Here is a 144179-nt window from a genome sequence, read left to right on the forward strand (position 1 = left end):
CTCAAAGACCTAATTTCCAGAACATTAAACTACATTAAACCAAATCTCCAAATTTTGATTTGATGTGTTTGGGGAAATGGTGGGCGTGAGAGGGTTGTGGATATAAGTTATACCCCAGGGCATAACTTACAACCCTTACCCTGAGGGCTGTGGGGTGGGTGTCATCCTCAAAGACCTAAATTCTATACTTTCAATTACATTGAAAAAATGACTATCTTAAAATTTTGATTGGATGTGTTTGGGGAAATGGTAGGCACAAGAGGGGGTTAGTTGCCCTCCAATCACTTTCTACAATTAAAGGGGGCACTAGCCCCCAATTTCCAATTGAATGAGCCCTTTTTGAACTTTCTACAACAACCCTTTCTATAAAAACCTTATATGCCCCCAGGATATAACTCACAACCCTTACCCTGAGGGCTGTGGGAGGGGGGGGGGGGGTGTCATCCTCAAAGACATAACTTTCAGAACTTTCAACTACATGGATTAAAGTGGCCATCTCAGAATTTTGACTGTATGTGTTTGGGGAAATGGTGGGTATGAGAGGGGGGTTAGTTGCCCTCCATTCACTTTTGACTATTAAAAAGGCACTAGCCCTTTCAATTTCCAATAAAATAAGCCCTTAATGAACTTTCTGCAACAACCCTTTCTACAAAACCTTACCCTGAGGGCTGTGGGGGTTGTCATCCTCAAAAACCTAATTTCCAGAACTTTCAGCTACATTGAGCAAAATAGCTATCTCAAAATTTTGATTGGATGTGGTTGAGGAAATGGTGGGCATGAAAGGGGGGTTAGTAGCCCTTTGATCACTTTCTACTATTAAAAATGGCACTAGTGCTCAATTTACAATTGAATTATCCCTTTTTGAACTTTCTACAACCCTTTCTATAAAAACCTTATATGCCCCCAGGGCATAACTTACAACCCTTACCCTGAGGGAGGGGGGGGTTCATCATCCTCAAAGATATAAATTCCAGAACTTTCAACTACATTGAACAAAATGGCTATCTTAAAATTTTAATATATGTCTTTGGGGAAATGGTGGGTGTGTGAGGGGGGTTAGTTGCCCTCCAATCACTTTCAACTATTAAAAGGGCACTAGCCCTTTCAATTTCCAATTTAATGAGCCCTTTACAAACTTTCTACAACAACCGTTTCAACAAAACCTTATATGCCCCCACATATTGCATCACCCCCTCCCCTGATGAATATATACATGGCTAGTGGAAAGAATTACAGGAGGCAGGGGACATTCACCCCCCTCCCCAATTAAAAAAAATCATTTTTTGGTGTATTTTCATTAAAAAATGCACATTTTGGTATATTCATTTAAAACTGTGAAAAACAAAGATTGGTCAACTAACGCTTTCATTAGTTGCTGCCACTAGATACAGCCCACTATAAATATTCATTCTTTGTTAGAATAGCACAACTCTTTTCTTCCTGCTGATTGATTAGAGTCTGATGTAAAATAATAAAGAATAAAAGAGTTCCTCCATTGAAAATATATTTTGAATGTATACTTATCCATCAGAATAGGAGCAGGGGGAGGGGGTAAAGTGAAGCAACACATTTTTAGAAAACCCTAAAAAGAATACATTTTTTTTCTATAACATGCAGCATGTTTCTATTAATTAGATTTTAATGTTTCCTTCAATTGCATTCATCATTTTAATATCATTTCCAATGATTAAATTTGTTTAACTAATCTTTATTCTTTTGCAATGAGGCTGTTAGCAGGTTAAGAATACAAACACACAGGAACACAAAGAAATGAAATTACATGCAATGAGAAAAACAATGGAGAAATGATATAGGGCTACATCTGGCACAATCAGGTGGGGGGGGCTGCCACCCCTCCTAAATTTTTTGGCATTTGGTAAAAAATTTTGCAAAATTGGCCAAAATTTCGCAAAATTCTTTATTTCTGCAGAAAATTTGACATAAATCAGGTAGCAATTTGGTAAAATTTAAAAAAGATTGCCCCCCAGTAAAATGAGCCTTGGGGTGGCCCTGGTGGAAGCACTCTCAAAACTGAGATAATAATAATTTTTCTGCATACTAGGGTAAAAGACCCCTTTTCTTTGGTATTCTGGAAAAATAGAGATGGGTTTTTGTCCACCACTATTTCACTAGAGCATGATGCAATGTGAGAGTAGTTTCAAGAGGCCTGCCACCTTTGTCAAATTTCTAGCAAAATGTTTTGACTACCAATTGAAAAGAAAAAAATATATTTAATATTTGTAATTTATAGAATAGATATCAAGGGATAAAAGCTACATTTTTAGAATCAGAATAAAATCAGCTTTCTGTTAATATGTGGATAAAACTAAAAAAAAAATTAAGTAGTATGTTTACCTTGTCCCTATGTCATTTGTGGAATATTATACATACTGACCATCATTTTTTGGGGTAAAATTCTACTTTAGCTACTTTTGGCTATCTTGAAAAGGGGTTAGATTAGGAAAATTGAACTTTCAGGGATGGTTCTACAGGCTAAAGTATGTCCTAGGAAGGTGTTTTGAAGTACCTACCTCTACTCCTCCTTCTAGAGGGTCCTGAAATTTGCCTACATGACAGGTCTATACTTATTGAAATTTTGACAAAACAACATTTAACCTCAATTTTCAGATATCAGTTTCTTCTTCTCTGGCTTTAGTTTTGAAAATGCAATTCTTGTTATTTAAGTAGCATTTTAAGCCATATCAATGTTTTTTTTCAAAATTTAGGAAATGTGTTGGAATATCTTTAAAACCTTATAAATTGGGATTGAACAAAGTTGTGAAGCTGAAAACAATTTTGTTGTACTTCATTTAAGCAGAAGATCTAATTTGCAAGGTTTCACTTTAATAGCACACAGATTTTTAAAGGTCATCAAAGGTCAAGACCCTTTACAGAGAGGAGTAGAGGTAGATACTTCAAAATACCTTCCCAGGGCATACTTTAGCCTGTTGACTCATTCCTGAAAGTTTCATTTTTCCTAACCCCTTTCCAAGATAGCCAAAATTAGCTAAAGTAGAATTTACCTTTTTTATATCTGATTTATTGGTAATTTTTTTTGCAAATCATATTATTGACTTACAAATGAAGTAAACATACCACTTGATGCCTTTTTTATGCTCTTTCTAAATATAATAACAATTTTTGTTGGAAATGAATTTTACCCCCACCCCTATATATACCAATTCAGGGTATACCTTTGCACATTAGGGGGGGGGGGATTTTATTTCTGATGTAAATGAGAGGTAAGTTTAAACTTTACCCCCACCCCCCTAATGTGCAAATATATACCCTGAATTGGTGTATAGTCTATAGGGGTGGGGGTAAAATTCATTTCTGACAAAAATGATTATTATATTAGGGAAGAGCATAAAAAAGGCATTGATTGGTATGTTTATTTTATTTGTAAGTCAATAATATGATTTGTGAAAAATTTACCAATTGATCTTCAAGCATACAATTAAAATTAGTCTCTGAACCATTCCAAAAAGTGGTAACATTAAAAATGTTGAAGGTTGCACTTCCTGAGATTGATAGACCCTAGGTTAAAGTTCTATGAAATCATATTATTGAGTTAGGACTAAAGTGAATACACCATTCGATGCCTTTTTTATACTGATTATGAATATAATAAGCATTTCTATTGGAAATGAATTTCATCCCCCTCCTCCCCCTACATAGGCTATACCTAACCCAACCTAAACTAACCTAACCTAAACCCTGAATTGGCATATATAGGGGGGGGGCTGAAATACATTTCCGATAGAAATGCTTATTATATTCGTAATCAGCATAAAAAAAGGCATTGAATGGTGTATTCACTTTTGTCCTAACTCAATAATATGATTTCATAGAACTTTACTGGCCCTAGACCCTAGCTTATTGCTTAAAAAAGTTCTGCCGCCTGATTTTCCCAAGCTTCTGCCAGTGCATCTGGACCAAAATAAGACAAATGGACAAGACAATACTTAGGTCTAGGCTGCATTTTCAGCTTAAACCTAGGTAATAAATAAAGGCAACTTTATAATTTGATCAAGTTCATAAGAATTTTGGCACAAAAATAACTTTTAGTACCATTTCCAATTGACCAATTTATGATAGTATTATCAAAGAGCAGAGAAGAAACTACATCCACCAGAATAATGTGTCAAGAAATTCAAATTCATTAATTTTGGATTGCCTCCTACCAGCAATGATGGAAGTATTTATCAGTTTTGAATATACACGATATACATTTTATTAAAGCAATCAAACTTGAAATAGTAACTCATTTATATTATAAAGGAGTCAGGTTATACATACTGCGTGAAACTACAACAGGCAAAATATATTCGTATAAAAAGTTTGCATGTGCAGAATCATAGCTTGCACGGAAGCCCCATGTGATGTATCTTAAATCAGTATGCCTGAAACGAATAAATATAATGAAGAGTTTAGCTTATATGTCCAGAGGTTTGTCAGCAGAACTCCTTATTCAATATTATACAAAATATATTATGCCTAAAGTGGAATACTGCTCAACAATATATAGAACGGCTTGCCATTCCCCAATTGTGAGATTGGATGTAATCCAAAATTCAGCCATAAAGATAGCATTTGAAGCAAGGAGAACTACATCTGTTAGCTTTATGTTATCAGAAAGTGGTCTATTAGACTGAGAAACAAAAAGAAAAATGAGAATAATCAATTATGTGCAGAAGATTTGGATTAAAGAAAAACAACCACCCAGTTAAGTCGAAAATTATTAATCCTGGACGACAAGTAACTGCCAATGCATGCAAAGCCAAAGATCAATTTAATTGTATGGAAGAAGTTTTAGAAATATGTAGGAGACATGGAGCAGAAATCAAATGATCAGAAATTCTGGGAGTGAGTTCCTCCACCATGGGAGGAAAACAGGATTTTATCAAATTTAGAATTCATAGTGGAACCAAATATACTTGAAGAAATGGCATTTCGTATGCTGATGAGTAATGAATATGAAAGATATATCACATTATTCACTGATGGATCTAAAGTTGACGAAACTAAGCATGTTGGAATAGCATTTTGCTGTCCTCTGAAAAACATATCTAGAAAATTCAAATTGCCCCCCAAAATGCAGTGCATTTGAGGCAGAAGTATATGCTATTACAAAGGCCTTAGAATTTTAAGGGAAATTTGTAATATGTTCGGATTCAAAGACCGCAATTCAAGCTATTACAAATACTAACATTATGCCAAAACCAAGTAGAGAAGTCATAAAGTGCTACATTAAGCTACATGCAGCAATGGAGAAGAAGAAGGTTTTCATTCAGTGGGTTCCTGCTCACACTGGAATCATAGGGAGTGAAATTGCAGACACGTATGCTAAGTCTGTAGTTGAAGTTGGAATAAGTTTGAATGATTTACACACCTCTCAAGAATATATGATGCTTGGGAAAGTGATTCAAGAATTGAACCAAAAGGCTTTCTATCAAACAGAGATTCGACTGGAAATTTATTCGTTACTATGAAAAATCAAAGAAAAATTGAAACTAAATTCTATAAAGAATTAAATAGATTTGAAGCAAAGAAAATATTCCGTGTTCGATCAAGCCATGCAGGAGTCGGATATTACAAAGCAAGATTTTGGGGAGAAAGTGACAATTATGTCAAATGTGGGAGCTTAGAGACGATTGAACACTTGTTAATAAAGTGCCATGATTATGAAGAAGAAAGACGAGAAATAGTAGCATTTTTTAGACTTAAGAGAAGACAGCCAAGCCTAAATTTATTACTCGGTGGATTAGAAAGTGAAGAAGAAAATTGTGTCATTGCACGTCTTGTAATAGAGTTTTTGAAGAAACGTGTAAGAATTATGGATATTTGAAAGCAGTTCATAAAGAAAAGACTTTACAGGTGCTTGAAGAATAAGAAGTGAAGATTAAATAGCCACTGAAGTCTCCTGGGCTGTACAGCGAGAGGGGAAACATCCCGTTCTTGAATCCTGAATTCCACGGCTCACGTAGAGGCATTATTATTTGAATTAACAGTGGGAGTTCGACAAAATTAAGTTGAAGAGTGGTTGTGAGGATTAATTTTGTATCTAATAAGGACATAATAAAAACCTGGTTCCTCTATGGGGGCTCAAAGTGCATATAGGTGAGCAGGTCCATCAAGGGTGCCCTTAGAAAGTTTTCAGGGGCGGGGCGGGGGGAGGCTACAAATTATGGAATTTTGCTTTTTATCAGGAGAAATATCTTGGATGTTTGTCCTTTTTTCCCAAGGGTATTTGTATCATATCAAAGACCTAGAAAATTGACAGACAGTTCATTTGAATATAAATAAAAGTTCTTTTTTGAGTAACCATAAAAATTGTGCCACGGAAAAGTTCTGTTTTTACCATTTTATGGCACAAAACTACGACTTACACCAAAGAGGGCCAATCTGCATTCAATTAGAAATTCTGAGAAGCTAATCGATTTAAAAATATCAAAAACCTATATTTTCTTTTTCCTAGTTGCAGAGAAAGTAATGTCGCACGGAAGCCGCACTTGATTCAACGAAGTTGATTCACTCAAATTTTTCTGAAGTTACGTTTGGTAATGTGTAATTGCTTATCAACTATTATGAAAGGTAGGGCAGGGACAGATAATGGGTGATTGGTCTCAATCGGACCGCGCATTGCATTAAAATAACCAAAAAAAATCGAAATTTAAAGCAAATTAATTTTGCTGATAATGGATAAACTATGAATTATTCAAATTATTTAAATATACTTATTTCAAACTTGAATTGCTGGATGAGATTTGTTAATGTTTTAATTATAATATAGTATATACTTTACAATATAGAAAACTAATACCCGTAAAAGTTCAAGGCAAATGTATTGGATTTAATCGGGATTGTCCTATATTAAATGGTTTTTGTGTTACGTACTTGAACGACTTTACCTACGTGAACTACTAAGCGGGTATATGGACGAACAACTAGTTGTGTAACTGTACCAGCCAGTGGTGGACGTATATGACGCTTCCACTTTCCCCGAATTTTCAGGAATTTCCCTGAGAATCTCCCTGAAAAAAAAAATGGTTCCCCGAGAATCACCTTTCGCCCAGGGTTGCCAACTTTTGTGATTTATCATTAGTGATTATCCATCCCTAGTGGCTCTTTCATTATTTGACATAGTTTTCCCACTATTTTCCAAAATTTTTGCCTCAATGATTTACAACCCATCAAACCAGACAGAGATCGTTGAAATAGAGACCTTTCTTCTTAGGTTAGTAAAAGCATCGTGTTTATAAGATTATACCATTTTATTAAATATCATAAGATTCTCTTATAAATCGTGGTAATGAATATTATTTGAACGTGTTTTGTTCAGTTGAACCTAGATCATCAATAGAAAGAGAGTTAATTTGACAGCTGAATTGTTTGACTTTTTTTTTGCTATTCTGTTTAATTTTTAAATTTCTAAAATTATAAAGGATTTCAGTTCGAGGAGGAAAATCGTTCTATAATGAAAAGGGTATGTTTTACATGACTCTTACTAAATCAAGTATGGCACCTTTGCAGAGAGGAAGGGGGGAGTCTCATGGTAAATTTGGAGATATTTACATTACTGAGCTATGAATTAGGTAAACATACCACTTGATACTTTTTCTTATTCTCTTTCCAAATATAATAGTGGTTTTACGTGGAAAATTAGATTTTAAGCCCTTTATGGACCTTTTCCTCTCTATCTTTGGCTATAGGAAAGAGTAAAATATTGGTTAAAAACTTACTAATTGATTATATTTCCATTTTTTTAAAGTTATATAATCCACGGGCATTGACTCATCATGATCCAATCGAATAAACAATTTATAAATCTTTAAAAATCAACCTAAAAATTAAGCCGTGTACTCGTAAATTCAACCAACTGTGACAAAATCAAGATATAAGAAACAGTAGTATTAAAAAATGGGTTGTGGAGTTGAACTTCCCCTTTCAAAACTCATCTTAAATATAATCTTCTTATCGAATATTGACGAAGACCACACTGCCTTTCCATATCAAACAAACACAACTTAAAAACAATAGGGAATTTTTTCCTAGACAGTGCAATTTAAATCGGTGAATATTTCGGTCCTATGTCCAAGGGCTGTCTTCACCACAACATTAAATAGAAAAAATATATATAAACAAACTTACATCAAAATGAAAAGTTTAAAACGGAAAATAATTTTAGAAAAAGCTTTTAAAAGACCATCAAAGCAGTCCCAGTATCTTTACTTCAACGAAATTCATCCAGGACTGATAAATAAAATGATGAGAGAGGACGAAGACATTCAAACGAAATAAAATGAAATTATTAACTGCAAGTTTTCAAAGCTAATCTTGCTTTTTTAGCAGCTAGTCTTAAAGGCCTTTTTGTAACGGGTTCGATACTATTGTCAATTGGTTTAATAAAATATTTTGTTAGATCATTTTTAATTAAATTTGAGTAGAAAGAATTCAGTGAATATTCTCCTCAGTCCCTATTTAAGGAAATATTTTTATTTATTTTGAGCCTAATTTCGATTGATTCCCGGACCACCTGTTTTATCCCCAAATCACTACTTATGAGAGAAGATTTTTCAAAAAGTATTGTGTGGCTGGGATTATCAAATACATGGCTAGCTAAAATTTGTGATTTTAAAATTATTGGTGAAAACTAAATACAGATTGTTTTTTGTGCAAATATTTTTTATTTTTGTGGTGATTCTTGGGACGTACGGAAGATAAGTAGAGTAAGAGGCTCCATTTCTACCACTTTATGTTCCATCCTGTGTTATTTGCCCACTTTACGTTCCATGGTGCCTTTCCAAGGCAGATTATTGCTATTGATGTCAATTGAATATGGAATTATACAAAACCTACCAGACAGGTTTCTTGGCCAACCAGGTATGTTTCTGGGCCAACCATTTAAGTTTCTGGGTCAACTATAAGTACCTGGACCTTTACATTCCATGGCACCTTTCCAGAGCATGTAATTATGGATTCTGGGCCTTTACGTTCCTTCCTATGCTATTTGGGGCCTTTACGTTCCTTCCTATGCTATTTGGGGCCTTTAAGTTCCTTCCTATGCTATTTGGGTTTGGTGGATATAGTCTGGTTTAGTTTTTCAAAGAGAGTGAGTATTTGACATTTTTGCAAAAAGGGATTCGCAAATTGGACACTATGAACGATATTAATTAATGTTTTGAATAATAGGAGTGTGAATGGTTCTAATTAGTGATTGGATTGTATGAAGGGGGATAAAAAAAAGTATTAAACTTATTAGCTGTTAAGGTAACCCCTATGGAGTTGTTAACTCAGTTAATTTTTTATAAATTTGAAACATCATCAGTATATGAAAACGACTAACGACGATAGAATGACATTGTGACTTGACCTAGCTTTACCTTTCCGATGTGGTCTGTATAATACACAAGTGATGTTTGATAAGTATTGTCAATTTAAAATAGGATCTAACGTTCCCTTCGTTCCCTCATTTCTGAGGGCAGGGGAGGGGAGGGTCAATTTTGGAGGGAAAACCAAAAATACTCAGAATCGAAAATAAACGAGATCTCCCTCAAGGGAAAGGCTCAAAGACCCTTCGTTCCCACATTTCTGAGGCCAAGGAAGGGAGAGGGGGAGTCAATTTCAGAGGAAAAACCAAAAATACTCAGAATCGAAAATAAACGGGATCTGTCTCATGGGCAAAGCTGAGAGGTCCTTCGTTCCTCCATTTCTGAGGGGCAGGAGAGGGAGGGGGCCAATTGTGGAGGGAAAACCAATAATTCTCATCAACGTAAATAAACGGGAATCTGCCTCAAGGGCAAGTCTTAGATGTACATCGTTCCCCCCTTTCTGAGGGGCGGGAGAGGTGGGGGGTCAAGTTTGGTGTGAAAGCAAAAAATAATCAGACTCTAAAATAAACGGGAACTACCTCAAGGGGAAGACTCAGAGGCCCTTCGTTCCCACATTTCTGAGGGCTGGGGAGGGAGAGGGGGAGTCAATTTCCGAGGGAAAACCACAACTACACAGAATCGAAAATAAACCGGATCGGCCTCACGGGCAAAGCTCAGAGGTCCTTCGTTCCTCCATTTCTGAGGGGCCGGAGAGGGAGGGGGTCAATTTTGGAGGGGGGTCAAATAAATGAGATCTGCCTCAAGGGGAAGGCTCAGAGGCCCTTCGTTCCCCCATGTCTGCGGGCAGGGGAGGGGTCAGTTTTGGGAGGAAAACCAAAAATACTCAGAATCGAAAATATACGGGATCTGTCTCATGGGCAAAGCTCAGTGGTCCTTCGTTCCCCCATTTCTGAGGGGCAGGGGAGGGGGAGTCAATTTTGGAGGGAAAACCAAAAATAATCAGAATCAAAAATAAACGGGATCTGTCTCATGAGCAAGGCTCAGAGGTCCTTCGTTCCTCCATTTCTGAGGGGCAGGGGCGGGGGGGGGGGTTAATTTTGGAGGAAAAACCAAAAATACTCAGAATCGAAAATAAAAGGGAATCTTCCTCAAGGGGAAGGCTCAGAGGCCCTTCGTTCCCCCATTTCTGAGGGCAGGAGAGGGGGGGGTCAATTTTGGAGGGAAAACCAAAAATACTCAGAATAGAAAATAAACGGGATCTACCTCAAGGGGAAGGCCTGGGCTGATGTTTGCAAGTCGAAGAATTTGTCTTTGTTGGTTTGAATGTCTAAAGTGCCTGTCTTTCTCTGTTTACATGTCTGATTCTTTTTATTTGCATGTCCGGGTTGGTGTTTGCAAGTCCAAGTTGGGGTTTCAGACCTAAGTTTTTTAGATTTTCGTGGGTGTTTGGTTCCCGGGGTTTATTATTTGAGAAGTTACCTTTAGTATTTCGTGATTTGACGTGCCTGAAATCATGAATTAAAATAGTTAATTAGCTGTTTGGGTTTTCAGACCTAGTTTTTTAGATTTTCGTGGGTGTTAGGTTCCTGGGATTTATTATTTGAGGAGTTAACTTCAGTATTTCATAGTTTGACTTGCCTGAAATCATGAATTAGAATATTTAATTGGCTTTTTGGGGATTTTCAGACCTAGTTTTTTAGATTTTCGTGGGCGTTAGGTTCCTGGGATTTATTATTTGAGAAGTTAACTTTAGTATTTCGTATTTGACGTGCCTGAAATCATGAATTAGAATATTTAATTGGCTGTTTGGGGATTTTCAGACCTATGTTTTTTAGGTTTTCGCTTGTGTTTGAGTCCTGGGGTTTATTATTTGAGAAGTTAACTTTAGTATTTTGTGGTTTTACGTGCCTGAAATCATAAATTAGAATATTTAATTAGCTGTTTAGAGTTTTCAGACCTAGGTTTTTTAGATTTTCGTGGATGTTTGACTCCTGGGGTTTATTATTTGAGAAGTTAACTTTAGTATTTTGTGGTTTTACGTGCCTGAAATCATGAATTAGAATAGTAAATTACCTGTTTAGGGTTTTCAGACCTAGGTTTTTTAGATTTTCGTTGGTGTTTATTTCCTGGAGTTTATTATTTGAGAAGTTAACTTTAGTATTTCATGGTTTGACGTGCCTGAAATCATGAATTAGATTAGTTAATTAGCTGTTTGGGTTTTCAGACCTAGTTTTTTAGATTTTCGTGGGTGTTAGGTTCCTGGGGTTTATTATTTGAGAAGTTAACTTTAGTATTTCGTGATTTGAAGTGCCTGAAATCATGAATTAGAATAGTTAATTAGCTGTTTGGGTTTTCAGACATAGTTTTTTAGATTTTCATGGGTGTTACGTTCCTGGGATTTATTATTTGAGAAGTTAACTTTAGTATTTCATAGTTTGACTTGCCTGAAATCATAAATTAGAATATTTAATTGGCTGTTTGGGAATTTTCAGACCTAGTTTTTTATATTTTCATGGGTGTTAGGTTCCTGGAATTTATTATTTGAGAAGTTAAATTTAGTATTTCATTGTTTGACTTGCCTGAAATCATGAATTAGAATATTTAATTGGCTGTTTGGGGATTTTCAGACCTAGGTTTTTTAGGTTTTCGTGGGATGTATGTTTCCTGGAGTTTATTATTTGAGAAGTTAACTTTAGTATTTTGTGGTTTTACGTGCCTGAACTCATGAATTAGAATAGTTAATTAGCTGTTTGGGTTTTCAGACCTATTTTTTTAGATTTTCGTGGGTGTTAGATTCCTGGGGTTTATTATTTGAGAAGTTAACTTTAGTATTTCGTAGTTTGACTTGCCTTAAATCATAAAATTAGAATATTTAATTAGCTGTGTGGGGATTTTCAGACCTAGGATTTTTAGGTTTTCGTGTGTGTTTTAATCATGGGGTTTATTATTTGAGAAGTTAAATTTAGTATTTTATGGTTTTACGTGCCTGAAACCATGAATTAGAATAGTTAATTAGCTGTTTAGGGTTTTCAGACCTAGGTTTTTTAGATTTTCGTGTGTGTTTGACTCCTGGGGTTTATTATTTGAGAAGTTAACTTTAGTATTTTGTGGTTTTACGTGCCTGAAATCATGAATTAGAGTAGTTAATTAGCAGTTTAGGGTTTTCAGACCTAGGTTCTTTAGATTTTCGTGGGTGTTTGTTTCCTGGTGTTTATTATTTGGGAAGTTAACTTTATTATTTCATGGTTTGACTTAGCTGAAATCAAGAATTAGATTATTTAATTGGCTGTTCCGAGATTTTCAGACATAGATTTTTTAGGTTTTCGTTTATGTTTGACTCCTGGGTTTTATTATTTGAGAAGTTAACTTTAGTATTTTGTGGTTTTACGTGCCTGAAATCATGAATTAGAATATTTAATTATCTGTTTAGGGTTTTCAGACCAAGGTTTCTTAGATTTTCGTGGGTGTTTGTTTCCTGGGGTTTATTATTTGAGAAGTTAACTTTAGTATTTCGTAGTTTGACGTGCCTGAAATTATGAATTAGAATAGTTAATTAACTGTTTGGGTTTTCAGACCTACGTTTTTTAGAATTTTCGTGGGCGTATCTGATGAAATAATTTAGGTCGTATGATAAATTTAATTTATTTTTTTTAATACAGTAGTTTTTCAGTAAGGACACTCGATATCCTAAAAGTGTTTGATTCAAACTTTTACCTTGACCATCGATATTGTTAGCAGAATTTCAAAAGGGTTGTTTATGAGTGCTGGCGTATCTGATGAAATAATTTAGGCTGTATGATCAATTTAATTTTTTTTAATGCAGTAGTTTTTCAGTAAGGACACTCGATAACCTAAAAGTGTTTGATTCAAACTTTTACCTTGAGCATCGATGTTGTTAGAAGAATTTCAAAAGGATCGTTTATGAGTGCTGGCGTATCTGATGAAATAATTTAGGTCGTATGATATTAGTGGTAGTTTTTTTTAAGTAAACTCGATGTTTCTCTATGATTCAATCCCAACGTACCCCTGCTCTAAGTGTTGAAAATGATTTCACGACATTATTTTAGTTTTTTTTTCTTGCCCCATATTATTTTTTTTTATCATGAACCCTTTTGAGATCAATTTGATCAACTACTTGGTGCCCATTAAAAACGAAATTTTTGAGTTAAATAAGTAGTTTTTGTATCTTTTAAAAGAGCTTTAAGGGGTTTGAGAGATTTTTTTGTTCGGCATAGATGAAAGGTCCAATACCTCATTTAAACTAAGAGGTTACGTTTTGACATTGTTTGACAATTTACTAAATTTTAAGGTTTTCTTTAGTTTCAAAATGTTTTTGTCAGTCACCATCTTTAATCATTCACAAACAATACTGAAGAAAACCAATTTCCACTGTTTATCAACATTAAATTGTTAAGAAGGCTATTATTTCATTTTTAATTTTCATGTTTTGATATTATATTGATGAAGAATTTAGACACAACTTAAATTAGTTATTTTTTTGTTCGGCATAGATGAAAGGTCCAATACCTCAGTTAAACTAAGAGGTTTTATTTTAATATTGTTTGACAATTTACTAAATTTTAAGGCTTTCTTTAGTTTCAAAATGTTTTTGTCAGTCACCATCTTTAATAATTCAAAATCAATACTGAAGAAAACCGATTTTCACTGTTTATCGACATTAAGTTGCTAAAAAGGATATTATTTAACTGAAATACGCATTAACATTTTAGTTTTCCTGTTTTGGATTTTATGTTGATGAAGAATTTAGACAAGACTTCAACTCGTTATTTTTTTTTGTTCTGCATCGATTAAAGTTCAAATACCTCAGTTAAACTAAGAGGTTACATTTTGACATCGTTTGAAAATTTACTAAATTTTAAGGTTTTCATATGCAAGAGTCAGAACACACACACAAACACACAGAGACACGCACACAAACATACACACATGTTACCAAATTCCACATTATTGCACAGAAATACCAAAATCATAGGTTAGGTTAGCCTATGTACGCGCGCGTACACAAGTTAACTTCTCAAATAATAAATCCCAGGAACCTAACACCCATGAAAATCTAAAAAACTATGTCTGAATACCCAAACAGCTATTTAACTATTCTAATTCATGATTTTAGGCACGTCAAATCACGAAATACTAAAGTTAACTTCTCAAATAATAAACCCCAGGAACCTAACATCCACGAAAATCTAAAAAACTAGGTCTGAAAACCCAAACAGCTAATTAACTAATCTAATTCATGATTTCAGGCACATCAAACCATGAAATACTAAAGTTAACTTCTCAAATAATAAACTCCATGAAACAAACACCAACGAAAATCTAAAAAACCTAGGTCTGAAAACCCAAAACAGGTAATTAACTATTCTACTTCATGATTTCAGGCACGTAAAACCACAAAATACTAAAGTTAACTTCTCAAATAATAAACCCAAGGAGTCAAACATCCACGAAAATCTAAAAAATCTAGGTCTGAAAACCCTAAACAGCTAATTATATATTCTAATTTATTATTTCAGGCACGTAAAACCACAAAATACTAAAGTTAACTTCTCAAATAATAAACCCCAGGAGTCAAATACACACGAAAACCTAAAAAACCTAGGTCTGAAAATCCCCAAACAGCCCATTAAATATTCTAATTCATGATTTCAGGCACGTCAAATACGAAATAATAAATTTAACTTCCCAAATAATAAATCCCAGGAACCTAATGCCCACGAAAATCTAAAAAACTAGGTCTGAAAACCCAAACAGCTTATTAACTATTCTAATTCATGATTTCAGGCACGTCAAATCACGAAATACTAAAGTTAACTTCTCAAATAATAAACCCCGGGAACCAAACACCCACAAAAATCTAAAAAACGTAGGTCTGAAAACCCAACTTGGACTTGCAAACACCAACCCGGACATGTAAACAAAAAGAATCAGACATGTAAACAGAGAAAGACAGGCACTTTAGACATTCAAACCAACAAAGACAAATTCTTCGACTTGCAAACATCAGCCCAGGCCTTCCCCTTGAGGTAGATCCCATTTATTTTCGATTCTGAGTATTTTTGATTTTCCCTCCAAAATTGACCCCACCCCCTCTCCTGCCCTCAGAAATGGGGGACCGAAGGGCCTCTGAGCCTTCCCCTTGAGGCAGATTCCCGTTTATTTTCGATTCTGAGTATTTTTGGTTTTCCCTCCATAATTAACCCCCCCCCCTCCCCTGCCCCTCAGAAATGGAGGAACGAAGGACCCCTGAGCCTTGCCCATTAGACATATCCCATTTATTTTCGATTCTGAGTGTTTTTGGTTTTCCCTCCAAAATTGATCCCCTCCCTCTCCTGCCCCTCAGAAATGCAGGAACGAAGGACCTCTGAGCTTTACCCAGGAGACAGATCCTGTTTATTTTCAATTCTGAGTATGTTTGGTTTTCCCTCTGAAATTAACTCCCCCTCTCCCTCCCCTGCCCTCAGAAATGTGGGAACGAAGGGTCTCTGAGCCTTCCCCTTGAGGCAGATCCCGTTTATTTTCGATTCTGAGTATTTTTGGTTTTCCCTCCAAAATTGACCTCTCCCCTCCCCGGCCCTCAGAAATGGGGGAACGAAGGGAACGTTAGATCCTATTTTAAATTGACAATACTTATCAAACATCACTTGTGTATTATAAAGACCACATCGGAAAGGTAAAGCTAGGTCAAGTCACAATGTCATTCTATCGTCGTTAGCCATTTTCATAGACTGATGATGTCTCAAATTTATAACAAATTAAACAAATTACCTGAGTTAACAACTCCTTCGGGGTTACCTTAACTGCTAATCAGTTTAATCCTCTTTTTCTCCCCCTTCATACAATCCAATCACTAATTAGAACCATTCACACTCCTATTATTCAAAACATTAATTAATATCGTTCATAGTGTCCAATTTGCGAATCCCTTTTTGCAAAAATGTCAAATACTCACTCTCTTTGAAAAACTAAACCAGACTATATCCACCAAACCCAAATAGCATAGGAAGGAACTTAAAGGCCCCAAATAGCATAGGAAGGCCCGTAAAGGCCCCAAATAGCATAGGAAGGAACGTAAAGGCCCAGAATCCATAAGTACATGCTCTGGAAAGGTGCCATGGAATGTAAAGGTCCAGAAACTTATAGTTGACCCACAAATTTGTCTGGTTGGCCCAGAAACATACCTGGTTGGCCAAGAAACCTGTCTGGTAGGTTTTGTATAATTCCATATTCAATTGACATCAATAGCAATAATCTGCCTTGGAAAGGCACCATGAAACGTAAAGTGGGCAAATAACACAGGATGGAACATAAAGTGGTAGAAATGGAACCTCTTACTCCACTAAGATAGAGGGTTTTTCCGGAGCCTCACATTGTGAAATATCGTTGATTTTACAAAAATGTCTTTTTAGTCTATGGTTAATCGTATTATTGACAAAAGGAATGGGATATCCGTTGCCAAAAAGAATATCTCTGATAAAATTTATTTCTGCTTTTATGTATAAATCGGAGCAAATGTTCAGGGCACGGTCAATGAGAGAAGTTACAACCAATTCGGCAGATTTGGTTAAAAAACTTAATAACACAAGTATTTCAGAAAACAAAATAATTAGTAGTTTTGATATTGTTTCCATGTACACGAATATAGATGTGGCTACTTCTGAGCAATTATTAAAAACAAAAATAGAAGAAAATTATCACTTAATCGAAGACTCAGCGACAGGGATTGATGGTGAAGTTTTATTTAATCTTGTTAAAATCTGTAATAAGTTTTCAATGTATTTTCAGTTTCGTGATTCTTTTTATCAACAAATAAATGGGTTACCAATGGGAGCAACTCTATCCGGCCTACTGGCTAATATTTATGTCGAGAACCTTGAAAATTGGGCATTAAATTCTTATTTTTTAAAACATGTCTGTTGGGGTCGTTACACGGATGACGTAATTTCACTTTGGAATTATGGGGAAACTGAACTTCGGGGTTTCCTAGATCATCTTAATACTTATGATAGAAATTTGCAGTTTACCCTAGAAATTGAATTTGAAAATTAACTACCATTTTTAGATGTGCTAATTATCCGTAATGCTAATAATTTTGACTTCACTATCTATAGAAAACCAACACAAAACAATAGATATCTTTATTTTAATTCAAATCACCCCTCACAAGTTAAAAGAGCAGTTGTAACTTCTCTCATTGACCATGCCCTGAACATTTGCTCCGATTCATACATAAAAGCAGAAATAAATTTTATCAGAGATATTCTTTTTGGCAACGGATACCCCATTCCTTTGTCAATAATACGATTAACCATAGACTAAAAAGACATTTTCGTAAAATCAACGATATTTCACAATGTGAGGCTCCGGAAAAACCCTCTAATATAATCTATCTTCCGTACATCCCAAGAATCAGCACAAAAATAAAAAATATTTGCACAAAAAACAATCTCTGTTTAGTTTTCACCAATAAATTTAAAATCACAAATTTCTTAAACTCCGGTAAAGATAAAACCCCAGTTACTGACCAAAGAGGGGTTTATCAAATACCATGCGATTGTGGCAATTACTACGTTGGCAGAACTCATCAGAATCTAGAAAAATGGATACACCAGCATAAAGAAGACATAGACAAAGAGTTAATTGCTAATAATTCTAATAACTCCTTTGATTCTACTTTAGCTAGCCATATATTTGATAATCCCAGCCACACAATACTTTTTGAAAAATCTTCTCTCATTAGTAGTGATTTGGGGATAAAACAGGTAGTTCGGGAATCAATCAAAATTAGGCTCGAAATAAATAAAAATATTTCCTTAAATAGGGACTTAGGAGAATATTCACTGAATTCTTTATGCTCAAATTTAATTGAAAATGATCTAACAAAATATTTTATTAAACCAATTGACAATAGTATTGAACCCGTTACAAAAAGGCCTTTAAGACTAGCTGCTAAAAAAGCAAGATTAGCTTTGAAAACTTGCAGTTAATAATTTTATTTTTTTATTTTATCCAGTGTCTGTTTTTTATTCAGTGTCTGTTCTGTCTTTGTAGGGTAAACTTCGAAAGGTTAGATTTTAGTGTTTTTTTTGTTTTTTTTTTCTTTTTTGTTTAACACTGAGGACGACTTGGAGGAAGTCCTTGTCGAAATATTTGCTTATATTTTGTCATTTTCATGATTCGCCACTGGCTGACAAAATCCTCGTTTTTTCACACTTTTTGATTTTATTTTTCATTTTGTTACTTTCTCTCCTCTCTGAGTTTCATTTATAATTTCATTTTATTTCGTTTGAATGAATTCATCCTCTCTCATCATTTTATTTATCAGTCCTGGTTGAACTTCGTTGAAGTAAGGATACTGGGGCTGTTTTAAAGGTTTTTTAAAAGCGTTTTTTAAAAGCATTTTTAGTTTTAAACTTCGTATTTTAATGTAAGTTTGTTTTTATATATTTTTTTTTCTTTAATGTTGTGCTGAAGACGGCCCTTGGACATAGGGCCGAAATATTCACCGATTTAAGTTGTACTGTCTTGGAAAAAATTTCCCTATTGTTTTTAAGTTGTGTTTGTTTAATCTTCTTATCGTAAAAATTGCATATCTGTTCACCCTTCAATGGTCTATCTAAATATGATGGTGTAAGCTCCTGTCCGTTTACCGAAGATAATCCATCAGTTTGAAAGAAATTATTGCAGATTTTGTTGGTCTGCACGCAGTTATCACCTTTCTATAGTTTATTTTTGCCATTTTTCAGAAAATGAGTGACATAGCAGCCTCGTTTTCAGGCTAAGAGAACAAAGGAACAAAGATAATGGAATATAAAAGCTAAAATAATAGAGCATCAAAGTATATTTCAGCGATCTTTTTTACTTTGAAAACAATTTTATATCCTGTGCTTTGGATCTAAAACCTAGTTTGTAAAATTGCTTGATTCCGTACACAGATCCAAGCCGTGCTGGAGCCTGAAAAAGAATCTAAAGCCAATTTGGGATTGCAGATTTTTTTACGGAAATTTTATTTTGTGTGTTTCCCCGAAAATTCCCCGAATTTTGAGCTTGTTCCGGAATTTTAAAAGTCGAGAATATGAATAACTAGTGGTGGATGTATAACTAGTCTGAAATGAAAATTGTTTCTTGGATTTGCAGTTCGTTATTCTTCCAATCGTTATAATTATTAGAGTCGTATTTTATGACTACAGTTACTAATTGTTGGTTAATTTAAGTACTAATTGTCTTACATAGCCCTTATGAACAAACAATTATTTTTAAAATTAAAAGTATATTATGCGGTTAAAAATGGTTACCATACCTATAGTTTTAACATTAGATGCCGAATCCACTGAGACGAGAAAGAAATATAGGAAGAAAATATAATAGTGGAAGTCTAAAAAGGAAATTAAGTGCACAAAGGAAAACTGAAAGTGAAACACTAAGAGCTGTTTAGACAAATTTTAAAGAATAGATAATGATTACAAAGACGAAGAATAAATTAATGACAAAGTTGAAGACGAAAGCACTGACAAACATGAACAAGAAAATGACAAAAATGAAGAAGAAATTGACCATAAAGGTGAAGAAGATCGAGAGGAACAAGTGAAAAATGAACAAAAAACTCAATTACACAGACCGGCTCTAAAACAGGAAGAAACAAATTTTGGAATGAAAATAGAATCACGGAATGTAACTGATGATCCCGCATCTTGGCCTGAGATTATTACTCAACAAATAAGAGATTATTTAGTTATAAAAGGTCATGCAAAAATTACGTTAAATAAGTTTCCGCGCAAAGAGGATGGAATACACTTTTCAAAAGTGCATTTGCATAGAAAGCTTACAAAGGGTAAAATAATAGGCCGTCCTTGGATAATATATTCTGAATCAGAAGACCAAATATTTTGTTTTTTTTTCAAAGGCTATTTAGTATGGGTGCCACAATAACACTAGCCACTGTAGGACTTAATAACTGGCAAGAGATATTTAATAGATTAGCCACACATGAAAAATAAAAAAAATATGTTTTGTAGGTTACATATAGTATTGGTTATTGGGAAATATACAGACCTTTTCAGGGGGGATTTTTTGTGGTAGTGGGGAGGGGGGGGTGGATCGGGGGTCACGTGGGAGGATTTCCACGGGGGAAGGAACATTGCTATGAAATTAAATTAAAAAAAAAACAAGTTTTTCAACTGAAAGTAAGGAGCAACGTCAAAACTTCAACCGAAAAGAAATTATTACGTATATGATTGGGTTCACCCCCTTGTCAATACCTCGCTCTTTACGCTAAATTTTTTTTTTTTTTGTAATTTAATAAGAGGTATTTATTCTAATTAAAGGCCTTTGTGATTAAGAGGTCATTTTTAAAAAATTGGAGCAAAATTCAAACTTTAGCGTAAAGAGCGAGGTATTGACAGTAGTAACCTATATGCTGGTTTCAAGAGCACAAGAATGCACAGTGCAGTTTGATGAGCACATTGCAAAAAGCGACCAATCCTTTTATATTATATACCTATAAAGTGAACAAACACGTTTTGATAGTATAGTCGAGATTGTATAACACAACCAGACTGGTTTTTGAGGCAACACCCATTTATGGACCAATCAGAGAGAGCGGAGGTTATTCTATATACGATAACTTGATTGGTAATTCGATTCGAAAAAAGGAGTGATTTTCATTGCAATTCATATTAATAAGAGAGTTGAGTTCAGAGAGAGTAGTTTATTTGAGACGAAATTATTAGAGAAAATGACTAGAGCATTTACACTATTGGAGGTTGATGGTGGAGCTACTATCTAAGACATACGAGTACCAAAGGTGACTACGGAAACAACAGGAGGCTGTTAACTATGCCTTAAATGGGATGATGTGTAAACTTGGTATTTGATATCATTGAGCAAATTTAAAATGGAGAAGCAATTATGTCTTGCTGCGAAACTGAATATTGTGCATATAAATAGACTTCAGGCAGCATTAGATGCACTAGTGAAATATATTGATGAAAACAAATTGAATCCGTTATTATTATTGTTGTAACTTATGTTCAATAAAACTGTTTCTAAATCAAAGATATTTTTCTTTCTATAGTAGGCTAGCGTATATTTTTAGAGTAGAAAAACAAATTCTGGTTAGTCTGAAGTTGGTTGTGAGAGTGTTAGAACTCTAAAAAATGGATAGATTTGAGAAAAAGCAAATCATGGGGAATCTTGTGTTTATGGAAAAACTTTGATTCTAGATGATGATTTTCTAGAGATGTCTATTCAAAGGAAGATATTTTATCAAGGATTGCTTGTTGATATAATGAAAACTGATTCTCCGTCATTAGACTATTGCATGAAGCTTTTACGTTGTGGTCCAAATGCATTTACATAATTTATTGACATATTAATCAAGACACAGCAAAATGATATTGTGGGTATGCTTTTAAACACTAGTTTAGGAATTTAGGACTTTTTTTTCATGAGAAAGATGGTGTCCAAGGATGATTTACTCCTCTATCTCTATCCCACTCAATTTGTTGTTGGTAGCTTAGCTTCATTGTGGCAGTGAGAGTGTCAACACATGAAAAAATGTTCCATACATGTCCGGTATGCATGTACACACTGGGCAGCTGGTCATCATGTGAGAATTGTACAATGATTGATGAGTACGATGAAAAGTGCAGATTATGCACCCCGTGTAAATTGCATAGAGGATATGCCGTACAAATTAAAGGTTGTAATTCCTGTCTTGAAGAGGTGTGTTACTCTCATCCTAGAGGGCACCTATGTTCGAATTGCCACTTTGATAAATGTAATCAGTGGGAGAATACATATCCTGGTATGATTGAAAAGAATCCTAAACGTGATTTTAGTCTATTGCTAAAACATTGGTGTAGTCGAGGCTTTAGATTTTTCAGAGAGGAGGGGATGATACGATAATTTAGGCGTTGGAGTATCGAAATCTTTATGTCTCTATGTCATCATCGTGAGAACCATAATTACTAGGATTATAAACTCGCAGATTTTTATTTGACAGTCCAGGATCGCAACTTACCACCTGAGCACACTTTTTGTGACATTGTTTTAAAGAGCCAAATGAAAACATATGAATTCTATAAAATGAATGAGAATAGTATCATTGACTATACAAAGAGATATGACAAGAGTGAAGTTACACTCTACTGTAGAAAATGTGACCCTGGCATTTCAGCACATCAGGATCAGTATACTGTGAATTCAGATAATCTATCCGCATTAGTTGTTCTCGAAAAATACCTATACGTAATAGAAGATGAAATCTAAAGAATAGAAAAGTCGTTTTTATCATGTACATACATTATTTTTTATTAATAAACAATTTTACATACATTTTTAGAACATTTTATTCGTAGGGCACTAAAATCAATATTAAACACGTTTGAAAGTATATTTTCCGCTAGAAAGTCATTCAATCGAGGTAAGTCAACATAGATGTCGAGAAAATGCTTGTAGGTATAGCCACGACATCTAAACATGAATAAGAGTAGAGCATGAAAGCCACATGTCTTAGTCGTTAAATCCTGTAGTCTTCGTTGATTTTGAATAATAGCTTTCCCACTGCTCTCAATAAAGTTGCTAACGTGTGGAGTGTAGAATTTATATGATAGGCCACGAGGATCAAAAAATTAAATATTCTTCGCTGTTTGAAAGATGCGTAGCCAATGGCCTGTCTTCAAGGTCGATGGACTGTTATTAAAAATGATTAGGGTATTGTTAACACTTGGAATTTTTTCAATGAAGTCCGATGGTATGCAATAGGAATTGTACTGGGACATGTATGGATCCATATTAAATACGTTGATTATTTAGTTTGTGTTCATGGTGCTAGGTCTAGTAGAACACTGCCGTCGGGTGTGATTTCCCAATAGGTTTCAAATTGACTCAATGATATTAGCGTGATACTCTCAGTCAAAGCATTGGCAAATGTACACTCTAAACATACATTCCCTGTTCGTACTATGCTCATATCCTGGGTCCCTGACAAGTCTAAAACAATTACGCCATGATTTTTTTAACAATTGAATCGCTTATTCCATTTTCAAATAGTTTTGAGTCATGATCTAGGGATTGCATGGTCGACTCGTACAGAGTTCTATAGGATTTTTTGTCAAATGATAGTGTACAGTGGAATACCATTCACTTTACACACAAGCCTAGATAGACCAAAAAAAATTAAAATCTTGGGGGGATTCAGTCCAGGATCCAACGGCACTGCCACTCTTCACGAAGACCAAAGCCAGTTTTGATGGGATTTCTCCATTGATAAATGATGAATCAGTATAACTACGAGAGCCGGTGGCAATGTGACGTTGATAGGTGATTGTATGGGGGACAAGAAATTTAATGTTGTTGCCATTACTCTTAGCTTTTCCACTTCCAATGCAACAGAGCTCATAACCTGTTGTTTTCGGACGTGGAGAATTGCCGATGTGATAATGACATTTGCATCGGGTGCTGCAGGAAGTGTTTTTCTCAAAATAAAATTCGACGGGGCTAGTTACAACTTTATGTCAATCTTGACATTTGGGGGTAACCATTGGGATATATTGAATATCTCATGATTTAATTTTCCAGCCAAATGATACTCCTGGGTCACTGCTGTAGTCAACTCACCGTCAGTATCAACACCTGCTCGATATTCATAACCCAATGACTGTCCTCTCAACTCCTTATAAGCCTTTGGTGTCATCATCATAAATTGTATGTAGCTTGCATAGTTGGATAAATTATTGCTAGTGCTCACCAATATTCCATTAATAAATACATTAATTTTTTTGAACAGGTTGTGTAGAATACAGTTTTCGTAGGATAGACCATCGGCAGCATTTGGAGTTTTATTATCTGACTTTTTCTTCACCGCAACATTTAAATCAATAAATATTGATGATAAATCAATGAAATAATCTTCATTGGTAAACATTTGAAAGTGTATATTTTCCGAGAGAGGTTGCTGGGGATGAAATTGTTCATAGTAGGCATACTTGACACTGACATCAACATTTTCAGCATTGAACAGATTCAATGAGGAAATGATTGATGGATGTGATTCCTTGTGAGGGAGATAAGTCATCTTAAGAGAAAAAATCCTTCTTTGATCTAACAATCTTTTTCTTTTTCTTCTTCTTATTGGTCTTCCTTGTTTTATTCCTCCAAGTCCTTGTTGATGTCCTTCGCTTCCCGCCTGGGTAGAGACTGATGAGTGAATGACGCGCACGCATCCTTTTCAATCCCTTCCCATTTTGCTGAGATTTTAATTCCTCACCAACGGCTCTTGCTGAAGATCTAATATTTTCCTTAACACTCTCCTTGAAATTCTTACCCGACCCCCCAGTCCTCTAGTGTTGAAGCAGTAAAATTTAATGCAGCAGGTACAAGATATTTTCTGGCAAGGGGTAGTGCAGAACAAAATAGCCTAGCAAACCAGCTACCAAGACCATAGCCAGACATTGTAGTACGCCCCTTGTAGTAGTCCAATCCATACCTATTTGACGTGGATTCAGAGCACCAACATAGCAATCGATATCGGGACAGACAAATGGAATTCTTCTATTGTTCATTTTAGGAGGTGGTGTCACCGACAATGGGTCGAAAATGACATGTAATCACTGCTAAGCCTTTTGTTATTGCTAGAGGATCACCCAATTCACTTCTTAGTGTTAACTGACAGAGTTCCAAACAGAGTTCCAAAACGAAGTGTTTACAGGAACATACCGAAGATTCTTTATATTATAGTGATGAACAAGTTCATGGGTTGTTTTTCGTTCAAGAACACGTAGGAGGGGGACATTTGAATTGCCAACTCTTGACGTTTCGACAAAAGATGCATAGAGAAATATGCAAGAGTCCGAGGCGAAACCAGGTGAATAATCAGCAAAAATAACTTGATCCATCCGTAAACAGTGCCAGCGTTTTCCCCATTGATCATATTCTCTTTAAAGCCAAGAACGTCTCTCAAATTATCATTGAGATGAATTATTTCAGTGTCAACATGTGAGGTAATGTAAATCCTATTGTTTTCCATTGAGTAATTAAAATGGAATGTATCATTCCTACGATGTGAGATTTTTCTATTGATTTTACGACACAAATCTGTCATACGATCATATTCAATATATTTCAATTTGATTTGTGGATATTCGCTAGATTTAAGTGCTTCAACCCGTTCATACTCGACAAAGAGTGACCAATCGAATTGTATAACTTTTATGTTATACACACGATCCTTACTCAGGATATCATAGGTATTTCTGAGAATACAGTCGACAAGAGCCACTTCATACTTTCCATCGTCAAATTTGATGGTGGGGGAGAGTTTCGTCCAAAAATCACTTGTTTTATTCAAATCATTGTAGAGAGGATTGGAAACGTTGGACATAAATGTTACATAGAAATCATTGGGAATTGTCAATATCTTCAACACCGATCCAAGAATCAAAATCGAAGTTGTATCCTAGCCACCGAACAAGTAACTTTTTCTTACCCATGCGAGTACGAGTCTTTAATTTCTTTTCAATTTGATAGATTTCATTATTATTTTTAACTTTTTGTAGTTCATAGTCATAAAATCCGCCGAGAATCTCTTCATCTTTAGTATCGCGCAAACGATAAGTTATGGGTTTAGTGTCTAGGATTTTTGCCATTTTTGCCCGCTTCACCAATATTTTCATAAACATCTTTCAGAACTTCAACCATTTTGAATGTAAAAACGTAGTGTAACGTCCACTACCCTTTTGTATACTAGTGGTTGGCGATGAGGATGATGGCGACATTGACTTGATACTTTTTCGCTTTTGTCTAGCTATCAATAGTGTGCTCCTCCTCCTCCTCATTGTCCGATCAATGTTCCCACTAGGTGTGCTAGTATTTTCCAAGATTGATTTAAAATCTTTTTCTTCTTCTTCTTCTTCATGTTCATATTTTAATGGTGTTGATGAGGATGGTGCATGTTCATTTAATTTTTTTTAGAATTTATCTATTGCTAATAAGGCTTTTGGAGAAGTTTAATGCATTTGGAAAGTTGTATAGATGAGCGTCAAATGATAATAGTCCTTTACGATTTGTAACCATATCATAGATTAAATCAAGTAGATTATAGCCCTGAATTGCCCTAAATTATAATCCCCTTCCCGTTGCTATCAACTTGAATATGATCTTGACCACTTTCCTTGAGATATGTTATGAGTCGTTTACTTTGTTCACGATATGAGTTCGGCAATAGATTTCCAAATTTAAAAAAAAATTAATCCAATTCCTCCTTCTTTAATTGTGTTCCAGCAGCAGCAGCAGCAGCAGCAGCATCAGAATCCTGAGGAGATGATTCTTTTTTGTGATCAATACCACTGGTCTTGGCACAATAGGGCTTATGTTTGTCCACTCGGCGAAGTGCATCTTGAAGTAAAAGCAGTTTTTCATCATCCTCAATATTCTCGTTGTCAATGAATTTACTCATATTGTCCTCAAAGTTTTCCATGGGTGAGAGAGTGAGTTCTATTGATGTCAATTTATAGGGTTTCGCCATTCTCTAGAGAAAACTGTTTACAAGTCCTGCTATTATTGGCAGTAAAAGTGTGAAAAAGCTACCGCCCACCTGAAGAAGACGTTTCCTTTTAAAATTCGTTCCTTTTTTTAGAGGCCAATGTACGTACAATGGAACGATGTTGTTTTGCCTGTTGCTTAACTACTTCTGGCAGTTGAACATAGCCTACGGTCAAATTTAAACAAAGTTCGGATATTAGATCATTGAAATTATTGTCAATACCATGTTTGAGTATGGCTTTCCTAAGTGGGGGTTTTGAAGTGCTTAGAACTGAAAATAAACGTCTATTTTCATGTAATTTCTTCATTGTCACGATAGCATGTAATGGGTCTTTTTACTGTTCACGGTGAAATATACTGTAATTTCATTGTCAAAAATATCTGTGACCACACGGAGATCCTCGGGTGTATTTTGATTACGATCCAATAGGATATAGCTGTAGGGTTTATTAGTTGCCTGATTGTATGCTGAGAGCAGAAATTTAGGGGAGCCGGGGTATATTTGTTTATTGAGAGTTATTAGCGAGCTAGACTCACGAACAACTCTGTAGATGATATAGTAGGTGCATTTCAATGCAAGTGTTCACATACATTTGCTCTTGTGAAAGAGATTGTGTAGAACCAGAGTAAAAGAAATCTGTTTATGATGAGAGCGAACAGTGAACAGTTGTAGCATTTCCTGGGACCATTGTTCAATAGATTCAGCCAAATCGTCAATAATCAGCCAAACTTTTGGTTCAATAATGCTGAAAAAATCAAGTCCCTGTATGAATTTTATCTGCACCAATCCCACTATGCCAATTGCTTTTATTTTATCGTATGACTCCTGCCAAATGCTGTAACAATAGTAAATTTTTTCCGGCTTTTCCACAAACATTTTATCGCAATTTTGAATTATTTTAGTTAAAAGTGTTGTTTTGCCTGACATTGATGGCCCACACAGAAACAATCTGAATGGCGTTTTAAATTGATACATGTTCTCTTCAACAGTTCACCTACAACTAACTGTAGACTATAGTTGTCTAATGACTAAATAATTTCCTTTCTAGTACTACTAGCCCGTTCAAGAATAATGAGAAGAAGATGAAGAAGAAAAAATCAATAAAGAATTATATTTTAATTTATTATACATAAAAGTAATAGCACTTTATAAATACTACATTGAACATGAAAAAAACACATTAAACATGAAAATATACATTTTTTTTATTTTTTTATAAGAAAAGATACAACATTTATTAGAATATACACACACACTGAAAATAATATCACATTTTTTTATTTACAACATTTTAAACTTGAAATCGGGTCCCCCCCCCCCCCCGGGGGTGACCGCTGCAGTGGCCGAAGGCTGAGGGCGGCCACTGCAGCGGTCATGAAGCGCTGCGGGGCCCGCTGCGGCGGGCCGGAGGGGGCATTAAATAGTGGAATTTGTGAGGAAATTGCTCTGCCTTGCACACAAACACACACACACACACACACATTGAAAATTGTTTGTGATAAAAAAAGAGAAAAAAGAATTTAAAACACCCATCACCACCTTCCCATCCAATTTGTACTTTTAAAGAATTTAAGTTAATTTTTGTAGACCGAGTTTTTTTTCTGTACTCTACACATTCAACTCGGTCTGAGATTAAATAGTGACCGTGTGGTAGTACCTTCACACCATCCTCAAGTACATAGACTTTGTCCGATATGGCCGACATGGAATTTTTTTAACTCTAACTATATAGTTTTAAATTTTAAAAAACGAAGTGCCATGACTTTCGCTCTTGGAACTAAACTACGTTCCACACAGTTTCTATACACACTCATGTCAAAATTATTTTTTACAAAGTGTGTAGGTACCCCCTTGCAAACTTATTTGATATCCTTGTTGTGCGTTTCCATACAGTATACCTTCGGCCAACAAGCACATCACTGGGTATCAGATCGCTACCCGTTTCAGATTTTAACATTAACAATTGATTTGGGTTCTGGCGTTTCACTAGCTCTGGGTATCGGGATTCATCCCAATTGGTGTAGTCCATTCGTGAGCTAATCTACTTGCCATTTTCCAAATCATTCAATAGATTTTCAGTTTTAACTTTTAACAGGAGTGAATTAGTGTCCCCATAATACACTTGAATTTGTCCCTCAATCGGCCACTGTACCTTTCATATATTATAATAAAATGACAACATGAGTTTTTTAGATATTTTAGTTATTACACTCCCGCCTGCAATATTTTTAATTAAAACAATGTTTCTTTTCTTACGATGTAGGAGCACCATATTAGAGTCTATGACTGTGAACGATGTGAAGTTTTGATCCGCAATAATTTGAGCACAGCCTGTGGTGTTAGTTACAATGTCACGGCGAGTTCTGTTTCATATGCTTTCACATATTGTACCGAGGGCTGAGTTCAAAATGAGTTTATATGCTTCTTTTCAACTTTCGTTTTCGCTTGTGAACGCTTACTGACAAAGGTGTCAATAAACGTTTTCATGTAAGGCTTTTGATCAAATTAGAGGGCTCTATGAATCTTTGAGACTTTGAAACCATTGGACACCATCCATTTCAACAGCACGTGATGAACAACGATATTCTGTTTCGGGTTGAGGTCGGCAATTAGCTTTTGCTTTGAAGGTACCCAGTGCATACTCTCATCCTCTACTAAAGATAAATTGTAGGGGCTCAGAGAGTCCCTACCCACCTGTCTATTTATGCACAGAAAAACAAAGTCTTTTACCGAGTCATGTATTTCCATGGGTATTTCACCATCAATTTCAAAAAGCCATCCCTTTGCCCCATTCTCCTCAACGCTAGCAATGTCGGGGAAATTTGAAGCACATGGATTGTTAAGCCATTTATAATTGCCTCACGGCAAACAGTAGTGAGACATTGCCGATGGGTAAAGGGAATTCATACCCAAAAGAACTGCGTCTGACTTTTCATCCGTGTGCTGTCCGGTCGGATCAGTTTTCATGGTACGGTCCCCTTGAAAAACATACCCACCACTCATTGATCTCTCTACAACAGATGCTGATCCACATCGGCGATCAGACCTATTTCTTCTTTGCTGATTTTAAGTATCAAGTGCATCACCAGATGAGGAGTGGAAAAATAATACCCTAAATCCAACCCAAATTCCCCATAGATTTTATCCGTATTTTTGCACACGATGTCCAGAAGAGTGAGTACGTCACTGGCCAAGTATAGTTTACAATAATCCCACCCATTTTTTACATCCGCCCTTTGCCCAGACCCTCTTAGCAAATTCATAGTCGCTAGTGGTGCACTCACTCTAAGTAAGAGAATTGTAAAAAATTCAATGGGCGGTAATGACACCTCATCTAGCCTCGATGCAGAGTTGTAATAATCATATGCATATATGCCTTTACCTGTTAATAAATCATACATTTCATCATCGGGGAAGCGCTGTTTAAGGAGGGGGAAGCTATCAAATTTGTCACTTTTCTGTACCTGAATAAGTGAACTTAAGGACTTGGGGAAAAAGCTGAATGAGTCTAAAAAATGGATTTTATTTAGGTACGTGTTTCTCTTGTCAACTGTTTTCCACACGATTTCTAGCAGTAGTAGCTTCTCCGATGATTTGGGTATGATATTATATGAAAAAGAACCATCTATCCATGCATCATCTACAACTCCACCTTGGCAATGCGGGTCAACGCCGGTAGAACAAACTTTAAGTCATAATTGGAATTGTGCATAAAAACAGGTACGAAATATTGCTGTCTAACGTTTAAATTGCACGACTGATGTGCTACCCCTCTAAAGTTACCCCCCCCCCTCCCGATGTAATTTCCTGCCACAAATGATCATGGTCGAGCACCTTCCCCCTCCCCCCATTCCCTACACCATCATCAAATTCCCCCTTGTAAACCAAACATATTTTACGATTTTTAATGACCAGTCTGGTATCTGGTGATAGGAGCATAGGAAAGTTTGTGTAACGAAGACGTGATAATGCACCGTTTGCTGTTTTGATTAGACAGACTAATGCCGAGCACTGGAATTGTTCGCCGCCAAACGATTCAACTAAATCTAGGATTTGCAAGGTCTTACTAGAATCTCGTTGTGAATGAGCTTAAGAGACCCCTATGGCTTCAAGTATTTTAACACGATTTGGATTTTAACGAATCGTACACGTCTGTGAGTCGGGCCTCGCAGTCCAAAGCGATCTTATTGCTCTATAGGAGCGTGTTTTATAAAATTTTAAAACGTAAGATCGCTCTATCTCCGCTTACCGTCTCCACAGGTTGGTATCCATGACGTTTACAGTGTTTCGTGTGATTCTTTAACTTTAAATCAGTACAAAATAGGGACAGGCATGTTGGACAGTAATAACGTACCTCGTGATTTTTACCCTCACTTAGAACCCTACTAATGTCTGTAATTAGATTAAAATGTCCAATGGAATCAGGTTCTGTGGGTGGCGTGTATAGAAGGCACACCCACTGTTCTACTGATTCAATTGAAGGAGCTCTCACTGGAAATAATACGCCCTTCTTATCGGAACGGTGGCCCTCCTCAAATTCTGTTTCATACTACAACACCGTGACGCCAATCTTTAAATGTACATTAGCCCGCTCAAAAATATCTATTCCTTTTAATGTCACGGGAAACTGATCATTTAAACAATTGAAATCTACTATGGGGAACTTTGAACCCTCCCTACCATTAAGTGCCAATTCATCCAACTTTTTTTTAGATGCATTATCGCACAGGGCTCTATATGCGGCAATTAAAAGTGCATACTTGAAACACTCTAGCCTCGTATCGAAAAAGATTCGTTGTATCCCCCTACATCCCTCTAAATCTCAATGACATTTTAAAACTATAGCCCTCCCCACCACCTGTTAAAATAAAATCCTTCTTAAATCTACAAATATTAACGTTTAAACTCTCAATAAATAAAACCACCGAACCGCTACTCCCCTCGTTATAATTTTCCCATTTAGTTTGAATACTATTAACCCAAACTAGAAAAACCTCCTCATAATTTCATAAATGAGGGCGAATTGCTAAAATCGCTATTTGCAAGTATTTTGAATACAGTTCACTCTCATTTTCATTTAAAAAAATATTTTTAGTGCTATTGATGCTTTTAAACTGACCCCCACCCTTCACACCCACATCTGTTGTTCCAGAAGGGCTTGAATCTTGTTAACATATAAATGGGTAATGTCCAGGGGATTTGTTATTATATCCCCTGACACTAAACAGTTAAATGGGTCACCGAATTTGGCACTGTAGACTTTTACAATGCGCAAGACAGAGTTGGAAAGAAAAAAATCTAGAAGTGGGGGTACTTGTGGTGATGTTATATCATTATTAGTACTACTACTAGCGGTATCATTAACCAGAATGGTGGGGGGGTGGCATAGAATCGTTAATTGCACCATCCCTAGTCTGTTCAATTGCATTGGTTGGACGTTTCATGAATTCCCCTACGCTACTCAGTATATATTCTAGGGTATTGGGGGATAGCTGACCAAGCCAGCCCGTGTTGTTCTATTACAGAATTTCCTTACGAGGACTCGGTTGAAATGTACTAGTACTACTAACATCATCTAAATGCTCTCTCATAAATCTATCGGTCCATTCCGGGTCCTCCACCATTTCAATGTCACAGGTTAGATCAACTAGGCTAGCCTAATCCCCAAAAACATCATTTAAAAAGCATTTTTGCCATTCCATATTATCAATAACTAGTGTAAGATCACCCCAAAGCTCTATTCGTGATGAAATGATTGGATCAGATCCAATAACAATGGATGCTTCCTGACCTAATGTTTATGACGCTGCTATTTTATTAATCTATAGAAAAACAGTTTATTTTTTATGTGAAATAACCATTATTTTATAAAATTAAAAAACTATGTTCATTTTTCACCCCACCCTCAAAACTTAATTTCCCCTCCTAGCATTATATTCACTAATTACTTGCCCTCCACCCCTCTCCCAATATAAAGTACCCAAAATAGAGCTTAGTTAATTCTAAATTTCACTATTTTTTTATTTTATTAATTACACTAAAAAAAATGAACATCTAAAAAGCCCCGATAAATATTCACTAGTTTGGTGTGGAATACACAATGCAATGTTTTGACTAATAGCAATAAAGTAAAATAAAAAAAAACAGTTGTCAAGGAACTGCGATTAGTTCAGAAAGAAGAAATAGCCTTATTTCTCCTGAAGCATTTAAAGTCAGATGTTTACCGGGGTATTAATTAAGTACCATTTTTACACCCCCCAAAACTTGATTTCCCCCTCCTAGCCTTATATTAACTAAATACTTGCCCCATTGGGACTTGTTCATTGTCTTGGGTATTTTACGATTTCTCATAGGCTACTGGCCTAATTTGGCTTTTGTGTGCGCCCCATTGTTTTTGTGTGGGTTCCATTGTAACTGAATCCCTGTGTAACTGAACCCCAAGGAACTGAACACCCATGCATCTGAGCCCTCATGCGACTGAACCCTCTTTAACTGAACCCTCATGCAACTCAACCCCCGTGCAACCCCACACCATTTAACTAAAACCCGTGTAACTGAACCATCGTGCAAGTGAACCTCCGTGCAACTGAACCCCAAGCAACTGAACCCCCAGTGCATCTGAACCCTCGTGCAACTGAGCACTCTTTAACTGAGCCCCCTAAGCTATCTGATAAATGGTGCTTACCATAGAAGCTACAGCTAGCTCGCTACAAAGTGTTCCTGTGGCATAGTGAATCACGGTATCTCTCCTCAAATTCATGCTAGTCTCCCCAACGGGCTTTAGTGTTTTATACGATGGGTCCTTGTGGGAAGAATGGAATTCTTGAGGATTTTGAATGTTGTCTACCATAACCAATAAATCGTCTAATGTCGATATATCCAAATTATCAGAAGATGGAATGTCACCTTCCCCTAAAATATTTTCAAAATTGAACTCTTCAGTGTCATTGAGTTTTGGTCGTTTTTGACGTGACGCTTGAATGTCAGAGTCCTGGAAATAAAAATCAAATTTTAGTTATTCACTAGGTAATTTGTAGTCTTATAGGCTTAAATCATCCTAAAACACATAGAAGCCCCCCCCCCCTAGTAAATACACACGCGTACATACAAGTAGCTGATTCTAAATTAATAGCCGAGTAAACAATGATCGTCTCAATTATATATGACACGGAAGATAATTGCTATCCGTTGAGTTAAAAATAGAAATTGTTGCGAACGCTATTTTACCCAGATATCCTTATACCTGGCCATCTTCTTTGAAGCATGGGAAAAATATACGATCTGAAGCATTTCAAGCCAGATGTTTACTGGATATTAAATAGGTACCATTTCTACACATCCTTCAAAACTAAATTCCCCCTTCTAGCATTATTTTTAACTCCAATTATTCATTTCAGTTAAGCTATGAATACATGGAGCCATAAAAGTGCAGTTTTTGACGCAACAGTCACACACCCTCCCCCCAACAATGCCACAACAATGAGCCACCGGAATGTCATAAAACAGACTTTTAAATACCATAAATGTAAAAAAAAGATACAATTTCAACTATTATTTTATTCAGAATATTAATGGTGGTGGTTGCATCCCTCCCACCCCAAAGCCCGCACCAACTACATTAGCGATGTTGATTGTATTTAAAGGAGATGTATTGTTCAATTATGGTCTTAAAAACGTGATATTTCTGTAAGGTGCATAAGAAACATAGAGCCAAATAGCCTATACCTGTATGGAAAGCCATAAAACACACTTTTAAATACGATACATGTAAAAAAAATACATTTTCAACGGTTAGCTACATTTGAAATTTATTAAGAATATTAATGGTGGGGGTTGCATCCCTCCCACCACCCCAAAGCCCGCTCCAAATACATTAACGATATTGTTTGTATTTAAAGGAGACATATTGTTCAATTATGGTCTTAAAAACGTGATATTTCTGTAAGGTACATAAGAAACATTTAAAGCTAAATAGCCTATACCTGTATGGAATGCCATAAAACGCATTTTTAAATACGATACATGAAAAAAATACAATTTCAAGTATTAGTTACGCTTGAAATTTATTCAGAATATTAATGGTGGGGGTTGCACCCCTTCCCCAACTCCTCTTTTTTTCTCTAGAATAATTAATTCTGATTATTAGCTGAGTAGGCAATGTTCCTTTCATCGAGTTTCCCTAATTAACTGCAGTGAAACATGGATTGGAATTTTCACGAGAAGCGAGAAAAGTATACTTTTACTCAAAATATCGAAACAGCTGTTATAGCGCATGCAAATTTTATCGTAGATATGTAATTATGATTGTTTACTTCGAGGGTTTGCGTCATGTAGTTACAGGAGTGCGCTTTCTGTGCGAAACCCAGATGATAGACAGTTAATTGCTAGCTATAGGAATAATAAAAAAAATACAATTTTGATTATTTAGTCCGTCTATTATTTATTCAGAATATTAATGACGGGCTCCCCCTCCCACTCCAAATACATTAACGATATTGTTTGTATTTAAAGGAGGCGTATTCTTCCATTATACTCTTAAAAACGAGATATTTCTCTAAGGTGCATAAGAAACATTTAGAGCCGAATAGCATATAAGTGTATTGGAATACCATAAAACACGCTTTTAAATACGATACATAAAAAAAAACAATTTCAACTATTATTTTATTCAGAATATTAATAGGGGGCGCCACCTCCCACCACCACAAAGCCTACTCCAAATACATTAACCCTATTCATTCTATTTAAAGAAGTGATATTGTCCAATTCTACTCTTAAAAACGTGATATTTCTGTAAGGTGCATGAGAAAAATTTAGAGCCGAATAGCATATAAGTGTATTGGAATCCTATAAAACACATTTCATAAATACGATACATGAAAAATACAATTTCAACTATTATTTTTTTCAGAATATTAATAGGGAGCGCCCCTTTCCCCAACTCCTCCTCCTCCTCTTTTTTTCTCTACAATAATTACCCTTAATTATTGGCTGAGTTGGACAATCATCCTCTCATTAAGCTTGCTTAATTAAGAGTATGATGAAATGTAATCTCACGAGAAAACAGCCTTCTAATCAAAACAGCTGTTATGGAGATGTGAAATTTATCGAAGCTTCAAGAGCTTGCATAATTACAGAAAGTTCCCCTTTCTGTGTGAAACTGAAAATGATAGGAATAAAAAGGTTGTGTTCTTATGTTAGTCCACGAATAATGTGTATTTAATTACCAAAATAATTCTTTTATTGTCCATAAGAACGAATGAATTGATTCTTATAGGTTTATTACAATGTCTATTAACCAACTGATCCATAATGTCCAATTTGCTCGACGGTATCACCTTCGAATTTTTAAGGGGTTTTCCAACTAACTTCTACTAGCATATTTACCCGACAACTCATAGATCTGATTTGTCGTTCGAGATTCGTTCAAAATCAAGAGCGTGTTTTAGCTTCCATCAGACTAGACCAAAAATCTAGAACTCAATTCCAGCTATAATCCGAGTTATATGGTTAGATAATCGAGTCTTTCAATAGAAGATTAAGAATTTTCTGAAGGTCAAAGTCGCGGAGCAATGTTTATTTATTTTATTTTTTAGTGTTTTAGTGTTTACATTTGCTTGACAAGTTCATTTAAAGCTACTTTAATTCTATTATTGTTTATTTGGCAGAGCTTATGTATGTCATTGTTTTTAAGACTGTGAACTGTTTTTTTAAGATTGTAAGCTGTGTATATTTGTGTCTAATAAAAATATTATATTTCTAACCAAATTTTTTTCAATCGAATAGTAAAAAATAATTTGTTTTACAGTTTTTTCACGGTTTAACCGTTTTTAGACTGTGCTAAATAGCAACGAAGACCATACTGCCTTTCCATCATAAACAATAAGCGGAACAATAAGGAAATTTTCCAGTCCTGGCTGAACTTCCTTGAAGTAATGATGCTAGGGCTGTTTTTTAAATTTTTTTTTAGTTTTAACGATTGAATTTAATGTGAGTTTCTTATATATTGGCTTTTTCTTCATTTGTTTTGCTGAGGTCAGCCCTTAGATTTAGGGTTGAAATATTCATTTAAAGTTGCGTTCCACTGTCTTACATAAAAAATTTTCCTATTGTTCTACTTATTGTTTATAGACCGTACTAATAATACAACGTACAGACCATACTTAATTTTATTTTAATAATTGTGTCTAAAGTTTCATGTTTTGTTAAGCTCTACATAAAGAAGATTAAAAATATTACACAAATTAATTTATTATATAGAAGCCAAAAATTAACACACAAACACTCATAGTTAATTCAAAGAATACGATTCTATCCCTGAGTTTCCACATGTTGAACCAGATTCTGGTAATTATTTTCACTTTTTTTATGAAGGGAATTATGAAACCTTTATGGAAAATTCAGCTACCATAATCAAAAGTGCAATACGTGGGGTTAATAAAAGTTGGGGTAAAATACGGGTTTGTGAATTATTGGACGGTTCTAGTTTAGTACTCAATAACATTATGGGTAACAGATAATCTCAAAAAGATGAGTGCAAACGCATAAAATCAAATTTAAAAAATCACAAAATCCTTCCAGTCAGATAAAAATGATTGCCTAGAGACCACCTATATTAATTATTGCGTTACAATGCAAATTTTAAATGAGATATTCCGTTAAATTAAAAAATAATATGTGGGAGCCAAGGGAATAGAAGAAACAATTCTATCTTTCAATTGTTGTTTACTCTAACCATTCAATAGAAAAACTGCATGGAACTGTTCAATCATACGTTCTACTGGAGACACAAAGTTACTGATGAGACGATTTTTTTCATCTTCAGGAACAGAGATAATAATATCGTCAGGAAGCGATATTGCAACAACCTTTAACGATCGCACTAAACAAAGTTCATGGACAAAAGACAACAGACACACAGGGCTTCGCAATTCAGACAATGTGCACTGACATTGTATATCTGTCATAGACATTTCGGGGGATCGGAAACGGCGACCGTGCAGAGAAGCTAGGCACTGATTATCATTAACGGCAAGGTACATCAAAGACTGGGCATGTATTGATGCCGTAAGATAAACCAAATCAGTTTGGGTGAGTTCGCACTCTTCTAAATTTAGATATAACAATCCACACTTTAAATTGCAAAGCAAAGACTCCAAGCATCCTGCAATCAGATGATCGGAAAGATCAAGAGATCTTAGATTCGGTAGGTCAGACATACACTGAGCAAACAAATCAACTGTCGCCCGCCTACTTTGAAAGTGTTGAAAATCACAAAAATTAAGAGCAGCCAGATTTCGGTATTTGGGAATTCTGAGCTCCTTCAATAGATTCCACATGTCAGCATGTTTCGAAAAAGAAATGAAAAATAGCAAGCTTTTCAATTCACTTGAAGTAAAACTAATCGTCTGTCTTACTTTGTCACATGACTTTCCACTTCCAAATATTTCTGAGTGGCCCAAATTTACAAGAAATGTACTTGTACTTTCAGTATTGATCTCTGGGTTGTCCTTCAGTACACTAGTGAGCTGATCAAGCATTTCCTCATTAATTTGTATATCTAAAAAAATTTGTCGCAAAGGATTACAGTCCACTTCCTGAGCTTCATTCAAAAGGTCAAAAAATCTTGGTATTCGGGAGTATTTGTTTTCTCTAGCAATATCTTTCATTTTGATAACTACGCCTCTTATATCTAATATCTTGAGAGTAAATTGGTTCCCTTCTAGAATAAGCTCTATAAAAAAAGTAAATAATGTTAAGGCATACGTGTATCTATCTATATATGTAAAGCACTGATAGTGATGATCTGATAGGGTATTCACCAGCGAAAAAGATTCTGAAGGCCAGTTCTTCAAGAGGTTCTTAACAGTTAAAGAGTCTTTTGCCAGAGCCACATGCATTAAAGGATTGTAAAAAGATAATGGTAGTCTCACATGATCAAAAGAAAGAGTTGCCTAAGAAATTTAACAACAGGGTTTTGAGGCAAGGTACTCTATTCTCAGAAGAGGATTTACAGGAAGGACATTTAAGAGAGGAACACAGAGGAACTTCCTGGCAGAGAAACGGTATTTGAAAACTTCCAAGCCCATGAAACATGCAACACCATCCTCCAATAGACTGTCTATTTTCAAGCAAATTGGTTTTGAGCCTTCGATCTTGAATTTGAAAGCTTTGTTGACACCGAAAAACCCTTGACGTAGCATACAATCCTTCTTCGTCCATCCTCTACTAGATATCTAGAAAGGAAAAATGCTTTTAAACTTCAATTTTAAATATAGATCAAATTACAAACCTAAGAAAAAGTAATAAGGCATTAGGGAAAACAAGAGAGGTTGGGTGGGGGATGTCACAGTATTGGATTTGGTCGAAAATAAATTTATATTGAAAATATTAAGCAAATTAGTATGCAAGCCCCCTTTTCACATAACAATTTGAGGTTCAAGCGCAGATTTCAAAGAAAAAGTGGCACCGATGATTCGACAGTGCAATTTTGGAACCACTGTTGAAATTTTCCTTGGAACACCATCTCTTGAAGCCGTTGTTATATTGTGACAGCACAAAAGGTGGACACTATATCCCATACACCCAGATAAAAAAATAATATTCAATTCAACCAGTTTCCTGTTTTCAACACAAAATGAGCTACCAAAAATTTTTTAGCTATGTAATGTTCGAACTGTAATTACATTTTTTTGCAAAAAAAAAAGTTGGGATCAGCACCAATGCGTCAAGATACATCTGATCTTCTTTTAAATGTAGCCACATTGGCCTTTTCTTGATAGAATTAAATTAAAATGGTAGTAAATAATACATTGACGAAACTATGTTCTAAATTTCGAAAATTTTTGGTTAATGTAGTGGAATACCAGGCCGACTAAAAATGTTCCTTCAGCCAAATTCAAACGCAGATATTGGCTTCTATCTTGAAATTCATTTCTTTTGAAAATATCTTGTAGTAACCTTGTCAAAATTTTTGACAGACAGCAACAGGCCCTGTCAAAATATAGTTGACTCTGTCGAAACCTCATTGAACATATAAAACAAATGAGAAACAATTAGTGTCGAAATTTAAGGGTCCTCTGACAAAAACATAGTTGTAGAATTACGATTACTTTTTCAACAACAAGAGATTTTGACAAAGTGGCACCGATGATTCGACAGTGCAATTTTGGAGCCACTGTTGAAATTTTCCTTCAAAACAGGATAACTCTGCTTAGTTGTGACTTGGAACACCATCTCTTGAAGCCGTTGTTATATTGTGACAATGCCAAACGTGGACACTATATCCCATACACCTAGATAAGAAAAGAATATTCAATTCAACCAGTTTCCTGTTTTCAACACAAAATGAGCTCCCTAGAATTTTTTTGCTATGGCCTTTTCTTGATAGAATTAAATTAAAATGGTGGTATATATTATATTGACGAAACTATGTTCTAAGTGTCGAAAATTCTTGGTTGATGTAGTGGAATACCAAGCCAACTAAAAATATTCCTTCAGCCAAATTCAAACGCATATATTGGCTTCTATTTTGAGATTCTTTTCTTTTGAGAATATCTTGTAGTAACCTTGTCAACATTTTTGACAGATAGCAACAGGCCATGTGAAAAAATAGGCTACTCTGTTGAAACTTCATTGAACATATAAAACAAATGAGAAACACTTAGTGTCGAAACTTAAGGGTCCTCTGACGAAAACATAGTTGTTGAATTACAATTACTTTCTCAACAATGAGAGATTTTGATGATTATTAATTCTAATAGTATTTCACATGAAAAAACATTAAAAAAAAGCTTTTTTTAATCGTAGTTTTACTAATTTGATGCTAGATCTTTCCATCATCTGAGGAACTGCCACTTGGCCTCATACCATGTGCATATTTTTAAGTACTTGTCTTGGTTGATTACAACACCCTATTTCATTTATCACTGAATAACTTTGAAGTGGACCCTGTCTTAATAAATTTTCTATATGTTTTCTTTCAAATAGATCCCAAGTTGTAAAATACAAAAATCTTCTCTCTGAAGCCCACCCTACTTAGCGTGGAATTCCTCAAGGAATCTTGTAAGGCCCACTCTTATATCTAGTATTGATTAATGAAATTAGTAAGAAATTCCCTCAAAGGTGTTAATATGTAGATGACCTGCTGATCCTTGAAGTATGTCCTAAAAACAACAAGAGACCCCCTCAAAATTCTACCCATTTTTAGAATGAAGCTAAGAATTTACATATGAAAGTAAATTCCACTAAGTTAAATATAATGACACTGGACTTTCCAGACAAAAGATAGTAAAAACTAAAATTTTTAAAGTAGATTAAAATGCCAGATTAACTTTGAAATGGCAATATGTTGACAACATTTTCATTGTGAACAACAAAGAAATCTTTATTGGACTGTTAAAGCTTATAAGAAGTGGGTCATTCCAGGTGGCGTTTAGAGATGCTATTCTTGTGGCATATATGCAACACTGAAAAAAGGAAAATTTCATATGACCTAGGTCACACGATTACACTCCATATGATTATCCAACTTCGATCCTATACTTGAGACAATTTTTCAGTTTTTTGCTTCTACTATCTGAATAGTGTTTAATATGTTTATACATTAAACAAAGTTGAAGATAAACGAAGAAATAAAGCAAAAAGAATAGGCATATCGAATGCACCAGGATTCACCCACAAGCATTCCCCGATTATTTTGACACGTGTCGAATTGGGTTCCAGCTTGCGTCAAAAACACGTAATATTTTGTTTGTCAAATTTGTAGGTGAAAACGCTCCAATTTAAGAAAATCAGAGTTTTGTATCCTTTTCTGATAAAACTTCAGACTTCCAATCAAACATTTAGATTTCTAGATATTTTCGCTACATACTGAAACCATTTTCAAACCAAAATTCTTTAAATTAAGCCTTCCAGACCAGAAAAAGTGTTTTTTTTTTACAAAAACTGTCGAATCATCGGTGCCTTTACCCTATAATTGAATAAGGAAATCAAAAGTCTTTGGTTGTCAATAGAAGTGTCTGCCATTTCCCCGTAAAGGCCAAGGATATTAAGTTGAAACTTTCAAGGAATGTTGAGGGGGAAATTGAACTAAGTCAAAAGACCCCAGGCGCATCAAAGTTGTCAAAATAGCATATCTGTAAGAGACCTACAAAACTTCCAGATTGGAAATGGGTAATCAAAAGCCTTAATTTCCTTTTTAAGAGTAGATAATAATTGGAGGGCAACCTCCCTCCCTTCTTTTTTCCTAACCATGCCCCCGACCCTAAAATCACACGATAAATGTTTTGAGATATAAATTTTGTTTAAAATAATAGCAATTCCACAATCTTGAATATTAATCAGAAAAATTGAAAAAGAACGTTATAAATGTTCCTTTCAGAATCAATAACAAAAAACTGTCAGTTAAAAACGAACAGAATTTATTAAAAAAAAACTCAAAAAGAAGTTTGTTCAAAAAAAAGTAGAGTTATATTAAACCGCAGACAAGCAAAAATCAATTCATATAAAGTGCAAATCACACTCTGAGCTTTAGAAGGCATAGAATGGCGTGGAGCTCTATTGCTGTTCGTTTTACGTTTAACTTGAATATACATTGTAATTAATGTTTGGCCTTTTTTGTGCAATGACAGCGATTACGGTATTTCTGCTCAGGTTTAGTTTAATATAATTCTTTACTTTTTTTAATTAATATTTTGATATAACTTGTTTGAGCCTTACCCTTTCCAAAGGGTATGAACCTTTTATGAACTAAACAGATACTTCAAATTTCAGAAGCAGAACTTTCAGAAAATGGCATAAGCAAGGGACAAAGAAAGTATCACAGCTTTATTTCATCTTGATTTATAATTTATTAAGGTTCTTTTGGAAAGTATTTTAATTATAAAATATTTTCGTCATAGCTTGAAATCCTACTTAAATTCTGTTATTGTGTTTCTGACAGTTATAATAAAAGGAAAGATGCAGTCTAGCTTGATAGAAAATTCTTACTTCATGACAGTCAGAAAATTTCGATTAGATTATCAGGGGTTCATTGTGTAATAGCATTGAAGCCCTGTCCCTTATGCCTTTCTGTAGTCCTAGTCTATGTTCAAAAGTTTGCTTAGTAAGAATTTTTTACTTCAGTGTACTGTAATACATCAGATTGACGACGCTTCTTGACTACTAAGGTCCGTGTGTCAACCCTAATGTTTGTTACTAAAGCCCAGTTCGAACTGTGGGTCTCATATTACCAGGCTCAGATCAAACCTACTGCACCAACACAGGATCTTCAACACATGATCCAACACAGGATCTTCATTTCAGTGTTTATCTCAGAATAAACATATTTGAAAAAAGTATTGTCTAGCCAACTAATTGGATATATCTTTTTTAATATCTGATTACTCTATTCATTACTTGGTAAATTCGTCCCCAACCCTTTAAAAATTTATTTCCTTTTAATTGTTGCTCTTTATTATCTCCCATTTGTGTGATTTTAATTTCAGTGTGTTCCCTGTCCAAGTCTTTTGAAATAACTTCCCCCATTCCCATGCCTCTTTGCTTTTTTGTACATTTGATCATACTGATGCAAGAACATCCTAAATAAACAGAAAAACACTGTTTACTATTCTAATGAGAAAGATGCTATACATCTTATTCAAAATGTACATTTTTACTACTATTTAATACTCTGATAGGGAATCATGGTTGTGTTAGTGATTTGTGCTGGGCTGCCCTGCAAAAAGCGGGGCAGAAAAGATGCAATGCTACTTAGTGGTTTTCAAATTTGTTTTTGTTTGGAACACAGAGACATGTCTCTGTTGGAAACAATCTCTGTTTCCAACAGAGATTGTTGGAACACAAGTCCTCAATTGACAAAGCTATGGAGCTATGCCAAAGGCCTGAGACTTTTGATTCCGCCTTGGCTCAGCATGTGTATGACAACCCGCACCATTTCGCGTTATTCGATAACACCTCCATTATTGCCCCTGTTAAAGGTCTCATCCTTTGGCATAGCTCCATAGCTTTGTCAATTGAGGACCTGTGTTCCAACAATCTCTCCCCCAATTGCTTATGGGTTCTTCCAACATAGAAACAGCCGCAAGAACATGGAACCCTATACACACCACTGCCCAAAATAGGGCTCGTTTTATCTTTACCGCTGTTAAAATAGTTCTGGATTTTATTAGAATTTCTGAAGGTGACATTTAAGTTATGTTTTTTAAGAATTCTTTGCAATTTGTCACCTAATTTGCGAAAATAGGGCAAAGCAGTAAAAACTTTCTTATCACCCACTAAAGGGATGATATCCGTTGGAGGTTGTGGAGATGATAAATCTTTTTCTGCCTTTTTTTGTCTTTTTTCAATGATGGATTCCAGTAACTTGATGGGATATCCATTGCAAAACAAAATGTCCTTCAGATAATTTAATTCTGGGATTATATGAGCCTTTGAACAAATTCTTATGATACGATCAACTAAAGATATAACTACTCCTCTTTTTACACAAGGAGGGTGGTTGGAAGAGAAATGCAAATACCTATCATTATGTGTAGGTTTTCTATAAATTGAATATTTAAGGCTGATATATTTGTTGAAGATTAAGACGTCTAAAAAAGGCAGTTTATGATTATCTTCCAGTTCCAAGGTGAACTAAAGGTTGGAATCGAAACTATTAAGATGAAGTAAAAAAGCGTTAAGTTCTATCTCTCCGTGATTCCAGACAGAGATCACATCATTGACAAACCGGCCCCAGAACCGGTGTTTCAAAGGAAAAGTATTCAAAGCGGAGATTTCAATAAATTCCATGTAAAAAGTGGCCAAAAAAGGTGAAAGGCTTGTACCCATAGGGAGCCCATTTGTTTGGGTGAAAAATTGATTGCTGTACCGAAAATATAAGGAATATCTATTGCAAAGGCGAACAAGTCGCATAATGGTTTCAATGTCTAATGTTTTGTAATCCATCCGGTCAATATTATCTTCTAGTTTCTTTTGAAGGGCAAATTCACATTTTTTTTATATCACATGATGTATACATCGAAATGGCATCAAAACTGGCCAAAATTGTGTCTTTTCTTATATCAAGGTTTTTTAATTTTTCCACAAGGTGTACTGAATTTTTAATGTAAGAAGCTTGCGTCGACATAAGAGGACGAAAAATTGTGGCTAACCATTTTCCCAGTTTGGAAGCTGGCGAACTATAAGAGGCCACACTTGGGCGCAGAGGAACTCCATCTTTGTGAATTTTTGGGAAACCATAAAATTTAGGAGCGGAGCCCCCTTTAGGGTTAAACATTGTGTATATTTGTGGAGTAACGAGTCTTTCTTTTTGTGAAATTCCCAGCTCTTTCAGTACTTCACGGGTGAACTTGTCGGTGGGGTCTGACTCTATACGTTTATAAGTGTGAGTGTCGGACAAAATATCCGTAACTTTTTTATTATATGAGATTTTATCAAGGATAACAATTTTATTCCCTTTGTCAGCCCTGGTGATAATGATAACCTCCGCTTTGAATACCTTTCCTTTGAAACACCGGTTCTGGGGCCGGTTTGTCGATGATGTGATCTCTGTCTGGAATCACGGAGAGATAGAACTTAACACTTTTTTACTTCATCTTAATAGTTTCGATTCCAACCTTCAGTTCACCTTGGAACTGGAAGATAATCATAAACTACCTTTTTTAGACGTCTTAATCTTCAACAAATATCTCAGCCATAAATATTCAATTTATAGAAAACCTATACATAATGATAGGTATTTGCATTTCTCTTCCAACCATCCTCCTTGTGTAAAAAGAGGAGTAGTTATATCTAGTTGATCGTATCATAAGAATTTGTTCAAAGGCTCATATAATTCCAGAATTAAATTATCTGAAGGACATTTTGTTTTGCAATGGATATCCCATCAAGTTACTGGAATCCATCATAGAAAAAAGACAAAAAAAGGCAGAAAAAGATTTATCATCTCCACAACCTCCAACGGATATCATCCCTTTAGTGGAGTAGAGTGCTAACTTATACTTCTAAGAGTCCTATGTTCCTTCCGGTTTTTCTGGTAGGTAATTCTATTCTACAGGGGCATTACACCCTTTCAAAGAGAGTGAGTATCCTCTCACATAGCCTTATACTTCTATGGCCCCTCCGTACCAAACAGGTTTTTCTGGTAGGTATTCTATTCTAGAGGTCATTACATCTTTGCCAAGAGATTTACGCAATTAATTAAACCTGTATTATAAAACCAGCGCGTCTTGTTTCGAGTTTTAACGGACAAGTTTTTGAAAAGCAGACAGTTTTTCTTTTCTTGTTTAGCATTTGCAAAAAAGGGGTAATTAGTGAGTGGAAAATTTTTTAATGCTTTTACAATCGGAGATGTTTGATTAACCTTTGCAAAAAAAAGGGGTAATGGGATTTGTGAATTGGAGGAGATGCCATTATTATGTACTGTATAATACACAAGTGATGTTTCGGAGCGTATTGTCAATTTAACGAGAAATGACTGAAAAGTGTTTTGAGGGAGATGGGTTGCATGGAGGGTTGAGTGGCAGGAGAGTTCAGTTAAAGGGGATACAGTAACACGGGGGATGCGGTTATACAGGGGGTCAGCTACCAGGGGGGTCAGGAGCACGGGGGTGGAGTTAAATGGGGATTGAGGTCCACGAGAGTAGTGCTTTGTCGTGGTTTAGCTTGTCACAGTTTTAAAAGAGCTTTACGGGGATTGAGAGACTCAGTTGCCTGATTCAATGCGTTTTTCCTTTAATTGAGGGTCATTATAAATGAAACTGATGTTTTAAAACAATATTTTATGTATATTTTTATATTGAATAACGGGGTATGAGACAATGTTGAAGGATCACGAGTAGAGTTGATTTACGGTAGTTTCATTAAAAACTTAAAGTGTGTGTTATATTATGAGTTTTGGATCTTTTAAAAGACCGTTTAGGGGTGGGAGATACCCATGTATCTTACCCCATTTAGTTTTTCTTTAATTTGTGGTCAATGAATACGGCATTTGTTATTGAAAAAATTAGTTTTTGTATATTTTAAAAGTTCTGTAAGGGGTTCGAGAGACTCAGTTGCCGGATTACAATTGGTTTTTCTTTAATTGGTGGTCATTAAAAAAGAAATTTATGTGTTATATTAGTAGTTTTTTTATCTATTAAAAGAGATTTACTGGGATTGAGAGACTCAGTTGCCTGATTCCATGTTGTTTTTCTTTACTTGGTTGTCTTTATAATCGTTATTTTATTTTTATATATGTAGTTCTTGTGTCTTTTAAAAGAGATTTAAGGGGATTGAGAGACTCAGTTGCCTGATTCCGAGTGGTTTTTCTTTACTTGGTGGTCATTAAAAACGAAATTTTTGTGTTAAATAAGTAGTTTTTTTATCTTTTAAAATAGCGTTAAGGGGTTTGAGAGACTCAGTTGCCTGATTCCGTGTGGTTTTTCTTTACTTGGTGGTCATTAAAAACGAAATTTTTGTGTTAAATAAGTAGTTTTTGTATCTTTTAAAAGAGCTTTAAGGGGTTTGAGAGTCTCAGTGGCCTGATTCCGTGTGGTGTTTCTTTACTTGGTGTTCATTAAAAATGAAAATTTGTGTTAAATAAGTAGTTTTTGTATCTTTTAAAAGAGCTTTAAGGGGATTGAGAGACTCAGTTGCCGGATTCCGTGTGGTCTTTCTTTACTTGGTGGTCATTAAAAATGAAATTTTTGTGTTAAATAAGTAGTTTTTTTATCTTTTAAAAGAGCTTTACGGGGTGTGAGACACTCAGTTGCCTTATTCCTTTTGTTTTTTCTTTTATTTGTTTTAATTAAAAAATTAATTAGTGTGTTATATTATAAGTTGTTTTATATTTTAAAAGAGCGTTAAGGGGATTGAGAGACTCAGTTGCCGGATTCCGTGTGGTTTTTCTTTACTTGGTGGTCATTAAAAATGAAATTTTTGTGTTAAATAAGTATTTTTTGTATCTTTTAAAAGAGCTTTACGGGGATTGAGAGACTCAGTTGCCTGATTCCATGTGGTTTTTCTTGACTTGGTGGTTATTAAAAATGAAATTTTTGTGTTAAATAAGTAGTTTTTGTACCTTTTAAAAGAGCTTTAAGGGGTTTGAGAAACTCAGTTGCCTGATTCCATGTGGTTTTTCTTTAGTTGGTGGTCATTAAAAACGAAATTTATGTGTTAAATAAGTAGTTTTTGTATCTTTTAAAAGAGCTTTAACCGGTTTGAGATTCTCTGTTACCTTTTTGCGTGTTTATGTTATTGTCTTTTTTTTAAATAAAAAATTATATTGTTTTTTATATTAGTAGTTTTTGTATCTTTTAAAAGAGCTTTAAGGGGATTGAGAGACTCAGTTGCCGGATTCCATGTGGTTTTTCTTTAATTGGTAGTCATTAAAAATGAAATTTCTGTGTTAAATAAGTAGTTTTTGTATCTTTTAAAAGAGCTTTATGGGGTTTGAGAGACTCAGTTGCCGGATTCCGAGTGGTTTTTCTTTACTTGGAGGACATTAAAAACGAAATTTTTGTGTTAAATAACTAGTTTTTGTATCTTTTAAAAGAGCTTTAAGGGGTTTGAGAGACTCAGTTGTCTGATTCCGTGTGGTATTTCTTTACTTGGTGGTCAATAAAAACGAAATTTTTGTGTTAAATAATTCGTGTGTTTATATTTTAAAATAGCTTTAATGGGATTGAGAGTCTCAGTTGCCAGATTCCTTGTGGTTTTTCTTTACTTGGTGGTTATTAAAAAAGAAATTTTTGTGTTAAATAAGTAGTTTTTGTATATTTTAAAATAGCTTTAAGGGGTTTGAGAGACTCAGTTGCCTGATTCCTCGTGGTTTGTGTTTACTTGGTGGTCAGTAAAATCGAAATTTGTGTGTTAAATAAGAAGTTTTTGTATCTTTTAAAAGAGCTTTATGAGGTCTTATAGACTCAGTTGTCGGATTCCGAGTAGTTTTTCTTTACTTGGTGGTCATTAAAAATTAAATTTGTTTGTTAAATAAGTAGTTTTTGTATCTTTTAAAAGAGCTTTACGGGGATTGAGAGACTCAGTTGCCGGATTCCGTGTGGTTTTTCTTTAATTTGTGGTCATTAAAAATGAAATTTTTTTGTTAAATAAGTAGTTTTTGTATCTTTTAAAAGAGCTTTACGGGGATTGAGAGACTCAGTTGCCTGACCCTGAGTAGTGTTTCTTTACATTATGGTCAATAAAAAACAAAATTTTGTGTTTAAAAAGTATTTTTTTTTTCTTTTAAAATATCTTTAATGGGTTTGAGAGACTCAGTTGCCTGAGTCCGTGTAGTTTTAACTTACTTGATGGTCATTAAAAAATAAATTTTTGTGTTAACTAAGTAGTTTTTGTATCTTTTAAAATAGCTTTAAGGGGTTTGACAGACTCAGTTGCCTGATTCCTTGTTGTTTTTCTTTACTTGTTGGTCATTAAAAATGAAATTTTTGTGTTAAATAAGTAGTTTTTGTATCTTTTAAAAAAGCTTTACGGGGATTGAGAGACTCAGTTGCCGGATTCCGTGTGGTTTTCTTTACTTGGTGGTTATTAAAAATGAAATTTTTGTGTTAAATAAGTAGTTTTTTTATCTTTTAAAATAGCTTTACGGGGTTAGAGAGACTCAGTTTCCGGATTCAGAGTGGTTTTTCTTTACTTGGTGGTCATTAAAAACGAAATTTTTGTGTTAAATAAGTAGTTTTGTATCTTTTAAAAGAGCTTTAAGGGGATTGAGAGACTCAGTTGCCTGATTCCTTGTGGTTTTTCTTTACTTGGTGGTCATTAAAAAAGTAATTTTTGTGTTAAATAAGTAGTTTTTGTATCTTTTAAAAGAGCTTTACGGGGATTGAGAGACTCAGTTTCCAGATTCCGTGTGGTTTTTCTTTAATTGCTGGTCATTGAAAATGAAATTTTTATGTTAAATAAGTAGTTTTTGTATCTTTTAAAAGAGCTTAAAGGGGTTTGATAAACTCAGTTACCTGATTCCGTGTGGTTTTTCTTTACTTGGTGGTCATTAAAAACGAAATTTTTGTGTTAAATAAGTAGTTTTTGTATCTTTTAAAAGAGCTTTACGGGGATTGAGAGACTCAGTTGCCAGATTCCGTGTGGTTTATCTTTACTTGGTGGTAATTAAAAACGAAATTTTTGTGTCAAATAAGTAGTTTTTGTATATATTAAAAGAGCTTTACGGGGATTGAGAGACTCAGTTGCCGGATTCCGTGTGGTTTTCTTTACTTGGTGGTCATTAAAAACGAAATTTTTGTGTTAAATAAGTAGTTTTTTTATCTTTTAAAAGAGCTTTACGGGGTTTAAGACTCAGTTGCCTGATTCCGTGTGGTTTGTCTTTACTTGGTGTTCATTAAAAACGAAATTTTTGTTGTGAATAAGTAGTTTTTGTATCTTTTAAAAGAGCTTTACGGGGTTTGAGAGACTCAGTTGCCTGATTCCGTGTGGTTTGTCTTTACTTGGTGTTCATTAAAAACGAAATTTTTGTTTTAAATAAGTAGTTTTTGTATATTTTAAAAGAGCTTTAATGGGTTTGAGAGACTCAGTTGCCTGATTCCTTGTGGTTTTTCTTTACCTGGTGGTCATTAAAAACGAAATTTTTGTGTTAAATAAGTAGTTTTTGTATCTTTTAAAAGAGCTTTAAGGGGTTTGAGAGACTCAGTTGCCTGATTCCGAGTAGTTTTTGTTTAATTGTTGGTAAATAAAAAAGAAAATTTTTTGTTAAATAATTATTTTTTTTATATTATATAATATATTTAATAAAAATTAAATTGCATTTAATACTTTTCATTTAAACTAATTCAGTTTCTATAAAAAATTTGAAATTATTTCGTTTAAACTTCTATAAAGTTAAGTTAACATGTTTATCTCCAATCCCCACTCAAGAATTTTGATCTGTAAGATCTGAGAAAAACTGGTTTGTAATTGCATTCATCATATGCGATAGAATTGACTATGGTACGAAAAGAGCTCATAAAACTGCGGTTTCTATAAAAAAGGCTGAATTACAAAATCAAAAATAAATTGCATTTACTACTTTTAATTTAAACTAATGCAGTTTCTATAAAAAATTTGAAATTATTTCGTTTAAACTTCTATAAAGTTAAGTTAAAATGTTACCAAATTCCACATTATTGCACAGAAATATCAAAATTGTTAGTGGTATTGTTACAATTGTTACCATGTAGAACTACAGAATGATTTAAAACTGTATTAAAAGTTCAGAAACACATCTATACTATTTGCTAACAATAGCAGAAACACATTTACCTTCTTTCGAATTATTTTAATTTAGATACTTGTTCAATATCTCCAACCCCACTCAAGAATTTTGATCGGTAAGATCTGAGAAAAACCGGTTTGTAATTGCATTCAGCATATGCGATAGAATTGACTATGGTACGAAGAGCTCGTAAAACTGCAGTTTCTATAAAAAAGGCTGAATTACAAAATCAAAATTAAATTGCATTTACTACTTTTCATTTAAACTAATGCAGTTTCTATAAAAAATTTGAAATTATTTCGTTTAAACTTCTATAAAGTTAAGTTAACATGTTACCAAATTCCACATTATTGCACAGAAATATCAAAATTGTTAGGGGTATTGTTACAATTGTTACCATGTAGAACTACAGAATGATTTAAAACTGTATTAAAAGTTCAAAAACATATCTATACTATTTGCTAACAATAGCAGAAACACATTTACCTTCTTTCGAATTATTTTAATGTAGGTACTTGTTCAATATCTCCAATCCCCACTCAAGAATTTTGATCTGTAAGATCTGAAAAAAACCGATTTGTAATTGCATTCAGTATATGCGATAGAATTGACTATGGTACGAAAAGAGCTCGTAAAACTGCAGTTTCTATAAAAAAGGCTGAATTACAAAATCAAAATTAAATTGCATTTACTACTTTTCATTTAAACTAATGCAATTTCTATAAAAAATTTGAAATTATTTCGTTTAAACTTCTATAAAGTTAAGTTAACATGCTTCCAAATTCCACATTATTGCACAGAAATATCAAAATCGTAGGTTAGAAAATCACAGGCTATTTTTTTATTGCATTCAGCATATGCAAAAGAATTGATTTTCGACGTATTTAAAAAAAAACAATTCAAATTGAATAATCTGGTAGATGGATAGAACTAGATCTTAACTAACAATTGTTAGTGGTATTGTTACAATTGTTACCATGTAGAACTACAGAATGATTTAAAACCGTATTAAAAGTTCAGAAACACATCTATACTATTTGCTAACAATAGCAGAAACACATTTACCTTCTTTCGAATTATTTTAATTTAGGTACTTGTTCAATATCTCCAACCCCACTCAAGAATTTTGATCTGTAAGATCTGAGAAAAACCGGTTTGTAATTGCATTCAGCATATGCGATAGAATTGACTATGGTACGAAAAGAGCTCGTAAAACGCAGTTTCTATAAAAAAGGTTGAATTACAAAATCAAAATTAAATTGCATCTACTACTTTTCATTTAAACTAATGCAGTTTCTATAAAAAATTTGAAATTATTTCGTTTAAACTTCTATAAAGTTAAGTTAACATGTTACCAAATTCCACATTATTGCACCGAAATATCAAAATCGTAGGTTAGAAAAGCACAGGCTATTTTTTTACTGCATTCAGCATATGCGATAGAATTGACTATGGTACGAAAAGAGCTGAAACTATCTCTTAAAAAAAAAAAAATTTGCTCACCAAATTTGGCGAAGTAAATTCTTCTATTCGTGTTCCACTTCATGCTTCAAATTGTAAGAAGGAACTGAATATACATCATACTGTTTTTAAGGGATTTTATACGTATCTTGGATTAAGTCTCTTCTTAACATTATTCTGCAATAACGCTACATCTTGGGGATTAAAAGAGTCAAATTTCACCTTAAAACACTAACATATCTGATCAAGTAATTTAAGTCTTAGGATCAATTTCGTAGGAAACACTCGATACCCTTAAGATGTCTGATTCAAATTCTTAAACCTATGGAAATTCTTGATTATGTAATTCAGTCACTTTTACAGAAACTGTACATTTTTTGTTACCAAATTCGGGTCTAGATTTCATTTTTACAGAAACTGTACATTTTTCTTACCAAATTCTGGTCTAGATTTAGCTTTGATTCGAACTGTAAGTAAGGAGCGACACGGCTCAATAGTAACCGAAACTCTAAAAGCCAATTAATAGATTACTCGCATGCTGTTACAAAACTCCTGGTAAATACAAAAATCACGAAGACTAAAAGCTATAGCGTATAAAATAAAAAAAAAAACCACGGGGGGGACCCCCACCACCAACGTTACGTTACCTAACATTACTATGTGCCCCCCCCCCACCCCCCGGGGCCATGGAGACTGAAAACTTACCACGCGCGGGCCCCCCACCACCAAGGTTCGGTTACCTAAGATTTCAAGGTGACCCCCCCCAACCCCGGGGCCACGGGACCGAAAGCCTGACACGGGTAGGACCCTCACCACCAAGGTCAGGTTAGGTTAGATTAGGTTAAGTTACCTAATATTTCTAGGTTAACTTACATCAGGTTAAGTGGCGCGCCACTTAACCTAACCTAACCTAACCTGGCCCCGGGGTTGGGGGGGGGGGTCACCTTTAAATGTTAGGTAACCGAACCCTGGTCGTGGGGGGGGGGGTCTCCCCCGGGGTAGGCTTTCAGTCCCCAGGGCCGCCAGGGGGGGGGGGAGGCCACCTAGAAATGTTAGGTAACCTAACCTTGGTGGTGGGGGTCCCACCCGTGGTTTGTTTTTTTATTTAATCCACTACAGCTTTTAGTCTTAGTGATTTTTGTATTAACCAGGAGTTTTGTACCAGCTTGCGAGTAAGCTATTAATTGGCTTTTAGAGTTTCGGTTACTATTGAGCCGTGTCGCTCCTTACTTACAGTTCGAATCAAAGGTAAATCTAGAGCAGAATTTGGTAAGAAAAATGTACAGTTTCTGTAAAAATGAAATCTAGACCCGAATTTGGTAACAAAAAATGTACAGTTTCTGTAAAAGTGACTGAATTACATAATCAAGAATTTCCATAGGTTTAATAATTTGAATAAGACATCTTAAGGGTATCGAGTGTTTCCTACGAAATTGATCCTAAGACTTAAATTACTTGATCAAATATGTTAGCGTTTTAAGGTGAAATTTGACTCTTTTAATCCCCAAGATGTAGCGTTATTGCAGAATAATGTTAAGAAGAGACTTAATCCAAGATACGTATAAAATCCCTTAAAAACAGTATGATGTATATTCAGTTCCTTCTTACAATTTGAAGCATGAAGTGGAACACGAATAGAAGAATTTACTTCGCCAAACTTGGTGAGCAAATTTTTTTTTAAGAGATAGTTTCCGCTCTTTTCGTACCATAGTCAATTCTATCGCATATGCTGAATGCAGTAAAAAAATAGCCTGTGCTTTTCTAACCTACGATTTTGATATTTCGGTGCAATAATGTGGAATTTGGTAACATGTTAACTTAACTTTATAGAAGTTTAAACGAAATAATTTCAAATTTTTTATAGAAACTGCATTAGTTTAAATGAAAAGTAGTAAAATCAATTTAATTTTGATTTTGTAATTCAACCTTTTTTATAGAAACTGCAGCTTTACGAGCTCTTTTCGTACCATAGTCAATTCTATCACATACGCTGAATGCAATTACAACCGGTTTTTCTCAGATCTTACAGATCAAAATTCTTGAGTGGGGCTGGAGATACTGAACAAGTACCTAAATTAAAATAATTCGAAAGAAGGTAAATGTGTTTCTGCTATTGTTAGCAAATAGTATAGATGTGTTTCTGAACTTTTAATACAGTTTTAAATCATTCTGTAGTTCTAAATGGTAACAATTGTAACAATACCACTAACAATTGCTAGTTAGGATCTAGTCCTATCCATCTACCTGATTATTCAAATTTAATTGTTTGTTTTTTTTAATACGTCAAAAATCAATTATATTGCATATTCTGAATTCAATAAAAAAAATAGACTGTGCTTTTCTAAAATACGATTTTGATATTTCTGTGCAATAATGTGGACTTTGGTAGCATGTTAACTTAACTTTATAGAAGTTTAAACGAAATAATTTCAAATTTTTTATAGAAATAGCATTAGTTTAAATGAAAAGTAGTAAATGCAATTTAATTTTGATTTTGTAATTCAGCCTTTTTTATAGAAACTGCAGTTTTACGAGCTCTTTTCGTACCATAGTCAATTCTATCGCATATGCTGAATGCAATTACAAACCGGTTTTTCTCAGATTTTACAGATCAAAATTCTTGAGTGGGGATTGGAGATATTGAACAAGTACCTACATGAAAATAATTCGAAAGAAGGTAAATGTGTTTCTGCTATTGTTAGGAAATAGTATAGATATGTATCTGAACTTTTAATACAGTTTTAAATCATTCTGTAGTTCTACATGGTAACAATTGTAACAATACCACTAACAATTTTGATATTTCTGTGCAATAATGTGGAATTTGGTAACATGTTAACTTAACCTTATAGAAGTTTAAACGAAATAATTTCAAATTTTTTATAGAAACTGCATTAGTTTAAATGAAAAGTAGTAAAAGCAATTTAATTTTGATTTTGTAATTCAGCCTTTTTTATAGAAACTGCAGTTTTACGAGTTCTTTTCATACCATAGTCAATTCTATCGCATATGCTGAATGCAATTACAAACCGGTTTTTCTCAGATCTTACAGATCAAAATTCTTGAGTGGGGTTGGAGATATTGAACAAGCATCTAAATTAAAATAATTCGAAAGAAGGTAAATGTGTTTCTGCTATTGTTAGCAAATAGTATAGATGTGTTTCTGAACTTTTAATACAGTTTTAAATCATTCTGTAGTTCTACATGGTAACAATTGTAACAATACCACTAACAATTTTGATATTTCTGTGCAATAATGTGGAATTTGGTAATATGTTAACTTAACTTCATAGAAGTTTAAACGAAATAATTTCAATTTTTTTTATAGAAACTGCATTAGTTTAAATGAAAAGTAGTAATTGCAATTTAATTTTGATTTTGTAATTCAGCCTTTTTTATAGAAACTGCAGTTTTACGAGCTCTTTTCGTACCATAGTCTATTCTATCGCATATGCTGAATGCAATTACAAACCGGTTTTTCTCAGATCTTACAGATCAAAATTCTTGAGTGGGGTTGGAGATATTGAACAAGTATCTAAATTAAAATAATTCGAAAGAAGGTAAATGTGTTTTTGCTATTGTTAGCAAATAGTATAGATGTGTTTCTGAACTTTTAATACAGTTTTAAATCATTCTGTAGTTCTACATGGTAACAATTGTAACAATACCACTAACAATTTTGATATTTCTGTGCAATAATGTGGAATTTGGTAATATGTTAACTTAACTTTATAGAAGTTTAAACGAAATAATTTCAAATTTTTTATAGAAACTGCATTAGTTTAAATGAAAAGTAGTAAATACAATTTAATTTTGATTTTGTAATTCAGCCTTTTCTATAGAAACTGCAGTTTTACGAGCTCTTTTCGCACCATAGTCAATTCTATCGCATATGCTGAATGCAATTACAAACCGGTTTATCTCAGATCTTACAGATCAAAATTCTTGAGTGGGGTTGGAGATATTGAACAAGTACTAAATTAAAATAATTTGAAAGAAGGTAAATGTGTTTCTGCTATTGTTAGCAAATAGTATAGATGTGTTTCTGAACTTTTAATACAGTTTTAAATCATTCTGTAGTTCTACATGGTAACAATTGTAACAATACCACCAACAATTGTAACAATACCACTAACAATTGTTAGTTAAGATCTAGTTCTATCCATCTACCAGATTATTCAATTTGAATTGTTTTTTTTTTAAATACGTCGAAAATCAATTCTATTGCATAGGCTGAATGTAATAAAAAAAGAGCCTGTCCTTTTCTAACCTACGATTTTGATATTTCTGCGCAATAATGTTGAATTTGGTAACCTTTTAACTTAACTTTATAGAAGTTTAAACGAAATAATTTCAATTTTTTTACAGAAACTGCATTAGTTTAAATGAAAAGTAGTAAATGCACTTTAATTTTGATTTTGTAATTCAGCCCTTTTTATAGAAACTGCAGTTTTACGAGCTCTTTTCGTACCATAGTCAATTCTATCGCATATGCTGAATGCAATTACAAACCGGTTTTTCTCAGATCTTACAGATCAAAATTCTTGAGTGGGGATTGGAGATAAACATGTTAACTTAACCTTATAGAAGTTTAAACGAAATAATTTCAAATTTTTTATAGAAACTGCATTAGTTTAAATGAAAAGTAGTAAATGCAATTTAATTTTGATTAAAGCTATTTTAAAAGATAAAAAAACTACTTATTTACAACAAAAATTTCTTTTTTAATTAACAACAAGTAAAGAAAAACTACACGGAATCCGGCAACTGAGTCTCTCAATCCCCTTAAAGCTCTTTTAAAAGATAAAAAAACTACTTATTTAACATAAAAATTTCATTTTTAATGACCACAAAGTAAAGAAAAACCACACGGAATCAGGCAACTGAGTCTCTCAAACCCCTTAAAGCTCTTTTAAAAGATACAAAAACTACTTATTTACAACAAAAATTTCGTTTTTAATGAACACCAAGTAAAGACAAACCACACGGAATCAGGCAACTGAGTCTCTCAAACCCCGTAAAGCTCTTTTAAAAGATACAAAAACTACTTATTTACAACAAAAATTTCGTTTTTAATGAACACCAAGTAAAGAAAAACCACACGGAATCAGGCAACTGAGTCTCTCAAACCCCGTAAAGCTCTTTTAAAAGATACAAAAACTACTTATTTAACACAAACATTTCGTTTTTAATGACCACCAAGTAAAGAAAATCCACACGGAATCCGGCAACTGAGTCTCTCAATCCTCGTAAAACTCTTTTAAAAGATAAAAAAACTACTTATTTAACACAAAAATTTCGTTTTTAATTACCATCAAGTAAAGAAAAACCACATGGAATCCGGCAACTGAGTCTCTCCATCCCCGTAAAGCTCTTTTAAAATATACAAAAAACTAATTATTAAACAAAAAAATTTTGTTTTTTAATGTCCACCATGTAAAGAAAAACCACACGGAATCAGGCAACTGAGTCTCTCAAACCCCTTAAAGCTCTTTTAAAAGATACAAAAACTACTTATTTAACAAAAAAATTTCATTTTTAATGACCATCAAGTAAAGAAACACAACTAGGAATCCGTCAAATGAGTCTCTCAAATCCCTTAAATCTCATTTAAAAGATACAAAAACTACTTATTTAACACAAAAATTTCATTTTTAATGACCACCAAGTAAAGAAAAACCACAAGGAATCAGGCAACTGAGTCTCTCAAACTCTTAAAGTCTCTCAGTCTCTTAAAGCTCTTTTAAAAGATACAAAAACTACTTATTTAAAACAAAAATTTAGTTTTCAATGACCACCAAGTAAAGAAAAACAACTCACAATAAGGAAACTGAGTCTCTCAATCCCCGTAAAGATATTTTAAAAGATACAAAAACTACTTATTTAACACAAAAATTTCATTTTTAATGACCACCAAGCAAAGAAAAACCACACGGAATCCGGCAACTAAGTCTCTCAATCCCCGTAAAGCTCTTTTAAAAGATACAAAAAATTACTTATTTAACACAAAAAAATTTCATTTTTAATGACCACCCAGTAAAAAAAAAACTACACCGAATCAGGCAACTGAGTCTCTCAAACCCCTTAAATCTCTTTTAAAAGATACAAAAACTACTTATTTAACACAAAAATTTTGTTTTTAATGACCACCAAGTAAAGAAAAACCACACGGAAACAGGCAACTGAGTCTCTCAAACCCCTTAAAGCTCTTTTAAAATATACAAAAACAACTTATTTAACACAAAAATTTTATTTTTAATGACCACCACGTAAAGAAAAACCACTCGTAATCAGGCAACTGAGTCTCTCAAACCCTTTAAAGCTCTTTTAAAAGATATAAAAACTACTTATTTAACACAAAATTTTCGTTTTAAAATGACCACCAAGTAAAGAAAAACTACTCGGAATCAGGCAACTGAGTCTCTCAAACCCCGTAAAGCTCTTTTAAAAGATACAAAAACTACTTATTTAACACAAAAATTTTTTTTTTAATGACCACCAAGTAAAGAAAAACCACAAGGAATCAGGCAACTGAGTCTCTCAAACCCCTAAAGCTCTTTTAAAAGATACAAAAACTAATTATTTAACACAAAAATTTCGTTTTTAATGACCACCAAGTAAAGAAAAACCACACGGAATCCGGCAACTGAGTTGTTCAATCCCCGTAAAGCTCTTTTAAAACTGTGACAAGCTAAACCACGACAAAGCACTACTCTCGTGGAACTCAATCCCCATTTAACTCAACCCCCGTGCAACTGAACCCCCTTGTAACTGAACCCCTGTATAACCGAAACCCCCATGTAACTGTACCCCCTTTAACTGAACTCGCATGCAACACAACCCTCCATGCAACCCAACTCCCTCAAAACACTTTTAAGTCATTTCTCGTTAAATTGACAATACGCTCCAAAACATCACTTGTGTATTATACAGTACATAATTACGGCATCTCCTCCAATTCACAAATCCCATTACCCTTTTTTTTTGCAAAGGTTAATCAAACATATTCGATTGTAAATGCATTAAAAAAATTTCCACTCACTTATTACCCCTTTTTTGCAAATGCTAAACAAGAAATAAAAACTGTCTGCTTTTCAAAAACTTGTCCGTTAAAACTCGAAACAAGACACGCTGGTTTTATAATACAGGTTTAATTAATTGCATAAATCTCTTGGCAAAGATGTAATGACCTCTAGAATAGAATACCTACCAGAAAAACCTGTTTGGTACGGAGGGGCCATAGAAGTATAAGGCTATGTGAGAGGATACTCACTCTCTTTGAAAGGGTGTAATGCCCCTGTAGAATAGAATTACCTACCAGAAAAACCGGAAGGAACATAGGACTCTTAGAAGTATAAGTTAGCACTCTACTTAGTGGGTGATAAGAAAGTTTTTACTGTTTTGCCCTATTTTCGCAAATTAGGTGACAAATTGCAAAGAATTCTTAAAAAACATAACTTAAATGTCACCTTCAGAAATTCTAATAAAATCCAGAACTATTTAACAGCGGTAAAGATAACGAGCCCTATTTTGGGCAGTGGTGTGTATAGGGTTCCATGTTCTTGCGGCTGTTTCTATGTTGGAAGAACCCATAAGCAATTGGGGGAGAGATTGTTGGAACACAGGTTGACAAAGCTATGGAGCTATGCCAAAGGCCTGAGACTTTTGATGCCGCCTTGACTCAACACGTCTATGACAACCCACACCATTTCGTTTTATTTGATAACGCCTCCATTATTGCCCCTGTTAAAGATCTCAGCCAAGTTTTCAGGCAGGCAGTTGAGATAAAAAAAGTACATTCACCGAAAGGTTGCTCTCAATAGAGACACGGGAGAAACTTATTTAAGCCCCATTTATAATGAACGAATTAATTATGATCGTTTTTACTTAAATATTAAAAAAAAATCACATTCTGCAGACTAAACTTAAACGTGATGATGTTTTACAATGAAAGTATTTATACTTGGAAAATGATTTCTCTAAATTGACTCAATATGACGCACTGTATTTTTTCATTCAGTTACACATTAACCGTTACAAGGAGAGGGTCTTCAAATTTTAGTTGCGCTTCGTTTCAAGGTTGGAATTTTTTTTTTTTTTTTTTTATATTATCCATGGAGTTTTATTAGTAATTTTGATGTTATTATCCTGCACTGAGGACGGTCAAGCGGAAGTCTTGACCGAAATATTTGCATTTTAGTTCATATGTTTCACTGGCTTGTATAATCCTCGTTTTTCTATGTTTTTGCTATTGTTTCGTTTTATCATGATTAGCCAGTGTGGTCTTAGAAATTATTTACGAAAAGCTTACGGGGAGCGTACGACCAAGTCTGTTCTTAATTATTTTGATTTTTCCAAAAAAACACGCTAACTTAATTAGCCAGTAAGAATTTTTACAAAATTGTAGGTTTCATAGAATTCTTCCAAAGTATCTTCGGTTTCGATTAAATATAGGCACGCAATCGGAACTGAAATTTAGTGATAGGGTTGGTTTTCAATCATTGAACCACATTTTAAAAGACCATAAAAACCGACGTTTTTTCCTTAGTAACATGATTTCTAGAGTTCGACATTTTTTACAGTGTAATCCCTCGTCACCAGATTTTCAACAGATTTCTAAAATAGCTCAAAGTTCTTTCCGTCACGGCTTTTTTATGGCTAGAGCTCGTTTATCAGAAAAGTTTTTAAAATTACAATACGAAAAATTTCAAAATTCCAGACATTTCCTCCCTAGATTCTGTCCTGGCCCGGCCATTGAGAACCTATCTTCGAAAGTTCTTACACCGGAAAAAATCCATATCTTGTCTAAGGGACGAAAATTTTGCTTGCCTCATCCACGAGTAAATTTCTCAGAGATAGTATACAGTGTGGAGGCGGGTATATTTGGCTCAAGAGGTATTGTGGAAAATCCCGATTTACTTCGAGGGGAGGTTGTTAAGAATCTTCTTAACTTCACTCCTCATTCCTCAAATTCAAAAACTCGGGAAACACAAATTCTGGTAAATTTAAAAAGAGACCCAGACATCATTATCACCAGGGCTGACAAAGGGAATAAAATTGTTATCCTTGATAAAATCTCATATAATAAAAAAGTTACGGATATTTTGTCCGACGCTCACACTTATAAACGTATAGAGTCAGACCCCACCGACAAATTCACCCGTGAAGTACGAAAAGAGCTGGGAATTTCACAAAAAGAAAGACTCGTTACTCCACAAATGTACAAAATGTTTTACCCTAAAGGGTGCTCCGCTCCTAAATTTTATGGTCTCCCAAAAATCACAAAGATGGAGTTCCTCTGCACCCAATTGTGGCCTCTTATAGTTCGCCAGCTTCCAGACTGGGAAAATGGTTATCCACAATTTTTTGTCCTCTTATGTCGACGCAAGCTTCTTACATTAAAAATTCAGTACACCTTGTGGAAAAATTTAAAAACCTTGATATAAAAAAAGACACAATTTTGGCCAGTTTTGATGCCATTTCGATGTATACATCATGTGATATATAAAAATGTGAATTTGCCCTTCAAAAGAAACTAGAAGATAATATTGACCGGATGGATTACAAAACATTAGATATTGAAACTATTATGCGACTTGTTCGCCTTTGCAATAGATATTCCTTAAATTTTCGGTACAACAATCAATTTTTCACCCAAACAAATGGGCTCCCTATGGGTACAAGCCTTTCACCTTTTTTGGACACTTTTTACATGAAATTTATTGAAACCTTCGCTTTGAATACTTTTCCTTTGAAATACCGGTTATAGGGCCGGTTTGTTGATGATATGATCTCTGTCTGGAATCATGGAGAGATAGGACTTAACGATTTTTTATTTCCTCTTAATAGTTTCGATTCCTACCTTCAGTTCACCTTGGAACTGGAAGATAATCATAAACTGCCTTTTTTAGACGTCTTAGTCTTCAACAAATATCTCAGCCTTAAATATTCAATTTATAGAAAACCTACACATAATGATAGGTATTTGCATTTCTCTTCCAACCATCCTCCTTGTGTAAAAAGAGGAGTAGTTATATCTAGTTGATCGTATCATAAGAATTTGTTCAAAGGCTCATATAATTCCAGAATTAAATTATCTGAAGGACATTTTGTTTTGCAATGGATATCCCATCAAGTTACTGGAATCCATCATAGAAAAAAGACAAAAAAAGGCAGAAAAAGATTTATCATCTCCACAACCTCCAACGGATATCACCCCTTTAGTGGGTGATAAGAAAGTTTTAACTGTTTTGCATTATTTTCGCAAATTAGGTGACAAATTGCAAAGAATTCTTAAAAAACATAACTTAATTGTCACCTTCAGAAATTCTAATAAAATCCAGAACTATTTTAACAGCGGTAAAGATAAAACGAGCCCTATTTTGGGCAGTGGTGTTTATAGGGTTCCATGTTCTTGCGGCTGTTTCTATGTTGGAATAACCCATAATCAATTGGGGGAGACATTGTTGGAACACAAGTCCTCAATTGACAAAGCTAAGGAGCTATGCTAAAGGCCTGAGACTTTTGATTCCGCCTTGGCTCAGCATGTGTATGACAACCCGCACCATTTCTCTTTATTCGAGAACACTTCCATTATTTCCCCTGTTAAAGGTTTCATCCAAATTTTCAGGGAGGCAGTTGAGATAAAAAAGTACATTCACCGAAAGGTTGCTCTCAATAGAGACACGGGAGAAACTTATTTAAGCCCCATTTATAATGAACTAATTAATTCTGATTGTTTTTACTTAAATATTAAAAAAAAATCACATTTTGCAAACTAACCTAATCTGTGATGATGTTTTACCTGGAAAGCGTTTAGCTTTTAAAAATGCTCTGTATAAATTAAAAAATTGAATTCCTATTCAGTACTGTATTTTTTAATTCATTTACCCTTTCACCGTTACATGGAGTTGGTATTAAAATTTTAGTTGCGCTTCGTTTAAAGGTTGGAATTTTTTTTTTTTTTTTATATTATCCATGGAGTTTTATTAGTAATCTTGATGTTATTATCATGAACTGAGGACGGTCAAGCAGAAGTCTTGACCGAATTATTTGCATTTTAGTTCATATGTTTCACTGGCTTGTATAATCCTCGTTTTTCTCTTTTTTACTATTGTTTCGTATTATATATATATATATATATATATATATATATATATATATATATATATATATATATATATATATATATATATATATATATATATATATATATATATATATATATATATATTATATTATTATATATATATATATATATATATATATATATATATATATATATATATATATATATATATATATATATATATATATATATATATTATATATATATATATATATATATATATATATATATATTCATTTTCACTACATAAAAATTTCAATTTATTAGCCAAAAAGATAGAAGCCCAACAGGAATACTAGTTTTTATTTTGTACTAGATTTGCTTTCTTAAATACAGTCTACCATTTTCTGTCCCAAGTTCTAACTTTTTCCTTGTTGCACGATTCAAGCAGCAGCTGTTGAAGATGTTATTGTCCAGTGGATACAGAGTTTCCTTTCAGAAAGAACGTAAGTTGTAAGAGTTCACGACTCTCAAGGTGTCCTTTGGTTCTCCTTGTCTACCACTATTTTAAGCGGCGTTCCCCAGGGGACCATTACCGATGTGACTTAAAATGCGACTTATTCCAGTCATAATTCTTATCACATTTTATGTCACATTTAATTCTTTTTTTGGAGTTGGTTAATAGAAATTTTTAGAAAAGCTAAAATAGCAAGAAGTTAGCATGATATTATGCATAGAGGCAGTTTTACATTTATGGGTTAGTATATGAATCCAAAACGTAAGGAATAGGATGTTATCAGCGCTTATTAGGCATTTCAATGAAAAATAAGAGATTCGTAATTTCAATTAAATACTGGAAATAAAAATACTGAAGAGTGTCATAAAAATGACACTCTTCACTCTTATCGTATCTCTTTGTGTAGTCAATGATACTTTTTTCATTTATATTGTAAAATTCACGTGTTTCAATTTGTGTATCTGATGCAATGTCACAAACAGAATTTTCAAATGAAGAATCACTCTTCGTAACTGCCAAGTAGAAATCCGTAGGTTTATAATCATAACATCCAGTATCTTCACAACGATGCCGTAGAAACCACATTCTTTTGTTATTTTGAGACTTGAAGCGTGGTCCAAATTCTTCTTCCAAATATAATTTAAATCCACGACGATACCAGTCTTTCAAGAATAGACTAAATGATCGTTGCGAATTTTTTCTAATCATACCAGGATAGGTATTTTCCCACTGATTACATTTATCATAGTGACAGTTTGAACAAAGGAATTCTCTGACATGAGAATCGCAAACTTCTTTAAGGCATGAATTACAATCTTTAATTTTAATGGCATATCCTCGGTGAAATTTACATGGATTGCACAATCTACACTTTTCATCATATTCACTGACAGTAGTGCAATTCTCCTGGACGACCAACTGCCCAATGTATATAAACATAGAGGACATGAGTAGTACATTTTTTTTCCTTCACTATTGACACTCAGACTGCAGATTACAAACTAACTACTCTCCTAGAAAGAGTGTTCTTCTTTCTTTTACTTCGATTACTCTTCAGATTTCCTAAAAACAGAATAGAAGGAGGAGTAAACAGGTGACGTCACACTTTAAACATGTTTGAGCGGGATTTATTTCCCGTTCTATTCGCTTCATTGGAATGTGAGGTCTTAGATTTTCCATACAAACGGTTCCTATTGTTTTTGGAAAATCTATGTAATGTTCAAAAGCAAATCTACAATTCAATTTTTTTTTCAATTAGTATGTAAATAAATTGAGTGAATGCATTGGGACCACGTTGTAAAAGCCTCCTACAATAATCCTAGGTTGGAGAGTCCCGTTTCATGATGTCATCAACCATTCTTTGACTAAAGATTCTCCTCTGCACCGACAATTTCTTGAACTGATCATTTAGATTTAAACATTTTTCAAAGTGACAAGGTTCTGTATGATTGTTTCTTTCTCAAATACATTCATTTTTCTACTCTTGATGTTTACACTGCTGAATACATACTAACTAGCAAATATTGAAGAAAGAAAATAGTCTCTTTCAAATACTCTCTCATCACCTATTGGTTCTTCTGGAAAGAGTAAACAACTCTCAAAAATGTTTAACTATAAAAAAAAAGCAAATGATCATCAATATATTTATTCAACAAATTTATATAAATATATAAAATACTACTATAGCTTATTCCATAACTGTATTAGTCCGTTTTCCTGTATAGGCCGAAGAATTGAATTTAAGTCTGTTGTTGAGGCAGCTACACTCATTATATACATTTTGGCTACAAAATGTAAATGTCAATCTATCTTGAATTAAATCAGATATATTACATATATACTGAACATGTCATCCCACTCGAAAGTTAATCTACTCCTTGTTGCTCTCTCAACTTCAACATTTGCAGCTCTTTTTTTCATTTCATCACTAGGCTCTTTCCTCTGTCTCTTAGTATTCAATATATTCAAAGTACTCATTTTTGTAGTATTCCAAAGAAAACGAAATAATATTCACAATTATACTATCGAACAAAATCCAATTCAGAACTGTGAGACTAACTAACTCTTTCCCACTTTATATAGAGTATTTTCCAAGGCTATGGGGTTTTTCCCCAAATCCTGTTGACAAATCAGTTAAGTAATTAGGTCTTCTCCTGTTGAGAAACTAATCAGGTTTTCCCAATATTGTTCACACACTTGTTATGTAACTACGGCTTTTCCCAAGGTCTCTGTTGACAAAATCATTTCAGTGTATTCCCCCGTGACCTTGAACTTGGGACTCAGGGACTACGTACTCCCTATCAAACGTGTATAGCAGCACGTATTATGGTACCTAATATACTACTATTATTTTAAAAAAGATCAGGAATTATATAAAAAACAAGTTTTTTCAACTAAAAGTAAGGAGCAACATTAAAACTTAAAAAGAACAGAAATTATTACGTATATGAGGGGTCTCCCCTCGTCAATATCTCGCTCTTAACGACAATTCTTTTTTTAGTACTTTTAAAAGAGCGATTTATCCTAATTAAACGGTCTTTGTGATTCAGGAGTCATTCTTAAAGAATTGGGACAAAATTCAGACTTTAGCATAAAGAGCGAGGCATTGAGGAGGGGCAACCCCCTTCATATACGTAATAATTTCTGTTCGTTTAAAGTTTTAATGTTGCTCCTTACTTTCAGTTGAAAAACTTGTTTTTTTTAATACATGAATTATTTATCGATTGCGAAAAGAAGGATGTTTGATAGCGAATGTGTCTGAAAAAGCTAGGGGTGCTAGGGCGAAACCTCCAGGAATGTTGAGGAGGATGGAGAACTAAATCAAAAGACGCTGTGTGCATCCAGGCTAGCAATAGGGGGGAATCTGAAATATTGCAGGAAAGGCGAAGGGTATTAGCTTAAACTTTCAGGGTCACTACTACTACTACTATTACCACTACTGCGGCTGTAAATGTGACTGTGACTTCTTGCGACTGCGACAACTTGTGATTGAGATTGTGTCACAAGTAGGCACACTTTTAAGTACTCGCAGTCGTAATTAGCTGTAGTTACAGTTGCTGAACTAGTGACAATAGGGGCCCTGAAAGTTTCAAGTTGATACTCTTAGCCACTCCTAAGGTATTGCAGATATGCACTTTTGACAACCTGGATACACATAGTGTCACTTGATTTTGTTAACCAACCTCCTCAACAGTCCCCGAAGTTTCACCTCAATACCCTTAGCCTTTTCTGACACAGCTAGGATCAGACATTCCCCTTTTTTTCTAAAGATAAGTCCTGTGTATAAACAATGGGCACATTGCATAATCTACAACCTTTTCCCCTGGGGCTTGAGGGGGGGGGTATAATATCCCGGGGGCATAGTTATTAGACTTTTGAGAATTTTGAATAAAGTGGCTATATAATAATTTTAATCACTGATGAGAGGGGCGTCAGATAAGATAATATTTATTTTCAAAAGGCTATCATAAGCTCTAATAGAGCCGAGTTCCCTTCATATGTCCAAAAGCAGAAAGCAAAATAAAAACAAATAATACAGCAATACAAAAGTAAAAGAAACATCAAACAAGCATAAAAATGGTCAACAAAAATTTAACGCAAAAGAAAAAAAATCCAAGTCCAAGAACTAAATTAACTTTATTCGAATAATGGCAAAAACAGAAACAGAAAGGGTGGGGGATAATACAAATCACAGCCTAGAATAAAAACATTACCAAATTCGTATTCAAAGTCAAATACCGTAAAATAAAAAAAACATGTAAAATCAAGTCAAATTAACTGTCAAAATAAATTATTTACAATTAAAGAAAGGATTGTGTCTAAGACAAGGTTAAAAATGAAATAGAGCATAAATAAATATCACAAATGGGCAAAATAAAAGTGACCAAAAATAAAAAAAAATGACACGTGGTTCTTGGAGCATACACCAACGACTAAAATAAGGGACGGAGGAGTTAATTTTGGTGCAGCACACAGATTAGGAATTATTAAGGCGCTCCAGAACAAAGGGAATAAACCTTCCGGAACCTCTCAGTAACGGCATGGATCGGAGAATACGTTGGAATTGCCAAGGAAGCCAAGAGGGAGAGTCGGGGTCTAATGGGGTCGTGAAAATCGGGGAAGATATATTTGAGACTTAAGATTATTTGAATTCCGACACCAAGGAGTTTAAAATGATTCACGAGCATTTTGGGTGGGATAGGGTCTAGGAAAACGGGAGTGAATTTCAAGAAATTTATCGTCATTATATTTGATTTAGTGGAATTTACTTTCACATTTAGATTCTTAGCTTCATCCGAAACATGGGTTAGGATTTCGAGGGTGTCACCTTTAATATTCTTGTGACATACTTCAAGGAACGACAAGTCATCCACGTATTTCCACCTTTGGGTGAAAAACTTTTTTGGACAATGTTTCTCAAAGTTAATGTTCCAGAACCAACAGATCTGAATATAATCCATCAATCAATTTATGCATGTCAGTATATGTTTCCGTGGCGTCTGTACTGCCCGATTATGGCTATATAATATTGACCATCTGGCCATTTATGATTCAAGATTGGCCATCCATCATGAGAATATCCCATCTACATATTCTCTTTTCTGGAAGGATAACCTAAGATTTTTACTAGCGTTAAGGATAACCATTAAATGCCATAAATGCTAAGGAGATATTTGCAGCTATCAAATAAACCGGCTTATTGTATTTAATTTATGTTAGGCGTCGCTCTTCACTGACATTATTTTGGTTTATAAGCTACTGGTTGCGACATTTTTTTTGTGGTAGCAGTAGCAGTAATCGTTTTTGAAGCAGTAATGATAGTTGTGGTAGGAAGAGATGTTGTTCAAGTATTCATGGCTAAAATAAGTTTTGTGAAGATGGCTAAGATTCGAAGGGGGTGTATGTGTCAATATCTGTGAAGCTGGGTGTAGGGAGGGAAGGAAAAGGTCCCTTACTCTGGTCTGTTTAATTATACAGACAAAACATCCTTGCTTGATTTTAATTTCAACGAAAATTTATTGACTGTTATTTCAGTTACTAAAGGTATCTACGAAGCCCACACTCTGGAATGGACAGTGCTTTGGACCCTTTATCTTGAAGCTGTGAGCTTTATGACGCTCCAGGGGTCTTATTGTTTTAGACTCCATCTGTTTTGATTACAATTTTATCTAGAAATTTGTATCTGATACTATATGACCTTAAATGCCCAAAAACAGTATTGCATTTGGTGAAGCACAACTTGTAAAAATCAGTTTTATTAATTAGCGGGGCACTGGAACATCATAAAGATCTGTTTAAGGTCTCATTTTGAAAGAAATTTCTACATCTATTGCCTTTTCTAATTAGTGAAATATAATTTAAAAAATAAATCCATTTTTTTACAAAAAATTGCATCTTCATACACAGAATGGTGAATGAGGTCATAATCGTAGGTAAACCTAAAAGGACTGGTCACGTCGACTTAACATTTAAAGTGTGTAATTTATAGGAAAGAACCAACAACAGGGAAATCTGAAGTGCTTTGGTAATTAACCAAACACAATTTTAAAAATGAAATCCTTTTTTGACAAAAAAAATTGTATCTTCGTATGCAAGATAATGTTACATTGAATATGATGTCAAAATTGAGTGACTTTTATGTTCGTTCTTTCCTATAAATTACACACTTTAAATGTTAAGTCGACTTGACCAGTCCTTTTAGGTTTACCTACGATTATGACCTCATTCACCATCCTGTATATGAAGCTGCAATTTTTTGTAAAAAAAATCGATTTATTTTTTAAATTATATTTCACTAATTAGAATAGGCACTAGATGTAGAAATTTCTTTCAAAATGAGTGCCCCGCTAATTAATAAAACTTTGCTCCCTGATCCCCTGGGTTCCTTCTTTGTTATATTATGTCTATTTAATATTGCAGCCTCAATGGTTAGAATTACTAAATTTTAACTTTTTAAATCATATTTAATGGTTCTTTTTTTTTAATGAGCCATAAAATATCTGCCTTTTATGTTCTGATAGCCCGCTGGCCATAGTGGAAAAAAAGAAGAAAAGGGACACATCAGCGCTACAAATGCAAAAAAAGAGTGATTTTCTTTATTCAAGGTAGGGGACTGTAGTTCCCCTGTAATATGATTTCGACCACGGTGATTTCCATGATGCACTTTTCATTTTGGCCTGAAACCATTTTTTGGAGGGTTTCATGCTTTTTTTTCGAAATCACCATAATTTCTTTTCGTTATAAACTTTAACTTTTAGGATGAACGGAAAAAATAGTTACCGTTCTTGAATCAGGGTCAGATGGCAATTTTTCTCTTTTTTAACTTTTGGTTACTAGGGGCTGTGGTTCGCTCTATAATAGGTTGCAGCTACAGCTGCAACCATGACTTGGAAAAAAATACTTTTTATTTATTTAATTTCGAAAGTATCTTTCAGTGTAAATCCAACATTTTCAGGTTATCGTCATCGTTCTACATCTAAGTTAACTTTTGTTATTATGTCGTTATGACCTTGAAAACAATATCTTTTTATTGTGCTTTCCAAATTTTAGGAGTTTTTGTAAGGATTTTGCTTATCACGTTAATGGGATGACATTACATATCAGGATGTAGTTTTTTCGTGTGATAGGAATAACTGGAAAGAGGAATAGTAAATATACCCTATTACTACTGGATCTACTTTTTGTCCTACTTTCTCAAAATTGTAAATTTTTTGCGGAAAGCCATTTTTTGCTTTGAAATTTTCTTCAAAGTGGCAGATGCCATGTGCTAAATGTTTAAGGTATAATTTTTTAAGAAAAGGAGAAAGTACTTCATAAATTTTGTTAAAATTTAGAACCAGAGTTTTCTTTCTGTTGTGGCCTTTTAGACGGATGGGGATTTACTTAAAAACCCATAATCGTTGATCTTTCTTCCAATTTTGAAATTGGAAACTTTTTTCTAAATCAAACAATATATCATAAATTAGACTAAAATTAAAAAACTATTTAAATGAAATAAATGATAATTATGCATGGACAGAAGCCATTTTTTTGGGGGGGGGGGATTAGGTGGCTGTGATTGTTTTATCCTTCAAACAACGAATTTATTGCCTGAATTTGAGCACGAAGAATACGAAGGATTTTTGTGGATAATCATAGTTTCAAAAAAGTTTTATTGGTTCATGTTCTGTATATTAACGTGTTTTGTAAATTATGTTGGAAAAATTTGATGGGCCGAAAAAATAACCTGCAGTAGATAGGAGATTGGTGTATATTTCAAACATAAAAACAAGCCATATGGAATTTCCAAGACCGTGAAATTTGTTGAAACCTTAAATGAATATTTCGGCTCTATATCCAAGAGCCGTCCTCAGCAACACTTGTATAAATAAAATAAGACTTACAGTAAATTATAATCTTTAAAAGTAATATTAAAACAGTCCTAGAATCATTATTTCAACGAAGTTCAGCCATGACTGATAGATAAACCAACACAAAACGAGAACAATTTCAAACTAGAACAATTTCTATTGTGAATGACTGTACTAAATTGTTTGTCGTGTTCTAGGCTGTTGATGTTGTCGGACAAGCTGGCAAACCGAAGACGATTACAGGATTTCAGACTCATACGACCCCTGTTCTTCTTTCTCACGGCGAGAGGGCCGAGTTAGCTACCGATGAATATTTGCCGCTAACTCCTGTTCTGGAAGGTTTTGTCATTTTGCGAAAGAATCCTTATTTTGAAAAATGATTTAATATTTTTATATATTTTTGTCGATTTTCTAACAAGTAAAACTTTTTCCTTTTAAATTATTGTAAAATGCTCATATTTTGTATTTTATTTTCTTGTTAGTTGGATGCTTTCTTGATTAAAAAAAAGAAAGGAAAAAAAGAAAGAAAAAGGCTGTTAGAAGGACATTTTGGCGGATAATTCACTTGTCTTACAATAAAATTCAATCAGTTTACACGAAGAAATTTATTATGGTCATCATGCTTTTATGCTTACATTTTTGTATGGTCATTTATTTCCTTCAGTGGTGACGTCCTTTCGTACGGAAAGTACACCGTATATTGTATTGAATTGTATAGACAGGCATTTTCCAGCGGGGGGGGGGCTATTAGGAGGCTGTTTGTACCTAGATATAAATGGATATCAATTTCTTTCTGTTTGAATATTTTCTTTATATTTGAAAAAAAAGGAAAAGATTGAATGTGTGAATGCTGTCAGCTAATTCAATTCTATTTTTTTGGTGTACTATCTCTGCAATTGGAAACCACACATAATTCTCGTGACAGAGGTTATTTGTCCTCTATTTATCTTTATGGTAGATACAAGCAGCTGAGAAATTCTTATCTTAGTTTAATTTAAAAAAAAGGCAAAAGTTGTAGTCTGTAAGGGAAAAGTAACTCATGTTTGAACTTTATTGGTTCGAAGAAAGTGTTCTTTCTAAAATATAATTATCAACTAGAAGAATAGTGTCACTTGCTGAAATTGTAAAACAATGAAAATTTTTGAATACAAAATTAAAATCTATTAACACATAAAAAAATTTGTTGGAATCTTCACTGTTTTGTTCCATTTCACAGCCAAGAGATTTTGGTGAAATCCATACTGCCTGGTGGTGATCTAAGTGAGTCAAGTGGCTCATATGGAATCGCGGCCTCTTGTGCAAGATAGATGGCGCAATGTTTATAGGCAGAAAAATAATGGCCATCTGCCTTTCATTAGGGAGGTTTCTGAAATGCCGTTATACGCTATTGCGCTCATCTTATTCTTTTACTGTATCCTTAAATGATGTTAGTGATGTAAAAAAGATAAAAATCTTCCGTTTAGATTTTTGGTCTCTGATCCTTTACGCTATTATGTGTGCTCACGATATATACTCAGCTGTAGCTTAATACGTAAGAAGCTCAAAGTTCTTACGTGATTTATAGAACTGCAAAAACTTCACGATTCTAAAGATAATTTTATTTCCAAAAAAAAGCTATTGAGTGGATTAACTGAATAAATAGAGTCTAATGGATTTAATGGATTAGTAAGACTTGCAAGTTATGGGCTGCATGTCCAGGATTTAAGTGTGGAATGGAGTATATTTTAAATAATCATGGTAATTATTTCAAGGTGGAGTTTAAATTATTTTTGAGGTTGATGAGGTTCAAGAATATGTTTAGCTAAAGATAATAAAGCTCATCATGTAAAATTTTTTCGTAAATAATTGTTCTTTTCAGCCTAAATATAACGTCCAAAGTCTTGCTCAAATAATTTAATCAAAGATCAAGGATTCCAGTTCCAAATTCTTCAGTGTATCTCAGTTTTGAAACTAATGAACAAACGAAACAGGAAAGATCATCATGTACAGCTTCACCCAAAACTAGATTTGATCTTCCAAAATTTATTGCCCTCGTTCAAGACCAGACTACCTACTCAAAAGACCTAGAAGCGATTGGAGGAAAACAGTGTTTTTGCTCTTTCTTGGGGTTTTATGAACCGATACAATGATATTTTTCACAATATCTGTTTCTTGTTATGTTCGTTTGTCCAAGTGTATATGCCCAATAAGTTTCTAGCCGATCGCAGACAGAACAAATTTGTGTTCATTTTGGTTGTCAATATCCAGTACAAGAATTACTTTCTTTAGTTTTGTCCTCATTTAGGTCTTGTTGTGTCTGTCTTCCTATCTTCTTATCGCTTCATTGAGGTTTTCTTATCTCTGCACAGTTTTAGGTGTTTAATTTGTCGGTACCATTCTTCAGAACAATTTTGCTCACTGGCATCTACTAACCTTGTCTACAAGCCATGTAAGGGGCAATCCTACCAGACCTAAAACAAATTTTGACTGAATTATTGGCCTTCACGAATCGACATAGCGAAAACTAGTTTCGAGTTTGTTTTTTATAGGATCCTCTTGGCCATCAATCGTATGAACGTTATTTTCAAACTGAATGGAGAGGCGAATCTGACTGCCTGTTTTTTTCTGTCCGTAGTAAAAAATAGTAGAAATCTACTATAAAATATCTAGATAAAATAATCTAGTAAAAAATAGAATTACATTATCACTTTTTGATGTATGAAACTATTATTTCGCCGAATAAGCCAGACCCTGAGTAATGCAGGACATTTTGTTTTTACTGAAGAGAGTTGATCAGACAGTTCGTGGTAACAAACTGTAATTAAGTAGCGACCCGGCTCAATAGTAACCGAAACTCTAAAAACCAGAATTTCCATACTAATAGATATATCAAAAGAATCGGCTTTTTATGCTGATTTCAAATATATAAATTTCATTAAATTTAGTTAACCGATCAAAGGTAACGAGCCTGATAAAATTTTCCTGATTTTGGAAGAGACGGAGAATAGCCCCTAAAAGTCAAGTGATCTCAATGAAAATCACACCATCAGATCCAGCGTATCAGAGAATCCTACTGAATAGGTTTCAAACTGCAATATACGAAAATGTGAAATTTTGTATTTTTTGCAAGAAGAAAGATCACAGACGCGTGTTTTGTTTTCAGAGGTGATCGTATCGACCCAGTGGTCTTAAAAATTTGGAAGGGGGCTCATTCGAACGGAAATTAAAAGTTCTAGTGCCCTTTATAAGTGACCAAAAAAATTGGAGGGCAACTAAACCCTTTCCTCGCCTCTTTTTTCCCAAAATCGTCCGATCAAATTTTGAGATAACCATTTTATTCATCATAGCTGAAAGGCCCAATAACTATGCCTTTAGGTATAACATGACCCCCCACAGCCCCAGGGGACAGGTCTTTAAGCTATAAAATTTGCCCATTGTTTGTACATAGTATTTGTTATTGGGATGTATGCATACATTTTCTGGTGGGGGGGGGACAATTTTTCTGCTGGGTGTTTTTCCAAGGGGGAATTTTCCATGGGGAGGGAAGTTTCCAGGGAGTGAACTTGCCAGGATAAATTATACACTGGGGGGAATTTGCCAGAATTCTAACACAAAAAATTATTTTGGAGGGGTCAATAAATTATTGCAAAATGCTCATATTTTGGATTTTATTTTCTTGTTAGTTGGATGCTTTCTTGATTAAAAAAAAGAAAGGAAAAAAAGAAAGAAAAACGCTGTTAGAAGGACATTTTGTTTGCAGTTTGATTAGCAGCCTTACCAAATCATGGCTGAAAATAAGAGACTAAACCCTAATCATTTAAATTTGGCAGCCGATTTTTCGAAAGTTACTTTTTTAGACTTGGATTACTTCAATTCTAAACCCTATAAAAGTTGCCCATTGTTTGCGCATAGTATATGTTATTGGGATGTATGCATATATTTTCGGATGGGGGGGGACAATTTTTCTGCTGGGTGTTTTCCAAGGGGGAATTTTCAATGGAAAGGGAAGTTTCCAGGGAGTGAACTTGTCAGGGGAAATTATACGCTGGGGGAATTTGCCAGAATTCTAACACAAAATTCTTAAGAGTAATTGTCCACGGGTCAATTTTCACTGGAATTGAATTGTCTAGAGGATATTCCCATGGGGAAGGGGTGCCTGCGTGCAGGTGGAGCCAGATTTCCCGAAATTATTTAAAAAACGATCAGAAATCAAATTAAAAAAACAAGTTTTTTCAACTGAAAGTAAGGAGCAACACTAAAACTTAAGACGAACATAAGTTATTTCGTATATAAAGGGGATTGCCCCCTCCTCAACACCTCGCCCTTTACGCTAAGATTTGAATTTTGCCTTCCAATTCTTTAATAATGACTCCTGAAACAAAAGGGCCGTTTAATTAGAACAATAAGACGCTTTTTTAATAGTACTAAAACATTTTAGCGTAAAGAGCAAGGTGTTAAGGAGGGGGCAACCCCCTTTATATAAGTAATAATTTCTGTTTTTTTTAAGTTTTAATGTTGCTCCTTACTTTCATTTGAAAAAGCTTGTTTTTTCTATTTAATACTAATTAAAATAGACTTGAAGCCCGCATACTAAATTAGGCCTTTGGGCGGTTCTACAGGGGTATAGTTTCTTCAAAATCCTCGGGGGGGGGGGGGGCAAGGTTTGAGCTGATTTCCTTGGTCAGGTGAAAATGACCAAATGAAAAATGAGCCATAATGTGGCATAAAGGCAAAGGTGTACTAAAGAAAACTTATCTGTTTCTGTGGATACTTGAATTATATAGGCCTATCTTAGTTCTGACAGTATTTTATAAAACGCTAACTTTCAGCTGAGGGGCAAACTTTTTTGGGGGGGCACGTGCTCTCCCCCGCCCCATAGAAAATTACGTCCCTGCTTTACTATGGTTCAAAGAATAAGAAACATACCTAAACTTTTTGACTAATTCTTCTTATAAATAATAAATTGTAATGAGTTAATTGGCCGAATCCCTGAAAAGAACCAGGATGAACGAAGAGAAATACTGGAAGATTTCATGTCTGGAAAATCGCGAGTGCTGATATCAACTGATATCTTAGGTCGTGCATTGATATCCAGCAAGTAAAGTTTATTATCAATTACGATTTGCCATTCAACGAAGAGAACTACCTCCATAGGATTGGCCGGGTGGGGAGGTTTGGACATCCAGGTACCTCAATCAATTTTGTCACTTCCAGAGAGAAAAGGCATATGGAAAGAATTGAAGTGTTATGCAACTAATATTGAAAAGTTGCCAGAAAATGTTAAGACAATTGTATAAAGATGTTTTTGGCAGATATTAAAGAAAAATTTTGAATACAAAGTAATTGTAATTGGTGAAGGTGTTATACAAAGGTAAAAGTTCGACAAGAATATTTCCGAGGAATGAGAAATAGCAAATTTAAAGTATAATAAATTTGAAGAAAAATGGGATATTAGAGTTGGAAAGATTTTAAAAATGAAGCTGTGTCAAGTAGATATAAGTTGTCTTCATGTGAAGACAACTTATATAAGGGCTATTTCAGTAACCCGTAAATCATTTAGTATGAAAATAAAATATCGTTAATAAGTTTTTTTTATTATTTATTATTCAGGCGAGGAAGTCGGGCCATGGACGGAGGACCAGAAGTCAGCTCCCATGATTTATCATTGATAAGTTCTTTCCTGGGGGGGGGGTCGGGCCATCGAGGGCCAGGGATGAACTCCCATACGTTTTGAAACAAAATATCGTTAATAAGTTGTTGTTTTTTTCAGGGGGGTCCAAATCATGTAGTATCATTTTTTTTTACCCAGTTAACAGCCCTTTGGAATTTTTTTGGATTGTAGAGCTCTTTATATTTATTGAATAAAAGAACTTGAGCTTGAACTTGAAGCATAGATGAAGAAGGGTTTTTATTGTTCACAACATATATCGTGTCATTACTTTTCACAGTTATTTTACAGCTAAGGATGTGGCTGCAGAGATGGTCTGTCAGTGATCGTTCCATTATATAGAAGTGACTATGGTAATTAGAAAGGGATCCATTCAGGTGATAGCTTAGCAAAACTATTGGGTAAGGTAGTAGATAGTACGCTGAAAAGATGTTGTGTTAGGAAGAGGTGCTTAGTAAGGTTTAAGCAGGTTTAAGAGAAGGATTTGGAACTGTACACTTTACACTTTTTTACTTTACAAGTTTTAGTGAATAAATGTAGCTAAAGAGCGCAAGGGGAGGAGGGTTATTCTAAATTTGGATTGAATAGAGAGAATTTGAAGAGTTTTGTTTTTGGTACGAGATAGTTTGGATTTAGGAGAGAAGAATTTTTTCTAGGAAAGATTAGGTTTGCGGGCGGCCTTTACTTTGGCCTGATGTGTAAATGTGTGAATCAGAATCTCTTGCATTTTGTGCCCGAGTGTGACGAGCTGTCTGAGTTGCGGAATCAATGTCTTGGAACAGTGTTCGGGAGTGAGTTATTGAACGGATGTCTGAGAGGAACGCGTGTGCTACTAACAATTGTGTAAGTTTCTTCGTATATGAGTTAATCATAAGGACCAAGTTTGAGGGGACAGTTTGTTAAGGTTTTCAGGATTTGAATTTTATAGGATAGTACAATATAAGTCAGGAGTAAAGCAGGGCTGTCCCTTATCGCCTCAGCTATTTAGTATGTATACAAATAGTTTGGAAAAACTCACGGAGGAATGGAGCCCCAAAGTTGATATTGGATGCGTCAAGGTCATGCATGCTCCTCAGAAGTTTCAGAAGCTATCGAATTTATTACAGGAATTTTTATTACATTACTCTTAAAACATCAAGTGATCTTAATGAAAATCGTGCCATCAGATTCAGCATATTAGAGAACCTCACTGAAAAGGTTTCAAGCTATATACAAAATACGGAATTTTGATTTTTTTTTGCCAGAAGAAGGATGACGAATGATTATTTATTTATTTTTTTTGTATGTTTTCTCCAGGGCGTTCATATCAAACCAATGATCCTAGAATATCAGAGGGCTCATTTGATCAGAAATCAAAAGTTCTAGTATCACTTTTAGGTGACCAAAAAGATAAAAGGGGGTAGTAGAGAGGGGGGGGGTACCAGCCCGGGAAGTACATAATTTATGCATGTTTTTATGGTTTTTGTCACTGAGAATGAAAAAACAGGATTTTTCTCACTTGAAAAAACATGGTTTTTCTCACTTTTATGGATGTTTCTTGGATATTTATGTGTTTTAGTTAATTTATTTGTTGTTTTTCATGTATGTCAACAGCAATTTATGTCTGTTTTTACGTTCTTTGTCACTGAGAATGAAAAAACAGGATTTTTCTCACTTTGATGGATATTTCATAGATGGTTATGAGTGTTGAACAATTTATTTGTTGTTTTTCATGGATGTCAACAGCAATTTATGTATGTTCTTATGGTTTTTGTCATTGAGAATGAAAAAACAGGATTTTTCTCACTTTGATGGATGTTTCAAGGTCGATTTATTTGTTGTTTCCAAGTGTATTGTCTTCGGGGCGAAGTTTGCACATGCGCATTAACGCTAGGGAGAATGTTATATCCAGGAATAGGATACAGGAAGTGCGTGCATCCTTCTAAACCAATCAGAGAGTCGGTTAAAACACCTTATAAGCCAAAAAGTGGGCGGGTTACATATTAGTGGTGGGGAAGTGCAGAGAATATAAGGAAAGGATTTTTGCCATAGTTTTTATTATTAGTCTGTGAATAGAATTCAAAGGAGTGAGAAGAACAGGTTGACTTTACTCATTTGGATATATATTTGTGTTGATGATGACGAGTGGAATGTTTACCCTATTAGAAGTTGATAGTGGAGTTGATGGGAATAATACAAGAGCACCAAACATTGCGGTGGAAATCACGAGAGGATCACGGCTTTGTCTGGAATGGGATGAAGTATATGCAAGATATGTGATATCCTTGTGCAAATTTAAAATGGAGGATCAATTATGTTTCGCTGCTAAAGTTGATATAGCACATGTGAATGGACTTCAATGTGCTTTAAGTGCATTAGTGAAACATATCGAAGACAATAAACTGTATCGCTAATTGTACATGCTTAGTATTATAGTTGTTGTAATTATTCAATACAATTGTTTTGAAATCGAAAATGTTCCCTTTCTTTTCTGGTTAGGTTAGAATATTAGGGCTAACAATTCAGCGTCAATCTAGAGTCAGCAGTCAGAGTGAAAGGATTGAAATATGAATAAATTCGAGAAACAGAAAATTAGATCAAATCTAGTGTTTATAGAAAAACGTTTGATTTTGGATGATGATTTTCTCGAGTTATCTCTTCAACGCAGGATATTCTCTCGGGGAACACTTGAAAATATAATGAAAACTGATTCCCCCCCCCCATTGGACTATTGTATGAAGCTTTGTCGATGTGGCTCAAATGCTTACACTCAATTTATTGATATATTAATTGGAACAAAGCAGAATAATATCGTGGATACACTTTTGAAAACATTACCAATGGTTTCAATTTAGATGGCTCCCCCCCCCCCATTTGAAAGAGGTGACGTCACAGAGTTACTCCTCTCTCATTCCTCCACCCTGAATTTATCCGTCGGCATGAATGATCAGTTTCGTTTTAGCTGTGAGAGTCAAGTGACATTGGAAACCAAAAAAAAAATGTTCTATACATGTCCATTATGCATGTACACTCTTGGCAGTTGTACTCAATGTGAGAATTGTACAATTATTGATGACTATAGTGAAAAGTGTAAATTATGTAATCCTTGTAAATTACATTGAGGATATGTAATACAAATTAAAGGATTTAATTCATGTCTCGAGGAAATTTGTGACTCTCACCCTAGAGGACATCTGTGCTCCAATTGTCACTATGATAAATGTGATCAGTGGGAGAATACTTACCCCGCTATGATTGGAAAGAATCCCAAACATGATTTTAGTTTATTTCTACGAGATTGGTATAGTCGTGGATTTAAATTATTCTGGGAGGAGGAGCCAGGTCTACAATTCAACTGTTGGGCTAACAAGACAATTTGGTTTCTACGTCATCGTTGTGACGACACTGCCTATTATGACTATAAACCAAGTGATTTTTATTTGGCAGTTACCGAATGTGATTCACCATTTGAAAACACTTTAAGTTATATTGCTGTAAATAGACAGATTGAAACTCGTAAATTTCATAATATGAATGCAAATAGTATCATTGACTATACAAAGAGATATGACAAGAGTGAAGTTACATTATACCGTAGAAAATGTGACCCTGACTTTGCAGTCAATCAAGATCAATATACAGTGAATCCAAATGATTTACCGGCATTAGGGGTTCACGACAGTTGCCTATACACCGAAGAAGAAGAAATCTAAAAGGTCTGAGAGGATATTTTCCACTAGGAAGTCGTTCAGACGTGGATTGTCAACATAAATGTTGAGAAACTGCTCGTAAGTATAGCCGCGGCATCGGAACACAAAATATAGCAGTGCATGGAGGCCACAGCTTTTAGTTGTCAGATCCTGAACTCTCCTCCGATTTTGAATAATAGTTTTCCCACTGCTCTCAATATAGTTGCTGATGTGGGGTGTGTAGAATGTATAGGGTAGACCAAGAGGATCAAAAAATTCAATCGTCGTCTTCATTGTTTGAAAGATGCACAGCCAATGACCCGTCAGCACAGTCGACGGACTACTATTAATAATAATTAAGGTATTGTTGACACTTTGAATTTTCCAAGAAAGTCCAAGGGCAGACAATAGGATTTGTACTGGGACATGTAGGGATCCATATTAAATACATTGATTATTTGACTGGTGTTCATGGCACCAAGTATAGAAGAACACTACCTTCGGGAGTGATTTCCCAATAGGTTTCATATTGATTTAGTGATATTATTGCAATACTCTCAGCCAATGGGTCGGCAAATGTAAACTCTAAACGCACACTCGCCGTACGTACTATACTCATATCCTGCGTGCCAGACAAATCCAATACAATGATACCATGTGTTTTAGCAAACATTTCTTCGGTTATACCATTTTCAAATAGTTGCGAATCATGATCTAGGGTTTGCATGGTCAACTCATACAATGTTCTATAGGATTTATGAAAGGATAGATTGTAGAGTGGGATGCCGTTTACTTTGCACACAAGAGATGAAAGTCCGAACATCTCGAATTTATGTGGGCATCCAGTCCATGAACCTATTGCACTGACGCTTTTTACAAACGCCAAAGCGAGGTATGATGGAATTTCACCATTGATAAAGAATAAATCGGTGAAAGTACGTGATCCCATGGCAATATGACGTTGATTGGTGATTGTATGAGGAACAAGTAGTTTAATATTATTTCCATTGGCTCTCAGTTTTTCCACTGCCAAAGCAACAGAACTCATGACCTGTTGTTTGCGTACATGAAGTATTGCCGAGTTGAGGGAGAGACTTACATCAGGATTGGCATCAAGTTCTTTTCTCAATATGAAATTGGATGGTGCAAGCGTCAATTTTATATCCACTTTCATATTGGGTGGTAGCCATTGGGTTATATTAAATATTTCATGATATATTTTCGAACTAGATGTAATTCACTAGTTGTAGCATTTTTAAGTGCATCTCTACTATCAGTATTTGTAATATATTAATATCCATTTGAGGTGCCTCTCATTTCCTTGTATGACTTGGGTGTCATCAGCATGAATTGTATATAGCTTGTATAATTTAAGAGATTGCTGCTTGTGCTCACCAGCGTGCCATTGATGTAGACACTGATTTGACTAAATGGACTATGTAAAATATAATTTTCATAGGATATTCTATCAGCCCGAATTGGCATTGTATTATTAGATATCCAGACTTCATTTGTAAATCTATAAATGTCTAAGACGTGTCCATAAAGTAGTCTTCATTGGAATAAATTTGAAAGTGGATATTATAGGAGAGGGGTTGTTGAGGATAAAATTGTTCATAGTATCCATGCTTGACACCCACATCAACATTTTCAGCATTGAATAGATTCAATGAGGCGGTGATTGAAGGTTGAGAATCCTTATGCGGTAAGTAGGACATCTTAGGAAAATAAATTTAGTTTCGATATAATAATTCTCTTCCTGGGGATTCTTCTTCTGCTAGTGCTTACAGTACATGTCGGCTTTTTCCTTCTTTTCTTCGACAGTGGTGATGTCTGTCGTTTCCAACCTGAGTGGAGACTGATGAGTGATGCATTGTTTCTCTACCTTTTTAAACCTTTATCATATCCTTTGAATATCTCGCCAAGGGTTCACATAGTCGACCTAATATTTTCCGTAGCACTTTTTTTAAAATCCTTGCCAGAGCCCCAATCGTATAGTGTAGAGGATGCAAAATCTGTCGCAGCCGGTACAAGATATTTTCAAGCCAGAGGTAATGAAGAGCAAAACAGCTTAGCAAACCAACTGCCAAAACCATAGCCAGACATTGTAGTACGACCTCTGTAATAGTCCAGTCCAGTGCCTTGTTGTTTTGGGCCAATAATGTTAACAGTACACTCGATATCAGGACAAGTGAATATCACTTTTATATTAGATATCTTGTCGCTGTTGAACAGTAGGACGAAAATGGCATGTAATCACAGCCAATCCTTTTGATATTGCTATGGGATCACCAAATTCAGTTCTTAGTGTTAACTATAAACCCTAGCTTTTTAATCGATTAGAACCGCCTGGCCACAGGCGTGGACATGGAGGTTTTCCAAGTTCCAAAAGATGGCACTTATCAAACTAACTGCTTTTAAAACTATCCAAGCACTGTCTACAATCAAGAGAGTACACCTGATTTTCCTCAGAACTCGTTCTCATCACTTTTTTTTTTCTTACCTTTGCTTTTTTTTCATCTCCTTATTTTAGCCTTTTCAAGATTGTTAAAACACCACTAAAAGTCACAGAAACTTTCTGGAAAAAACCACAGATGGCATTTCAGGTCCAAAAAACACGTTGAAACCACGAAACCTTTGCTAGATGACAAGGCCTCTGCACAAAAAGTATTTTATGGGGGTGTCCACAGACGTGGACACCAGGTCTCAGGAGGTTAACGCTAAAAGTAACGAGTAAATTTAGAAGTAATGACAAATTTTAAAGCAATTTTTAGACTACCTAACCTACCAGGGTTTATACAAAAGAAACAATTTGAAATTATTAATAAATAAATGTTGTCAAGCATAAAACTGATAAGAATCGCTGCAAATAAATGCTGAGCTCCGTCTTGTTGGGTGTCATAGGACACTCATTTGGGAATCAAAAGGAATTTTCCCCTTCATTTTAAAGTTTTTGCATTTTCAATTCTGCTTTAAAATAACTTTTAAATGTCTGATATTTTCATCTGACATTTTGCAATAGTTAATTTAATGAAAACCAGTTAAAATTTGGTCTTTCAATATGACTCGCTTTGTTTCCCAAGCTCCTCTGTTGTCTAGTAGAATATGAGTTTAGATAAATTTATTGTTTCTTTCAAATAAGTTATAATTTGTTTGGATAATCCCTCTTGATCTCAGTAAAAGTAAGATGTGTCTTACCTTGATTTTGGTAGTTCTAATTCAGTTCTTATTTTGCTATTGGTTGGAAATTATGCTTGTTAGTCTTCCTTAGATTTTTTTGGGAGTTATTTTGTCCTAATCCGATAAATAAAAGTTCAATTAGGGATAAATCCTTTTAATAGACAGTGATATATTTTCACAAAAAACACTAGATATCTAGTATTTTTTTGTGAAAATGTATCTCTGTCTATTAAAATGATTTATTCCTATTTGAACCTTTATTTATAGATTAGGGAATATTTTCGAAGTCGATTGATCTTGCCTGGGTACATGAACCCTAGATTTGGTAGCATTATTGCTAGAAATAGGGAATGCCTGAATGTTGGATTCACCATAAATACTCAGGGTCAGTGTTAGCTGTAGTTGCTAGCCTATTATCAGTAACATATTGATATTTTCTTGGTTATTGTAATAAGTGTGGAAAACCTTCACTGGCACGTCGTTTCTTTTCTTGGTAATGCTCGTGGTATATCATTTTACGACGCTAATTCCTGCACATTGTACACAGACGAGAAGTAGAAGAACAGAAGATGCTCAAAGTTTAATATTTTGTAGTTTGATTTTTGTGTTTTTGCCTCTATTTTGACCTATAGGGATGCTGCTGCTGCCTTTGTCTTCGTTGGGGCATGTTGGGTGTCGATGGACACCCATTTGAGTATCAAGTAGATGTCCTTCCCCTTTCCCTTTAAATATTCTGTCCTTTCAAATCAGCTTAAAAACAGTGTTTATTTGTCTATTCTTTGTGTCATCTGTTTTGTAATAGTTAATTGGATGGATAGTTAAAAATTCTTTTTTTTCTGAGTAACTCGTTTTGTTTCCTAAGTTTCTTTGTTTTTATTCATTTATTGTCTCATAAAATCTAAGCCAGCCTTTGAAAGTGGCGAATCAAGGGGGGCGCCCCCTCCCTAAAATTGTCCAAAGTAGTGTAATTTACTTAATTAACGCAAGTTTTCGTTAATTAAACTTGCTCCTAACGCACGTTTATCGGATCAACCTATTTTGCGCCCCTCTAAAAAAAATCCCGGATCCGCCCCCAGCCTTTGATTGACTAATTTTCCTCTTGTTCGGAGTAGAGATGCGAAATTTCTTTGTGTTTATTTAGGTAGTACGAAGGCAGTTCTTGTTTTGCTATTGCTCTGGTATTTTAAGTTTTTTTTTTAATATTACAAGAACTATTTTGCCCAAACCCGAGATAGATACTGATACATACTGTCTTTATAGGTAATTTAAAAATCATGTAGTTCCTAAACTCTGGTAAGAATAAAATCTCAGATACTCGTCAAAGAGGGTCTAGCAAATACCATGTGCCTGCAGCAAATATTATCTGAGTAAAATCCACAAAAATTTAGAAAAAACGCCTCCAACAAAATTAAGATGATATAACCAAGGATTAAAATTCGAATAGTGTTCATCAATCTTTTGATTCTGCTTTAAGTAGCCATATTTCTGTAAACAACAGCCATGTAATAGTTTTTGGAAACATCTTCCTCAATAGCAATTATATGGGTATTAAACAAATTGTTTGTAATGGAAATTAAATTTAAGCTAAATAATAATATATCTTCAAATGGGATTTGGGGGGTACTCACTCAATGCTTTACATGCAAAATTATTTTAATATGATTCGAAAATTTATGTTATAAAACCAACAGCCAAATATCAATGAACATGTAACAAACAAACTTTTTAGGTTATCTGATGAAAATGCAAGAATTGCGTTAAAATGTGTTCTTGATTTGTATTTATCTGAATGAATTCCCTCGTTTCACTTTCTTCTCTCTTTGGTCCTGGTTGAACTTCCTTGAAGCAATGATTCTTGGACTGTTTTAGTAAACCAAATGCTACTAAGCACATGTAAATAATAATCCAATTTTTAAAAATAGGATGATTTAGACACTATAAAAATAAGCAATTTTTCATTTATAGATTGTTCTGGTTCCATACTCGCAATCTCCCCACTGCTCGTCAGTTGGAGAAGGAGAGGACGCGCCTATGGGGATTTACAACAATGAAACATCTACTATCAGTGAATGGCATGGTAATTCTCTAGAAATACCCTTTAACATTGATGACCTTTTAAGTGATTTTCTTTTAAATTTTGATAATAGCACAGTTGAGCAGGGTAATGTAGGTAATTCAGATTCGGACTTAGCATTGCTAAGTCAGAATACTATGCAACTTTTGGATGATTTTGTCGGTGAATTAATGGGAAACCCTTCCCCCTCAGATTACATGAACATTTCCCCACTTTAATCGAATGAAGTGCCTTCCCGTAGTCCTATTATTGAACAATGTGGGGGAGGGGTGTTTGATAATAATATACAAGAGGAAGTGGGGGTGGGGGAGGGGATGTTGATAAAATCTGATTTTTGAACTTATTTCAACAAAATGGCTATCGCAAATATTCGATTGGACGGATCTGGGAGGGGGGCGGAGAGGACAGAGGGGGGGGGGGGTGACAGTTTTGTGACGTCTGAATGTTTTTGATAAATAGATTCAATTATTATTACTAATAAAAAAAGAAAGCTTTTTCGTCGAAGTAAGGAGTGAAGTTGAAACTTAAACGAACAAAAATTATTGCTTCTCCAAATACACAAGATATATTTACAAAATTAGCTTAAATAAGCTGCGATAATTTCCAATACCTATATAATTCTATAGTTTTTTTCTAATTTGGCTCTTTTTTTAACATACACATTAAAGCTTCTATAACGATCTTCGTTCATTTAGACATTGAAACTAAACAAGAAAATTTAAGAAACTGTCCTCTTAAAGACATTCAACACTTGACCAGTGTTTTCATTTTAGCTTTCTATATTTATTCCTTAAAGTCTTAATAATTTTCAATTTATTAAAGCTGAAAAAGTTTTTTCAGCTTTATAAATAGATAGAATGAAAACATTCAGACGTGACAATACTGCAACCAGTAAGGTACTAAACAGAACGTGACATCAACAAAAACTATTTAATTAAAATGAGGACTGAAGCAGGAAAAAAAGACGACAAGAGCTTGACTTTCTCGGTCTCAGACACCCAAATTACAGAAAAAAAAATTGAAATCTCCCCACAAATACACTTTCATTCATCGAAGAGAACCCCTGGATACCATAAATAGTACGATGCCAAATCATTTATGTTATGATTTGTCTGGGGTTAAGAGATTAGAACCTAAATTTCACCTCTTTCATTTTCTCTTCCACTTTGCCATTGTCCTCGCTTGTAATAACAATAGAGCACGCTTCCACAGCATCTCCACTGAATACTATTCCAGTAACAGGCCCAAACACGGGTCCGGGCAGGGTAAATGACTCGTTGACAAGTCCATCACCTATAGCCACAGTTTCTTCAAAAGTACTGGAATTCAAAAGAGACATAAATAAAGCAAACGAAATGAATGTTAGTCAAGTTTATAACTTACAATTAGTTTATTAAACATTTTCCACAAAGGAAGTTTTCTATATTAAACCAAAGATGATTAGAAATAAAGTCAAATAAATTCTAGAGCCAATAAATAAAAAACAAAATAAATAGAAATTACAAAAAAAATCAAGTGAACTCAAAACAAACAGAAATTAACAGGAGTAGCCTGACCCCCCCCCCCCCCATACCTTCTAAATACCAGAACAAAATACAATAAAATGGAATCATTAAAATTGAAAAACTAAAACAGTCCAAGAATCATTGCTTCAAGGAAGTTCAACCAGGACCAAAGAGAGAAGAAAGTGAAACGAGGGAATTCATTCAGATAAATACAAATCAAGAACACATTTTAACGCAATTCTTGCATTTTCATCAGATAACCTAAAAAGTTTGTTTGTTACAGGTTCATTGATATTTGGCTGTTGGTTTTATAACATAAATTTTCGAATCATATTAAAATAATTTTGCATGTAAAGCATTGAGTGAGTACCCCCCAAATCCCATTTGGAGATATATTATTATTTAGCTTAAATTTAATTTCCATTACAAACAATTTGTTTAATACCCATATCATTGCTATTGAGGAAGATGTTTCCAAAAACTATTACATGGCTGTTGTTTACAGAAATATGGCTACTTAAAGCAGAATCAAAAGATTGAGGAACACTATTCGAATTTTAATCCTTGGTTATATCATCTTAATTTTGTTGGAGGCGTTTTTTCTAAATTTTTGTGGATTTTACTCAGATAATATTTGCTGCAGGCACATGGTATTTGCTAGACCCTCTTTGACGAGTATCTGAGATTTTATTCTTACCAGAGTTTAGGAACTACATGATTTTTAAATTACCTATAAAGACAGTATGTATCATCTCGGGTTTGGGCAAAATAGTTCTTGTAATATTAAAAAAAAACTTAAAATACCAGAGCAATAGCAAAACAAGAACTGCCTTCGTACTACCTAAATAAACACAAAGAAATTTCGCATCTCTACTCCGAACAAGAGGAAAATTTGTCAATCAAAGGCTGGGGGCGGATCCGGGATTTTTTTTAGAGGGGCGCAAAATAGGTTGATCCGATAAACGTGCGTTAGGAGCAAGTTTAATTAACGAAAACTTGCGTTGATTAAGTAAATTACACTACTTTGGACAATTTTAGGGAGGGGGCGCCCCCCTGGATTCGTCACTGTCAAAGGCTGGCTTAGATTCTATGAGACAATAAATGAATAAAAACAAAGAAACTTAGGAAACAAAACGAGTTACTCAGAAAAAAAAGAATTTTTAACTATCCATCCAATTAACTATTACAAAACAGATGACACAAAGAATAGACAAATAAACACTGTTTTTAAGCTGATTTGAAAGGACAGAATATTTAAAGGGAAAGGGGAAGGACATCTACTTGATACTCAAATGGGTGTCCATTGACACCCAACATGCCCCAACGAAGACAAAGGCAGCAGCAGCATCCCTATAGGTCAAAATAGAGGCAAAAACACAAAAATCAAACTACAAAATATTAAACTTTGAGCATCTTCTGTTATTCTACTTCTCGTCTGTGTACATTGTGCAGGAATTTGCTTCGTAAAATGATATACCACGAGCATTACCAAGAAAATAAACGACGTGCCAGTGAAGGTTTTCCACACTTATTACAATAACCAAGAAAATATCAATATGTTACTGATAATAGGCTAGCAACTACAGCTAACACTGACCCTGAGTTTTTATGGTGAATCCAACATTCAGGCATTCCCTATTTCTAGCAATGATGCTACCAAATCTAGGGTTCATGTACCCAGGCAAGATCAATGGACTCCGAAAATATTCCCTAATCTATAAATAAAGGTTCAAATAGGAATAAATCATTTTAATAGACAGAGATACATTTTCACAAAAAAATACTAGATATCTAGTGTTTTTTTGTGAAAATATATCACTGTCTATTAAAAGGATTTATCCCTAATTGAACTTTTATTTATCGGATTAGGACAAAATAACTCCCCAAAAATCTAAGGAAGACTAACAAGCATAATGTCCAACCAATAGCAAAATAAGAACTGAATTAGAACTACCAAAATCAAGGTAAGACACATCTTACTTTTACTGAGATCAAGAGGGGGATTATCCAAACAAATTATAACTTATTTGAAAGAAACAATAAATTTATCTAAACTCATATTCTACTAGACAACAGAGGAGCTTGGGAAACAAAGCGAGTCATATTGAAAGACCAAATTTTAACTGGTTTTCATTAAATTAACTATTGCAAAATGTCAGATGAAAATATCAGACATTTAAAAGTTATTTTAAAGCAGAATTGAAAATGCAAAAACTTTAAAATGAAGGGGAAAATTCCTTTTGATTCCCAAATGAGTGTCCTATGACACCCAACAAGACGGAGCATAGCATTTATTTGCAGCGATTCTTATCAGTTTTATGCTTGACAACATTTATTTATTAATAATTTCAAATTGTTTCTTTTGTATAAACCCTGGTAGGTTAGGTAGTCTAAAAATTGCTTTAAAATTTGTCATTACTTCTAAATTTACTCGTTACTTTTAGCGTTAACCTCCTGAGACCTGGTGTCCACGTCTGTGGACACCCCCATAAAATACTTTTTGTGCAAAGGCCTTGCCATCTAGCAAAGGTTTCGTGGTTTCAACGTGTTTTTTGGACCTGAAATGCCATCTGTGATTTTTTCAGAAAGTTTCTGCTACTTTTAGTGGTGTTTTAACAATCTTGAAAAGGCTAAAATAAGGAGATGAAAAAAAAGCAAAGGTAAGAAAAAAGAAAAAAAAGAAAGTGATGAGAACGAGTTCTGAGAAAAATCAGGTGTACTCTCTAGATTGTAGACAGTGCTTAGATAGTTTTAAAAGCAGTTAGTTTGATAAGTGCCATCTTTTGGAACTTGGAAAACCTCCATGTCCACGCCTGTGGTCGAGTAAAAAGCTAGGGTTTATTTTTCGTAGTTCAAATCTCGATTCTAATGGGGATAGCAGAGGTCAATGATTGTTTTATTTACTAAATTGGCAACAACCTAGCCACCACTCACCCATAAGAAATCGCCACCCCCGTATAGTGTCCCCAGCCACCCCCATCCTGTCTCCCATACTTTTTTCTACCTTACGTTATAAGAAACTTTTATTCCCTTTTTTACAAAAAAAAAACCAACCAAAATCACAACCCGTAAGTCTGCTAAAAATTAAACTATTTTGTATATATCATTTTTTCATTGTTGAATATTTGGTTATTTTATTTATTACCCTTTTTATATTTTTATATTATGACCTTTAAAATATTTTATAGTTATGACCTATATTTATGACTTTTGTATTTTCTGACTTTTACCTGTCGTGTTTTCGTTACAGTGATAACTATGTGTTGTCATTGTATTATTTTGTTATTGTATTTTTTTTACTAAGAAATGCAAATTCGATTCACTAGGGTTTGTGATAGTTCTTTTGCCAATCACTATCTATCTATCTATCTATCTATCTATCTATCTACCTATTGGTTTCAAGATTACTGAACCTGTTCCTTTATTGTAGTTTCCCTTGATGACACCCTCGGAATGCTCGATGAGAGCGACCTGGACCTCTCTGATTTAGATGATGATGAGGAATGGATAAAAAACTACTCTTTGTCGTCTTCAGACTCTGACGGTAAACCAGCTGTTGCAGCCATTCCGTCATCAAACAGTTATGCAGTTCTTCCAGATGTTGAAAGCGAAGAATTTGATGATAACGTACCCTTAGCAACCCGTGCCAAAAGCTTGAAAGCTGACAAAGTAGCAGCAATCTTGTCCTGGAGTAAGTTTCGGCGGTTCGATAATCATCGTGGCCCGGACCTGGGCCCCGCTCATTTCCTGGTCCACGAAGACTGGAGTACAAAACAATTCTTTTTGCAATATTACACGGAGAGCTTCTTTGAACGTAGAGCATTTCGCATGAACTACAACTATCAGTTGGCCCACCACAAAAGCTTGAATGTAACTCCAGAAAAGCTGAAAATTTTTGTTGGCATTGTCATCCTGATGGGGAACCTGAAGTTTCCTCAGATCCGTATGCACTGGTCTGGGAAGTTTAGGGCGGAAGCCATATCGCAAAAGATGACTCGAGACAGATTCTTCACAATCCGGTCGAACCTGAAGTTCGTTGTTGATTCAGCAATCTCAGACGAAGAAAAAACCAAAAATAGGCTTTGGAAGGTGCAGCCAATCCTTGACAACTTCAGGAATATCTGTATCCAGTTGCCACGTGACAGGAACTGTTCAATTGACGAACAGATGATACCCTTCCAGGGTATGTCGACTCTCAAGCAATGTCCCTAACAAGCCCAATCCTGTTGGATTAAATTTGTCCTTGCCAGCTCCTCAGAGCTGATACTTGACTTACAAATCTACCAGGGAGCCACCACCCTGGGAGAGCAGCTGGTAGCACATGGCTTGTCAGTTGGGATCGTACTGCGCTTGTCTGAGACCCTACCAGAAGGTACATACCTCTATTTTTGATTCGTCTCGTCTGTTAAGCTCCTCGACATGCTGGCTGAAAGAAAAATAAATGCAACCGGATCTATCATGAAGAACCGTTTGGGTGCCAACGGCCCAACGCTTTTTACTGAAACAGAAATGAAAAGAAAGGGCAGAGGAACCTCTGTCATGTCTGTGCACTCAGATAGAAAAGTAGCCGTGACCAAGTGGTATGATAACAAAGTGGTTCTCCTGTCTTCAAACTGCAAAGGAATAGAAGAGGAGACAGAGGTCAAACGTTATGACAAGCGCCAGAGGTCTTACGTGCAGGTCAAATGTCCACGAATAGTCTCCGACTACAACACCTACATGGATAGGGCCGACCTTGTGGACCGCATGGTTAGCTATTATCGGTTTGAGACGCGTACTAAAAAATGGACTGTGCGTCTGTTTCATCATTTTGTGGATACTGCACTAGCCAATGCGTTTCATGAGCTGAAGGGCCATGGCCCAGAAGTTTCTGGTGACCTCAAACAGCTCATTGACCTTCGTTTCAACATGGCCGAGTTTTTACTCAATTCTGGAAGCTCGGAGTCACGAGGTCAAGAAAATAGCAACGAAGAACTCTTTGAGTGTGTTTTGGGTGTGAAAAAGAGGCCAATCCCTCCACCATATGCCAGAGCTGCACTACATCTACCAGAATTTTGGGACTTGGTGAATGCAGCCCGGTGCAGAAGGCCTGGATGCTGAAGGTCCAGATGGATGTGCTCGCAGTGTAAAATCATTCTCTGCTTGACACGAGACAACAACTGCTTCAAGAAATTTCATGAAGAGTAATGTTTTGTTTTCAACGTTTTGATAATCTCTTTTAATAGACGAAACAGATTTTACTATACTCTTACCTCGATAGGGACCCAATGTCCACACCTGTGGACATCCTCCAGAGGGAGGGAGGGGGGGTCAAAATTTTTTTTAGTTGATCAATGGTCAAAATGACTTTTTTTAAGTCAACTACAAAGAAATGAACATAATCAGAAAAGTATTTCTATGGTCAGGTCTCAGGAGGATAAAAACAATAACATTTCTAATTTAGTATAAACAAGCTACTATATCTATAAGGGCCAAGTAGCAGAATAAAGTTTTCTTCTAGTCACAAGACTTTACACAATAGGTTTATGATATGAATTATAACACACCGCATTAGTTTTCTTTCCATATTGTAGGTATATATTCCTTAATTGAATTATTGTTTAAAAATGTTCTTTCCTTTAAAATAAATCAAAATTTTTCAAAACATTTTTTTCATAAAAGATTTTATGATTTCTTTTTCAAAGATCTACTCTAAACTAAAACAATAAGAAACACAATGTAGAAAAAGAAATCAGGGAAAAGCACAGGGAACAGAGAAAACCAAGAGTAGAAAAAGAAGAGAAAAAAGAGTAGAAAAAGCAACAAAAAAAAATACAGAACTCAACTGAACCAAAAATGAACAAAAATAGAATTAAAGAATCTACCAAGCATACAACTACCACAAATCAGTATCAATAAATAAATGAAACCCAAAACAAACAAAATTTAAAATGAATAATAGAGTCAAACTCAAAACGAGCAGAAATTGATATGTGTAGGGTTCTGAACCCCTATGCTTTCTATAAGCCAGAATATAATTCGTACTTTACTGAAAAAATTCTTTCCAATGTTTTCATTTTTATAACTAAGAAATCAAAAATTAATTAATATTTTAAGGAATAAAATATCAGCATATGCATATTAAACTGACAATGCACATTTTTTTCAGTGAAGCACAAATTATATTCTGGCTTTTAGAAAACAAAGGGGTTTAGAACCCTACTCATATTAATTTCTGCTCGTTTTGAGCTTGACTCTGTTATTTATTTTAATTTCTGTTTGTTTTAGGTTTCCTTTATATATTGATACTGATTTGTGTTAGTTGTATGCTTGGTAGATTATTTGATTCTATTTTTGTTCGTTTTTGGTTCAATTGAGTTCTGTATTTTTTTGAAAAACTTGTTTTTTGGAAAAAGTTATTTTAATTAATTTCTGTTCGTTTTATATTGACATAGTCTTTTTCAGGGAAAACAACAGACCCCCTTCTTATCTTAAACAACCATCCCTTCCATAAAAACATTAAATACCCCCTGGGCATAACTTACAACCCTTGCCCCTAATTGCTGGGGTTTGTTTCAACCCCAAAAGCCTTGTTATATGATATTTAGACAGTTTTGAAAAGAATGGTTATCTCAAAAAATCTATTAGATGCATTTCAGGACAATACGACGTGTGGGTGTGGAGGAAGGGGATAGCTGCCCTCTGATCACTCTGACTCTTAAAAAGAGCACTAGAGCGTCTGATTACCAATCCAATGAGCCCCCTCCGAAGTTTATATGACCATGCTTTCTAAAAAAACGTTATATGCCACCAGTACATAACTTACAACCCTTGCCCTTACGGCTGGGGGGATCTGTTATCCTCAACCACATAATTTCCAGACCTTTCAAATACGTTGAACAAAATGGTTATCTCAAATTTTGAAGGGACGTGTTTGGGGAAGTGATGGGGGGGGAGGGCATTTGCCCTCTGATCACTTTTGACTAATAAAAAAGGCACTAGTCCTCTCAATTTCTAATCGATTGAGCCCTCTTTGAAGCTTCTACGAAAAAACTTTCTACAAGAGCCTTATATACCCCAAGGGCATAACTTCCGACCCTCTTCCTGAGGTCTAAGGGGAAGGGGGATGTCATCCTCAAGGACATAACTTCCAGACCTTCAAAAACGTTGAACAAAATGGCCATATCAAATTGTTGATAGTAGCGATCGGATTTTGTCAAAAGCTATCGGAGGGCGAATGCCCCCCCACGCCCATCATTTTTCCAAACACTTCCGATCAAAATTTTGATATAGCCATTTTGTTAAATGTAGTTGAAGGGTCTGGAAATTATGGCTTTGAGTATGACAACCCCTCACAGCCCTCAGGGCTAAGGTTGTAAGTTATGCCCTGGGGGCATACAAGGTTTTTATAGAAAATGTTTGGGGAAATGATGAGCGTAAGGGGGAGGGAGGAGTGTGATTCTCCCTCCGATTACTTTCGACTTTAAAAAGAGCAATATCACTCTCAATTTCCAGTCGAATGAGTCCTTTTTGAAATTTTTACGACAACATTTTCTATAAAAAACCTTGTATGCCCCCAGGGCATAGCTTACAACCTTAGCCCTGAGGGTTGTGAGGGGTTGTCATACTCAAAGCCATAATTTCCAGACCCTTCATCTACATTTAACAAAATGACTATATCAAAATTTTGATCGGAAGTGTTTGGAAAAATGATGGGCGTGAGGGGGGGGGGGCATTCGCCCTCCGATCGCTTTTGACAAAATTTTGAATGAATATGTTTAGAGAAATGGTGGACGTGAGAGGGGAGTTAGTTGCCCTTCAATCACTTTTGACTATTAAAAAGGGCACTAGCCCTTTCAATTTCCAATCAAATGAGCCCTTTTTGAAGTTTCTACAACAACACTTTCTATAAAAACCTTATATGTCCCCAGGGCATAACTTACAACCCTTGGCCTGAAGGTTGTGGGGGGGGGTGTCATCCTCAAAGACATAATTTCCAGAACTTTCACCTACATTGAACAAAATGGCTACCTCAAAATTTTAAATGGATGTGTTTGGGGGAATGGTGGCCGTGCGAGGGGGGCTAGTTGCCCTCCAATCACTTTTTAATATTAAAAAGGACACTAGCCCTTTCAATTTCCAATTGAATGAGCCCTTTTTGAAGTTTCTACAACAGCACTATTTATAAAAACCTTATATGGCCCCAGGGCATAACTTACAACCCTTGCCCTGAGGGGTGTGGGGGGTTTGTCATCCTCAAAGACCTAATTTCCAGAACTTTCAACTACGCTGAACAAAATGGTTTTCTCAAAATTTTGATTACATGTGTTTGGGGAAATGGTGGGCATGAGAGGGGGGTTAATTGCCCTCCAATCCATTTCGACTATTAAAAAGGGCACTAGCACTTTCAATTTCTAATTGAATGAGCCCTTTTCGAAGTTTCTACAATAACGCTATCTATAAAAACCTTATATGCCCCCAGGGTATAGCTTATAACCCTTGCCCTGAGAGGCGTGGGGGGTTTGTCATCCTCAAAGACATAATTTCCAGAACTTTCAACTATGCTGAACAAAATACTTCTCTCAAAATTTGGATTGGATGTGTTTGGGGAAATGGTGGGAAATGGTGTGTTTGGGGAAATGGTGGGCGTGAGAGGGGAGTTAGTTACCCTCCAATCACTTTCGAAAACTAAAAAGGGCACTAGTCCTTTCAATTTCCAATTAAATGATCCCTTTTTGAAGTTTCTACGACAACACTTTCTATAAAAAAAACTTCATATGCCCCCAGGGCATAACTCGCAACCCTTGATCTGAGGGCTCTGAGGTGGTTATCATCCTCAAAGACCTAATTTCCAGAACTTTCAACTATGTTGAACAAAATGGCTGTCTCAAAATAACGATTGGACGTGTTTAAGGAAATGGTGGGCGTGAGAGGGGGGGTAATTGCCCTCACATCACTTTCGACTATTAAAAAGGGCACTAGCCCTTTGAATTTTCAATCAAATGAGCCCTTTTTGCCCTGAGAACTGTGGGGGGAGTGTCCTCTGCAAAGATATAATTTCTAGATCTCTTAACTATATCGAACAAAATGGCTATCTTAAAATTGTTATTGGATGTGTTTGGGGAAATGATAGGCGAGGAATGGGCGTTAGTTGCCTTCCAGTCAATTGCGACTGTTAATAAAGGCACAAGCCCTTCCAATTTCCAATCAAATGAGCCGTTTTCGAAGTTTCTATGACAACTCCTTTGATACGAAGTGCCCTGGTCTAAAACAAATAAATGATACATTGGGCCAATATTGTTCTTTACTTAGGCAGTACTATTGCTATTTATTGATATTTATGTTTTGCAACATAGGGTCGAAATATCCATTCAAATATGGAATTCAACTTCTTCTTCTTCTATTAACCAGCAGGAGAGTTTTTCAGTAATACTATTTAGCACTTTTAATTTTGCTTCACTCTCTGGGCTACAGAGCTACTGGCTTGATTACCTCATGATTATTAGATATTTTCAGATATCTTTCAGTAGATCTTCCGACTCTAGGAGTTCAATTATGAGATGATTTCTTTTTCGAACAGAAACGAACGAACAGAACTAACGTTCTGTTCGAACGAACAGAAATTAATTAAAATAACTTTTTCCACAAAACAAGTTTTTCAAAAAAATACAGATGTCGATTTCTATGCTCTGTGTGCAGGTATAGTTGGCTAGGCTCTTGGCTAATAGTGAGATTTTGTGGTGTTTGAAGCATTTTAACAGTTTACAAAGCAAGGTATGTTGTGCAGACGTCAGTATATTACATTCAAATAGGCAATGGTCAATTGTTTCATTATTCACATTACAATGCCTGCAAAGAGGGGACAGGGGAATTTAACCCCTTGAATTAGAAAACTTATACGAGAATGCAAGAAAATTTAGTCCATTTGTTCCAGAACGAATTCTATGATAAATTTTAGAAAAATACTTATTGGGAAAGGGGGGTAGGATAACATTATTCTTTTTAAAATTAATATCTGATAGTCTCCATCGGTAAATATCTCTAATCGGGATTGGTCTCCCACTTGGTTGGTCAATATTTATAGCATTTTTTGCTATTTCATCAACCTGATGATTACCACTTATGCCAGAGTGGCTAGGAATATCGACTTCTTCTTCTTCTTCTAATTCAAAGCAGGCGGGCTGTTCAGTTAGTACTATTTAGCCCTTTTCTTTTTGCTTCACTCTGTGGGCTACAGAGCTACTGGCTTGGTCGTTTCTTATTAATTAGATATTCTCAGATATCTTTCAGTAGATCTTTTGACTCAAGGAGTTCAAATATAAGATGATAGATATCGATTTCTGTGCTCTGTGTGCAGGTATAGTTGGCTAGGCTCTTGGCTGATAGTGAGATTTTGTGGTGTTTGAAGCATTTTAACAGTTTACAAAGCAATGTATGCTGTGCAGACGTCAGCATATTACATTCAAATAGGCAATGGTCAATTGTTTCATTATTCATATTACAATGCCTGCAAAAAGGGGACAGGGAGATTGAACCACTTGAATTAGAAAACTCATATGAAAATGTAAGAAAATTTAGTCCATTTGTTCCAGAACGAATTCTATGATAAATTTTAGAAAGATACTTATTGGGAAAGGGGGAAAGGATAGGATTAATCTGATTAAAATTAATATCTGATAGCCTCCATCGGTAGATATTTCTAATTGGGATTGGTCTCCCAATCGGTTGGTCAATACTTAGAGCCGTTTTTTCTATATCATCAGCCTGACTATTACCAATTATGCCAGAGTGGCTAGGGATGTACTAAAAATATATTTTTATGCCACTTGAAGAAAGATTATCTATAATAGTGAGACTTCGATGAGTTTCAATGTCCAACTTATACTGAGGAGCTGAGGCTAGCAACTCAAGGCTTGATAGAGAGTCGGAATATATGATAATATTATTAGAATTTGCAATCAAAGGTTGGTTTTCCTTAAAGTGTTCTAATGCCATGATTATGGCATTTAACTCAGCAGACATTATAGATAAATTATGATACAATCTCTCACCCATTGCAATTTTCAGGTGAGGAAGGGAAACGCCAGTTGCAACCTTCTCATTCATTTTGGACTCATAAACAAATATTTAAAAGTGATTTTTATATGTAACTGTATTAAATTCAGCAAATTTTTTGTGACAAAAGCAATGGGGGTTAAATCTTTATTCCACTTTGAGAACTCATTATTTATCATGGGACTTGACCAATTCCATGGGGGGGGGGATTGGGGGAAAGTGGGTGCAATAGACTTTGCTGGTATGGGGAACTTCTTCTGGATATTCGCATGCTCGTCTGCAATGCCTCTATACATGACTGGATTTCTTAGCCAATTATGTAGGGTGTGTATGCTATTGGATTCAATTTTTGTAAGATGTTTTGTCAATAGAAAACTATGTCTCTCCCTTATTGCTGTTAATCCACTCTCCATAAGCAGAAACTTGGTGCTTGTGGGTTTCCTAAGACCGATTATGAGACGTATTCTATCATTTTGTATTGTTTCAATTTTTTGCATCTGGTTCTTGGCACATTCACCATAGACGATGAGCCCATAGTCAATATGGGGTCTTATATGTGATTTATAAAACTGGAGTAAGGTTTTCTCCTTACTTACCCAGGGTGTGGAAAGAAGTCTTTTTAGTATATTTGTTTTTCTATAGCATTTTTTTATTGAGTTTGAAATTTGGAGGTGGAAATTAAGTTTTTGGTCAAGCATGAGACCTAGGTAATTAATATGATTATCTTCTGGAATATTTGTTTTATTTAGAGTTAGTTTTGCATTAACATGGTTTCGCTTCCGGTGAAATTGGATTATTTTTGACTTGGTGGGTGCAATGGGTAAATCTGAATGTTGAGAGAATTTTTCAAACTGGAAAAGTGACTTTTGCAGATTTGACTGTGCTATCTGAAAGGTGTTGCCAGATGACCATAGCACCAGATCATCAGCTAATTGTAGATTCGTGTGGGGTAGGTTCATGTCCCAGAGATAAAGGGCAAATAAAAGGCAACTGAGGACTGCTCCCTGAGGTAGGCCTTTGGTTATTGTCTTTTGGGGTGAAGAGGCTGAACCAACACAAACGATGAAACTTCGCACTTCTATGAAGGATTTAATAAAAATACTAGCTTAGGGGGTACTCCAAGGTTTGCAAGTTTGTTTAAAAGGATTTGGTGGTTCACATTGTCATATGCCCCTTCAAAATCTAGAAAAGCTCCAACTAGGACATTATTCTTTTTAGAAAGATTCATTTATTGCATTTGTTAGCAAAATGAAAGCATCTGTTGAGTAGTGGTGTTTCCTGAATCCAGTTTGAGTGTGAGGGATCATATTATTTTTTCCAACAAACCAGAGGAGTCTGTGATAGATCATTTTCTCCATTATTTTCCCCATCACAGGAGTAATCATTACGGGCCTATAAGACTCAGGGTTATCTTTGGGTTTATTTTTCTTTAGGATTGGTAGGAGGGACGAACATTTCCATATATTGGGGAACATAGAAGATGCCCAATCGTAATTATAATATTTTAGCAGTTCTTGTTTGTATGAGGGTGTGAGATTCTTTATCCATGTAGGGTGTATATTGTCGTAGCTACCGCTAGTTTTGGTCCTAATATGATGTATTGCATTATTCATTTCCAAGATTGAAAATGGATTACTTATGTGCTCGGATCCCGGGCGTGGTTGGTATTTTGGATTCATAGGAATTGGGGAAAGTGTGCTTTGATTATTTGATGTTAGCTTATTAACAAAAAGAGTTGCAAATAGGTTAGCTTTTTCATTATCATTGTCATAATGGGTATTATTATGTATAAGCTCATACAGAGTGGGTTGGGGGAAGTCTTTTTCCCACAGATGTGGCTTATGACTTTATGTATAATTGCCTCATGTGTTTCTCTGGAGAGATTATTTGCAAAATTACTCCAGTATTTATATTTAGCATCTATTATAGTTCTTTTTAGATTAGATTCTGATTGTAATTTTTTTGAATATGTAGTAGGTGATGGTTTTTTTTATGAATTCTGTCCTAGCTGCCTTTTTTATTCTCCATTTATTTAGGCACTCATTTGTCCACCATGCTTTAGGAATTTGTTTAGGGAATATTTTCTTAGGTGTTGTCCTGGGGATATCATGATTAGCTGTATTTATTAGTAAAGATGTCAAGATTTCAGCATGTGTGTCAACTGTTGTGTTAGAAATGCATGAAATTTGGGTGAAACTTGTAATTTCATCATTTAGCTTATTTGGAACATAGACCAATTTGCTTTAGTGTTGATATATTTGAAGGTATGAGATAAAGTTTCAGCAGGTTCACTTAGGGAGCAAACTATAGCAAAGTGGTCAGTACATAGACTATCTATTTTATTTATGTAAATTTTATTCAAAAAATTTAATGACACAATTTGTAGGTCAATTTTGGAGAATCTGCCACTTTTGGGGTTGAAATATGTATTCAGGTTAGGAGGGTAGCAACAGCTAATTCATTATTATTTGAAGTCATATGCTCAATGAATTTACCAGCTTTATTTACTGGTTTATTCCCCCACAAAAGGCTGTGGCCATTGGAATCTCCACAAATAATGATATTTTTTAACATATTAGAATTATTTATATAATTAAAGAAATCCTTGGCATCTGTAGTTTGGCCATTAGGGTTATAAAAGCTTATTATGTAGGTTTTAAATTATTCAGCCAAACACTGATACCAATTGCATCAACATCATTTGCAAAATCTGGAAAATTGATGCCACAAAATTTTATATTATTTTTAACTAATAAAGCTACCCCACCTCCTTTTCTCTCTGAATATCTATCCTTTCCGAGGATAGTATATCCCAGAGACTTAATTTGTTGATTTTGGGTTAAATGAGTCTCCTGAAGGCAAGCAATATTAATAGAATTATTATTCATAAAAGATATTAGTTCATTTAACTTATTTTCTGTGAGTGATCTTACATTCCACTGGAGTATTGATATATGTTGTGTAGTTGATTTATTCTTCATATGACTGTGTATCAATGTTCAACTTTGTTAAAAGTAAAGCAAGATCTTTTTTTGCTTAATTGAGCATATCATCTGGGATGTAGATTTTTGCCAATTCTGCAATGATTTTTGTTTTCTGTAGTTGATGTATGTTCATGGCCTGAACTGCATTACAGTTTAGAATGAATAAGCATATATTTGGGAATTGCATTTTTGGCTGTGCATCCTGTTTGTCGGTTAAGGGATTAATTCCTGGTAGTGTTTCTGGTTTGTATCTTCTTGGGAGGGGGGCCAGGCTGACCACATCTCACCGGACAAGGAGGCTTGTTGGCTAGGTGATTCCTTCTGATAGGGATTTGAGCTAGGGGGCTTAGAAGATGGGGTTTTATATGGGGTGCTTGATGCAGGGGGGGCGTTTGACTGGGGGGTTTCGGTTGGTTTCATTACAGGCTTTATTTGGTATTGTTGGGCAGCATTTGCTTACATTGCTGCAATGGGGTATGGGATGGCCTTCTCTGTTGATATTTGGAGTGTTAGAGCTCTTTTCTTGTATGCAGGGCATAGTGATTTATTTGTAGATTCCTGTGGGCCTTTGCAATTGATGCATGTAGGCTGAGTGTTGTTGCAAGTTTTCAACTCTTTAGGATGAAAAGCTTTACAATTACTACACTCTCGGAGAATTTCATTGCATTTGTTTGTCGTGTGTCCCAGTTTGAGACACTTCTGACACTGGATAGGCTTAGGTTTGTATTCCTTGTGTGGTTTGATTTGCCCAAATAGGAATAATTTTTCTGGGATATCAATTTTTTCCTTCAGTGTGAATAAGAAGGATCTACTAGTTTTTAGGCCATTAGAGTTAGGTTTGCCAAGTTGGGTAACATCCTCAACTGGGATTGTGTTTCCAGCCCTATCTGAGAGCCCTTCTTTTAACTCCTGAGTGGATATCTCTGGGGGAACATTATAAACTACTATTTTTGTTGGTGATTGTTTTGGGTTCCAATTAGATGCAATAATTGGGGTATTCAGAAGGGATTTTAGGTTAATTATTGTATCTGTTGATTTCTGATCTTCTACCGCTATTAGCAGAGATCCATCATGGTTAATATTAAGAGAGAACATTGATTTTAGCATTTTAAAAATTGCAACTCTTATTGCAGTGATCATTTTTATTTCAAAGGGGGTAGTAGGAGTAATTTTAAGGTAAATTCCTAAGTTTTTGGAGGGAGGATATTGGGCAGAGAGAGGAGAAATGCTTTTGATTGGGAAGATTTTTTTCCTTTTTTTTAGAGCTTCTAGAGAGGACCTCTTGCAACACATTATCATCATTTATGGTTACATTAGCCCCTACACTTATCCTTGTCCTTTTCTCCGAATCGGAGCTATAATTTGAAGTTCGAGGTAGTGTAATTGACCAACAAAGATGGGTTTCTTTCACTATGGCACATTCAATGTAACTTGATTTGGGATCTGGTGGGACTTTTTTTTTTTGATGAATTCTAAACATTGCCTATTGGGAAAAGCTTTAAACAAAAAAAAAAAACTAAAACAAGAATGAAAAATAGAAAGATATAAAACCGTCTGCACTATACTATGGGGAGGAGAAACACCACAGTATAGCCCTGAGAATGAGTTGAGCAGGATTGGTTTGGTACAACTGCTGATTAGAAGCGATAATAATTCACAAGAAAATTTATTTTAATTTTCTTATAGAGTTGCTGGTTTATTATCCATAGGTTTATTTTCAGACTTTAGAATATTTTGATTAGTTAATGTTTCTTGCACTTCAACTTTCTTGTGAAAAGAATTCCTAATTCTTCTTCTTCTTGTTGATGTTTATGATAGATAGGCAGTGTGGTCTTTGTTGTTATTTACGAAATAATTAGTGCAGCAAAGAAGAGTAAACAAGCAACAAAGAATAATTAGTAAAAAAGGGTAAACAGGCAGCATTAAAGGAAAATTCTACAGTAAAATAATCAGTAGAGAAGACTAAGTAGTAAAATAAAGAAGAATAAGCAGCTAAAACAAGAAAACTACACAATCTAAAGAATTAATTATTATAAATAAGTGAAGAAAAATATTACCTAGAAATTTTTTTCGTAAAAGCGCCAACAGTTTCTGTAGAAAAGTTTCTGTAAAATAACAGCAAAGCTTTGGGCTTAGAATTTTGAGAAAGGCCAAGGTTTTGATCAAGTCCTATCAAATTTAACAAGTCTTCCCGTGAGTACATATGCGAAAAAAAAACAAATATTATATATTTTAAGTTTCACCTGATAAACTTCGTTTTTTTTCTTTTATAAAAAAACAATAAAACGACCTGAACAATAGAGACTTAAAAAATAATTAATTGAAGCCAACTTTTACTTAATTAAAGGACGTATTTTAAACTAAGTCCATTTCTAAGAAAAACAAAGTCCATTTCTTTGTTCAAACTGGAGGATTTATGGCAATCTTCAGCATCTTAAGAGATCTATACAGACTAAACTAGATATCAAAACTTGAAAAAAATGAGCAGGTTAAGTTGATTGCTCTTGAAAAAGTACTTAGTCACTCAAATTTAAGGAACTAATCAGTAATACTGAAATTCAAATTTGCGAGCCTACTTGCTAGAATAGGACAATTAAAATGAAAAAATCGAAACTCTACAAAATCAAAACATATTAACTGCAAAAGAAAGCTTTCAGCAATTATAGTTTGAATTTACTAGTCTAAGTGTTGACTAAGAATAAATGAAGGTGGAGAGGAGATGTTGGGTAAAAAGAAGATTGATCAAGAAGCTTATCTGAGTAGTATTAATAGTAAAGATAGTAAGATAAAATAACCAAAACTCAGGGTGTTTTTCATAGTTGAAATCTATTTTGGAAGAATCAGAAGATTGAGTCTGTGAACAAAGGTTAGAACATTAGAGGTTATAGTGATGACAGTGGTCAGCTTTGGCTATGAAGCGTGTGCACTATGAAAGATGGAATATTTGCTAGATGCTTTCAAGAGGAATCGTCAACTGATTGTTTTGGGTTCCTGTTTGACTGACTGTATTTCAAACAGCAAGCTGTGCTGTAATGAGAGAAAGGATGAGATACATAGGACAAATTTTGTCAGTGAGGTAAGAGAAATTGCCAAAGATTGTCCTTTTGGTTATCCATCAAGTGCCGATGGAAAATCGGGCTGTCCCCAAATAGGACTCACCATCCACCAAAACCCAGATTCTAGATTATTAACTCATAATCGTAATTGCCAGTGAAACAGCAGTTTTATGACCTAAATTGTCATTGAAGCAGGATATTTTACACTCCCCATTATGAATTTAAATCAAATTGTAAATGGGAAAGGAAATGGGAATGGGAAATGGGAAAGGAAATGGGAATGGTAAATGGGACAGGCCTTTGAGTTTGAGAATGATCTTTAGATCTAAGAATAGGCTTCAAGTACCCCTACCATCTGCAAAAATAATCCCTGACCTCTTCCCTTCTAGATGACGTGCAATGATACAATACTATATATAAACAATCGAGGTAAAATGAGATCAAGAAGCAATACTCCTCTCATGATTCATCATTTTTTTTTTCAAATAGATCATTGCATACCACAGAAGTTCATAGCTTTTGTGTTGACTTTTTGGTCCAAATCAATCAGAATACAGCTTACCATCCCTTCAAAGCCCTATGTATTCCAAGCAACCACATTGTGCTGTATGACATCAAATTGAATTTTCAAATAGAAGGATTGAAAAGTAAAAATAAATACCTCCAGGGACAAAAAAACTGTAGACCTAGCCCCTTGGGGAAAGGTCCCAAACCGTGAATATAATGGACATACTAAACCTTTTCAAAGTCAGTGTCATATGAAGGTGCACATGATTAAGGGCAGCAAAGTTGATCTCTTAGGGCAATATCACCATCAAAATAGTTATTAAGTATTCCTGAGCTTGCCAACCACACACAGGAAGCTAATATTAAAACATAGACATCAAAGGTCCAAACTTGTCTAATAAATATCAGAATAAAAATAAAGTGCAAAATAAGTAATCATGAAATAAGAAATTATATTTTTTATGATTTGAGGGCCTGAAGAGTGGCAATGCTCCCTTCCCCTCTAAAACTCCCCTACACATTTCCGGGTGTTTCTGTAGGAGCGGTGTAATTCTTTCACTTCATAATTTTTAAGAGATTATTTAAAGAATCAATCTAAATCATTTAATGTCAAAATTCCATGAAAATTACTCAGATCACAGTGCTACTATCCCAAATCAACTATGCACATATTTCATGGATGGTATAAAATTTTTACCAAAGTTACTGCATATGGGCTGCTGAGCTTGCTGATTACAAATATGATACTAATATTGTAATGATCAAGAAAAACATTAAAGCATATCATATAATTATTACATAAATGGTGTTTGATTCTCACCAAAGCTGGCATTTAAAGATTCAGCAATTGGTACTAACATAGGAATACAGAAGTGTATTAAATGACAAAATTATATTTTTATTTGCCTTTTCATATATAGCCTAAGTACCTATCACTTGTATCTTCTGTAAGACCCTGATTGGACTTAAGCTAAAATCAGCTTGGGAAAAATATTAAAACCTTAAACATTTGCACAATCTTATAGGCCTACTTTTTTAACATAAAATAATCCTTATGAGCTATGCTTTCTTAAAGTGGTAATGTGGCAAAGCCTCAGCTCTGATTGTAGCTGCAAGTTTTTTGCAGCAAAATGCAAGAATAATAAAAGAAGAACCTTTATGGCATTATCAAGTTGGGTCCAATTGAGCTTGAAAGGACTAATAGCAACATTTGGAATATCTGGAAATGACGAAATAGTGAAGCCAGTATCGCTACCCCATAATTCATGAATATTTCCATCAACAGAAGTACCAATCACACTAAAAGCAGATATGATGAGAAAATCTGAACATGGTAAAGATGTAGACATTGCTCTCCCTAAAAAATAAAAATAAACAAACTTGAACTACACAACAATTGATTTTAATAAAAATAAAAGCTAAGAAGTCACAATATTATTCAAACAAACAGCAATAAGTATTAAAAACTCATAAGAAAAAACATATGTGCCTCATCAAAAATCAGAGTCAAATAGTTATTAGGCAGATTGTTTTGCTCACCAGTACAATGATTTATAAATGCTTGCCATGTTTAGAAAATGTATTTAGTAACCCTAATACAATGTACAAATACTGTGTCTACAAGACTTCAGTCTACAAACACACTGTAAACAATCAAGTCCTTGAAGAGAAACTGTTAATTGAACTACAGGATCTTGGAATTCAATAAAAATGAGAGATAATGAGGGAAAAATATTTAATTTATTGTTTCTGTAGTAAAATCTCACCCCTTACAAAGCAAAAACTGAATATATAAAAGATATACAATCAGATGGCAAATCCAAATATTTATATTTAACTACATAACAAAAACAAAAATACATGCAGCAAATTGTTTACCAAATCCCTAAGGTAAAGTAATTATTTCAAGTAAACTAATGCCTTTAAATTCAGAAATAAGTTGTTTTTTTTTATAGTAATAAGTTGTTTTGAAGCATTTGTTTGTTAATGAGATTTTAAAATTTATAAGAAGTCATCAAAATTTTGTCACAAAACGTTTTTAAATGGATGGATTCTCTCTGTTTCCCCCATTTTGGGCTTCAGCGTAGAAATTTTATTGGACCTATAAAATAAGAAAAAAAACAAGTATATTGTACATCTCCCTGGACACATCTTAGGTTTATTCATGTCTGAAAAAGCATGATTCCTTAAAACCATGATTCCATTTTTCAACTGTAATAGTTGAAAACTATTAAAGTACAAACTGGAAAATTCCTCTTCATTGGGGGATGGATTCCATAAAAAAAACTGATGCATTCAATCAATAAATACAAACATTTATTTTTTTTGTAATTTCTTCCACAATAGAGTTAATCCCAGACTGAAAAAAGTTGTCCTCTACACTACTTTTATGTGAATAACCTAGTTAATTTATTTTCATTACAATTACCCATTATGTCATTTATGTCATTATGGTATTTATGTCAGGGAAGGTTTCCAGGTTAGTCTTATTAACTGTTTAATTTTCAATGTACCCTGGGTGGAAAGTTTATGGCTTGATATTACTCTTCAAGAAAATAAAAAAAATCTGTATTGGGTGTGTTATAGAAGCCCTAGTGCATCCAGTCTTGATGATTGTGAAATACATCTCAAAACTATCGTTGATGAAATGGCATCTATGGCATCATCTGATTTGATAATTATTGACGACTTCAATTTCCCATTAATCAAGTGGGTTTATGGTCTTGGTCATGTAGTATCTAGTAATGGAGATTCACCATTTGTGTCTTGCTTATCTGACAACTTCCTTCACCAAACAGTTGACAAGCCAACAAGGCATCATGGCAACCAGAATCCTTCCTTGTTGGATATTGTAATTTTGAGCAATCCAGCTTCCCTAATCAGAAATGAATTTCTTCCTTCAGTTGGTAGCATCCACTCAGTCATCCTCTCTGTGTTTTCCTTGAATATATGTCTGCAAACTAATGTTTGTCCTCAAACTTTTATTGACTACCAAGCAATACAGAAGGAACTAGACTCAATAAATTGGTCAAAACTAATTATTTCTGATATGAATATATCATAGACAAATGTTAAAGAAGCCCTCATATCAACTGAAAAAAAAGCACTCCTGTGTCATTTACCAAAAACAGCCAAAAACACTTCCATCCATCACAAAGGATGCAAAAAGAGCAATCAACAGGAAAGCCAGAGCCTGGAAAAGGTACAACAAGGAGAAAACTCAGGAAAATTGGATAAAGTATGCAAAGGCTTGGAATCTTGCCTCCAACTTAGTTAAGAAATTGAAGTCTCAACATGAGGAGAAGCTTACCACAGATATCAAGGCAAATCCCAAATCTTTTTGGGGACATATTTCTGCCAAATATCCTAACCATCACACCATTCCTGACCTCAAACATAATGGCATAACCCACTCATCACCAATAGATAAGGCTAATGTATTGAATACCCAGCTTGCCTCTGCCTTCGCCATCCAATCTTGTTCAACTATCCCTGCAGCACCATCAAACTTAATATGGCATCCAATGCCAAAATTATCAATTACCAAAGATATGGTCTTAAATAGCCTGGAAAAACTTGATGTTAATAAATCCAAAGGATCAGATGCAATACACCCAAGGCTTCTCAAGGAATGTCAAATTGTTCTCAGTGCTCCCTTGTGTAGACTCTTCCAGCTGTCCCTACTAAATGGAGAACTACCATTTGATTGGGAAAAGTCCAATATAACACCAATCCACAAAAAAGGCCCCAAAGATCATGCAGAAAATTACTGTCCTATTAGCATCACTTCTGCAGTTGTAAAGGTGCTTTAGACATTTGTCAATAGAGCTCTAATTCAGCACATGGAAATTAACAACATCCTCACTTCCAATCAACATGGCTTCAGATCTTTAAGATCTATTGATAGTAATTTAATACACACAAATGAGTATGTTATATCATTACTGGATAATGATTTACCTGTCAATATTGTGCTCCTGGACCTCTCAAAAGCATTTGACAGGGTTCGCCATTAATTCCTCATCACTAAACAAAATGCAGCAGCTGTTGATGATGTTATTGTCCAGTGGATACAGAGTTTCCATTCAGAAAGAACCCACAATGTAAAGTTCACAACTCTCAAGGTGTCCCTCATTTCTCCTTGCCTACAACTGTTTTAAGCAGCATTCCACAGGTGACCATTCTTGGGCTAAGTCTCTTCAACTTATATATAAATGATGCACCCAATCTTCTCTCAAACCTCCTCACTCTTTATGCTGATGATTCAAAACTTATTGGTAAAGCAGCCACAACCTCTGACTGGCAATCTATTCAAAAGGACCTTGATATTCTTGGGACTTGGGCTCCTCTTGTTTAATGCTGACAAATGCCATGTAATCCACTTTGACAATCATAACACACACATCAACAATACCATCTCCAAGGTAATCCCCTTTTTTGCAGTCTCTGAAGAAAGAGATTTTGGAGTCATTGTTGATTGCGAAGTTAGGTTCTGTACTCATGCAAAATCTGTATTGTTGTCTGCCCTCCTATCTCTTGGAATGATCAAAAGAACTATCTCTTGCAGATGCCCAAGTGTGTTTATGAAGCTCTACAAGGCACTAGTTCGCCCATGCCTAGAGGTTGGAATGTCCCTGGCATCACCCTATTTCAAGAAGGATAAAGAAATTCTAGAAAGAGTTCAATGAAGAGCAACCAAAATGGTCAAAGGCCTCAAACAAATGCTGTACAAAGAGCATTTATGTCACTTGAAGTTTCCTACTCTTGCATACTGGAGGAAACACTGTGACATGATAATGACCCACAAAACTATTTCCAAAAATGTTCTCCCTTTTCTCCTTACCCCCCCCCCCCCCTCCAGAACGTTCTGTGACTAGAGGTCATTCCAAAAAGATCTTCAAGAAATGCTCCTTAGTCCAAGAAAGAAGTCATTTTTTCAGCCAACAAGTAATGGACTTGTAGAATCTACTCTCTGAAAATACAGTGGCTGCTGATTCAACAGGTGTATTCAAGAAAAATCTAGACAAAGAATGGCTAAAGCAAGAGTTCCTGTACAACTGGGAAGCTGCTGAGTCCTCAACAAAAATTTAGCAAACAACCCTTTAAAGTCATAACAGAGCATTAGAAGGATGAAAATCCTTAATTTTGCTACAAGCTGTGATTTAAGGTAATTACACTCAGTTGGAAAACAGATGTGAAATCAAATTCATTTTAATAAAAAACTACTTTCCCACAGCATAAATTACCTCACATGAAAAATAACAATAGCATTTTGAAATTTTGAAAGTATTGTTGAATAAAAGTAATTCTGGAAGTATGCTATTTGGATCTGATAACTAACTAAACTTTTAATTAAATTTTGAGAAAATCTGAATAATTTTGTCTTTAAATCTATCAGTACAAAAAGTATCAAGAGGGCCTTGCAAGCAGGGCGAGGGGTGAAACACTTTAACACCAAAATGTGAGTACAATATATATTTATAAGTAGGCTATATTATATATGTATACATAATGTGTAAATTTTTATTGGTAGTAAAAGGGTTGTGTCTAAAATGCTTTTATATAACAGATCAAGTACAAAACAAAGGTCTATTTCAATGTTGGAAAGGGCAACTAGGGTAAACTGCCCTGAGAATCAGGGCAGAGGGGTGGCAGCCAAGTTTCTTTTATGCATTTGCTAGTTTACTCATAATTGTTCAATAGGCAAGCTTGATTTTACCTAGACACCACCAGCCCTAGGAACGGTCCTAGGTTCATAGAGACATATGAATTCTGTCTAAGTGCTGTCCTTGTAAAGATAGGCCTAAACATATACCAACAAAACTTAACTGAATTGTTTAAGTGCTCTTTTAGAATTACTTTGGTAAAATTCTAGCTTAGCTACTTTTTGCTATCTTGGAAAGGGATCAGGTTAGGAAAATAAATCTTTCAGGGATGGATCTACAGAATAAAGTATGTCCAAGAATATATTTTGAAGTACATATCTCTACTTCTTCTCTCTCTTGACAGCAGTGACACTTGATGACCTTCAAAATATTTGTCTTATGAAAGTAAAACCTTGCAATACAGATCATCTGCTTAAATGAAGTAAAAGAAAACTTTTTTCAGCTTCACAACTTTGCTCAATCCCAATTTACAAGGTTTCAAAGATCTGAAAAAACATTTCCTGAATTTAGAAAAAACACCAAAAATCTTAAAATTCTTCTATATATTAAAATATCTTAAAACTCTACTCAAATAACAGGAATTGCATTTTCAGAACTAAAACAAGAGTAAAAGATAGTAATACCTGAAAATTAAAGTAAAATATTGTTTTGTCAACATTTCAATAGGTGTCATTTCAATTTGCCTACATGTCAAGTAGGCAAATTTCTAAGACTTAGAAATCAGAAGACCATTGCATGGAAACTTGGCAATACCTTCCCAGAGTGTTTTTGGCCCTGGATTTATTAGGCACTGAAAGTTTTATTTTCTTAGCTTAACCCCTGGTAAATTTTTACCAAATCGTATTATTGAGTTTCAAATAAAGTGAATATACCATTCAATGCCTTTTTTTATGCTGATTACAAATATAACAATCATTTCTATCAGAAATGAATTTTAACCCCCCCCCCCTTATATAGCCTATGTCAATTCAGGATATATATTTGCACCTAGGGGGGTGGGGGTTAGGTTAGGGGGGCTGAAATTCATTTCCAATATAAATGACTATTATATTTGTAATCAGCATAAAAAAAGGCCTCGAGTGGTGTATTCACTTTATTCGTAACTCAATAGGCTAATATGATTTCGTAAAACTTTACCAACAGGATGGTAAAGTTCTACGAAATCATATTATTGAGTTATGACTAAAGTGAATACACAATTCGTTGTCTTTTTTTGTGCTGATTACAAATATAATAATCATTTATATTGGACATGAATTTCAGCCCCCCCCCCCTCTAACTGCCAAGTCAGGGTTAGGTTAGGTTTATATAAGGGTGGGCTGAAATTCATTTCTGATAGAAATGATTATTATATTTGTAATCAGCATAAAAAAAGGCATCAAATGGTGTATTTACTTTATTCCTAACTCAATAATATGATTTTGTACAACTTTACCAAAATTTACCTAACCCCTTTCCAAGATAGCAAAATTAGCTAAACTAAAATTTTATCATTGCTTTTACTTTACTTAAAATATAGACTTACAGTTAGTTTTCTTAATGCTAGTTGGTATTGTCCCCCACTTCCAGCCTCTTTTCTGCTCTTCAGTCACATGCTTCCTAGGGTCATGTATTCTTCCTAGGCCTACAATGTCTCTAGCATTGGTGATACATATACAGAATTTTGGTCTACTAACAACATTACAGCTAAAGTTGTCTAAGAAATTGTCAATTTTAATTTCTCCATTTCTCAATGGAAATCCAAAACGTTCAAAACAGGAATCCCAATGAATGCTAGTTCTTTTTAAGAACAGGTGTTCAGCAACATCATGGCAAAGTTGGCAGACAGAGGAAGCTTTCATAAGGTCTTTACAAGCCAAGTTGGACAGAACAGCCTTTGCAACCCCATAGCCTATTCAGAGGCAAGTATGTTGCTTTCAAAATTTTCAGCATCAGTATTTGACATCATAGGTTGCAGCTGCTGAAAAATGACCAGTTTACATCAAAATACACTAATCCTGAAAGAATTTGAGCTAAATCATTAGCTGCTTCTGTAAACTGATAATCCTCTTGAATGTTTATTAAATTTAGCTCTTTAAATTTCCAAGATTATTCATAAAGAACTATTCTATTTGAGCAAGGATCAGAAGTTAATAAACTACGTTAACAAAAGCAGGACAATGAGAGCCGAAAAAACAATATTTTACCTAAAAAGTGTGACCAGTCGTGCTTTTTTTTCACATAAAAGGGCTACAAGCCTAAAATTTTGATATCCATATCTAAATGGCTCGAAAGCTTGAGAATTTTATATTCAGAGCTGTGCTAGATTAGGAGCACGTTTTTACAGCACAGTCTTAGTCACTGAATGAGGCGCTTGAATACTGAAAAATGTATACGTTTCCATTACAACCAGTCACCGCGCATTGGCACATAATCTATCACTGAAGTATAAAATACTGTAAACAGTATTTCATTCTAAAATCAATTAACAACCACCGCTGTTTTGTCTCTTTCTGCTTTGGACTTTCCAAAAAGATTGGGAAAACGCATTTATAAAGGAATTGAAAAATCAACATTGACTGGCATTAATATTCCGTATCTAAACTTTTCAAATTTTAAAGAGTGGGATCATTGTGATCAATTCGTTTACTTATTTGAGAGCAGAACTCAACTAGCAGTATTAAATAGATTACAAAATAATAAGGCCCCAGGTGCTTATAGGGTGACTAATGCTTTTCTCAAATATGTTGGCTATGAAGTTAGAAATAAGTTACTGAAGATTATGAATATGATTCTTAAAAAAGGGAAACTAACTAGTGTGTTCCTTTATAAGAAAAGTGATAAGAATGAATATGGTAAGCATAAAGGCATTAGTCTGGTTTCTGTGTGTAACATATTATTTAGTATGATGAGGCTTAGAGATTAGAGGCTTTAGATTTTAGAGATGCTTCAGACAAAGTTTCAAGATAAGAACAGTGCAGTTTAAAGAAGAATGTAGGATGTGTAAATCATGTTTTCGCTCTTAGGTTAACAATTGAGAAGCACCTGACTAATCTAAAACCTTTCGTCCTCAGTTTTATAGATTGTGAGCAAGCATTCGATTCAATAGATAGAATAGTTTTAATGAAGTTCTTATCCTTGTAAGGGATTATATTTATTGAATCTCTATTTTTCTTTTCATTCAATAGCTGTAAATTATCCAATTTTGTCCATTTTTAACAAGTAGGATTGTTTGATCATGGGTTCGTTCAAAAATACCGAGAGTATAAACCACTAGTGTAATGTAAGGGTATTATTCTTTTATACAATCCAGTGCCTCACTAGCTGCGGAGAAAAAAAAAGGAAAAGAAAAAAAGATGCCGTCGATGCAGGATACCGTGCTCGCAGCCACTTTTTCGTTTTTCAAGCCAATAGATCATCCTCGCTATTCAAGACAAGAAGCTATAGGTTTCCAGTACAAGGGTTTTGGACAAGCCGATTCTAGTAGTGTACTTTGTGTATCGATCTGACTCTTTTTTTAAGGAGTTATAGGCTATTTTATTTTTTACTATGGAACGTGATCGTCTCTTATTATTTTACTAGCTAGCGCTGCAACCCCATTGTTCTTTAGTATGTTTCAGCTATATTCAGTGAAACTTACGTTATCCCCATTCATATTGAGTTATATCAATCCTTTATGTGATTATATAATTAAAATCAACATAAAAATCCAATTCTTTTAATGTAGCTATTGATATAACAAATCCGTGTTCTAGAGTTTCGGTTACTAATGAGACGAGTCGCTCTTACTATGCAGTTCGTTATTACGAACTGTTTGATAATAAAAAAGTCCCTCAAGCATCGACTATCTTTTAACTATTTTATATCAAATACTATATTTTTAATTATGTTATATAAGGTGTTGTAGCTCAGTGGTAGAGTCTTTGCTTTACAAGTTACAATTGAACAAATATTTTGAACAAGGCTTCAGCGGTAATATTAGTCAAGACGGTGGGTGTCATTTACTAGTTATTAATAGAAGTAAAAGACCTGGGCTTCGATTCCCCGCAGCTCAAATTTTTAAACATGCATTGAGTGAGTTTCAACAAGTTAACAGGTATTGAGCAAGTTACAATTGAACAAGCATTTTGAACAAGGTTTCAGCGGTAATATTAGTCAAGACGGTGGGTGTCATGTACTAGTTATGAATAGAAGTTTTGTTTAGTTTCTATTGAAAATGCTTTTTTTTTTATTTGTCATGTCATATTTATGAATACAATCGAAAAGCATACACACTTCATATTTGGCTCAGTAGTGGTTATATTGTTTTCAGTGTCTATGATGCACGAAAAAACTACACAAGAAGCATATGATTGACAAGAAAAATTATATAATTGACGTCATATTTATTAGTACATTTCAAGAGAATAAATTACTTGATTCCCTCCTCCCCCCAGGAATAAACTTATCGTTTTTGTATTTATGACGCTTGCAACATTACAAAAGAATATAACTCAGTATATTTATTCTAATTACAGTATAACTAGCTTCATAATACCTAGAGGAAAAATGAACAATCTAGGCCATCAAACGTGACAAGACCAATCCGATCTGACCAATCTGAGAGGCTAGGGTTAAGGGTATTAAAAAAAAGTCGAAAGTGATGATAAACAAAAATGAAAATACAGTCAGAATACTTGCGTCAGCGAAAATTACAACGAGTCAAAAACCAAAGTAAAGGACAAAGAGATATATGTTATATATATATATATATATATATATATATATATATATATATATATATATATATATATATATATATAGTAACTTTCTTTATATATATATATATATAGTAACTATATATATATATATAGTAACATACTTTCTATAGTAACTTTCTAACCAGTGGAAGCAAATAAATTACTAAGTTTGAAATGTTAAATTTATATGGAAATAGTTTGATTCTTTAACCAAGGTTGTGCTCGATTTGGAATCTGTGATCCCAGGAACAGTAAGGAAGCATAGTTTTCAATTCTTCTCATATAATTTGTGTTGAAGAATAGATTTATTTAATTGGAGTTGCCATATAATATTATTACTAATTTATGCTCTTTGCTTGGAAGCAAAACAGCGTCATCTATAATAATTCTTAATAGCGGATTCTAGAGTGCGCTCATATTATTAATTTTTACTAATAAGTGAGCAGAAGAGGGGAGTTTCTTGTCGCAAGGGCCGTTGTACCTGCCGGGAGTGTGACTCCCTTAAACTGCGGGGATCAGGTAGCAAGAGACTACGCTTCCCTCGCTTATTAGCTTAAATAGCTCTGTATTACGTCGTAGTTTATTGAACTGGCTCCTCCCCTCGGACTTTGATTTTGCATTACGGATTGTGACGTGGCTGTTGCGATGGGGAGTAATGAGAAATTGGTTTGGAATGCGTTACTGAATTATGCTTTCCGTGCGATAAAAGCTGGTAATCGCTCGGAGGATATAGCGAAAAAAGCAGTCGAGTTTTTCTCAGAGGACGCAATTGCAATGGCGAAGGAGTTATTGTGGCCCCTAGCAGGAATTACCACACGTGTTACTGCGCGATCGAAGAACACCGATGATATCCTGGACATATTAAAAGTATTTCGGGTTTGTGAAGATAAAAATATCTCGTTGCCGCGGTTTGTGATTTTCGAACCTGATGAAGTTCCGATAATCCCGGGAGAAGTGACGGCTACCCTAACCCGGAAAGTAAACGAATTGTGTGCTAAGTTCGATAGTTACGTGGATTCTAATCCCTCTCCTTCTGTCTCTGCTATGCCTGCGGCAGAAACCAACACGATCATGTCGAAACTGTCATATGCGGTTGTTTTGAAGAATCCCCCGAAAGATCTTTCGAACCCTAGCGCTCGGAAAGCCTATTTGGACAGAGTATGTGGTGATACTAGTTCGAACATTGTGGAGCTGAAACCTAGGAAATCTGAATGGAGAGTAGTCTTGAACAACAAGAATGCTGCCGAGTCCCTGGCTGAGGCAGTGGGTAAAAGTGACTCAACTATAAGTGTTAAAGTAAAAACTCCCGCTTTCTTCGGAATAATCCGCCACGTTCCCACTGAAACTTCAGATGACGAACTGCGCTCAGTTGTACCGAACTGTGTTAAGGCCGTACAAATTGGTAGTACTCGGTCATTCAAATTACAGTTTGAAAGCAAAGCTCATCTCTTTATCGCAATGAACTCTCCGCCCATTTTTGGTTACGAGCGACTACCCATTACAGAATTTAAATTCTTACCGATGCAGTGCTACAACTGTCAGTCCTACGGACATGCAGCAAAATCTTGTGTAGATCCCCCGAAATGTTCAAAGTGCGGTGGAGATCATTCCAGCTCTCGGGACAATCCATGCCAAAATGCCCCCAAATGCGCTCTGTGTGGTTCTTCTCGACACCCGTGCTACAGCTTCCAATGTCCAGTAGCTCAGAAGCTAATTTCTAAACAATGATCGGTGATTCTATACGGGTTGTTTCATGGAACTTAAATGGTGGAGTGGTTGATAAAATGCCACTGTTAGAAGGATTGTTATGTTATAATGATGTACTCTGTGTGCAGGAACACTTCCTCTCGAATCAAGCCGTTAGTCTGCTTGAGCTAAACGATGGCGTCAAAGTATTTGCTACTCCTGCAAAGTCATCGGGCAGGGGAAGGCCGTCCGGTGGAATCGCCATTCTTGTTAGCAGCAGGTTAAATCCCATTCTGTATAAATCTTCAGACTTTTTTGTTGCTGTTAAGGTTCACAAAACTGTTATCCACTCTGTGTACATGCCAACAGACTACAGAGACAGTAAATCAGAAAAAAAATTTAGTGAAGCCTGCAGTAAGCTATCGAGTTCGGTGGGCAGCTGTTCTAGCCAGGGCCTTGAATGTATAGTCGCTGGTGACGTGAACTGTGACTTGACTGATGAGTCTAACGCTCGAGCACAGATCCTCCTATCTTCCTGTGACGGTCTTCGTCTTGCTAACAATGATCTGTGTTTTACTTATATCCATAATTCAGGCTCGACTTCATCTCTCGACTTCATGTTAAGTTCCATCCAATCTCCAGCTTGCGGCAATTCGCACGTAGATCTGAGCGTAAGCGCGTCTGATCACTTTCCAATTATAAACACTTTTCGAGTAATTCCTGCCTCTCCTAACCCCCCAACTAATGAAAAGAAGTGGAAAATCAAAACTAATTGGAGTAAAATTGACCTGGCTACTTATCATTACGTATTGGATGAGATTCTCACAAAGATTAAAGTGCCGTTCCAATTACTACAGCAGAGTGTATGTATTCAAGATGAAGAGAAACAGCTGCTACTAAACATCTACTGTAGTGAAATATCTCACGCACTGTTATCTGCCGAGGCCGCTGCGGTCCCCATTCGTAAAGTCCGAGTGGGAACGGAAATTCCAAAGTGGTCCGAAAACCCTGCTCTAAGTGAAGCATGTGGTCGTGCAAAATTTTGGCTTAGGCTCTGGAACGAGTGTGGTCGTCCGAAATCAGGTGTTGTAAATGAAGTTCGGCTGTTCAGCAAACGCAGATTTGCTAAGATTTTGTCTAAGCATAAATGTGAAGTGATCGATCAACATAGTCAATTGATAAGTAATGATCCAAATGCTGTGTGGAGATTTCTTAAACGTAATGGTGATCAGAATAGTGTCGAACCTGTGATCTCTGAGCAAGATTGGGTGTCCCACTTTACTTCTGAGTTCTCTCCACCCGAACAAGATCTTGAAGATAAATATGAAGTCGAACTTGATAAGTTCATGGAATTGCCTAGTTCTGGTGTTGGCTACATAGTAACTGTTCCTAATCTGATTCGTGCAATTTCAAAATTAAAAAAGAAACAATCGAAAGGTGTCGACAAGTTGTGTGGGTTGCATCTTGTACATGGTACTGCTGGTCTCCTGAGTCATTTAGAGCTTCTATTCCAAATTATCTTTAATTCTGGTCTCGTTCCCGACGTTTTTGGTACTGGAGTAATTACACCTATTTTGAAAAAAGGGAAAAATCCGTCTGAATGCGTATCTTACCGCCCTATAACTGTTTCGCCGGTTTTATGTAAGCTTATGGAATTGCTAGTTATAGATCATATTGCTTTTCAATGTTCTACCCCCGATAATCAGTTCGGATTTAAAAAAGGTGTTGGTCGCGAGCACGTCCATTATATTCTTGCTAATATATTAATAGAAGCTGATGAACTGAATGAATCCCTTATTCTAGCGAGTCACGATGTTAGACGTGCTTTTGATTCTGGGATACATCCCCAGTTATTAGTGTCTGCTCATAAACGTGGTGTGGACCGATCGGTTATTTTGCCTTTTCGGGATATGTATAAGAAGCTTCGAGTCCAAGTTAAAGTCCCGTCTCCTAACGGGCCGATTGTATTACCAAAAGCTATTCCGGTTAGAAAGGGCATTAGGCAGGGTGCAATTTCGTCACCCCGGTTGTATAATAATAGTGTTCTCGAGGCCCAAAAGTTAGTGCAAATGAGCTGCATTTTCCGAGGTTTGGATGTAACATTACTTAATTACGCAGATGATATTTTTAATTTAAGTAGATGTTTGTCTCGTATTGAAGAAAATTTTCAGATTTTAGATGATGCTTATAGAGAGATAGGCCTATCTTTTAATGCAAGTAAAAGCGAGATTGTTGCTTTCAATAGGAGAAATGCAGATTGTATAGATCTTGCTGTCAAATTTGGTGCTCAAGAGGTTCCACTGTCTGACTCCATAATGTACTTAGGAATGCCTATAGGTCATAACATGGCATCTACACGTGCTCGCCAAATAAGTAATTTCGCAGAAAAGGCACGTAAGGCTTACGGGGCGCTATCTTCAACTAAAGCGAAATATAATCGACAAATTCGAGCTAGGCTATATAATGCACTGGTGATCCCACACTTTCTGGCTTTATCACCGTTTTGGCATATATTTAGTGTTAGTGATAAAAGAAACCTTCGATCACTTTTTTACAAATATGCAAAATTTCTTTTAAATACCCCACCGTGGGTTAAAAATTCCAAGATGTCTGCAAGGTTCGGTATCACAGATCCGATTGCTGCTGTGACGAAACGTCGTTCTGAATTTTTGGGGTCGCTTGGGCCTAGTAGTCTGGCAAGTGTAATTCGTCCTTAGTTATTTTTTTTAATAATTTCTTTATTTTTTTGGGGTTTATCGTAAATTTTTTTTTTTTTTTTTGATTTAAGTGTTTTTTTTGTTTTTTTTTTTTCTTCTTCTTTATACTCCATTCGTGCCATTTGTGGTTTTGTATCGAGTGGGTGAATAAAATTATCTATCTATCTATCTATCTATATATGGGAGGTATTTCCCCCCCCCTCGAGCGTTTACCCCCTAAAATACTCCCTGGAAAATAAATCCCTCGGAAAATACCGCCCCGGAAAGAACCCCTTCCACGTGGGAAATATCCCCCCCCCCGAGGAAAATACCCCCCCCCCCCATGGAAAATGCTCCCAAGATAATACACCTTTGTGAAAAATACCCTCTTCAGAAAATACCCCCCTGAAAATAACCCCCGAGAAATATCCCCCGTGGAAAATACTACCCTCCTACCTGGAAAATACCCCTCCCCCTGGAAAATAAGGTTTTCCAAATTTGAAAATTTTATTTGAGTTTTTTTTTATGTTCCATTGGGGGAAGGAATTTTGGTACACGTGTATTATACGCCACTCACTCAAGTTTATGCTGTGTAAAACTCGAGAACAAACAAGTTTCTTCGTTTACGAAAAATTAAGCAAGAAAAACGAGTTTTAATTTTTATAAAGCAGTGAATACAATAAAACAAAACACTTAATTAAACAAAAATACTCCGAATATTTCGGCCCCACGTCCGGGAGCCTTTCTCAACGGAAAAGAAAGAAAAGAAAATGAAACAAAAAATGTTCTTTTTAAAAACCTTAACTTACATCAAAATAAAAACATACTAAACACATAAAAAAAAATAAAATAAGATAAAATAAAAATAAATAGGAAACACAACTCACATATTAAATAAAAGCTTCCATTCACTGGCGTATAAACAAAATCGAATGTCTATATTGATTCAAACACGCCTCCTCACAGTATATAAGCATCGGCGTAGGCAGCATATTGTCTAGGGGGGGGGGGGGGTAGATATTGTCTAGGGAGGGAGGGCAGTCGATAGTGTGATGGAGTTTTATCAACTGCTTTTTCCAAACCATCTGCTTTTTCAGCCATATTTAATGTAAGCTTGAAGCTGCCCCCCTGCCCCCCCCTCCCTACGCCCATGTATATAAGTAGAAATTTATTAAATAAACACTTCCATTCACTGGCGTATAAACAAAATCGAATGTCTATATTGATTCAAACACGCCTCCCCACAGTATATAAATCTTCGTTAGTTTCTTTCAGCTTAGCGTGAGACAAGACAAAGACAAGTGACGAAATAGATGGGAAATATATAATTTGTGCTGCATATTTGCACATAAGGAGGGGGGCGCTTAAAGTGTTTGGACAGTTTGAAGTGAGAAAACAATTCTTAATTCATATTATGCAGAATAATTGTACCTAAAACATTTTGCATGCAAACCCGGTGTACTTTACCCCCCCCCCCCCAAAGTGCAAATCTATAGCCGAAATTTGTTTCTAAAGTAACGAAGAACCTAACGAAAAAACTGGTTATTTCTTGAGTTGCGCACACTGTAAAATTAAGTGAAGTTCGTATAATGCATATAAACTGGAATTACCTATACGGAGAAAGACGGGTTTTCCGGTATTATTTAAAAACGATCAGAAATTGAAAAAAGAAAAGTTTTTTCAACTGAAAGTAAGGAGCAACGTCAAACCTCAAAACGAAAAGAAATTATTACGTATATGAAAATAAATGCCCCTTCCACAAGACCTTGCTCTTTATGCTAAAGTTTTGACTTTGTGTCCTTATTCTTTAAGGAAGATTCCTCAAACACAATGGCCGTTTAATTAGAATAATAAGCTTTGTTTTCAAATTCTATAAAAAAAACACTTTAGCGTAAAGAGCAAACTCTTGAGGAGGAGGCAACCCCTTTCATATGCGTAATAATTTCTGGTTTTGAGAAGACATGGGGGTTGTCAGCCCTAGTCCTTTTAAGTTTTGTTCGTTTTGATTTTGACTAGGTTATCTATTGCAATATCTGTTCGTTTTGGGTTTCATTAATTTATTAATGGTGATTTATGGTAACTTTATAGGCCTACCTGGAAGATAAGTAAAAGTAACTCGTAGAATTTGCCAACGCTTTTGTCCGTAAGAACTTAAGCAATAAAAATGTGTTTATTCCCAAAGCCAACTATGCTTCCAAAGGAGATAAACATTTTTAAACATTTGTGGCCATATGTTTTTAGCTTAATTTTGATGATTTTCACCCATACTTTTTTCTTCTTTTTTTTTTTAATTTGGTGGCCGCTACTGCCAAAAATAACAGAAGTTAATATGGAAGTCTTTTCAACAAAATAGATTTGTGGTTTTGTTTTCTAAGTTTTTAACATACTTATGTTGTGTAAATTTCTCTTTATACCCTTCCTTAGGACTTCTCAACAAAACTAAAAAGACCACAATTCAAATAAATTCTCAAATTTGGAAGACCAAGTTTTTCGTGTGGGGTATTTTCCAGGGGGGGGGGAGGGGTATTTTACGCAGAGGGGTATTTTCCACGGGGGTATTTTCTGGGGGTATATTTTTCGGGGGGCTATTTTCCGTAGGGGTGTTTTCCGGTGGATATTTTCCAGGGGTGTTTTCCACGTTGGGTATTTTTCGGGGTATTTTTCGGGGGGAGGGGTATTATCTGAGGAGGACTATTTTCTGGGGGGGGGGGGGCAAACTCATTGAACCCTTTTCATAATCAATCCAGCTTAAAAATACCAATTACAGAACCTTAACGTGGTTGTAGCGGTACGTACAATCTAGTAAAAGACGAACACCTCTCATAGTAACAAAATAGTAGCCAGAAACCCCCCTAAAAATGGTGTCAGATCGAAACACAAAGTACACGATTGGAACCAATTTAACCGGAAACCCTTTAAAGGAAACTTCCAGTCCCTTGATTTGAACGAAAAGGATATATTGCCAAAAAACAAGGAAAGTTGCTGCAACCACAAAAATCTGCATCGAATCACCTTTTTTTCGTTTTTTTTTTCTTCCTCTGTGGCTACCATGTCACTGGAACACCATAAAGAGCTGTTTAAAGACTCATTATAAAGTAAATTGCTACATATCCGTGCTTTTGTAAGTAACAAAACAATAATACATAATATAAAATAAATTTTGTACAAAAACTGCATTTTCATATACAAGACCATGAATGACGTCATACTCGTAGGGTTACAATGATAAATGACGTATAAAGTACAAACTATATTACAATTTTAGATTTAAAGTATATATTACAGAACGAACTTCAGCACATAGGAACTATTAAAAAAAACTAGATACATGATGAGGCAACACACACTTATCTTTTGACATCAGACTTAAGTACACACTCTAGCCATAGTAACGCAAAAACTAAAATAAATCATCATAGGCCTGATGATACTACGCAATTATATTTTAAAAACATAATATAACACAAGCATCATCTGAAAGGCTGCTTCTCTGGGGTATGGCATCATATTTTACCGATATCGGTGCCTGATTCCCTCTGGTTCTGTTTTTACTTGTCCAACTAAGAAAAAGCCAACTAAAAAAGACTTTTACCGGTGGGTAATAATTACGTATCTTTGAAAGAAATTTGTCTCATCATGTAAATCTACATAATAATTTGTATAATTAGTTTAATCCACAATGGTTGAAAATGATCTGTCGTTTTTAGCAACAATAAGACATTTTTATTCAACGGCTAGAACTATCAAACGTGACAAAATATGTCAAAAGACCTAAATCAAAGGGCAAGAAAATTTTTTCAAGGTAATGTTTGAAAAAAATTAAGTAAAAATAAATATGCGATTAGGAAACAAGTGAAAGCGGGACTTGCAACAGCTAAAGCTAAACATTAAGTATCAAAACTAACATAGTAAAAACGACATCACCCGTAGAAACTGAAATATTAAAATAAAACGCATATTATTGCTGTATATCAGAAATAAAAGCACGAAATCTTTTGACAAGATTATATATAGAGGTGTAACTATCTTTTAAAAATTTGCTTCTTTGGGGTACTTGAAACAAGAGTTGAATTCAGTGCTTACAGTTGAGACTTTGTAATCAGCTCCAATATTGCTATGGTGGGAAATTAATTACTTGGATGCAGTGTCAAAGCAGGAGTGGGGATCGGTATTTTAAATTTATCATTTGACAACAGGCAAGGGACCTATGAACCAGAGTGATCTTCGAGGCCGACCATTGGAGCTCTTCATGGTTTCTGTCTTGAAGTAAACGGGCTGCGGTGAGGCGACTACGAGAATCAAATCTTCGAACTCCATATTGGTAATCAATCAATCAATCAATTTATTAATACTAAAAAAAAACAATTAAAAACGTAGGGTTTTTACACGCCCAAGAAGCTCACCTTGTAAAGGGCCAACAAAACAAAATAAGACACTATTATAAAGCCCATAAAAAAAACACAAAAAAACATAGGCCTACATATAGGCTACAAAAAAAATGGATCAAGAGACATTTATGAAATGGGGGATATAGAAGGAAACTTTACATATAACTGAAAAAAAATATTTAAACGAAGAAAAGAGATTAAAAATTAGGATTGAATAAAAAAAAAAAAAAAATAAAATCAGAAAAATAAATTAAATGAAGAAAGAGAGACATATAAATTAGGATGGAATTCAAAAAAAGAAAAAAGGGGGAAAAAATTACTATACTGGAAAGACCCGGTGAGAAACTGCCTTTGCAGAAAGAGATAGAGGGACATCAAGAGGGATGGAGTTCCATAGTAGAATTGATTGATAAACAGGAGACCTCTGACCTGCTGTTGATGATCGTTTTAGTGAAATGAATCTGCGATAAGAGCTACGTAAAAAAGAAGAGTACCTACATGAGCCTGACAGTAAGAAAAACTGCTGCAGAGACGGTGGAAGTGTACCTAGAAAAGCAGAATGCGCTAAATAAAGGTAACTTTTACCCACAATACGATCCAGCGGAGTTATTCCAGTATCATTATAAAGATCAGAGGAAGGGTAAAGACGAGGTTGAAGAAAAGTAGCCTTCACTGCCCTATTTTGGGCTCTTTGAAGTGAGCAGAGAAGAGATTTATTAGTACTACCCCAGACAGAACAGCAATAAGAAAGGTAAGGAAAAATAAAAGCATAATAAAGAGAAAGCATAACATCTGGGGGGAAGAAATGAGTTAATCCTGTATAACATTGAAGATTGGCGGAGGACAAGGGAACGGGCATGAGTTATATGGGGTTTAAAAGAAAGAAAACAGTCAAGATACACACCAAGAAATTTCACTATAGTAGCTTGCCGTATAATATCATTCCTGGGCCATCGTAGGTCTACTAATACGGCACTCAAAGGCCCTCAAAGCCGCAACAAAGAGCCATGATGAAGCAGCGAAATCAGAAATCGACTACCTTCGAAACCAATTATATGAAGAAAAGAAAAGGTCTGAACGACTCGAAAAAGAGATAAAGCAGCATACTGAACCCCAGTATGGTGCTGTAATCCCAGTTTGGTTGACGGTACAAAATGTATTAAATCTGGGGGGGGGGGTAATTTGTCTTTTTTCGTTTTTTTAAGGAAATATCGAAAAGGGTGTTTTTTTTTAATCTGGGAGGGGAGTAAAAAATCTTAGGGGTGGGATGACCTTCTCTTAGAACAGTGTAGAAACATTTACCATCCTAGGGGGATGTATCTACCATTTTCGTAAATATCCTTTTTTTTTACTACAACACGACTTGGAAGGCTCAATACTTAGTTATATTTCCTAGTGCTTACAAATCTTGGGCTTAAGGTTGCCAAAAAATTAAAGCCGGATTTGTTTAGGCTTGGACGACTACTTGACTTTATTTCTGATCATTTTGGTTTTTGTAGCTTGCTACTTTTTTTTGAAAAACTTATTTCGTGGAAAAAATTTTTAAAATTAATCTCAAGCTAAGTCCTTCGGTCCTTACACATAGGCTCATTCATAGTACGATCAATTTTGAACCATCAGCAATGACCCTGCTAACAAACGAAAAGTTGAAAGGCTGACAAGATAAATAGAAATATTTTGGTATTCTTAACTTCTATTATTGACAAAACAAGAGGCATTACAACTATTAATGTATCTTTTGGGTTGATTCGATGTTTGTTTGTTCTGATCTCCATGGCTTTCATTTTTAGCTTTTCTGTTTTGACAGTTTTGATCTTGTGAATTTTCTTTTTTCTTTCTTTTTTTAATGTCATTGCTTAGTCTAGCTATTCGTAAGGTCTGGCGAGATTGAGGATCTTTGTAATGGCTTAGTTTTGCAGGCGAAATTTTCAGCAGGAGATCTCTAATAACCTCACGTACTGTGATTCATGAAGAATATACTCGTGTTTACCCCGATGAACTATCGTTTGCGATTCATACGATTATTTTTTCTTCAGACGTTATATCACATGTTCAAACTGAAGGTCTCAATCCCTCAATCAATCAATTTATTTGTCAAAATACACAAAGAAACACAATTCATACATCTGGCTCAATATGTCCCCATGACCTGTAATTGCAGGGGGGACAACGAAATCAGCACACACAAATTAATAAATGAAACACTGTCACCCACCATTCAAAGCCCATTTTCTCAGGCTCGTTACTTTTGATGGGTATCATTAAACTTGATGAATGCTATATGTTCTGAATAAGCATCAAAATTCGATTCTTTTATGTAACCATTGTTATCAAGACTCCTTTTCTTAGAGTATTGGTTACTATTGAACCGCATTACTCCTTACTTATTGTTCGTTATTGCGATCTGTTTGGTATCAATTGTCATCAAACTTCCATTTTTCGAGATTTGGTTAATATTGGCCAAAGTCGCGCCCTGCATACAATGTGTTGCCACAAACTATTTAAAAAAAATTTCTCATGATAAACTATTTTATTTGAACCTGTTCATTTTGTTCAGCTTTATTTGAGCATTGGAAGAAAGATTTGTCCTGTTATGAAGAAGGTATATTTTACATGGCTATTATAAAATAAAACATTGTATTTATACACGGAGAACGAGTTTTGAGCATGGACCTTTTAAGATGTGAAGATATTGGGAAAACCCCACTAAAGGGACTTTTCGGATTTTGGAGAGTTGTTGATTTAGGACAGGTAAACGAAGCTTCTGGGCATCAAATCTAAATCCAAAATATTTACTTGCAAGCTATTTTGTAGTTCCTATTTCTACTCCTTCTGTAGCCTATTCCGAGGATGAAGAAGTTGTATAAAGTCACATCTACAGCTGTTTTTACATTAGAAAACAAATAATCTTTACGTAAATTTGGTTTTACTCTGAGTTTCTTTTACACTAGATTTTATTTAAATAATTAAGGTAAAATAAATAATTTTGCCAAGTTTTGTTCATGGGCACCCATAAGCTGAATTCCAGGGGGGGCAAACCTGGTCTAATTGGCACTTTTAATGCAATATAATAGAAATCTCAGAAAAATATAAAACTAAGGAAGCATCATTCAGCCAGGTGGGCGGGTCCCCCCCCCAGCCCCGCTCCCCTTATTGGCGCTTATGGTTTTGTTCCATTTTGCACATATAATTAGTTATTTTTTTATCCGAGATTTTTTTCTGAATATACTTTTAAAGAAACTAGTGCTTCTTCTTCTTCTATTTAACAGCAGGCGGGCTTTTCAGTAAAACCATTTAGCCCTTTTCCTTTTGCTTCACTCTGTGGGCTACAGAGCTACTGGCTTGATTGCCTCATATTTATTAGATATATTCAGATATCTTTCAGCAGATCTTTTGACTCTAGGAGTTCAAATATAAGTTGATAGATGTCGATTTCTATGCTCTGTGTGCAGGTATAGTTGGCTAGGCTCTTGGCTGATAGTGGGATTTTGTGGTGTTTGAAGTATTTTAACAGTTTACAAAGCAAGGTATGTTGTGCAGACGTCAGCATATTACATTCAAATAGACAATGGTCAATTGTTTCATTATTCATATTACAATGCCTGCAAAGAGGGGACAGGGGAATTGAACCACTTGAATTTGAAAGCTTATATGAGAATGCAATGAAATTTAGTCCATTTGTTCCAGAACGAATTATATGATAAATTTTGTAAAGATACTTATTGGGAAAGGTTGAAAGGCTAGGATTATTATTATTAAAATTAATATCTGATAGCCTCCATCGGTAAATATCTCTAATGGGGATTGGTCGCCCACTTGGCTGGTCAATATTTATAGCATTTTTTGCTATTTCATCAACCTGATGATTACCACTTATGCCAGAGTGGCTAGGAATGTACTGAAAGTAAGTTTTTATGCCACTTGAAGCAAGATTATCAATAATACTGAGACAATGATAAGTGTCAATGTCCAACTTATATTGAGGAGCTGAGGCCAGCAACTCAAGGCTTGATAAAGAGTCGGAATAGATGATAATATTATTTGAATTTTCAATCAAAGGTTGGTTTTGCTTAAGGTGTTCTAATGCCATGATTATGGCATTTAACTCAGCAGACATTATAGATAAATTATTAAATAATCTCTCTCCCATTGCAATTTTCAGGTGAGGAAGGAAAACACCACTTGCAACCTTCTCATTCATTTTTGACCCATCAACAAATATTTGGAAGTGATTTTTACAGGTAATTGTATTAAGTTCTGCAAATTTTTTTCTGAACACAAGCAATGGGGGTTAAATCTTTATTCTATTTTGAAAATTCAGTATTTATTATGGGAAATGACCAATTCCATGGAGGGGATTGGGGGAAAATAGGTGCAATAGACTTTGCTGGTACAGGGAACTTCTTTTGAATATTGGCATACTCATCTGCAATACCTCTATACATGGCTGGATTTCTTAACCAATTTTGTAATGTGTGTGAGCTATTTGATTCAATTTTTGTAAGATGTTTTATCAAGAGAAAGCTACGTCACTCCCTTATTGTTGTTAATCCACTCTCCATAAGCAGAAACTTGGTGCTTGTGGGTTTCCTAAGACCAAATATGAGGCGTATTATATCATTTTGTGTTGTTTCAATTTTTTGCATCTGGGTCTTTGCACATGCACCATAGACAATGAGCCCATAGTCAATATGGGGTCTTATATGTGATTTAAAAAACTGGAGTAAGGTTTTCTCCTTACAACCCCAGGGTGTGGAAAGAAGTCTTTTTAGTATATTTGCTTTTCTATAACATTTTTTTATTGTGTTTGAAATGTGGAGGTGGAAATTAAGTTTTTGGTCAAGCATGAGACCTAGGTAATTAATATTATTATCTTCTGGAATAGTTGTTTTATTTAGATTTAGTTTTGCATTAACATGGTTTCGCTTCCGGTGAAATTGGATTATTTTTGACTTGGTGGGTGCAATGGGTAAATCTGAATGTTGAGAGAATTTTTCAAACTGGAAAAGTGACTTTTGCAGATTTGACTGTGCTATCTGAAAGGTGTTGCCAGATGACCATAGCACCAGATCATCAGCATATTGTAGATTCGTGTGGGGTAGGTTCATGTCCCAGAGATATAGGGCAAAAAGGAGGCAACTGAGGACTGCTCCCTGAGATAGGCTTTTGGGTATTGTCTTTTGGGGTGAAGAGGCTGAACCAACACAAACAATGAAACTTCGCACTTCTATGAAGGATTTAATAAAGGATACTAGCTTAGGAGGTACTCCAAGGTTTGCAAGTTTATATAAAAGGATTTGGTGGTTCACATTGTCATAAGCTCCTTCAAAATCTAGGAAAGCTGCCACTAGGATGTTATTTTTTGAGAAAGATTCATTTATTGCATTTGTTAGCAAAATGAAAGCATCTGTTGAGGAGTGGTATTTCCTGAATCCAGTTTGAGTGTGTGGGATCATGTTATTTTTCTCAACAAACCAGAGGAGTCTGTGATAAATCATTTTCTCCATTATTTTCCCCATCACAGGTGTAATCATTATGGGCCTATAAGACTCAGGGTTATCTTTTGGTTTATTTTTCTTTAGGATTGGTAGGAGGGACGAACATTTCCATATATTGGGGAACGTAGAAGATGCCCAAGCGTGATTATAACAATTTAGCAGTTCTTGTTTGTATGAAGGTGTGAGATTCTTTATCCATGTAGGGTGTATATTGTCATAGCTGCTGCTAGTTTTGGACCTAATATGATGTATTGCATTATTCAATTCCTGGATTGAAAATGGATTAGTTATGTACTCGGATCCTGGGCGTCGTTGGTAACTAGGGTTCAAAGGAATTGTGGACAGCTTGCTTTGAGTATTTGATGTTAGCTTATTAACAAAAAGAGTTGCAAATAGGTTAGCCTTTTCGTTATCATTGTCATAATGGGTATTATTATGTATAAGCTCATACAGGAGTGGGTTGGGAGAAGTCTTTTTCCCACATATGTGGCTTTTGACTTTATGTATAATTGGCTCATTTGTTTCTCTGGAGAGATTATTTGCAAAATTATTCCAGTATTTTTATTTAGCATCTATTATAGTCCTTTTTAGATTAGATTCTGCTTGTAATTTTTTTAAATATGTAGGAGGTGATTTTTTTTTTATGAATTCTGTCCTAGCTGCCTTTTTTATCTTCCATTTATTTAGGCACTCATTTTTCCACCATGCTTTAGGAATTTGTTTAGGGAATGTTTTCTTAGGGGTTGTCCTGGGGATAGTATGATTAGCTGCATTTATTAGTAAAGATGTCAATGCTTCAGCATGTGTGTCAACTGTTGTGTTAGAAATGCATGAACTTTGGGTGAAACTTGTAATTTCATCATTTAGCTTATTTTGGAAAATAGACTAATTTGCTTTAGTGTTGATATATTTGGATGTATAAGATAAAGTTTCAGCAGGTTCATTTAGGGAGCGAACTATAGCAAAGTGGTCTGTACATAGACTATCAATTTTATTTATGTAAATTTTGTTCAAAAAATTTAAAGACACAATTTGTAGGTCAATTGTGGAGAAATTGCCACTTTTGGGGTTGAAATAAGTATTCAGGTTTGGAGGGGTAGCAACAACTAATTCATTATTATTTGAAGTCATATGCTCAATAAATTTACCAGCTTTATTTGCTGGTTTATTCCCCCACAAAAGGCTGTGGGCATTGAAATCTCCACAAATAATGATATTTTTTAACATATTAGAATTATTTATATAATTAAAGAAATCCTTGGCATCTGTAGTTTGGCCATTAGGGTTATAAAAGCTTATTATGTAGGTTTTTAAATTATTCAGCCAAACACTTATACCAATTACATCAACATCATTTTCAAAATCTGGAAAATTGATGCCACAAAATTTTATATTATTATTAACTAATAAAGCTACACCACCTCCTTTTCTCTCTGAAGATCTATCCTTTCTCAGGATAGTATATCCCAGAGACTTAATTTGTTGATTTTGGGCTAAATGAGTTTCTTGGAGGCAAGCAATATTAATTGAATTATTATTCATAAATGACGTTAGTTCATTTAGCTTATTTTCTGTGAGTGATCTTACATTCCATTGGAGTATTGATAAATGTTGTGTTGTTGATTTATTCTTCATATGAATGTGTATCAATGTTCAGCTTTGTTAAAAGTAAAGCAAGATTTTTTTTTGCTTGAATGAGCATATCATCTGGGATGTAAATTTTTTCCAATTCTGCAATAATTTTTGTTTTCTGTAGTTGATGTATGTTCATGGCCTGAACTGCATTACAGTTTAGAATGAATAAGCATATATTTAGGGATTGCATTTTTGGTAGTGCATCCTGTTTGTTGGTTAATGGATTGATTCCTGGTAGTGTTTCTGGTTTGTTTCTTCTTGGGAGGGAGGGCCAGGCTGGCCTCATCTCACCGGACAAGGAGGCTTGTTGGCTTAGTGATTGCTTCTGATAGGGATTTGAGCTAGGGGGCTTAGAAGATGGTGTTTTATATGGGGTGCTTGATGCATTGGGGGCATTTGACTTGGGGGTTTTGGTTGGTTTCATTACAGGCTTTATTTGGTAGTGTTGGGCAGCATGTGCTTCCATTGCTGCAAAGGGGTATGGGATTGCCTTCTCTGTTGATATTTGGAGTGTTAGAGCTCTTTTCTTGTATGCAGGGCATAATGATTTATTTGTAGATTCATGTGGGCCTTTGCAATTGATGCATGTAGGCTGAGTGTTGTTGCAAGTTGTCAGCTCTTTAGGATGGAAAGATTTACAATTACTACACTCTTGGAGAATTTCATTGCATTTGTTTGTTGTGTGTCCCAGTTTGAAACACTTCTGACACTGAATAGGCTTAGGTTTGTATTCCTTGTGTGGTTTGATTTGCCCAAATAGGAATAATTCAAAAATGTAGCCTAAAATATATTCTATTCCTTCCTCTCCATTGCTATTCTGGTGGGTGCCTTTCCTGGAAACTTTTCTGCGGGTGCCCATGATATGGTCAGCCAGACTTTTTGCTGAGGATTGTAGTTTGTGATGTTTGAGGAACTCTAAAATTTCATTTGAATTTGTCCATCGGAAAGTTCAGTAATAGAATTGAAAATATTTTAACTAAAAATGGACATGGCAATTACAAATTTGTTAATTTGTAATTCAGCCCATAAAGATCAGTCTCCGGTATCCATAAGGCCTTAGAGCGAAATGCCATCTAATTTATAATTTCAAGATGGTCCACGAAGAGTGCGTTCTAATATCTTTTCCAGTGATCAGTTTCAAGAAAAACCAATTTGTTTTTAGAAACTAATTAGTGGCTTGTGTATTGTTTTAGGTTATATATTGGATTAATAATGCACCATATACTTTGTTGACTGTAATAAACTTCATCTCAAGTATTTATGAGTAAGTTTTCAATTGCTAGACTGGAGTCAGACAGTTGAATAGTCTGTGACTTAGGCTAGCCTAGGAAGCTTTGTTTTTTAGTTCAACAAGGCAACTAAGTTAGAATAATTGTTTTTTTGGTAAAATTCTACTTTAGCTACTTTTGACTATCTTGGAAAGGGGTTAGGTTAAGAAAATGAAACTTTCAGGGATAGGTCTACAGGCTAAAGTATGTCCTGGGAAGATATTTTGAAGTACCCACCTCCACTCCTTCTCCCTCTAGACGGTCCTGACCTTTGATGACCTTTAAAAATATGTGAGTTATAGAAGTGAAACCTAGCAAAATAGATCTTCTGCTTAAATGAAGTACAACAAAATTGTTTTCAGCTTCACAACTTTGCTCAATCCCAATTTATAAGGCTTTAAAGATATGCAAATAAATTTCCTAAATTTTGGAAATAAACTATTTATATCTCTTGAAATTCTGATCAAATATTTGAAATTGCATTTTCAGAGCTAAAACCAGAGAAAAAGAAACTGATAACTGAAAATTAAGGTAAAATGTTGTTTTGTCAAAATTTCAATGGGTATAGACCTGTCATGTAGGCAAATTTCAGGACCCTTTAGAGGGAAAAGGAGTGGAAGTAGGTACTTCAAAATACCTTCCTAGGACATACTTTTGCCTGTAGACCCATCCTTGAAAGTCTCATTTTCCTAACCTAACCTCTTTTCAAAATAGCCAAAAGTAGCTAAAGTAGAATTTTACCGTTTTTCTTTCTTTGTAAAAGCAAAGGTAATTGGCCTTTGTTAATATTGGTACAATATTTCTTTTCTGAACTAAACACTTTAATGAGCCTATAAAAGAGTAGGCCTACCCTAGGCTCTTGGTTGCCATTTGATTCCCCATTCAATTCTTTTTCCAAATATAATAGTCATTACCATCCTTCAAAGCTCTACAGCTATGTCCAGCATGTTATTTTCCATAGAAACACTAGGCTTGGTCTTTATATGTTGCCCATCAGTAGCATAGGCTAGACATAGGCCTAGCTCCAACATTTTTATTAAAGGATGGGGCAAGATAGGGTCCACATCCGTGTAATCAGGAACATGGGATACACTTCAGGGAAAGGTGTGTTGGGAAATTTGTGAAAAATATCAGCCTAATTGTGTTTTCATGATAGGCTATCTAGAAACTTGTTTTGGTAAATCAACTTGTTTAAATTGTTCTAGATTGATGGGATAACCTTGAGCTGTTCACAGAATAGCTCAAGGAAACATTATTTTACATTGTGAATAGTTCTATTGCATCAGCCTTAAATTGAAGTAGTGTTCTAGTTTCTAGAGATAAACTAGGCCTATATTTATTTTGCCAGAAGCCATTCTCTAGTCTTGCTGATAATAGAGACACGTTTCTTCAGTTTACTATTTACTCCTTCCTTATTATTTCAACCAACCACTTTGTATTGAAAGGGTAATTGTAGGAATTTTATAACATAATTAAACAATTTACAAGGGAACTATGTCAAAATTTTATTAAAACCCTAGGCTGGTGCAATTTTAGTGAGTTCTATATTATGGGTAAGCCAAAAAGAATCACCACAAAATAAATTGTCAATGCATTTAGTAATTCAAAAAATGCTAACAAAATCTTATCTATCTCTCTGGAATTTCAGAGATGGCAAGTTCAAGCTATTTAAACTTTGATCACAAAGATATTTTTTGAGTCAGAAATAATGGCAGGCATGCGTATTACCTTAATTAATTAATTAACTTAATTTGCACTTTGGAGCAAATTAAGGTCCATGCTGGATCTGTTCTGCTCCATGTCAATGATGGTAATTTGGAATATTGCTATGATATGGGCCCAGTGATGTTGCATTAGTTGGCAGCTGAGAGGAATAGATTGCCCCACTTATTTCCATGGCTTGTTGTTTCATTCTTTGTCAACTCTTGACTTGAAGAAGGCACTAGTGGGTGCAGTCATAGTTTTGTCTTGAAGGTTGTTCCAGCTGTTGAAAATAAGCTTGGTAAAAAAGCTTTGGCATATTCTGATCCTCACTCTTTGCATTGCTAGTTTCTGCAATTATCCTCTAGTGTTGTGTTGACCTGTATGTTTTGTAAGGAGGGTGTTGTTTGGTTGACTATTATAGTTGTAGGTCAGCATCATATCACATCTGTGATGTCTAAAGACCAGCATTGGTAGTTTTGGGTGCTCCATATCAGCATGTTTTGCAGACCCATGATGCATTTGGTGGCATGTCTTTGAACTCCTTCAGTTATTCTGGTGTAATGCTTGTAGGAGGGGGAGGTCAGACATTGGTAAATTTTTACCAAATCATATTCTTGAGTTGCAAATAAAGTGAATATACCACTCAATGCCTTGTTTTATGCTCTTTACGAATATAATAATCACTTCTATCAGAAATTCAAATTTAAGCTCTTTTTGAGCTCTTGAAAATGACAAAAATATAAAAACCTAACCAACCTGATAATTTCAATTTCAATTTAAAATTTTCATTTATTGAACTTAATCATGGAAAGTCAGTGCTTGTGGATTAAAAAAAAGGAATTATTATGAAACAGTAAGTTTAAAACAGATGTTTTAAGCCTTTTTGCACCCTATATATTTTTATTTTTTTGTCATTTTCAAGAGCTCAAAAAGGGCTTAAATTTGAATTTCCAATAGAAGTGATAACAGGTTATCAAAATAGTGTATCTGTAATATGTCAGGAATGGTTGTGGAGAGAGGGCAAGTTGAGACTTTTGGGGAGGGCTAGAAGGGCCAAGTGGACCTTAAATTTTCACTGGGAAGGGGGTAAAATGCTTTGTCTCTGATCTACCTTGAAACTTTTGCACTATAAGCCCCTTTCTGACTTCATTACTACTCATAGTTAAGATAGCAAGGTAAACCAAAGACTATGTGTTGCCATGTTTTCCAAAAAGTTTTTTTTGCAATATCTCAGGAATGACACAAGGAGATCAAATTGAAACTCCCAAGGAGTGTTGTGAGGAAGGATCAAACCTTGATTTGTTACTTTCAGGGGAGTGGTACAAGGTTTTGCATTTAATCTGCTTACATTTTTGGCATTATTATTATTATTATTCATTTATTGCCCATCAAAAAAAGGTACAGTAGACAGAGTAATCACTAAAGAAAACAAAAAGAAGAAAAAGAAGGACACAAACATACTTCATTTAATACCAAGAAGAAGAAGAAGAAGAATGCAACAACATATTTTATGTTAAGATCGAGTATTAGATTCCACAACAACAACAGCAACCGTACAAGAAAATCGAAATATATTTTCTTGATTATTATCATTTCTAATCAGTAGTTGTACCAAACCTATCCTGCTCAAGTCATCCTCAGGGCTATACTGTGGTGTTTATCCTTCCCATAGTATTGTGCAGAGGGTTTTATATAATATATTTTCCCTTCTTATTTTTGTTTTTTTTTTGTTTTTAAAGATTTTACAAATAGGAAATGTACATACGTCCTCCAAAAAAAAACGTCCCCCCAGATCCCAAATCAAATTCCATAGTGAAAGATACCCATCCTGGCTGGTCAAGCACATTATCTGAAAGTTCTAATGATGGCTCCGATTCAGAGAATAGGACAATGATAACTGTAGGTCCTAATGCAACCATAAATGATGATAATGGGTTTCAAGAGGTCCTCTCTAGAAGCTCTAAAAAAAAGAAAAAAATCTCCCCAATTAACAGCATTTCCCCTCTCCCTGCCCAAGATCCTCCCTCCAAAAACTTACGAAGTTACCTTAAAATTACTCCCACTACCCCCTTTGAAATAAAAATGATCACTGCAATAAGAGTTGCAATTTTTAAATTGCTAAAATCAATGTTCTCTCTTAACATTAACCGTGATGGATCTCTGCTTATAGCTGTAGAAGATCAAAAATCAGCAGATACAATAATTAACCTTAAATCCCTTCTGAATATCCCAATTATTGCATCTAATTGGAACCCAAAACAATCACCAACAAAAATTGTAGTTTATAATGTTCCCCCAGAGATATCTACTCAGGAGTTAAAAGAAGGCCTCTCAGATAGGGCTGGAAATACAATCCCAGTTGAGGATGTCACCCAACTTGAAAACCTAACTCTACTGGCCTAAAAACTAGTAGATCCTTCTTATTCACACTAAAGGATAAAATTGATATCCCAGAAAAATTATTCCTATTTGGGCAAATCAAACCACACAAGGAATACAAACCTAAGCCTATTCAGTGTCAGAAGTGTTTCAAACTGGGACACACGACAAACAAATGCAATGAAATTCTCCAAGAGTGTAGTAATTGTAAATCTTTCCATCCTAAAGAGCTGACAACTTGCAAAAACACCCAGCCTACATGCATCAATTGCAAAGGTCCACATGAATCTACAAATAAATCATTATGCCCTGCATACAAGAAAAGAGCTCTAACACTCCAAATATCAACAGAGAAGGCCATCCCATACCCCTTTGCAGCAATGGAAGCAAATGCTGCCCAACAATACCAAATAAAGCCTGTAATGAAACCAACCAAAACCCCCAAGTCAAATGCCCCAAATGCATCAAGCACCCCATATAAAACAATATCTTCTAAGCCCCCTAGCTCAAATCCCTCTCAGAAGGAATCACCAAGCCAGCAAGCCTTGTTTTCCGGTGAGATGAGGCCAGCCTGGCCCTCCCTCCCAAGAAGAAACAAACCAGAAACACTACCTGGAATCAATCCCTTAACCAACAAACAGGATGCACTACCAAAAATGCAATCCCTAAATATATGCTTATTCATTCTAAACTGTAACGCAGTTCAGGCCATGAACATACATCAACTACAGAAAACAAAAATTATTGCAGAATTGGCAAAAATCTACATCCCAGATGATATGCTCATTCAAGCAAAAAAAGATCTTGCTTTACTTTTAACAAAGCTGAACATTGATACACAGTCATATGAAGAATAAATCAACAACACAACATTTATCAATACTCCAATGGAATGTAAGATCACTCACAGAAGATAAGCTAAATGAACTAATATCATTTATGAATAATAATTCCATTAATATTGCTTGCCTCCAGGAAACTCATTTAACCCAAAATCAACAAATTAAGTCTCTGGGATACACTATCCTGAGAAAGGATAGATCTTCAGAGAGAAAAGGAGGTGGTGTAGCTTTATTAGTTAATAATAATATAAAATTTTGTGGCATCAATTTTCCAGATTTTGAAAATGATGTTGATGTAATTGGTATAAGTGTTTGGCTGAATAATTTAAAAACCTACATAATAAGCTTTTATAACCCTAATGGCCAAACTTCAGATGCCAAGGATTTCTTTAATTATATAAATAATTCTAATATGTTAAAAAACATCATTATTTGTGGTGATTTCAATGCCCACAGCCTTTTGTGGGGGAATAAACCAGCAAATAAAGCTGGTAAATTTATTGAGCATATGATTTCAAATAATAATGAATTAGCTGTTGCTACCCCTCCAAACCTAAGTACATATTTTAACCCCAAAAGTACCAAATTTTCCACAATTGACCTACAAATTGTGTCTTTGAATTTTTTGAACAAAATTTACATAAATAAAATTGATAGTCTGTGTACAGACCACTTTGCTATAGTTTGCTCCCTAAATGAACCTGCTGAAACTTCTTCTCATACTTCCAAATATATCAACACTAAAGCAAATTGGTCTATTTTCCAAAATAAGCTAAATGATGAAATTACAAGTTTCACCCAAAGTTCATGCATTTCTAACACAACAGTTGACACACATGCTGAAGCCTTGACATCTTTACTAATAAATACAGCTAATCATACTATCCCCAGGACAACACCTAAGAAAACATTCCCTAAACAAATTCCTAAAGCATGGTGGACAAATGAGTGCCTAAATAAATGGAAGATAAAAAAGGCAGCTAGGACAGAATTCATAAAAAAACCAACACCTACTACATATTTAAAAAAATTACAAGCAGAATCTAATCTAAAAAGGACTATAATAGATGCTAAATATAAATACTGGAATAATTTTGCAAATAATCTCTCCAGAGAAATGCATGAGCTAATTATACATAAAGTCATAAGCCACATATGTGGGAAAAAGACTTCTCCCAACCCACTCCTGTATGAGCTTATACATAATAATACCCATTATGACAATAATATTGAAAAGGCTAACCTATTTGCAACTCTTTTTGTTAATAAGCTAACATCAAACAATCAAAGCAATCTGTCCACAATTCCTATGATCCCTAGTTACCAACCACGCCCAGGATCCGAGTACATAACTAATCCATTTTCAATCCAGGAATTGAATAATGCAATACATCATATTAGGTCCAAAACTCGCAGCAGCTAGGACAATATACACCCTACATGGATAAAGAATCTCACACCTTCATACAAACAAGAACTGCTAAATTGTTATAATCACGCTTGGGCATCCTCTAGGTTCCCCAATATATGGAAATGTTCGTCCCTCCTACCAATCCTAAAGAAAAATAAACCAAAAGATAACCCTGAGTCTTATAGGCCCATAATGATTACACCTGTGATGGGGAAAATAATGGAGAAAATGATTTATCACAGACTCCTCTGGTTTGTTGAGAAAAATAACATGATCCCACACACTCAAACTGGATTCAGAAAATACCACTCCTCAACAGATGCTTTCATTTTGCTAACAAATGCAATAAATGAATCTTTCTCAAAAAATAATATCCTAGTGGCAGCTGTCCTTGATTTTGAAGGAGCATATGACAATGTGAACCACCAAATCCTTTTAAATAAACTTGCAAACCTTGGAGTACCTCCCAAGCTAGTATCCTTTATTAAATCCTTCATAGAAGTGCGAAGTTTCATTGTTTGTGTTGGTTCAGCCTCTTCACCCCAAAAGACAATATCCAAAGGCCTACCTCAGGGAGCAGTCCTCAGTTGCCTCCTATTTGCCCTATATCTCTGGGACATGAACCTACCCCACACGAATCTACAATATGCTGATGATATGGTGCTTTGGTCATCTGGCAACACCTTTCAGATAGCACAGTCAAATCTGCAAAAGTCACTTTTCCAGTTTGAAAAATTCTCTCAACATTCAGATTTACCCATTGCACTCACCAAGTCAAAAATAATCCAATTTCACTGGAAGCGAAACCATGTTAATGCAAAACTAACTCTAAATAAAACCACTATTCCAGAAGATAATAATATTAATTACCTAGGTCTCATGCTTGACCAAAAACTTAATTTCCACCTCCACATTTCAAACACAATAAAAAAATGTTATAGAAAAGCAAATATACTAAAAAGACTTCTTTCCACACCCTGGGGTTGTAAGGAGAAAACCTTACTCCAGTTTTATAAATCACATATAAGACCCCATATTGACTATGGGCTCATTGTCTATGGTGCATGTGCAAAGACCCAGATGCAAAAAATTGAAACAACACAAAATGATATAATACGTCTCATATTTGGTCTTAGGAAACCCACAAGCACCAAGTTTCTGCTTATGGAGAGTGGATTAACAACAATACGGGAGAGACGTAGCTTTCTCTTGATAAAACATCTTACAAAAATTGAATCAAATAGCTCACACACATTACATAATTGGTTAAGAAATCCAGCCATGTATAGAGGTATTGCAGATGAGTATGCCAATATTCAAAAGAAGTTCCCTGTACCAGCAAAGTCTATTGCACCTACTTTCCCCCAATCCCCTCCATGGAATTGGTCATTTCCCATAATAAATACTGAATTTTCAAAATGGAATAAAGATTTAACCCCCATTGCTTTTGTCCAGAATAAATTTGCAGAACTTAATACAATTACCTATAAAAATCACTTCCAAATATTTGTTGATGGGTCAAAAATGAATGAGAAGGTTGCAAGTGGTGTTTTCCTTCCTCACCTGAAAATTGCAATGGGCGAGAGATTATTTAATAATTTATCTATAATGTCTGTTGAGTTAAATGCCATAATCATGGCATTAGAACACCTTAAGCAAAACCAATCTTTGATTGAAAATTCGAATAATATTATCATTTATTCCGACTCTTTATCAAGCCTTGAGTTGCTGGCCTCAGCTCCTCAATATAAGTTGGACATTGACACTTATCATTGTCTCAGTATTATTGATAATCTTGCTTCAAGTGGCATAAAAACTTACTTTCAGTACATTCCTAGCCACTCTGGCATAAGTGGTAATCATCAGGTTGATGAAATAGCAAAAAATGCTATAAATATTGACCAGCCAAGTGGGAGACCAATCCCAATTAGAGATATTTACCGATGGAGGCTATCAGATATTAATTTTAATAAGATTAATCCTATCCTTTCCCCTTTCCCAATAAGTATCTTTCTAAAATTTATCATAGAATTCGTTCTGGAACAAATGGACTAAATTTCCTTGCATTCTCATATAAGCTTTCTAATTCAAGTGGTTCAATTCCCCTGTCCCCTCTTTGCAGGCATTGTAATATGAATAATGAAACAATTGACCATTGCCTATTTGAATGTAATATGCTGACGTCTGCACAACATACCTTGCTTTCTAAACTGTTAAAATACTTCAAACACCACAAAATCCCACTATCAGCCAAGAGCCTAGCCAACTATACCTGCACACAGAGTATAGAAATCGACATCTATCATCTTATATTTGAACTCCTAGAGTCAAAAGATCTGCTGAAAGATATCTGAATATATCTAATAAATATGAGGCAATCAAGCCAGTAGCTCTGTAGCCCACAGAGTGAAGCAAAAGGAAAAGGGCTAAATAGTATTACTGAAAAGCCCACCTGCTGTTAAATAGAAGAAGAAGAAGAAGAAATACCTGTAAAAAAAAAGGTACATATATGGAATAATCACTAAAATGACAAAAAAAAAATAGAGAAAAAAAAATTCATTACATGCATTATATTAGTAAAAACAAACTATTGTGACTAAACTGGTCACCAGGATGAATAAACTTACTTTGAAAATGGTTTAAAGATTTAAAAATGCTATTGTTAGGGTCAGCTAGCTTATACAAATGAATGAATTTACGGTTTCTTGTCCAAGGGGGCAAATGTAGAAGATAATTAGCAAATCTGAAGAAGATTGATTGTAGGTGCTTTTTATCTGTAACTGTAAAGAATTTCCAGAAAGGAGCAATGTAAAGCAGATGTGGAAGGGCTCTGGCATTGTAAATGGATGCTAGAATGTAAGGGTTGAAACATAGTTTGCTTTTTACAATTACAGTGTAAGAAATGCTAATTTTACGCTCAATGTGAGAAATCAGCAAACAACGTGTGTGGCCTATAGATGTGCCAATTGGAAGGCCCAGGTATTTAATATGGTCTGAGGGTTTAACACAAGAACTGTCCATATTTAGAAGACAAGTAGAGGGATTTTGCCAATTGAAAAGGATAACTTTGGATTTCTCAGGATTAAAAGACAGATCAATTTTTGAATATTCATCTTTGATGATTTTGAAATTCTGCTCAATGCACTGGATTGTATGGCTGAGATTCAGGATGTCATTAGCATAACAAATAAGAGACATATTGATTCTCCCAAGAATGCATGAAGGAAGACACTTTACCTGAGCTTCCAGGACACTATTATTGAACAGGGTTGGGGAAGTGATAGCTCCCTGTCTAGTCCCTTTCTTAACAAGGATGGGGTACTGAGGATTCACAAGCATATTTGAGGGATTTGAAGAGTCTGGCCTCACACGAGAATTAATGCAATTATATTGGGATTGATGAAGAGCCGATTGCAGGGGAAAATGGGATGGAAGTTTTAAATACACTCTTAGATTCCTTTATAAATCCCTGAGAACACTGACAACTGATGGGTTTACACCTTGCCTTGCCATATGAAGAAGCATGGATGAATGAATTAAGGAATGGAATGCACGTTTAATCAAACTGGCTGTTGGAGTTGACCAAAAACACTATATATCCAGATTATCAAAATGGCATGTATGTATTGTCTTGGGAGTGGCTTGGGGGTTGTAGCTGAAAATATCAGATTGTGTGGGTGTAGTATTTTCATAATTGTTTTTGTCTTTAAAACCCTGTCACCAATAAAAAAGGTACCATGCAATAAATACAGCTGAACTAGAAACATTAGTACATCTTCCTTCTTCCAAATTTGACTAGCAATATTTGCTTTCTTCTAACTTTACACATCCTAATTTTCAAAAGCACTAGGCTTATGCCTCTTTTCCTCCTGTCACCCACAAAAACAAGTTAAAAGGGAAGAAAAAATATTGACTCTAATATAAATATTTCTCTCAGGGACAAACAGTGCTAGAAATGTTTATTCACTTATAACAGTGTGGGTAGTCACCCAATTGGAAGGTTTCAAAGATTTTGAGCACTGGTCATGGTATGCCTTCTTTTGTGCTTGTGCTGCTTGGAAGTGGTTGGCAAACATGGAGGTAGGCATAACCTTATTCATGGGTGGCTTGGCACACACATTTTGATGGATCATAGCTGGTAGCTCATCAGCAATTATTAGGGGGTAGCAAATTCATTTACTGGGGTATGTCTGTATTCAAGAAGGCTTATGTTGAATTCCTGTAACTCAAGTAGATTTAACTCTTTAATATGATCCAAGCTCCTATGAATAAAACTTAATGAGAATACAATTAACTTGAATTGCAGCTGGGAGCAATCTAAGGATTTCTCCTTGTAGAGCTCTGGAATGATGACTAGTTGTATGCAAGGATCACTGGTAACCTGGTGCTGCTCCATCTTTGGTAGCATTCCAATTGAATTTACACTCTCTGGAGGACCACTCAGCATCTAGCCTTTGTTTAAAAATATCAATGGATTCAGCAGTAACTGTTTGATTAGATAATTTGTTCCAATTGTTGACAATACATGTTGAGAAGAATTGAGTACAGACTAGATAATGTAGACTGCTTGACAAGTTTTAGGTGATGACCTCTAATTCTTGAATTGGTACTAACAGTAAGGAATAATGCTGGGAGAATATTAGCCCTCAATAACTTAAAGGCTAAAATGGCATCCTCTCTATTTCTCCTGTAAGCAAGCAATTATTGAACACACAAGCAATTATTAAGCAAGCAAGCTCAACAGGATGCTACATTTTCCTTCTTCTGAACATGCTGGTGTTTCTATAAGTTTAGTCTGTTGAGTTTAGCTACTGTCCTACTGGATCTTATTTGTATCACTCTGCCACTGTTGGTGACACTATTTCCACTGTGTTCAGTGGGGGCTGCCAAGCTGGGTGAGGCTGGACATTCAGCAGGGTTGTCTTCAGGTACCACCTTGGACAGTTGGGTGACTTCTACATTTTGGTCATCTTGTTCTGAATTGATTGCTTTGCCTGATTTCCTGTGGGATAGTCTAACCCTATTACATCAAAGCATTGATCTGTTGTCAGTAGCAACTGTGTACAATCCTGGCTGGGGGCAAACTTGAACAATGGTTTCTCTCTTCAAGGGACTACTAGGTGTTGCCTGGATGCTCA

The 144179-nt window shown here is 35.0% G+C and overlaps 3 protein-coding genes across 6 annotated transcripts in view; 1 reads left to right on the forward strand and 2 right to left on the reverse strand.

Moving 5' to 3' along the window:
- Nucleotides 1–4184, reverse strand: part of Snx6 (sorting nexin 6) — a 103490-nt gene extending 99306 nt beyond the window's left edge. For all 3 annotated transcript variants that reach the window (XM_089093459.1, XM_089093458.1, XM_089093460.1), the window contains exon 1: nt 4072–4184. In XM_089093459.1, coding sequence (XP_088949585.1) covers nt 4072–4074 — 3 coding nt within the window. In that variant the 5' untranslated portion in view covers nt 4075–4184. The remainder of the gene's footprint in view (nt 1–4071) is intronic.
- Nucleotides 4185–38858: 34674 nt separating this feature from the next.
- On the reverse strand, nt 38859–112898 carry LOC148949434 (uncharacterized). The gene is made up of 3 exons (XM_089093461.1): nt 112342–112898; nt 106305–106507; nt 38859–39131 (listed from the first exon to the last, which is right to left on the reverse strand). Exons 1-3 carry the CDS (start codon nt 112655–112657, stop codon nt 38859–38861), a joined length of 792 nt encoding a protein of 263 aa, XP_088949587.1. The 5' UTR covers nt 112658–112898.
- A 19673-nt stretch (nt 112899–132571) lies between these two features.
- The window catches only part of gek (serine/threonine-protein kinase gek), a 252003-nt gene continuing 240395 nt past the window's right edge, over nt 132572–144179 (forward strand). For both annotated transcript variants that reach the window (XM_089093462.1, XM_089093463.1), the window contains exon 1: nt 132572–132701. The gene's annotated coding sequence lies outside the window, so the exon portion shown is untranslated. The remainder of the gene's footprint in view (nt 132702–144179) is intronic.

The sequence above is a fragment of the Artemia sp. Qi Xiang Cuo genome, chromosome 8 (assembly GCF_049724085.1).
Source record: "Artemia sp. Qi Xiang Cuo chromosome 8, ASM4972408v1, whole genome shotgun sequence".
Lineage (NCBI taxonomy): Eukaryota > Metazoa > Arthropoda > Branchiopoda > Anostraca > Artemiidae > Artemia > Artemia sp. Qi Xiang Cuo.

What these genes read in the sequence shown, in the direction of transcription:
- LOC148949434 (XM_089093461.1), bottom strand. Translation starts at nt 112,657, where the DNA reads ATGAAAGCTTCCTCTGTCTGCCAACTTTGCCATGATGTTGCTGAACAC. An exon ending in TAGCATTAAGAAAACTAACT is followed by an intron (nt 106,508 to 112,341) that starts GTAAGTCTATAT and finishes TTTATTTTTTAG; the next exon opens with GGAGAGCAATGTCTACATCT. An exon ending in AACTTGATAATGCCATAAAG is followed by an intron (nt 39,132 to 106,304) that starts GTTCTTCTTTTA and finishes TTTCCTTTCTAG; the next exon opens with ATATCTAGTAGAGGATGGAC.